Consider the following 137,390-nt stretch of genomic DNA (forward strand, 5'->3'; position numbering starts at 1 on the left):
AAGTCTATGTTATCCCCAGAACAATAATAATATTTTCCCTATTTTACAGTCGGGAAAACTGGGACTCTGGTAACTAACTTGCTCACAGTCAGACATCTAGGGTCGCAGAGCCAGGAACTGAGCCTGGGCATTCTCACCGCTTACACGTCCTTTGGCCTTATTGCTGACTGTTCCTGAACTGGAGCTCACAGTGCAGCCAAGAGGGTTTCATCAAAAGTGCTTTGCACTTGTTCTTTTTTCTTCTGTGCCTTTCCTCATATTCGCTTCTCTGCTAGAATTTTACTCAGACCCAACCCCAGGTTCTCCTAAATCATCTTTCAAGATCCTTTTCAAATACAATTCCTCTATGAAGTACTCTCCAGCAGCAAAGAGAAGCCGTCTCTCTCCCCACTCTCCTTCAAAGGACTCCCTAAGGCTTCTAGTTGGTACTTTACCACCCTATAGACCTCTTACTCTCTTCCACAGATCGTCACTCAGCTCCGCCTCGTAGGAAGAGGGTGCTGCTTCGCCAGCAGCGGTAGCCCCAGAAAAGCAGGCTGCTTTGAGCCGAAACTATCTGGTGAACCCCTTCTCAACCCCCTCCCAGGGTCCGACACTTCGTTCCTTCAGACAAGTTTCAGGTAAGGTGTATCGATTCTATCTATCCACGCAAATTTCTAGCGAACACCGCTAAGATTACGATCTCCGACACAGACTCAGGGATAAGGGCGTTTCCGACTCCAAACCGCTTAGCAACCACCGGCTTCCTCCTCCGCTTGTCCACCTCCGAAATCCTCTTCCGGGGCAGAGGTCGGCCCGCCCCTCCCGCGTCTCCTCCAAGATGGCGAGCGGCGGCGGCGGGGGGGTTTCGGTGCCTGCGCTCTGGAGTGAAGTGAACCGTTATGGCCAGAACGGTGACTTCACGCGCGCTCTTAAGACCGTCAACAAGAGTAAGTGTCGGGGCGGGCGTTGGGGCGGGCCCAGGCCGCAGAGAGGACGCGGCCTCCTTCCGGCGCGCGCGACCACCTCCGAGTAGACGCGGGGATCGGAGATCGCCGCCCGCGGCTCGGGGGCCCGAACGCCCGATGGGCCTGGGTTGCAGCCCCTCTGCTCCACCCGATCAACCCAAGGTCCTGGGTTGCTTAGAGCCACGTGTACTTCTCTCTTTATCCGCCGCGGGGTAGCGAGCGTGGAATTTAAAGAGACCGCAGCTCCATGCGTCTCTTTCAAACTGTTTTCTTATCCGACTCCTCCGTTTTTGCTCCTTAATTCGGAAATATCTCACATCACCACCTTTTCTCCTTCCCTTTAGAGGAGTGATCAAGGCAGTGTTGCTGAGGGAGCTTTTTCTGCCGCATCGGAGGGAGGAATCTGCTAGGGACACGTAGTTTAGAAGCTGGTGCTGACAAGGTGGAAGCTGTACAGACTCCGGAGAGGGAAAAGGGCTGGATATGGATGTTAGGCCTGTCAGTCTCATAGATAAAATCTCTCTCCAGTGTCATTAGATCAGAAAATGTGTGTGTGAAAGCACATTTGAAATAACATTTGAAATTACGTCGGAAGAAAAGTTTGGCCTGGTTTTTTTTGTTTTTCGGTTTGGGGGGGCTTTTTGCCCCGTAACTGATAAATCTTGAGTCAACTGCCTTTGGTGTGAGGTTTACTCATTATACTCATTTATCCTTTACTATGTAATTGTAATAGGGCCATGCTTTTGTTTTGTTTTGTTTTTTAATGCTCTCTGTCATGGTAAATTCTTTATTGAAGATGCAGCCTGTACTTGGTAGATTTGAAAAGTGATTACCAAGACAGGGTTTGGCTGTTTAAAGCAGTAACATACAAAGTATGTCAGTAGCATACAGGATTATGTAATTTTCAATGTCCTATTGTTAATGTAAAAAGAAGTGATTATGCCACAGTGCACTTTTGGTAATTTCAGACATTAAGGAAAATAGCTGATTAGAGTTAATTTTATTCTTAAACTTGTTTTGAATTAACTTTAGCTTTTGGCTAAACCTGCAACCAGTACTATTCAGTAGCAGTATAATAAGTATTTGCAGGAATTCTTTAATCATTTTTTTTTTTCAGTTTGTTGATCAATACATATTTTCTTAATTGGTAAAAATTTATATGATTCTTACACAGAATTGGGTTCCTAATGTTACCCAGGGGCAGGGGGAGTGATTGTGGTCATTTTTACACTGAACAGCTGTTTAGCTTTCAAACTTTGCCACCTGAGTCTTTCCTTGTCCTCTTTTGTTCGGTCGTCTTAGGTGAGAAGGGAAATATTGAATGGTTTTTGGAAATACTGCCAGCAAAATAAGTTGCATTTGTATACTTTACAGCTTATAGATTTTTCTAAAGTATTCTCATTTAATCTTCTTTATAACTTTCATACTAGTTTTGCAGATCAGAAAACTGACATTTTGCTGTGAAATGATTTGCCCATGACCTCAAGACACTAATGACAAGCTTGTACTCAAACCTAAGTCATTTGCTTCCAAATTCTACATGAACTTTTTTCTTTCTTGGTGAACTAATGAAATATGTAGGATGTAGCATGTGTCCTAAGGTGAAAAAGCTGGAGGAGATAGCTCCTTTCTCCTTTATTTCATTATTTAAAAATTTATTTTTGCTACAAGCATCTTGGGAATCTATCTCATTGGAAATCTTACTAAATTATAACTGTCCTTTTGCCACTTCTTAAGTTAAAAATGAAGATCGGTCATTTTTTTTTTTTAAATGTTTCAACTGATTGTTCCTGCAATAAAATTGGAAACATAGCTTCTTGAAGCAGGGGGTGGGAAAATTTAGTAAAAATGTGAGAAGGGAATGGATTTTAACATTTTTTCCTAAAATTGTTCTCTAGTACTGCAGATCAACAAGGATGACGTAACTGCCCTACACTGTAAAGTGGTATGCCTTATCCAAAATGGAAGTTTCAAGGAAGCCTTGAATGTCATCAATACTCACACTAAAGTGTTAGCCAAGTAAGTGATTCAGTTAGTTTGTGCCATTATTAGAAATAATGGTTACCATAGCTATAAACATTTCCATGGGTTTTTTCTTCCTCACTATTCAGTGATTTTTTTACCTTTTTTGCTTAGCAATAGTATTTCTGAAACTGGAAGGAGCAATAGCACCTCTTTTTTTTTTTTTAAGATTTTATTTATTTACTTGACAGAAAGAGAGAGCACAAGCAGGGGGAGCAGCAGGGCAGAGGGAGAAGCAGGCTGCCCGCTGAGCAAGGAGCCTGATGTGGGCCTCGATCCCAGGACCCTGAGATCATGACCTGAGCCGAAGGCAGACGCTTAACCGACTGAGCCACCCAGGCGCCCAGGAGCAATAGTATCTTTGTTTTTTTTCTGCCTTAGGGAACATTTTTCTTTACCTCTGTCTTCCCTTTGAACCACTAAGAAACAGGTACACTGCTGAAGGATATGGGTCATAAATGTAATGAATTCTTGGAGGACATAAGGAGAACAACTCAGAAGTTTAATTAAAGAAAAAAAAAGGCAGAGAGGGAGGAACATGTAGGGTAGGGATGTATAAGTAGAGGCCTTTAGGATGGTGTGGCAGTCTTCGCCTGACTTCCATGCCTACCTCCTTTGAGAATTGTTGAGGTGAGTATGATTTTAGGTCAAGATCATTCAGTGTCAGAGTTCTTTATCAGTCTTTAGAATATCTAGCATTTGTTGTTGTTGTTAATCTTTTTCACTTATTTCATTTCACGAAATGTGAATTTATATTCTAAATTTTTACTGTAATATGATTTTTCTTTACAGTTATGCCTAAGCCGCAAAAGAAATGTGTATTGAAATAAAGTTTTTTGCAGCATATTTACTCTTTAATGAAATACTGGCTTATAAAGTTAAAAAAAGTGTACAGTTGACCCTTGAATATCTCAGGGGTTAGGGGCACCAACCCTCCGCGTAGTCGAAAATCTGTGTATAACTTTAGACTCCTCAAAAACTGTACTCATAGCCTACTATTGACTGGAGGCCTAACAGATGACATAAACAGTTGATTAACACATATTTTTTTGTCATATGTATTATATACTATATTTTTAGAATGAAGTAGGCTAGAGGAAAGAAAATGATACTAAAATCATAAGGAAGAGAAAATACATCTAAGATGCTATACTATATTTATTGAAAAAAATCCACATATAAGTGGGCTCATGCAGTTCAAACCCATGTTCAAAGGTCAACAACTATATAGTATACTTTTTGTATAAAAAAAGGAGGATATAAGAATTTATATGTGTATTTTCCTGTATTTGCAAAAACAAACACTAGGTGAAGAAACAGTGAATAAAAGTCACTTGGAGGTAAAGGAGAGCAGGATAGATGTGAATAGCAGTGGGAGTAAAACCTCTTAGCATATACCTTTTTGGTATGGGGGCAGTTAGAGCCATATCTATTGAAAGATTGAAAGAAAGATTGGAAACTAATTTTAAAACTTCAGTAAAAATAAAGTAAAGGGGACACTACTTTCTAGTAAACATGTTTATACTAAAATTCAGTATCTTGAATTTTGGTTATTTTGTGACATAGGGAGATTTTCAAATAATTTTTTTTAGGCAAGTAGATAAAGGATATTGTCATTTGCTTGATAAATATTCTTCCTCATGGGTTATGGTTAAAACTCCAAAATGAGGGTCGCCTGAGTGGCTTAGTTGGTTAAGCATCCGCCTTCGGCTCCGGTCATGATCCCAGGGTCCTGGGATCGAGCCCCACATCGGGGAGCCTGCTTCACCCTCTCCCCTTGCCTGCCGCTCCCCCTGCTTGTGCTCTCTCCCCTTCTGTCAAATAAATGAATAAAATCTTTAAAAATAAATAAATGAAACTCCAAAATGAGTTTCAAGTGTCACGTTAATGTGATGAGTTGTCAATGTAGATAGGTAATGTTTTTATTGTTGTGTATTTATCAGTTGTTTGGTTACAAGTACTATGTTCTTTTAAGATTTTAGTTACCTTTTCTTTGCTATTCATTTGTTTTTTGAACACATTTAAAGCAGCTTTATATGGCTTATTATTTGATTAGTAGATTTAAGAAACTTCTGTAATAACCCATTTAAAATAGTGTTCAGGGGCACCTGGCTGGCTCAGTCAGTGGAGCACATGACTCTTGATCTCAGGGTTGTGAGTTTGAGTCCCATGTTGGGTGTGAAGATTACTGAAAAACAAAATCTTGAAAAAATAAAATAGTGCTCAGATTGTTTTTTTTATCTAAGACAATTAGTTATTTAGCTGATTCATGATTTCATTCTTAAATGTTTGTTTCAAAGAATATCCATGAAAGCAAGAGAGGCAAGGGAAATGGATGTAATATTATCTGCCACTTGGGAACTGATTTTCAGGCATGTTACTACACTTTGTCAGTTTCCTCATCTGTTGTTAATGGAGATTAAATGACTTAATATGGATCAGGTACTTACAGCAGTGTCTGGCATACAGTGGATGCTTTGCAGTGTTAGCTAATGATTAGATATTGGTTTTTTTCTTTTTCAGTAACTCTCTTTCCTTTGAGAAGGCATATTGTGAGTACAGGCTGAACAGGATTGAAAATGCCTTGAAGACAATAGAAAGTGCCAATCAGCAGACAGACAAATTAAAGGAGCTTTATGGACAAGTGGTAATTACTGCTTTAAAATACATGTTGACAATCATCCTGAGTGGGCATGACTGTACCTGTAGTGAGGAGCAGGGATGAGGAACCTCAGCCCATCCTGATGCTCCACAAAACTTGCCACCAAACCAATTCTTGAGGTTTGAACATATTCCCTCTTCTTGATCTTCACACAAACAGTTGCATATATAATATTCTATGAATAAATTATTTCTTCAGGGCAATTAGAAAATTAGAATTAAAAACTATCCTATGAAATTTTGACTTTTTAGTTGGAAAGATGAAGGCCAGTTTTGATGGCCTTCACAGTTTTGAAATTATATTTCTAGTTTTTAACACATTTTGTTTTAAGGTTAAAATAAAGTAAATCGTGATAAATAAGAATTTGGATGAATTTAACTAGTTTATGAATTCCCTAAAACTCTTATTCTGAAAGGGTTTGAGACATTTAATTAAGCCTACTGTAAAAATAAAGCTATTAATGATGAGAGGACAAATGTTTTAGTAGAACTAACAAAACCCTCTTAAAGATTTTTAAAATGTCAGTAAGGGCAAATAATGTAATAAATGTATTGTCTCCAAGAGATACTAAGAGTTTAATAATACATACAGGTTGGAGAAAGATTTGGACAAGTTCATGGATTGTAGGTTTATAAAGAACTTTTAAGGTAAGCTGGGCAAATTTAGGGTAAATTCCAGCATTTTGAGTTTGATGAAGGGCATCAGTCTCTGTCATATAAAGTTGACTTGACTTAATTTACCCAGAGTGGCAGTTATTGCCCTTTGAGAACAACTTGAATGAAATAAGCAGGAATTATGTTTTGTGTACTTGATTATTAACCCTATATTAGCTGGTTTCTGGGTAAAGGAAATAAAGATTTAATATAGTGAACTCTTAGAAAATATTAAGTCCTGTTGTTAACATCTAATTTTGTTCCTATTCACGGGGGCTTAACAATCATTTTGTGGGTGGGAAAATTTTTTCATTGTAAGTCAGATTTAGGTAGCAGGGTGATTTCTTTGGAAATGTTTTCTTTCAAAACCCACTTAGGCATTTCCCTAACCTCAGGAAGGAAGTAAATACAATGACTTCTATCTGAATCATGACTACAAATCTACAGTATAGTAGAGATTCATTCATTGCAAGTTTTTGAAAGTATTAGTAGCACACAGAACTAATTGAAAAATTGTAAAGGAAGAACTGTTGATTGCCCGTATCATGCTGAATAAGGTTTCCTACTTAGTGATTCAAAAAAGGGTTTGTATGATGTTTGAGACATAATACTATGTTTGTCTTCTCCTCTGATCTCTTACTTGGTGTTTGTCTCCCTAGTTATACCGGTTAGAACGCTATGATGAATGCTTAGCGGTGTATAGAGATCTTGTCCGAAACTCCCAAGATGATTATGATGAAGAGAGAAAAACAAACCTTTCAGCAGTTGTTGCAGCTCAAAGCAATTGGGAAAAAGTAGTTCCAGTGAGTATCCCTGTGTACCCACACAGCTATGAAACAATATTCCTGTCTTGTGTTTGACTGGTATTTTGCTCCATGACAGGAGAACTTGGGCCTCCAAGAAGGGACGCACGAACTATGCTACAATGCTGCATGTGCTCTGATAGGACAAGGCCAGCTGAGCCAAGCAATGAAAATCCTACAAAAAGCTGAAGGTTGGAAGTTTATTAAAATTATGTGTAATTGTAATGTGCATATAACTTAAAACAGTATTTCCAAAAATTGAATTTGATTTTTGTGAGATTTATAATTGGAAATTATTGATGCAGTGGGAATTTCTCAAAATTCATCTAGCTTTTCTCTTGGCATTTTAGCATGTCTCCCCTATTTCTGTCTAATCCCTAAGCCAGAGTACTTGTCCATTTTCATCCATACCAGACCTTATTTTTGAGGAGGTTTTTTAATAAGTTACTGTGAGTATTAAATGTAAATTGAGTTAACATCAAGCATTTACAGCAGTACATGGTATATAACATAAGCATCCAATAAATATTGGTTATCATTATTAAACTAGGGTACTCAAGTTCAGTGATAATCAGTGTGCCTTTGTGTGTACGTGCATGCATGCACATACACTGCATTTATATTGGTAACACTATTCAAGCACAGTTTTAACTCCATTTAGTATGTTTTCATATATAACATTTATATGCTTTGAAGCTTTAATTAAGAAAAAAAGAAAAATAGTCTTATTAGCTTATGTTTGGTTTCAACTCCAGAAAGATGTAGACTTTTCTTCTGCATACATATTTCCCTGGAAGCTATAAAAGTGATGCAGGGACTGCAGTGATGGGGAGGGAAAAAAGGTGAAGCAGGGTCAATTTTTAATGTTGAAGGTTAAAATAAAAGCAGAAGTTGGAGCATCACGAGAAGAAAAGTATGTTTGAGATTTATAATTTCTTGATTATACCCGGTATTGACAGTGGTGTGGGAAAAGGACATTCTTTTTTTTTTTTTTTTAAAGATTTTATTTATTTATTTGAGAGAGAGAGAGAGAATGAGAGAGCATGAGGGTGGCAGGGTCAGAGGGAGAAGCAGACTCCCCGCCGAGCAGGGAGCCCGATGTGGGACTCGATCCCGGGACTCCAGGATCATGACCTGAGCCAAAGGCAGTCGCTTAACCAACTGAGCCACCCAGGCGCCCAAAAAGGACATTCTTATACATGGAAGTTTTGAGTGTAAAAGTAATACTGACTTTGCAGTGGGCAGTTTGGTGATGTGTGGCGGATTTAAAATTTGCATACCCTTTGATCCAAGGATTTCATTTTAAGGAAATAATTAGATTAATTAATAATAATAATTAGATAAATGAGAAATTTATTGTAAGGAAATAATTAGATAAATTCATATATGTATTTTTATGAGTGCTAATTGAAGGGATGGTCATAAGAAAAAAATTAGAAACATCATGAGTTTCTGTCCTATAAGAGGATTGGCTAAGTTTTACCATGACCACAAAATAGGTTACCATGCAGGCTCCATGCCCATCGGGGAGTCTGCTTCTCTCCTCGCTCCCTCACTCCCTCCCTCTCTAAAATAAATAAATCTTAAAAAAAAAAGCCTTGATTTTAAAAAAAAATTGTAGATCTATATTTATTATAATAGAAAGATGTCCACAATATATTAAATGGGGAAGGTAGGTTTCAAAATAGTATGTAGAATATCATATCACACTTTCATTTTAAAAGCGGCTGTGCATTTGCATTTAAAAAATAGTAATGACAATGCTAATAATGGTTATCTCTTGGTGGTGGGGTTATTGTCTTTACTACTTTTTTGTCATTGATTTCTTGCAATCAACATTTGTTACATTTATATTTTTTAAATGCCCTTAAAATTTTTTTTAACCTAGAGATTACAAATGAAAGAAAAATGCCAGAGAGCTAGAATAGTCAGGGACTGATGGTATTTATGTAATGTTTATTATTATTTATGTTGATGATAATAATAAATTTCCAAATTTGCTTGTTACTAAAATTATCTTGAAATCTTCTGCCCAAGAATTTACTTCTTGCTCTTGAGAATGGTGAAAGGAATGGGAGTTACCCTGCAATATTAATTTTAAAACCATTTTTTCCCCATAGATCTTTGCCGCCGTTCATTATCAGAAGATTCTGTAAGTATTCCACTCTTATTAAACCCAAATTTTACACTTCTGACTAATATAAATTTATAGGGCGCTTCATTGTAGTATTTATTGACTTGTTGGAATAGGTGGTGATTTATTAAATAATCACAGTAAAAATCCTCTTGATCAATTATTTGATGGAGTCTTAGGCTGGGAAATTACAATACTAGAATTTTTATATGCCATATATATTTTATTTTAAATTTATATTAATATAAATTCATTCTCTTATTTTAGATGCAAGGCTCAGATCTTTGAATATGGGTCCTTTCATAGGAATCCCATGCATATTTCTTAAATGAACCACAAATAATCCAACAGTCATGATTTCCAATTGTCTTAAAGACAGTTATGAAGTAGTTTCATTACAGAATCCTTACAGTTGTTAGCCTTTTCACCAATCTTTTATTGTTTTCTGGCGCTCATCTACACAGTAATTTGCTTTTGGAATCACCTTTATCAAATTCCTAAATTTTAACAAACTGATTCTAAGGGAAGTTTTCTGAAAATGATATGTTGTCTTTAAGATTGTGTACCTTTTGAATGTTTGGAATACTTGATAAATATGGAGATCGATTTGGAAAATTTACAAGGGAAAAAAAGTTTCTTTTTCTTCTTAGGATGGGACTGAGGAAGACCCACAGGCAGAACTGGCCATCATTCATGGGCAGATGGCCTATATTCTGCAGCTTCAGGGTTGTACAGAGGAGGCGTTGCAGCTTTACAATCAAATAATAAAACTAAAGTAAGTTTATTTTAAATGAAGTGTCTTTTATAGGGGGTGAAGTCTCTTTTTAAAGGTTTGTTTCTTTTTGACTGTTGCTTATTGTTCACAGGCCAACAGATGTGGGATTGCTAGCTGTGATTGCAAACAACATCATTACTATTAACAAGGTATGGGATATACATTGCTTTCTTACACTTATATTTTACATTGAAAACATTACCTTAGCTTTATCCCAGGTTAACTTCTTTTTTCCATGACACAGTCCAGTTGTAGCAAAATCACAATCACAGTTTAACTTTCATAATGATGATTCTGCAAGCTATATTCAGGTAATAGAACTTTTTTGCAGTTACAGTCTCTGGACTGTCTTACCCTTTTCCCAGTTTATAATAATGTGGAGAATCTATATATTGAAAAATAAATTGTTTTGATTTTATACTAAGCATGTGCATGTTTTATGTGTCATTTTCATCTAGTGAGTCTGAGTACAAGTTTTCTGTGTGTAATTCTTTTCTTTCCAGTGGTTTTTATTTTGGGGGAAGGGAGACATGCCCACCCTCAAAGCCACATGTAAAATATTACAAGTATGAATATAAACAATCCTAAAGACTACTGTACTAGTAAAATTAACCACCATTTAGAACATTGTTTTAATAGAAGTACATTTCAGATTTGAAATGGAAATCAGTAGAAAATAAGAAAAGTAACATTTGATTTCTTTTGATAAACTGTGTGATTTTTCAAGTGCCATTGTATTTCATATTCACAATTATAGTTTTATTTTTTTTAATTAATTTATTTTTTAATATTTTATTTGACAGAGACACAGCGAGAGAGGGAACACAAGCAGGGGGAGTGGGAGAGGGAGAAGCAGGCTTCCTGTGGAGCAGGGAGTCCGCTGCGGGGCTCGATCCCAGGACCCCAGGATCATGACCTGAGCCGAAGGCAGACGCTTAACGACTGAGCCACTCAGGCACCCCCACAATTATATTTTTAGGTGGCAGTACTTGCCGCCAATTTGTAGGAATATAATCTGAGGCTGAAAGGAGTTAAGTAATTTGTATAAGGTCACAGCCTGTTAGAGGTAGAACTTGGATTCAGATTCCAATCACTTGACTCCAGAGTCCTTCATGGTACTTCCTTCCTCCAATAGCAGAAATTCAGAGGGTCTCCAGAGCTGAGATAATAGCACTAGAAAGAGTAGTAGTTATAGGATGTTGTAGGCCTTTGGCATGGTTTAGGTTTTCAAAAATTGATTCTGGCATTTGAATCTTAGCAGCATTATATACTTGCCTGTGTTTGTGAATTATTTGAAGTGCCGGTGAGGATAAATTCTTTTTACCTGATATGGGAAGGAGAGTGTGTAAAACACTAGATATCTTTTTTTTTTTAAGATTTTATTTATTTATTTGACAGAGAGAGACAGTGAGAGAGGGAACACAAGCAGGGGGAGTGGGAGAGGGAGAAACAGGCTTCCCGCGGAGCAGGGAGCCCGATGCGGGGCTCGATTCCAGGATCCTGGGATCAGGACCTGAACCGAAGGCAGACGCTTAACGACTGAGCCTTCCAGGCACCCAATGCTAGATATCTTAATCTTGTTGTCATTATATACCAAACTTTTTTTTTAAGATTTTTTTTTTTTAATTTATTTATTTGAGAGAGATCACAGAGGGAGAGGGAGAAGCAGATTCGACACTACTCGACGCTGAGCAGGGAGCCCGATGGGAGGCTGCATCCTAGGACCCTGAGATCATGACCGGAGCTGGAGGCAGATGCTTAACTACTGAGCCACCCAGGCACCTCTATTTTTTAAAGATTTTTTTAAAATTTATTTGAGAGAGTGAGAGCAAGAGAGATCACAGAGGGAGAGGAATAGTCAACAGACTTTTTATTCAAAATAGTGCTGGATTCAATAGATAATGCAAAAGAAATATGAAACTCGGTGGTAATAATGATATCATTTAAAAGTCTCATTCTGGTATTGAAAAAAATTGTGCATGTTTAAATTTTTTACTTTTTAACTGCAGTATTGGTGAAAGAAAAGATCTCTGACCTGGCAAATTTGTAGCTGACCCTTGAAAAAGAGGGTTACGGTTTGAGGGTTAAACAACAGCATAAGCAAGTGAACATATGGAGAAATACTTATGACTTATGGGAAGAAAGAGAAAACAGAAGTTAAGAGGATACATACATGCTAGTTAAAAATTTTTAAAAGTTTAGATTGAATGGTACCAAGGTATGGAAGGCCTTGAAAATCAATTTTTTTTTTAATTTTTATTTATTAGAGAGCACAAGAGGGGGTAGGGTCAGAGGGAGAAGCAGACTCCCCGCTGAGCAGGGAGCCCGATGCGGGACTCGATCCCGGGACTCCGGGATCATGACCTGAGCCGAAGGCAATTGCTTAACCTACTGAGCCACCCAGGCACCTGAAAATCAAATTTTTGAGTAAGTGCCATGATAGCAAAGTTTAAGTGGCATGCAAGATGAATTGAAGTATTAAAATAGTACAGAGGAGAACCAACTAGAAATCTGGTTTCTTAAGAATTGATTTATGTGAGGGGTGCCTAGGTGGCTCAGTTGGTTAAGTGTCTGCCTTTGGCTCAGGTCATGGTCTTGGGGTCCTGGGATCGAGTCCTGCATTGGGCTCCCTGCTCAGCGGGGAGTCTGCTGCTCCCTCTCCCTCTGCCCTTCTCCACAGCTCGTGCTCTCTCTCTCTCAAGTAAATAAAATCTTAAAAAAAAAAAAAGGATTTATATAAAAGTTTTTTGCTGTACATTAATTTTACTTTGGTTTGAAGCTTCACACTCAGAAAAAGTATTTATTTTAGATTTCTTCTTTGTTTTCTTTTACTCTTCAAACTAGTAGAAGACCTGGTTTAAAAAACATAGGGTATTGGGGCGCCTGGGTGGCTCAGTCTTTAGCGTCTGCCTTTAGCTCAGGTCATGATCCCAGGGTTCTGGGATCGAGCCCCGCATTGGGCTCCCTGCTCAGCGGGAAGCCTGCTTCTCTCCCACTCCCCCTGCTTGTGTTCCCTCTTTCGCTGTGTCTCTCTCTGTCAAATAAGTAAATAGAATCTTAAAAAAAAACAAAAACAAAAACATAGGGTATCACTTATTTGCAGATATTTATTTACAGAGCTAGAATACTGTGCACACAGTAGGTATTCAGATGCTCAGTTTGTCCTCAAGATGCATGTAATTTAATTGTCTTCCTAGAAAGGTATGTGACATTCTGTAATTCTTAACAGGACTTTTTTAAGGCAGATAACATTGTGTTTGCTGCACACAGAAGTTTGAGAATTTGAGCTTCTTTGAGCTACTGCCTAGGTGAGAAGGACCTTAGGGAAAAGAAAAACAGTAGCTGTGTTACATTGGCATTTTTTTGCTAGAAATGCTTTCAAAAGAGGTGTGAATCTATTTCTGAATTTTATTGATTTGCTTACATAATGACTGTTTCAAAGAGGAAAGAATTACTTTCCTCATTTGTCATCTAAATTCTAAAGGGCATAGTGTGTAGATTCCAGATTTCTTTGTATCTTTGTAGTCCTGATTTCCACTGTAAGATTTGTTCTGTCAGTAAGTACTTTTCTTCAAAAAGCTCAAAACAAGCAGTTAATAGTGGAAGGATAAATCAAAAGAAAACCAAGAACCCAAGACAAATTTATATGCATCTTAGGGGTTTAAACAACATAACCAGGCAGATGTATTATCTTCCAAGCTCTCTTGTGTATAAAATAACTAAATGGAAGAGGAATAAAGCCTTGAAGTGTTAAAAGATTAAAGTCTGAGATTGCTGTTAATGGCAAATGAACTTTTCTTTTTCAGGACCAAAATGTCTTTGACTCCAAGAAGAAGGTGAAATTAACCAATGCAGAAGGAGTAGAGTTTAAGCTTTCTAAGAAACAGCTGCAAGCTATAGAATTTAACAAAGCTTTACTTGCTATGTACACAAACCAGGTAGGTAACAAATCTCTCATTGCTCTGGCTAAACCTTTTGGAGTATGGCATATGAGGCATAATGGGTGTAACAGTTCAATCTCTGTATATTTTTTGTCTTATACCAATGTATTTTTCAGAATGTCATATATCATAGATTTTGTTAAACAAGTAATTTGCTCAATTCTTTGTAAAGGTCTACAGCTGCCTTTTAAGAGGACGAGAACACTATTCACATTTGTAAATGAGATACTGTTCTCATTATCTTATTTCTAATGTCTCTGAATTAAAGTAGCAATCATCAAAGATGTCAACTGGAATTATAGGTTTAAGATCTGTCTTTCATTTTAGTTTGTGCATAATTATAAATGCTAAGGAGGTCCATTCTAATATGCATTAATTCTAAAGATTTCATACTTTTCCATAGCAGAGGTGTTCAGTGGGAAAGTGAGAATCAGTAACATTTTTATTATTTAGAACTGAGCTAAGTTATTCTTGAATACTTTAGCAAGAAATACCTATACATTTTGTTGCTTTTAAGCAAAGGGTGATACTTGTATTTTCATTTTTTAAACAAAACTCTGAAATTTAAGCGTCCAAATTAATATTTAGAACTAGTCCTTTCATGGGGCACCTGGGTGGCTCAGTGGGTTACACGTCCAACTCTTTTTTCTTTTTTAAAGATTTTTATTTATTTATTTATTTGACAGACAGCGAGAGAAGGAACACAAGCCAGGGGAGTGGGAGAGGGGTGAAGCAGGCTTCCCACCGAGCAGGGAGCCCGATGCGGGGCTCGATCCCAGGACCCTGGGATCATGACCTGAGCTGAAGGCAGATGCTTAACAACTGAGCCACCCAGGCGCCCCTACACGTCCAACTCTTGATTTTGGCTCAAGTCATAATCTCAGGGTTGTGAGATTGAGCCCATGTTGGGTGTCGGGCTCTAAGCTGGTCGTGGAGCCTGCTTAAGATTCTCTCTGTCCTTCTGCCCCCCCCATCCAAAGAAATAGTCCTTTCCTAAATGCTTTTGTAACTCATAGCTTAAATTGAGTAAATGGAAATCTTTTCTTACAGGAGAAAATTGAAAATAGATACTGTAAACCAGTTCTTTTACCCTAGATAGTTCTTCACTATTGTCTTTCAGCTGAGTTCCTTCCCCTTCCACCCCTTCCTTTTCTTTTTGGTTATTCACTTAATGTTTAATTGCATTAACCAGCTTATTTTTGTGGGGGGAAATACTGTTTTTTAGGCAGAACAGTGCCGCAAAATATCTGCCAGTTTACAGTCCCAAAGTCCTGAGCATCTCCTGCCTATATTAATCCAAGCTGCCCAGCTCTGCCGTGAAAAGCAGCACACAAAAGCAATAGAACTGCTTCAGGTAAAGAAATTGAGTTTTTAATGAGGTGTCATGTAGTTGCATCCTTTTTTCATTTTTATTAGAATAGCCTACAAACTTGTAAGTAAAGTGGGAAAACTAATAGGTAACATACCAGTAGACAAAATCCAGAGTGTCACTTTAGTTAATTCTTGAGCTACAGCTTTGTTTTATGTACATTTGCATTATGGGGCATCAGTCTGGCTCAGTTGGTTGAGTGTTGGACTCTTGATCTCAGTTCAGGTCTTGATATCAGGGTGATGAGTTCAGGCCCCGTGTTGGGCTCCACGCTGGGCCGGGAGCCTACTTTATTTATTTATTTTTTTAAATATTTTATTTATTTGACAGAGAGAGACAGCCAGCCAGAGAGGGAACACAAGCAGGGGGAGTGGGAGAGGGAGAAGCAGGCCCCCCACAGAGCAGGGAGCCAGATGCAGGCTTCATCCCAGGACCCTGGGATCGACCTGAGCTGAAGGCAGACGCTTAAGGACAGAGCCACCCAGGCGCCCCCTGGGAGCCTACTTTAAAAAAAAAAAAAATAAAGTTTGCATTAGTAAATGTTTACCATAAACCTGAAGAATGGTTTTCATTTGGAGATCAATTTAGGATGAGTTAAAGGTTTGTTTTAGGCTTATAATGCCAGAATATGCTTAACCTCTTTTTTCAATAATGTATTTTCCAATGAGTCCCAGTCCAAAACCTCAAACAATTACAGAGATACTAACTTGGTTTTTATCATCCTAAATCAGCTGTTAGATTACATGTTTGAAATTCCTGAGGGTACAGTACCCTGGAAAGTTGAACAGGGTGAAGTTAGGACCATCCTGAAGGGCAGAATTGCCTAGCAGGGATCCTCAGTAAGGAGACAGCATCTATTTGAGTATCTTATTTAAACAAACAAAACTATGTAGTAATCTTAATTATTATTTCTCTATTAGTGATTTCCTGGAACTTGATATTATTACACTTTCAGAGCATAATTTTATTATATTTTTATTTTATTTTATTTTTTAAGATTTTATTTATTTGACAGAGAGAGACAGCCAGAGAGGGAACACAAGCAGGGGGGAGTGGGAGAGGGAGAAGCAGACTCCCCGCTGAGCAGCGAGTCCGATGTGGGCTCCATCCCAGGATCCTGGGATCATGATCTGAGCTGAAGGCAGATACTTAACCGACTGAGCCACCCAGGTGCCCCTCAGAGCATAATTTTAAAACAAAATGGGAATCAAATTTTTTCCAGAATTAAAATTTTGACCTGAAACCAGAACTTTAATATTTTAAAACTGGATTTTAAATTCTGTGTAGAAGTGATAATTGAACTGTGTGTGGTTAGTTGTGTAAATTGTGATTTTTTTTTTTTTTCCTCCAACTGAAAACATTTTAGGAGTTTTCAGATCAGCATCCAGAAAATGCAGCTGAAATTAAGCTGACCATGGCACAGCTGAAGATTTCCCAAGGTATTAATAATTATTTCATCATGATTAAAATATTTTAATGGAAACATGGTTGAAATGTTTCTGAAGTAGTTGTGAGCTATGTGGTTTTAAAAATTTTGCAAAAAAATTTTTTTGCATAATGATGAAGCATAATTATTACTGTTTCAAACAGCCTTTTTTTCAGGTTATTCTTAAATTTTTAGAATGATTCTCAATCTATGCCTTGAAAGTGGGTAGAAGCAAAGGATTCCTATGTTTCAAAAGACCATACTTAAATTTCCTGGGTATGTCATATGTAGAAATGCTTATATCTGTCACTTGCTAGTATTTGCATGAAAGAAGGGTTACTTTGCGTTTAGCTTTCTTAACTTAACCCTTTATCCTTTGTTTATAGTTTATGACCCATATCTTTGGGGGAAAAGAGGCAAGGAAATTTAATGAAAACTGACATTTTTGAATCCTACAGAAAACTGCTAGTGGTTTTTGGCCATGATTTGAACTGGCCTTAAGTGATTATCTAGAGCTTTTGGTAACCATTATTTACATGTAGCTATTTTAACTTTAAAATAAAATGAAATTTGTTAAAAGTCAGTTCCTCCCTTGTGCTAGCCACATAGAAACTTCATAACCACATGAGGCTAGTTGAACAGCATAGATAAAGACATTTCCATCATAGGAAGTTGTATTTCTGGTGTAGACCATGCATTCTCAACATGGGGGTGGGGATCATTCGTTTGGTGGGTGGCCAAAAAAATTACAGATATTATGGCCAAAATGAAAATTTCATGGGTAATGATCAGGATACTTGATAATTAGAGAAAAAAAAAAGTCTTACGAGATTTCTTAGTGTTTAGTAACAAAAGCAAGGTTGAGAAACATTATTGGTTTTGGGGTACCTGGTTGGCTTAGTTGGTAGAGCATGCGACTCTTGATCTCAGGGTCATGAGTTTGAGCCTCAGAGCTCCACATTGGGGGTAAAGATTACCTAAAAAAAGAAAAAAAGAAACATTGTTGGTCTCCCATAATATTACCCATTCTCACATTTCCTTATCTTCTTCTCTTATTTCTTACTCCTTTTCCCACTTCTGCTTTTTCTTGCTCTTCCCTTATTTTCTTTTCTTATCCAGTTTTTAGTTTATTTTTGAGAGGAGTATTTATCCTACTAAAATTACTAAGAAAGAGCTGTCATTGGTTTCTATTTTGCTTTTAAAGACTTTGGAAGGTTACATTATTGATGTTTACAATGACTAGAAAATGGGTATTTTGACACTGTAGGAAATTTTCCATTGCACTCATATCTGCAGTAACATGTTTTAAAGTCTTTAAGGGTAGGATGTCCTTTAAGTTACAGTCTGAAAATGGAGAAAGACTGGGTGGGAGTTGGGAGACTTCTTTTCTGGTAGAATCTCTGCCATTAACTTTCTTTGTGGGTGTAAGCAAGGTATATTGTTTCTTGGGACCATTATCCCAAAGATCCCAAAGCTTGAGTATTTGGAGATACTACAAAATAGGACTTAAATTTCTTATTGTTGTTGTTTTTTAATAATATGTTTTCTTCAGTGTGATGATGATGTTTTTAATCTCTCAAGGTAATATATCTAAAGCATGTCTAATATTGAGAAGCATAGAAGAGTTAAAGCATAAGCCAGGCATGGTGAGTTTATAACTAAAATATTATAAAACTGAAAAAGTAGCGGAATTATAGTCTATTGGTATGTTTGATGTTTCTTTGTATTTAATTTCTGTTTATTCATAATGTAGGAGTAGTAGTTAAAATAAGTTACTGGTCTGCATTTAATGTCATTTTGTTTTCTGCTGTGCATTGGTTTATTATTTAGGCAAATATGCCAGGCACTATTTAAGCCTTACATTATCACTAAAAGCCAACCTTAAATAACCTAAAACCTGTATAGGGAATTTCTTAGCCTAATTTATTTTATCATGTCTTCAATGTGATATTTTGAGTTAAAAAAATTTAGTGATAGTGGCCAATAAATTTAGTTTTTAGTTCTGTGATGATTCAGTCATCACAGATTTAGATCACCGATATAGCTGTGAAAGCATCTATTTCAAAGTAGAGGCTAATGCTGTCATTGGTGGTATGTACATTTATTGAACAGGGACTTTTATTCATGTCTGTATCCTCTAACACAGCTTGTTTACAGTTGGCACTCAGTAAATGTATATTGGTAATGTATTATGGTAATGCTTTCTCCTTTGAAGATTCATATTTTCAAGACTGGACTACAATTACTCTGTATTAGAATCGAATATAAATTTCTAAAATTTCATATCTGGCCTTCTATTACCTTTCAAGAAATTTGTCCACTTCATCATTGTTGAACTTACTGGCATAAAAGTTGTTCAGGTATTTCCTATTTATCCCTTTAATATCTGTAGACCATCTCTCATTCCTGATACTGGTTATTCAGGTCTTCTTTTTTGTTTTCTGATCAATTTAGCCAGAGGTTCATCAGTTTTATTGATTTTCTTAAAGATCCAGTTTCTTGGGGCGCCTGGGTGGCTCAGTCGTTAGGCGTCTGCCTTCAGCTCAGGTCATGATCCCAGGGTTCTGGGATCTAGCCCTGCATTGGGCTCCCTGCTTGGCAGGAAGCCTGCTTCTCCTTCTCCCACTCCCCCTGCTTGTGTTCCTGTTCTCACTCTGTTTCTCTCTGTCAAATAAATAAATAAAATCTTAAAAAAAAAAAAAAGACCCAGTTTCTTGTTTCTGTTTCCTTTCTGTCCTCATCTCATGTTGCTTCTCCTATTCTCACTCTACTCTAGCGACATGGGTCTCCTTGCTGTCCCTCCAGCACACTAGGCAAGCTTTTCACTGGCCTTTTGTAGCTCAGGCCAGATAGAACTTATCATGGGAGTTTAGCCACGCTGGTGTGTACCTCACTATCACACGTTAGATGTCCCAGCAGTGTTTTATTATATAAACTAATTTTTAAGCACTATTCTCAACTATTATGCTTGCTACGCACTAGTAACAAACTGTGAACTGGCACTAGTTTAAGAGGAAAGTTATATTTTATAGATAACTACCTTTGTATTTGGGAACCACTGTTGTATATGGTATTTCTAGTTATTATGGTCTAGAAAGATAATTTTTTGTTTTAAAGATTTTATGTGTTTGACAGAGACACAGCGAGAGAGGGAACACAAGCAGGGGGAGTGGGAGAGGGAGAAGCAGGCTTCCCGTGGAGCGGGGAGCCCGACATGGGACTCAATCCCAGAACCCTGGGATGACCTGAGCCGAAGGCAGATGCTTAACGGCTGAGCCACCCAGGCACCCCAGAAAGATAATAATTTTTATGATGAATTTGGTACTGGCAGAGAGCCTAACAACTTTTATTTGCTGTTTTCTAATTTTTTCATTTTCAAAAAGCTTATTCTGGGAGAGAAGGGGGAATTTTACTCATTAATTTATACTTTCGGCTGGGTAGGTATCTGCATTAGTGACTATGTACAGCCATGAGGAGGATATTGATAGTGCCATTGAGGTCTTCACGCAAGCTATCCAGTGGTATCAAAACCATCAGGTAAGTAAATGGAGTAAATTGTATGAGGACATGTTTTTATGTAAAAATAAAAAGCTGCAGTAGTGAACTCAAGTTATGAGAATTGAAATATTCCAAGTCACTATTTAAAGAATGGAATACTGTTAGACTGTCAAATTAATTTTTTTAAGTATACCAGATCCAAATAAAGCTATTGGAAATAAGAATTATTTCAGAATGAAAAAAAAAAAAAAAAGCTCAGTTATGGTTTTGGAGGCCTTTTTGGTTCGTTGTGTGTATTTGTGTATAATCTCAAAAAATAATACGTGAGTGCATATGGGAGTGCTCATCTTTAGTGGCTGGAGAGCTCATGGTAGTAAGTGGTGAAACAATAAATATGTGCAATAATTGTGTCTCATGTTTTCCTGGAATAGGAACATCTTCATTTTTTTCCAGTATAAGTCTCTGCATAGGCAGTATCCAACTTATAAATATACATGCACACAGGTGGCATTTATACCGTTGGTACTAAAGGCAGTAGAGGGATATCCGTGTTCTGGGAAATACTGTGTTTGAGAACTGTGGTGACATATCTTTAAGATCTGATTATGAGGAAATATTTCTAGTTATAGGCAATCTTAAAAAAGATAGGTTGTGATCCAGATTCGATCCAGATTCATATATTGGTCATCACTTGTATAATTTGTCTACCTCCCTCCCTGTATGTTTGTGTGATTTTTGTTGTTGTTGTTTCATGTATTCAATAAAACTTTGAGGAATTTAATAGATAGGTCTATCTTAAAGGTCTAATGAATGTAGTAACTTCACAAACATGGTAGATATCTAGCTTAAAACTTTTTTTCCTTTTTTTTTTGAACCTGTAGCCCAAATCTTCTGCTCATTTGTCGTTGATAAGAGAAGCTGCAAACTTCAAACTCAAATATGGGCGGAAGAAAGAGGCAATTAGTGACCTAGAACAGCTATGGAAGTAAGTTCTGAAAGCTGGAGATGTAAAAATGCAAATTTTATTGCTGTTATTTGATACAAGAAGGTTATTTTGCTTGTTTATTTGTTCCATTTTCAAACTGTACACTAACTGTTCACTAACTTTTTTTTTTTTTTTAGACAAAATCCAAAAGATATCCACACCCTGGCGCAGCTTATTTCTGCTTACTCACTTGTAGATCCCGAGAAGGCAAAAGCGTATCCTTTTGACCTTTTGATTATTGTTCCAGACAGCTCCCAAGTAGCGTGCTAGATACCTTCCAATACCTATTTTGACCATGGCTTTTTCTGTTGTAAATTTCAACAAACAAACAGAATACTCTTCTAACTAGTAAAAGCAAAAATGAGAATTTATTGGTCAACATGAGTGAAAATATAGTAATAGATCCGACTTGGGGTACAATTTGATCCAGAAGCAGAAATGAAGTCAAGATGCAGCTTATATCTCTTCAGGTTCAAGTCCAGCAGCAAAAGAAAAAGTGTATTTTATTTGGGTAGTTGTGAAAGATTCTGAAATGTCATTCTCATTGAAATGTCTTAGATCACATGCCTAACAGTTACTGAAGATAAGAGATTCAGTGCCCTGATTGGCTAAGTTTGGATCATGTGCTACTGTAGTCAGGGTATGCTCCCAAACCCAAGGTGGAGTCGTGGATGCTGAGCAGCCACAAGTCAAAACCTTTGTAGTGAGCAAATCTATGTTTGATAGTTGTTTTGGAATAGAGATTTTATTAAGCCCCATCTTGAAGTACAGCACTGAGTTAAGGAATAGATGATTAGATTATGACCTCTTTTATTTTTTCAGGATATATAATATATAAATGACCTTATAATCTGATTTGTTACTATTATTATTTTTTAAGATTTTATTATTTGAGAGAGAGATAGCACAAGTGGGGGTGAGGGGCAGGGGGAGAAGCAGACTCCCTGCTGAGCAGGGAGCCCAATACAGGGCTCAATCCTGGAACTCTGGGATCACGACCTGAACTGAAGGCAGATGCTTAACTGACTGAGCCACGCAGGCGCCCCTAATTTGTTATTCTATAGAAGATTTAAGAACATTTTTTTACTTTTGAGAAAGGACATAAAAAAAAAGACTTTTTCTTTTGGCAGACATATATATGTGTATATATTGTGTTCCTGAACTCCTGTTCAATCCCAGCCTTAGTAAACATCTGCCCTCATCAGATAGTATGTCTCTAAAAGTAGATGTTGAGGCTCTTGAAAATTCTCCTGGTGCTACTTACATTCGGAAAAAGGGTGGAAAAGTTGCTGGAGATAGTCAACCAAAGGAGCAAGGGTAATGTTTTCATTGTAACATTCTCTAATGTGGACTTTAAATTACATAAGGAATGAAAAATACATTCTCTGAAAATTCCTCATGAATAAAGTTTAAGTCCCCCTTGTTTCTTTTTCCTTTCTTTTTTGCTATGCCCAGTTCTTAGTCCTTGTCCTGTTTACCACCTCCCCCCATCACACCCCCAAATTAACCTTTGGTGTTGAGTGTATATCCTTCAGGATCTTCTTTGTGTTTACACACAGAAGTGATTTAGAAATATTTTCCTTGGATTTATTTATTTATTTATTCATTTATTCATTTTTTACAGAAGGGGATTATATTGTACTTAACTGTTTTCCAGCTTGCTTTCATTTACTAAGTTGTGGAGATTTCTCCATATTCTTTTTTTTTTTTTTGAAGATTTTATTTATTTCTTAGAGCACAAGTGGGGGTGAGGGGTGGAGGGAGAAGCAGACTCCCTGCTGAGCAGGGAGCCCAATGAGGGGCTCAGTCCTAGGACCCTGAGATCATGACCTGAGCCTAAGTCAGACGCTTAATCAGCTGAGCCACCCAGGCTCCCCTTCTCCATATTCTTAGTATAGACATATTTCATTCCTTTTATGCATAGTATTCCATTAGCTGGTTGTCCCCTACTTTATTTACCTGTAAATGTTTTATGTATATTTAGTACTTAATTCTATACTGAGTTCAAATGAGGTTTATTTTGCTGATTTGGAGGAAAGATTAGCTAGCTTCATTAACTTATAAGAAGTCAAATTCTTACTCTTCTCCCACCTGGCCATCTCAGAAACACAGTGGAGGCCTACAGTGAAATGTTTAAGATTCCATGGATAGAGACTTGGGATGAATAGAGAATGGAAGAGATACAGCCCTTCCCCAAATTTGTGGCTTTCATGGTTTTTCACTGTTTTCTCTCTTTTTTTTTTAAGATTTTATTTATTTGAGAGAGAGCTAGAGAGAGCACAAATGGTGGGGAGGGGCAGAGGGAGAGGGAGAAGCAGACTCCCCGCTGAGCAAGGAGCCCCGATGTTGGGGCTCTATCTCAGGACGCTGAGCTCATGACCTCAGCCTGAAGGCAGGTTGCTTAATGACTGAGCCATTCAAGCGCCCGTTTTCTCCCTTTCTGAGTGCTTTTGAAATGTAAATTTTTTCCTAACTTACAAAAAAAATACATCAGCAACAGCATATGAGTAACGTTATTATGAACTCTGGTAAAAAAGCATTATCATCCTCATAATAGTTTGGTTTTTTTTTTTTTTTTTAAAGATTTTATTTATTTATTTGACAGAGAGCGAGAGAGGGAACACAAGCAGGGGGAGTGGGAGAGGGAGAAGCAGGCTTCCCGCGGAGCGGGGAGCCCGATGCGGGGCTCGATCCTAGGATCCTGGGATCATGACCTGAGCCGAAGGCAGACGCTTAACGACTGAGCCACTCAGGCGCCCCTTCATAATAGTTTTTTTTAAGATTTTTTTTTAAAGATTATTTATTTATTTATCTGACAGAGAGGGAACACAAGCAGGGGGAGTGGGAGAAGGAGAAGCAGGCTCCCCACGGAGCAGGGAGCCCGATGCGGGGCTCGATCCCAGGATCCTGGGATCATGACCTGAGCTGAAGGCAGACACTCAACGACTGAGCCACCCAGGCACCTCTTAATTTTTTTTTTAAAGATTTTATTTATCAGAGAGAGGGTGAGCAAGCACAAGCAGGGGTTGCTGCAGGCAGAGGGAGAAGCAGGCTCCCTACTAAGCAGGGAGCCCGATGCAGGACTCAATCTCAGGATCCCGGGATCACAACCCAAGCCAAAGGTAGACACTTAACCACTGAGCCACCCAGGCGTCCCACTCATAATAGATTTTTAAAATTAAATTAGGAATTGGAGTCTCAGAAATACTACCTTGTTCCAAATTCCATTTCATCATAAGAGTCCCACCTCAGACCTTATCAAGAACCCCAAAATTGAAAAATTCAAGCCACATCTTAAGGGGATTTTCAAATAATGCCTATTTAAAGGTCTTCCTTCCTTCCTCTCTCTCTCTCTGAACTGTCTCTCACTCTCTCTCCCCGCTCCCCCACCCATGCTCAGTGTGGAGCCCAGCGCAGGGCTTGAACTCACGATCCTGAGATCATGACCTGAGCCGAGATCAAGAGGTGGATGCCTAACTGACTGAGCCATCCAGGCGTCCCCTATTTAATTATTTTCAGTACTTTTTTCCTCTTTCAAAACAGAGTTTAGTAATTAGTAAGAATATAGTTCTTTTCTAGTCCTTTAATCCTCTCCTTTTCCTTAGACAATTATTAAGATATTGGCTTTTAGGCTTTTAAATTTCAGCACATTATTTTCATTAGGCATTATTAAAGCCTTTTATACTAACTTTTGGATACAGAGGTTTAGTTTCTTGGGTTTTTTTTAAGATTTTATTTTTAAGGAATCTCTACACCCCACGTGGGGCTTGAACTCACAACCCTGAGATCAAGAGTCACATGCTCTACTGACTGAGCCAGCCAGGCACCTCAAAGGTTTAGCTTCTTTTGAAGATAAACTATGTTGTTGACAAAAAATAAGTCATGGTCCTTGCCCTTAAAAGAACCTAAGTCTCGCAGAAGGAAGTATTGCAGTAATTGCAATAAAGGTTGCATGTTCTGTGATTGTGCAGGGCATAGAGGAGTACACCAGGGGGTATAGTCCTTCCTGGGGACAGTCGGGGGTTAGGAAATCACCTCATGGAAGAGGTGATTGTGTTGACTTTTGAGGAGGATAAATTAGGCCAAGTGTGAGCAAAGGCAAATAAGAAAGGGCAGAGGGGCACCTGGGTGGCTCAGTCGTTAAGCGTCTGCCTTTGGCTCAGGTCATGATCCCGGGGTCCTGGGATTGAGCCCCACATCGGGCTCCCTGCTCAGCGGGAAGCCTGCTTCTCCCTCTCCCTCTGCCCCTGCTTGTGTTCCCTCTCTCGCTGTGTCTCTCTCTGTCAAATAAATAAGTAAAATCTTAAAAAAAAAAAAGGGCAGAGAACCTTTGGGAAATAGCAGGTATGGCTGGAGAGTGATTTGTAGAGACAGTTTAGAAGACTGTTGCATAGTCTGGGTGAGAGATGAAGCTCTTTAAAGTACGACACTGTATGTTGCATTTCTTATTCTTCAGGATACCCTGAAAGAATTTTCACAATTGAATGACTTGGTAGAATGAATTTTTGGCAGAGATTGTTGCTGTCTCATCATTTTAATTCACTGTTTCATAGTTCCCATAGAGGCATATCATGTAGGATTATTTACAGAGATATTTTTGATGTCTTCCTCTTATAGCCATCAGAGTACTTAATTATTTTTGAAGTGTTTTATTTCTGATGCTCCTTTCAGCACCCCTTCCCTTTTTTTTTTAGTGTATTTAATAAAGATTTTACTTAAAAAATTCAGTAAACTCACCAGGTTCAAGATTTGGAAAATAAAAACGTAGAAAGTAAAAGCTTCCCATCCCTGTGTGCTCTCCTCTCTCCAAGGTCACTACCAATGTTACTTGTCTTACATACCCTCCCAGGGATAGTCTTGGCATGTATGATACCTATGCATGTTCTTGCCTAAGTGTTTAGTTATCTGTTCTCTAGTTTTGCCAAACATGTAACTTAACATAGTATTGTAGATTTTCATGCTTGTGCAGATTTCTTCTCTTTTTACATAGACTTAATGTATGGGAATGTAATTTGAAAACCTAGCTAATCCTCTTTTTTAAACAACTTTCCAAAAACTACAGTATGTGAAGCTTGATTAAACTTAACCAGTATTAATATCCCAGCTAGTTTATTAACTTTGGTGAGACAGTGCCACATCTTAAATGCTTAATGATAAAGTGCCCAGCTCACTCTTTTGCACATGTTTAAAGCTGTGTAAATATTTTATCATGACTATGGTAATGGTTTTTCTTCTTTTTATAGACAGGGAGATTTGAAAAAGAAGAAAAAGAAAAAGAAGGGTAAGGATTTTTTTTTATCTTTAGATTTTACAAGATAAAAGTTTGAATTTAGCCCAATATAAAAATCTTCAGACAAAAATACTGTTCTCTCTACTGTCTTTGAACACTGACTTTTGTCTTGACTATAAATTATTTTTTTTTACTTTAAAGACTATAGCTCTAGAGAGTTTGATTGCCTGAATTCAGATTGTTGCTCTAGTGAACGTTGCTCTTTTGCTGTGACTGAACAGATTACTTAATGTACCTGCCTGAGTTTTTCATCTATAAAATGGAATGTGATAGTTATATACTTCATAAGATTAAATGAGATACCACATGTAAAGATCTCAGAATGATGCCTGGCACATAGTAAGTCCTTTATTCATTAGGCTGCTTTCAGCTACAAACTGAACTCCATCAAACTGGCTGTTTATGAAAATGGCTGTGTATAGGAAAGGTTGACTGATCTAGAAGTTGTATCTCTTTGTTCATCTGTATACAAAACTGAATCCCATTAGAGTCATATGTTTGTTAGCAACGGTCTGGGCTTGTCTTTTTTTTTTTAAGATTTATTTAGAGAGTGCATGTGGGGGCTGGGGGGAGGGCAGGGGCAGAGGGAGAGAGAGTCCCAAGCAGACTCCATGCTGAGCACGGAGTGCAACACGAGGCTCAGTCTTACGACCCCAAGATCATGACCTGAGCCAAAACCAAAAGTTGGATGCTCAACTGACTGCACCACCCAGGCGCCTCTGGGGCTTGTCATTTATATCCAGCAGTTCAAAGAGGGCCTTTCTGCAGTTGTCATGTCTTTCCCATCAATCTCATGGGCCAACATAGGTCATTGTCCAAACCTGAGCCATTAACCAGGAGAATGACGTGCATTGATTGGCTTAGGCTGTGTTCTTAATTCCTGGCAAGAGTGGGTAGAATTACCATGTTTGGCTTCATCTAGTCAGAGGTTATCCCTGGAGCCACCTACCTGTTCCTGACTCTGGGAAATCTGTGGTATAAATCAGATTCATTCTGTCTTTCCTTCTTTCTTTCGTTTATTTTTAAGTAGGCTCCATGCCCAACATGGGTCTCGAACTCACAAACCTGAGATTGAGTTGCATGCTAAGTATTTGTTTTATGTATTAGTAGTACTGCAAGGGAACAGCTGGTAAGTACAGGTAGCAATAACCTGCAATATCACTTTTCTATTTTTTGTGGTTTCCAGACGAGTATTTTTTAAACTTAAAAGCGATATATGCTCATTCTAAGAACACACAAAACTTCTGTCATTATACAATGGCAATAAAGCATGGAAAATTCCCTACCCGAAATTCATACTCCCAGAGATAATTACAATATAACTTTTTTGTATATAGAAACATACATTATTATACATACATTTACATGCTCAGTCAATAAAAGTTTTTACAAAATTGGTATGAACAATGTCTTCAGGATAATTTGTTTTAATCTTCTACTTTAGACTGTATCGTGCAGACATTTCTCCAAATTATTAAATATGGATGTACTTTTTAACCCATAGCTATAGCTTTTTTCTTTTTTTTTTAAAGATTTTTTATTTATTTATTTGTCGGGCAGGGAGGAGAGAGGGAGAGTGCGCGCACAAGCAGGGGGAGCGGTAGGCAGAGGGAGAAGCAGGCCCCCCAGCTGAGCCAGGAGCCTGATGTGGGACTCAGTCCCAGGACCCTGGGATCATGACCTGAGCCAAAGGCAGATGCTTAACTGACTGAGCCACCCAGGTGTCCCCATAGCTATAGCTGCTTATAGTGTGGGCATACTGTAATTTATTTAATCAATCTCTTACTGATAGACACTTAAGTTAATTATTTTAAAGAAAACCATAGAGAATATCCTTTTTTTTTTTTAAAGATTTATTTATTTTAGAGAGAGAGTGCAAGCGGGGTTGGGGGGTAGAGAGAGAGAAAAGGAGACTTCCCACTCTGCATGTAGCCCAGTGTGGGGTTCAATCCCATGATCCTGAGATCATGACCTGAGCTGACATCAAGAATCAGATGCTCAACTGATTGAGCCACCCAGGCACCCCATGTTCTTATATATAACTTTGTGTCTTATGGGTATCTACAGGATAAATTTCTAGAAGTATTAATTTTGACTAGTACTGCCAAATTAAATTACTCTCTACAAAGGCTATACCATTGTACACTTCTGCCATAGTGTTTGATTGTTTCTCACTATCTCATCAACACTGGGTATTGTTACTGCTTTTAATATTTGTTAGTTTGATAGAATTTTGCTACCTTTTTCATTTATAATTAGTGAGGTGGAACATTTTTTCACATGATTAAGGACTTCTGTTTCTCCTGGCTTTTACCCTAATTACAACAGTGCCCATTTTTCTTTTAATGATTTATCTATTGATTATTAAGACCTCTTTCTATATTAAGAATATCAGTCCACTCTCTTATATAGTATGCAAATATTTTTTTGTTATTCCTCTTAAAAATGTATCTCTTACCAAATGAAATTAAACATTTTTTTTTTTTTAAAGATTTATTTATTTATTTATTTGAGAGAGAGAGAATGAGAGAGAGAGAGCACATGAGAGGGGGGAGGGTCAGAGGGAGGAGCAGACTCCCTGCAGAGCAGGGAGCCTGATGTGGGACTCGATCCAGGGACTCCAGGATCATGACCTGAGCCGAAGACAGCCGCCCAACCAACTGAGCCACCCAGGCGCCCGAAATTAAACATTTTTTATATAGCGGCACCTGGCTGGCTCAGTCAGAACTCCTGATCTTAGGGTTGTGAGTTTGGGCCTCATGTTAGGTACAGAGATTACTTAAAAATAAATAAAACTTAAAAAAAATTTTTTTTTTAATAGATACATATGTGAAGTCTTTTCCTTCATGGCTTCTGAATTTTGTATCATGCTTAATAAGGTCTTTTCCCTGGCTAGATTATACAAATAAAACTTTCTCAGATGAACTTGTTTCAGTTTTAATGTTATTTATTTCCAGGCCTTGGACACATTCTTTAAGCAAACTATCTTTTTTTTTTTTTTTTTTAAAGATTTTATTTATTTATTTGAGAGAGAGAGAATGAGAGAGAGAGAGCACATGAGAGGGGGGAAGATCAGAGGGAGAAGCAGACTCCCCGCTGAGCAGGGAGCCCGATGCGGGACTCGATCCTGGGACTCCAGGATCATAACCTGAGCTGAAGGCAGTCGCTTAACCAACTGAGCCATCCAGGCACCCTTAAGCAAACTATCTTGAAACCATTATAGACATATCTCATTTCTTTAACGCTTATTACACAGGAAAACTGCCTAAGAATTATGACCCAAAGGTGACCCCAGATCCAGAAAGATGGCTACCAATGCGAGAACGTTCTTACTACCGGGGGAGAAAGAAGGGTAAAAAGAAGGATCAGATTGGAAAAGGGACCCAGGGAGCAACTGCAGGAGCTTCATCTGAACTGTAAGTCATTGCTCCTCAGTTGAAGTCACTCAAAGCATAGGTTGATTCTTTCTCAGATGGACTCAGGATCATTAGTAAGAATTTTTAAAATATATTTCAAGTATAAGGAATACAGTCAGATATCTTTAATAAGTGTTTTTTGCCAATAAGCTTATGTAAAGGAAAGAAAATGTGTTTTGGTTTGATTATATTATAAATATTAGGATTATAGAATTGTATCGTAAATATTAGGATTCCAGTATCTTCAAAAGGAAGCTAAATACACTGAGTCATTCAACTAATTGAGTATAAAGAACAACAGATACTATAAATAAAATGATTAGGAAGAAGTATTAAAAATGTTACTAAAGTTATTCTTATAGGATTATGAGTCATTTAAATTTTTTTTCTCTTTTTCCTACGCTTTCTAAAAATTGGCATGAACCATATATTACATATATTACTTTTTCTTTATAAAGCAGTAAATGTATTCAAAAGAAAAATGGATAGGAAGTCGGGGAGCCCACTTTAAAAGAAACAGAATATGTGTGGGAGATTGTTAGGAGTAGAAAGTGAAATCCACGTACATATGTGTTTATAGTCTTTTCCTTTGTTGAATGTATGAATGACCAGCACTCTCCTGATCTGATTTCAGGGATGCCAGTAAAACTGTGAGCAGCCCACCAACCTCCCCAAGACCTGGCAGCGCAGCAACAGCATCTGCATCTACAAGTAATATCATACCCCCAAGACACCAGAAACCTGCAGGGGCTCCAGCCACAAAAAAGAAACAGCAACAGAAAAAGAAGAAAGGTGGAAAAGGTGGCTGGTGATTAGAACATTCTTGTTTGCAGGCTATTTTTAGTCGCACTGACACTAAGAACATAATAAAGGTAACACAGCAAGAAGCACAGAGCTACTCCCTCTCCCATCCCCACATTTCATGAAATGATTTTCTTGTGCGTCGTCACACAGGAAAACATCTTCCTCAACCTCTGCCTAGTCAAACTTGGCCTGCTTGTACCACCTAGCTTTGCACAGATGATAAGGACTCAAAATAATGGGGCATTTTCCCACCTTGATCTCTGTTGCATTCTTTCTCTTTGTGTGCTGTGATCTGGTGTTTCTTCAGTTTCACAAACAAGGCATGTTATCCAGTTTCCTAGGATTTAAACAGAACCTACTTCTGTTTCAACTAGAATCCGAAGATACTTGTTCCTAGCAAATCCCACTTTAAATTATGTCTTAGGAGGCCTTAGGAGACTGAAAGTGGAATCTTCTGAGCATTCCAAATATCTGCTTAGAAATATCATGTGATAAAGGGGACCTTATTAATACACTGGTGTTCTTCACTTCATTACATGAATGACCACAGGAAAACTAAAGTAAATGTCATGATCAATTTTAACCATAAATTCTCTGTCGTGTGATCCTGGAGTATGGGATACTATATATATGTAGTAATGAAATGTGTGTGTATGTACATATATACACACATATATATGTAAATATATACTCCTTTGCACCCTGTATTGTTTTCAGATTATGATGACATTATGCTGATTTAGCACCATTAACTCAAGGAAAATGTATCAATGTTGTAAGAAGTTGACTCTTAGACCCAGTGTTCTGAGGTCAGATGGGTTTGGAGTGTCTCAATCAGAAAGATTTAATGGCCCTGTCAAGAGCATGAACATTGACTTCTGAGGTAGAGAGGAAATCCTTCAGAGTTCAGTAGTGGGCAGTATTAGAACTTAACAGAACTGTTTGGCCCAATTAATAGATACTAAAATGACTCACCTTTGTCATTTGGGGTACAACTATTCATTACCCTTCTCAAAGTAATGAAGTATTGTACAGTCTGGTATCAGTGTTGCTCTGGTCTTCCTTGCTTACAAGCCACTTTCCCATTGAACAGCTGTGAGACAGGCACACTGGGATGCCACCTTTGTTAGTATTCATTTTGTGCTGCCCAAGATAGCATTGAATTTAGACTTTGAGTATTTCCTTGTGATCATATTACTTCATCCTTGTTAATAAAGTGCTGCTGTGTTTGACTCAGAACATATCTATTGAAACTTCTTCAAAGATAATTTTTTAAAAGGCTTTCCTCCTTTACAAGAGTAAGAAATGTGGTGCTGCCTAATCAGAATCTGCAGTAACACCTAATTAGACAAGAGACGACCCTCTTATATATGAATGACTTACTATGACATAATACTTTTTGAGCTTAGAGAATAATCTTTTGGTAAGAGTGTTGTACTTATTCCTTCTGAATATATACCCCATTACAGGAATAATTGTTCATAAATTTGTTATTTAGGATTCCATTAAATTTCCGTGGTGAAGGATAATCATTTTTAGGTTAACTGAGCTACAGAATTTTGGTGAAAGTTATTCATCGTTGAAAATTTTGACCCAAGGCACCAAGAGTGAAAGTTATATTTCTCTATTTAGTCATTGTGATTACTAGCCATTGTTATTATCAGTCATTACTAAGCAACTGAAACCTCAATTGAAATAAGTTATAATTGTCAAATGAAGTATAAGCATCTACATTAATTTTCTAGTAATTATTTCTTCTTTTGGACAGGTCTTTAATCAAGGACATATACTTTGTGTGTATGTGTGTGTGTACATTTATAAAAGCCAATATGGATACATCCATTCACTGTGGTACATTTTAAAATAAAATATTCTAGTAGTGAGTATGGATTAAGGTGTTTTGGGTTTTGGCATTTTATTGAGGACTTCCTGGTTGGTATACCTAAGAATTTTTTAGGCTAAATATCTAAAATTGTTTCTTGCCCCTTCCACAAAGCTTCAAACCTAATCTGATGGAACCGAGAGAACCCAGTTGTAACTTCACTGACAATTCATCATGTTCATATGTGTTTATAAACAAATTGAGGAGTAAACATTTTTTAAGTTACTAACCACAGCATTTTCAAGGCTGCTTGTAAACTGCTAACCTTAAACATTTGCATCACTCAAACCTGGAACAGCCTGTCATTCACTGTTCCTTACAAGCCTATCTGAACAGTAGATCTGATGAAAGAGAGTCAGTTTATTGCATTAAGATAATTTCATTAGATTGTGAAATATATTCTTGAGAGCAGTTTAACAAAATAATAAAAAGAACCATCCCTATACTTTTCAACCAGTTTAAGAAATGTTACCACCACCTTTGAAAAGCCCCATGGGTTACCTAATTTGCTACATACGGGATCATTGTTCGTGACTATTTTGTTTAGTTGTTTAATACCCATCATTACTAGTATCTATGTTCCTGGCGGACTACTAATTTAATCTCCAGGTAATTTTGTTTAAACGATACGTAGAGGGAATTTAAAATAAGCGAGCTGTTCATGTTTCTCTTAAGCGTCCTGGATAGCGGCCTCTAGACACTCCTAGTGGAGTTAACACGGGACGGAGGGCGGGAAGATACCCGCGTTCACTTTTCAGGCTTGTGATTACTGGCTGGGAGAGGCGGGGAAACCTCTGGAACGCTCTGGACGCTGGCTTCCGAAGTGTTCTTCCGATGGGAGACTCGAGGGTCGGGCGGCTCTAGGATGATGTGGGAGTGGTGACACGCTAGGAACTGGGCTGGCTTGGAAGGCCTTTCGGAGACACTGCGCCCAGCACAAGGGAATCGGGGCCATAGTGCGTCCTCCGGAGGAGGTGTCGCCTGGGGTGTTTTTCCTACTCGGAGGAGCAGTCCCGCGGGTCTCTCCCAACTCCCGCGGCTGGGCCTTCCCAACTCCCGCGGCTGGGCCTCCCCACCTCCCTGGGTCAACGCTTCCCCTAGCTCCCTCCGCTATCTCCCCTTCCCCGCCCCGGGATCGGCGAGGCCGCTGCGCCGCAGACCCCCGCTAGCGGGGGTCAGATGCCCCGCGGCACCCAGCGCGCCGGGGGACTGGCCTCGGCCGCGCAGTGACCGCGGGTGTTGTCTACGCCGCGTGGACCTACGTCTCCACCCTGCGTCCGTCACGGGGGCCACACCTGCCGGGACCCAAGGCCCAGGCTCCAGCGCGCGGGCGCGCGGAAGGAGTGAAGGAAATCAGGCCGGTGGGGATGGAGAAGGGAAGGGTGATGGAGAAGGGAAGGGTGATGGAGAAGGGGAAGGTGAGGAAGGGGAAGGAGCCAGAGAAAGAGAAAATTCGGGAAAAAGGAAAGGAGGAGAAAGAGAAAAAGAAGGAGGTGGAGAAGGAGAAAATTAAGGGAAAAGAAAAGGGAAAGGAGGAGAAAAGTAACTGTAAAGAGGAAAAGAGGAAAGAGCGGGAGACCGAGAAAGAGAAGGAACAACTTAAGGGAAAAGAAGAGAAAGAGAAGGACAACAGCGCCTTGACGAAGCCCCCGCTGGAGCCGCCGGTAAGGGACGGGCGCCTCGACCCGCTCTCCAAGGCCGCGGGGGGCGGTCAGGCCCGAGCGCCGCCGGCTCTGTTACGTCCGAGGCCCCGACCTGCGCGGGAGGGAATCAGGCCTCCTTTGAGGGCATTTTAATCTGTGGGTGGAAGTGGGTGTGCCACGCTTCGCAAGACCCGTCGCTAGCCCCTTCTCCCTGTCACCTGCCTTACCCTCACTCCTAACCCGGCCCCTGCGTCCCACCCTCGGCCGGGGTAGCGGTGAGGGAGAAGAGGTCCCGGTTGGTGTGCACGGGGCGGAAGCGGCCCTTCTCGGGCGCCGTCTCCGTGCAGCGCTCGGCGGCGCGGGCGCACACCCCGCCTACAGTGCCGAAACCAGCCCCGAGCCGTCGCCGCGCTCGGGCTCTCTATCCGACTCCTTTCCGTAGTGCAGGGTTCCTGAATTCGTGCAGATGTGTGTGAGGGCTGGACCTTCTCCGTGGTTACTGCTTCCGTTGTTTCCCGGCTACCAGCGCCCAGAGGGACGGTCACAAAGTTGTAACTGAGAGGTCTCTGCACTGCAATCACAAAAAGAAATACCTATGGTACTATTTATATGAGGTACCTAGAGTGGTCAGAATCGTGGAGTAGAATTGGTGGTTGCCTGAGGCTGAGGGGAGAGAGAATGGTAATGACTACAGAGTTTCAGTTTTACAGGATGAAGAGTTAGGGAGATGGAGGGTGGTGATGGCTGCACAGCATCATGAATGTATTTAATACCACTGAATTGTATGCTTAATAATGGGTAAGATGGTAAATTTTATATTATGTGTATTTTACCACAGTGAAAAAATTGAGGGGGTGGAGGATAAAAAGAAAGAAAAAACAGGCATTGTTTGGATCAGCTTAATAAGCTTCTTGCTCCTGGAGTTCCTGAGCTCACAGGTGCTTTGTGGTTCTAAACAATTTGAATTTTTTTTTTTTTTTTAAGATTTTATTTATTTGACAGAGAGACAGCGAGAGAGGGAACACAAGCAGGGGCGGGGCGCGGAGAGGGAGAAACAGGCTCTCCGCCGAGCAGGAGCCCGATGTGGGGCTACATCCCAGGACTCGGATCATGACCCTTGGGATCATGACCTGAGCCAAAGGTAGAGGCTTAACGACTGAGCCTCCTAGGCGCCCCTAAACAATTTGAATTATTAACTGCGATTTGATCTCTGGTAAAACACAGATTATTATAGATCCATATATTGTTAAAAGAATGACTATTGACAGGGAACAGTGGTGTTCAAAATCACAAATTGTGTCAGAACTTTTGGCTTAACAGTAATCCTAGCTTTCCTGAAGAGATGATAAACATGAGAAAGCATGTAGTTTAGCATGTGTTTTGCTAAAAAATAAAGTAAAATGTAAGCATCAGTGACTGCAGAATTCCTAGACAGGGTAGAGTAAGGACAGGCATGTGGTTGGAAAGAGAGTAGGGAACTGTTTTTACTCACAATATTTCATAGGATCTCAGATACCATTATTTTAGCACCACTGAGAAAGAAAAAAAAAGTGCTGCCAATCAAAATAAGACATACCCAGACACTTGGGTGGCTCAGTCGGTTAAGCATCCCACTCTTGATTTCAGCTCAGGTCATGATCTCAGGGTCCTGAGATCAAGTCCCACCTGGAGCTCTGCACTCAGCCAGGAGTCTTCTTGGGATTCTCTCTCCCTCCCTCTGCCCCTTCCCCTAATCCCACAGCCTACGCTCTTTCTCAAAAAAAAAAAGACATGAATTGTAAAACTCTCATTTTGGAGATGTTAAAATGGGGGGAGGAGTGCATCTTGGAATTGATAAAATATGTTGGGGTAGCCTTAAGTGGGGCCATTGGTAGAGACAGTAAGGGGGACACAATCCACACCCTACAGCCATTTCTTGGGCCCAACTTTGTTTTAAAGCATGCAATTTAAATCATCCTACGAAGTATTCTCTATCAATGAAGTCCTTCTTCCTCACCACCACACTCCCAGAATGACACTATAACGTTTAGATGCAGATGGGAGGGAATGGGGATGAAGATAGAAAATAACTATGGAGGGGTGCCTGGGTGGCTCAGTCGTTAAGCATCTGCCTTCTGCTCAGGTCATGATCCCAGGGTCCTGGGATCGAGTCCCACATTGGGCTCCCTGCTCAGCGGGAACCCTGCTTCTCCCTCTCCCACTCCCCCCTGCTTGTGTTCCCTCTCTCGCTGTGTCTCTCTCTGTCAAATAAATAAATAAAATCTTAAAAAAAGAAAAAGAAAATAACTATGGAAATACCATTTGCTTTGAGCCATCAAGAACTCCAAAAACAAACATGTACTTTTTCTAATTCTGTTATTCAAAAGACAGTTTTCATAAATCATGCTCTCTATACAACCATATTAGAGCAGATCTTCAAACATCTTACTTTCACATAGATCTTATTTTCAAAAAAAGTGGGATAGTGAAAAAAATTAACTTTCTATTAGAAACCCAGTCTAAATCTAATGTCAATATTTAGTATTCAAGTGCAAATGTAAAAGATTATTATTTCTAAACCAATGTCATTGAAGATAATTACTGGTGTTTTTGTGCATGAGAAACTTCTTCAGTAGGCAGTTTGGGAAATAGAATTGAATTCCTATGGGTAATCTGGCTGTATTGTTGGTCATTTATTACTGTTCACTTTAAATTGTGCACCCTAAAAGCCACCTTTGAACTTTTCATACCAGCCTGCCCTTCTTGTCTCTCAATCACTTGTCATAAAAATTTCTAAGTCTGGTATGTTGGTGGAATGCTTCTTTCTAAAGTTTATGTCAAGTTCAACAGGTTTTAACATCAGGTTCTAAAATAAATGTTCATTTGTGATAGGAACCTGTTTAACAATTTCTATAACCTTAGCCTTTTCATTTAATCATGATACTTATATTAAAAAGTATTCACTTGCCCTAAAGTCTTTTAATCTAGTTAGTGATCCAATTAGGAAAAGAAAACAGATCAATAATATGAGACCTTAGGTGCTTACATGCTGAATGGCATAGTCAGTACATGAACCATAGAGGTCCCAAGATCCCAAACAACAAACTGAATTCTGAAGCAATCCCCAGTGGACATGAACTCAAGAAGCAAAGTGAAGTCTGAAAATTGATCCTGCAATCTGTGGCACCTCCTATAAATCCTGATATATATATATATGAAGTCTATATTTAATAGATTAATCACCATCATTCCAGTTGGGGGTTGGAGGGATGTGGTATGATTAATACCACATAACTAATGGCTGGTTATAAAATACAAACTGTTTGGTACAGTTTGTTCTAGATCTATTAAATTTTTTTTAAGTAAGCTCTATGCCCAACATGGGGCTTGAACTCATGACCCCAAGACCAAGAGTCCCATGCTCTACCAACTGAGCCAGCCAGGTGCTCCTAGACATATTAAATGTTCTGTGAAGTTTTGTTCTGGTTTACAATTTCGCAATTATTATTGGGTCCTATCACAGGCAGGCACACTGCCAGGACCCAGGAAAACAAGGCCCTGGTTGCATAGGTTTATTGATTTGTCTTTTGTTTTCACAGGAGAAAAATAAGCAGATCCTTGTGTTGGGCCTGGATGGAGCAGGAAAGACCAGTGTTCTGCACTCTCTAGCTTTAAACAGAGTCCAGCACAGCGTGGCACCCACCCAAGGTTTCAATGCAGTGTGCATCAACACTGAAGATAGCCAGATGGAGTTTCTGGAGAGTAAGCCCTCTTTCTCATTAGTAACAGGATAGGCTTATCTTGTTATACCTTAAGCCAAGACATACTGTTAGCAACATTACACCCTTATGAAAAGTGACACTGGGTCAGGTTTTCCTACGCTTTTAGAATGCATATATAGTTTAATAGTGCACTGTGGAGGAAATCACTTCCTATTCTTATTTCCTCCTTTTTTCAGGGCTGGCATACGAAGGAGCTGCAAGGAAGGCTATAGCACCCCCTCCTATAATAGCCTCTCTTGTCCCTTACTACCCCCAATAAACATTCAATCTAAGTAAATACAACATACTTCCTTCTCTGCAAATGCAACTATAAACAAGCCCCAAACCTCTTTTTATAACCAGAGGGCAGCCCAGAAGTCTCTACGCTAAAGTAATTCTGGAGTCACCCCCCTCTAAATATTGCTATTCCCCAAAGTTGCATTAGATTCTGTTCTTTACATTCTCTCCTTGGATGATTTCCTCCATCCTATTGGCCTTAAATACCATCTCTATGCTAATGACTCCCAAATTTATCTATCCAGCCCAAGCATACCCAAATGTCACCTGACATCTTTACCTGGATATCTAATTTGGACTCTCAAACCTAAAATGGTCAAAACAAAGTGCTTGATTTATCTCCATATCTGTTCCTTTCCCTATAATCTACTGCTCAGTAAATGGTTCTTCACCTATCGTGTTACTCAAGCCAGAAAACTAGGAGTCACCCTTAATGTCTCCTTTTGCACCCCCAACTCCAGTCCACAAATAAAACACTATGAATTTTTCTACCCCTAAACAAAGCTTGAATTCATCAGCTATATCCTTTCCTACTGCACCTATTTCAGTTGGAACCTACACCATCTCTCCCTTAGATTACTGTAATCAACTTTTTATTTTTGCTTTCATCCAGTTACAAAAAGAACATATGGGCAGAGAAATTGGTCAACGTGTAGGCAAATCTTTCAGCTAACAACATAATCAGGAATAGAGGTTTTAATTTGTTCAGAAGCTATAGAAGAAATAATAATTTTAACCAAATAGATAGCTAAGAAAATAGTCTCAAAATATGAAAAGTGAAAAGAAAGGAAGGAAGGAACAAAGGAATGAAAAGAAAGGGAGAATCCAACTAGGGAAAAAAATAGACATATTTACCATTGGAGTCAGGGATTTCAACATATTGTCAATTATTAATAGAATCAAAGAGGAAAAAAATCAGCAAAGATACAAAGAATTTGAACACAATCAACAAGTTTCATCCAATGGACAATATAAGATTGTTCAATTAGACAATTTTAGCTACGTCCCAAAGCTAAAATACATGTTCTTCTCAAAGACTCATGGAATATTTACCAAAATTGACCACCTGGTGGACCATACAGCAAGTGTTAACAAATTTTTCAGAGCTTTGCGCAGTGGCAGTATCGTAGCCAATGAGGTTTATCCGAGGCGCGATTATTGCTAATTGAAACAAATTTTTCAGAGAAGGGGCATCATACAAACCATGTTCTTTGAATACATTGCAATTAAGTTAGAAGTTAATAACAAAAAGATAAAAATCCCTATATAGGTGAAATGTCATGATGTCACAAAAAAAGTTGAGGAACAACCCAAATGTTCATTCATGCTTAAACTAAATATATTAAAACCATATGAATTACTTAGAAGATTACACAACATTCTTTTAAAAAGTGAATTACACAAAATACTTTAGGGAATTAGTCTAGCTCTGTAAAAGGAAAACAAAGGACAGACAAATCTTGAGACACTTTCCCAGTAGTATTTTAAATGTTTTTGTTAAATTCCTAAAACAAAGGTCTTCAAACTTTTTCTGTAAAGGGCTAGGTAGTAAATAATTTAGGCTTTGGGGGCCGCATGGTCTCTATGCAGCTACTAAACTCTGTTGTAGTTTGGAAGCAGCCATAGACAATATGTGAATAAGTCCACGTCTATGTTCTTATAAACCGTTATTTGTAGACACTGAAATACAGATGTGATATAATGTTCCAGTGTCATGAAATGTTATTCTTTCTCTTTTTTTTCCCCCAACACTTAAAAATGTAAAATCCATTCTTTGTTCCTGGGCTGTACAAAAATAGGCAGTGGGCCAGATTTAGACTTGGGCCATAGTTTGCCAGCCTCGTTCTAGGAGAAAAATAAAAATTAAATTCATTGTGTATATATTATTATCATTACCAGTAAGTTTCTTCTGGGGAGAATCAGCAGAATGAAATAATCCAAAGGCGTTTTTTTCTGAGCCAAGTATTCTTAAATGCCCACAGGATCCTATTAAATCTTAGTGCAATGTTAAGAGGAGAAATTAGTTCTGGGATTTTGACAAAGGAAAAAGATGGTGCAAGTGAGGCTGGCCAGTGAATTCAGTCTATTTAAAGCTTATTTTGGAGAAAGGTGTGTTTTAACCTATCACCCTGAATTATTTTAGTAACATATTCCCATTTTCTGAGCTTAAGTGATAGGCAGCGGCCCCCATGGCCGCTATGAATTACAGATCGGGGGTATCCACTGTATCCACTGTAGTGGATCTAGTGTCTTTATGCTGAGTCTTTGTGTCCCAGAATGACTGAACCACTTATGGAGGGTAAATATTCCCACCAGCCATTTCCCTAGGAACATGTCTCTGGCCATTCTCAGAATTGGATACAGTCTTACACAGTGGCATTTTATCAGAACACCCGTCCAGTGTTTGGAAATTATCTAAAAGTGCCTTTCCTGCCTCCTCAGTGGATGCTTCTGCAATGTTTTTTGGTGTCTTCTTTCTCTACTCTTCTCTGTAGTTGGTGGCAGTGAACCTTTCCGTTCCTATTGGGAAATGTACCTATCCAGAGGATTGCTGCTGATCTTTGTGGTGGATTCAGCTGATCACAACAGATTACCTGAAGCCAAGAAACACCTTCATCAATTAATCGGAACAAACCCAATCCTTCCTCTGGTTGTGTTTGCAAACAAACAGGTAAAAATTTGGGCATATGTAAATTTTACTCAATAGTTTTATTATTACTAAAAGAAATAGAAATGTCTACTTTTAATAGCTAGATATTTAAAAATATGCTGTATATTCAGTTTATTTTATACTTATAAGATCTCCTAGATTATAAACCCCTTGAGAATAAAGACCATCATTCATCTTTGTGTCCCTTATACTGAACAAGCATAGTAGAAATTCAACAAATATGCATTGAATTTAATTCAATAAACATTTACTGATGGTTGAATTGATTTCAACAAAATATTTGAGTGTCTACCATACATAAAGAAATAGTTTGCTTTAGATCAATTAGCCTGACCTGAATTTATTTCACATACATAAAAAATATTAAACAACCATGGAGAAATTGGAACCCTGTACAGTGTCGTTGGGAATGTAAAATGGTGCAGCCACTTTAGAAAACAGCATGGCAGTTCCTTAAAAAATTAAAAATGGAACTCACATATAATCCAGGAATTCCACATCTGGGTATATACTCAAAAGAATTGAAAGCAGGAACTCAAACAGATACTCATACATCCATGTTCACAGAAGAATTATTCACAATAGTCAAAAGGTAGAAGTAACCCAAGTGTCCCTCCATGGATGAATGGATAAACAAAATGTGATATATACATACAATGGAGTATCATTCAGCCTTAAAAAAGGAAATTCTGACACATGCTGTGATATGGATAAACCTTAAGGACATTATGCTAAGAGAAATAAGCCAGCAACGAAACAACTAATATTGTATAATTCCACGTTCATGAGGTACCTAGAATAGTCAAATTCATAGAGACAGAAAGTAGATTAGAGGTTACCAGGGAATGGGAGGAGAGGAGAAGGAGGAGTCATTGTTTAATGGGTACAGAGTTTATATTGGTGATGGTTGCCTTGGGTTGGGGGAAGGAGAAATGGGAGTTATTGCTTTGTGGGTACAGAGTTTCAGTTTTGCAAGATGAAAAGACTTCTGGAGGTGAATGGTTGCACAACAGTGTGAATGTACTGAACTGTACACTCATACATGGTTAAGATGGTAAATTTTGTTATGTGTATTTTACCACAATAAAAAAAAAGTTAAAAAAAATTAAACATCTATAGTATTGTAATACTAAAGCCCCTCCTTCAATTGCTAAGATTGCCAATCATTAAGGAACTTGATTCTTCCACTACTTCTAAGGGTGAATGCTTATGGCAGTAAACTAAGTAGTTAACAAATGATGACCTAAAGAAGGAGCCTATGTTACAGTTCAGCATGGACGCTAGTCCTGCAGATTATATTGAAAAGAAAGGCTGGAGCTTTTGTTTTGTTTTGTTTTGAACTGCAGCATCTTAAATACCACAAATTACAAAGACCATGGTACATGTAAGTGAGCTGTATGGTATTCCATTGGATGAATATACCACAATTATACCATTTTCATGCTGGGTGTTTGGGTTATTTCCAATTGTTTATTGTTCTAAACTGCCGCAGTGAATCTTCATGTATGTGTCTCCTTGTAGATGTGTATCAACATTTCTCTAGTGCATACACCTAAGAGAGGAATTGCTGGGTTTCTGGATTTGTACATATTCAGTTTTACTAGATCTTACCAAGTTGCTTTCCAAAGATATTGCACCAATTTATTCTTCCACCAGCAGAATATGATAGATTTTTGCAACTTCACATCCATCTCAATACTTGGTATTGTCAAACTTTTTCATTTTTGCCAATCTGATGGGGCTGAAATTTTATCCTGTATTTTAATTTGCATTTCCTTAATTACTAGTGAGCTTGAACATCTTTTCAGATGTGCATTGGTTATTAGTTTCAAATTCGTTTCATTCTTTGAAACTAATTTCCACATCTGTGAGTTGTCTTTTATTTATTTATTTTTATAAAGAGGGAGAGCAAGTGAGAGAGAGGGGAGGGGCAGAGGGAGAGGGAGAGAAAGAATCTCAAGCAGGCTCCCTGCCCAGTGCAGAGTCCGACATGGGGCTCGATCCCACAACCCCAAATCGTGACCCGAGTGGCAGTCAAGAGCCGGTTGCTCAACTGACTGAGCCACCCAGGCACCCCTGTGAATTGTCTTTTAATATCTCTTCCCAAATTTCTATTAGGGTATTTATCTTTTCTTATTTGAGTTGTAGAAATCTTTCATATCTTTGGGAAAAATAATCCTGTGTTACTTATATGCATTACATATATCTTCTTCAGCAGCCTGTTGACAATTATTTTACTTTGCTTATGGTTCTCTTCTTTATATATAGCTTTCCATTTATTTTTTTAAACCACCACATTTTGAAAAAATTATTTTCATTCCAATGTGGTTAACATACAGCAATATATTACTTTCAGGTGTATAATAATAGTGATTCAGTAGTTCCACATATTACTCAGTGCTCATCAAGAAAGTATACTCTTAACCCTCTTCACCTATTTCACCCACCCCCCACTCACCTCCCCTCTGGTAACTGTTTGTTCTCTATAGTTAAGAGTATGTTTTTTGGTATACCTCTTTTTATTTCCTTTGTTTCTTTTGTATCTTAAATTTCACATGGAGTGAAATCATATGGTATTTGTCTTTCTCTTACTGGCTTATTTCACTTAGCATTATACTCTCTAGATCCATCCATGTTGTTGCAAATGGCAAGATTTCATACTTTTTTATGGCTGAGTAATATTCCTCTGTGTGTGTGTGTGTGTGTGTGTGTGTGTGTGTGTGTGTGTATACCACATCTTCTTTAGCCATCTATTGATGGATACTTGGGTTGCTTCCATAGTTTGACAGTTGTAAATAATGCTTCAATAAACCCAGGGGTGCATATATCCCTTTGAATTAGTGTTTCCTTATTCTTTGGGAAAATACCCAATAGTGTGATTACTAGATTATAGGGTAGTTCTATTTTTTTTTTTTTTTTTTAAGTAAACTCTACACCCAGTGTGGGGCACGAACTCATGACTTTGATCAAGGGTCACATGCTCTACTGACTGAGTCAGCCAGACGTCCCAGGGTAGTTCTATTTTTAATCTTTGGAGGAACTATTTTCCACAATGGCTGCACCAGTTTACATTCCTACCAACAGTGCACGAGGGTTCCTTTTTCTCCACATTCTCACCAACACTTGTTATTTCTTGTGGTTTTGATTTTAGCCATTCTGAAAGGTGTGAGGTGATAACTCATTGTGGTTTTGATTTGCATTTCCCTGATGATGAGTGATTTGAGCATCTTTTCATGTGTCTGTTGGCCATTTGTATGTTGTCTTTAGAAAATGTCTGTTCATGTCTTCTGTCTGTTTTTTAATTGGATTATTTGGTTTTTTTGTGTGTTTTGAGTTGTGTAAGTTCTTTATATATTTTGGATACTAATTCTTTATTGGATATGTCATTTGTGAATATCTTCTCCCATTCAGGAGCTTGTCTTTTAATTTTGTTGGTTGTTTTTTGTTTTGTTTTGTTTTTGTTGTGGAGAAGCTTTTTATTTTCATATACTTCCAATAGTTTATTTTTGCTTTTGTTTCCCTTGCCTCAGCAGACATATCTAGAAAGATGTTGCTATGACCAATTTCAGAGAAATTACTGCCTGTGTCTCTTCTAGGATTTTTATGGTTTCAGGTCTCACATTTAAGTCCTTAATCCATTTTTAGTTTGTTTTCGTTATTGTGTAAGAAAATGATCCAGTTTCATTCTTTTGCATGTTGCTGTCCTGTTTTCCCAACACCACTTGTTTTTCCCATTACATATCCTTGCCTCCTTTGTCCTAGCTTAATTGACCATATAATTGTGAGTTTATTTCTGAGCTTTGTACTCTGTTCTGTTGATCTGTGTGTCTGTTTTTGTGCCAGTACCATACTGTTTTGATTACTACAGCTTTGTAATATAACTTGAAGTCTAGAATTGTGCTACCTCCAGTTTTGTTTTTCTTTTTCAAGATTGCTTTGGCTTTGGGGGGTCTTTTTTGGTTTTATACAAATTTTAGGATTGTTTGTTCTAGTTCTGTGAAAAATGCTGTTGGTATTTTGATAGCTATTGCATTAAATCTGTATATTGCTATGGGTTATATAGACATTTTAACAATCTTTGTTCTTTCAATCCATGAGCATGGGATGTCTTTCCATTTCCTTGTGTTGTCTTCAATTTCTTTCAACAGAGTTTCATAGTTTTCAGAATACATGTCTTTGGCTCCTTGGTTAGGTTTATTCCTAGGTATTTTATTATTTTTGGTGCCATTATAAATGAGATTTTTTTCTTAATTTCTCTTTCTGCTGCTTCATTATTAGCATATAAAAATGCAACAGATTTCTGTACATTGATTTTGTATCTTGCAACTTTACTGAATTCATTTATCAGTTCTAGTAGTTTTTTGGTGGAGTCTTTAGCGTTTTCTATATATTGTGCCATGTCATCTGCAAATAGTGAAAATTTGACTTCTTCCTTACTAACCCAAATTACTTGCTAAATTTCTTGGCTGATTGCTGTGGCTAGGACTTCCAGTACTATGTTGAATAATAGTGGTGAGAGTGGACATCCTTGTCTTGTTCCTTACCTTAGGGGAAAACTTTCGGTTTTTCCTCATTAAGTATGATGTTAGCTGGGGGTTTTTCATATAAGGTCTTTATTGTGTTGAGGTATGTTCTCTCTAAACCTACTTTGTGGAGGGTTTTTTATCATGAGTGGATTAATTACATTGTCAAATGCTTTTTCTGCAACTATTGAAATGATCATATGGTTTTTATCCTTTCTTTTATTGATGTGATGTATCATGTTGCTTGATTTGCAAATATTGAACCACTCTAGCATCCCAGGAATAAATCCCACTTGATCGTGGTGAATATATTTTTTAATGTATTGTTGGATTTTGTTTGCTAATATTTTGTTAAGGATTTTTGCATCTATGTTCATCAGAGATATTGGCTTGTAGTTCTCTTTTTTGTGGTGTCTTTCTCTGGTTTTGGTATCAGTATAATGCTGGCCTCATAGAATGAATTTGGAAGTTTTCCTGTTTTCTGAAATATTTTGAGAAGAATAGGTATTAACTCTTCTTTAAATGTTTGGTAGAATTCACCTATGAAGCCATATGGTCCTGGACTTTTGTTTGTTGGAAGTTTTTGATTACTGATTCGATTTCATTGCTGGTAATTGGCCTGTTCAGATTTTTATTTCTTCCTGATTCAGTTTTGGGAGGTTATATGTTTCTAGGAATTTATCCATTTCTTGTAGGTTGTCCAATTTGTTGGCATATAATTTTTCATGACATTCTTTTACAATCATTAGTATTTGTGTGGTGTCAGCTGTTATTTCTCCTCTTGTTTTTTATTTTGTTTGAGTCCTCTCTCTCCCTCTCTCTTTATGAGTCTGGCTAAAGGTTTATCAATTTTGTTGATCTTTTCACAGAACCAGCTTCTGGTTTCATTGATCTGTTCTATTGTTTTTTTGTTTTGTTTTGTTTTTGTTTGTTTTTTTAGTGTCCATGTCATTTATTTCTGCTCCAGTCTTTATTATTTCCTTCCTTCTGCTAGTTTGCGGTTTTGTTCTTTTTATAGCTCCTTTATGTGTACAGGTAGTTTGTTTACCTGAGATTTTTCTTGCTTCTTGAGGTGGGCCTGTATTGCTATAAACTTCCCTTCCCAAAGATTTTGGACCGTTGTGTTTTCATTTTCATTTTTCTCCATGTAATTTTTTATTTCTTGGTTGACCCACTCATTTTTAGTAGCATGTTATTTAGCCTCCATCTATTTGTGCTCTTTCCAGATTTTTTTTTCTTGTGGTTGATATCTAGTTTCATAGCATTGTGATCAGAAAAGATGCATGGTGGGCAAGTGAGAGTGAGAAACAGAGAGAGAGAGAGAGAGAGAGCGTGCATGAGTGGAGGGAGGGGCGGAGGGAGAAACAAACTCCCCGCTAGCGGGAACCCAAGGTGGGACTCCATTCTGGGACTCTGGGATCATGACCTGAGCCGAAGGCCGATGCCCCTTCATCTTCTTCTTCTTCTTCTTTTTTAAAGTAGACTCTACATCCAACGTGGGGCTCCAACTCATGAACCTGTGATCAAGAGTTCCATGCTCTAATGACTGAGCCAGCCAGGCACCCCATCCCTAATGGGCTTTTATCATTACAAGGAACCCCTCTTTTTATCCAACATTCTCCTTGTATTTTCTTCCTCTCCAGTTCTATCAGTGAATTTATTACCTTGAGACATTGTACACAGGTTACTGGATCCATTAACACAGTTCAAAAGTTAGTACAGGCTCTATGGGGCGCCTGGGTGGCTCAGTTGTTAAGAGTCTGCCTTCAGCTCAGGTCATAATCCCAGGGTCCTGGGATCGAGCCCCACATCGGCCTCTCTGCTCAAGCGGGAAGCCTGCTTCTCCCTCTCCCACTCTCCTTGCTTGTGTTCCCTCTCTCTCTGTGTCTCTCTCTGTCAAATAAATAAATAAAATCTTTTTTAAAAAAAGTTACTACAGGCTCTAAAAATAAATGAATTCTGATCTCAGACAGGCAATATATTGGGATGACCAACATCTAGAAATGTAATCAACTGCAGCCATATACCACCAGAAACATTTTTCTGGATATGTCTCCTGAGGCAAGGGAAATAAAAGCAAAAATAAACTTTTGGGACTACATAAAAATACAAAGCTTCTGCACATCAAAGGAATCCATCAACAAAACAAAAAGGCAAGGGGCGCCTCTGTGGTTCAGTTGGCTTAAGATCCTCAGGATCCTGTGGAATGGAGCCCCTAATTGGCTTCCTGCTCAGTGGGGAGCCTACTTCTCCCTCTTCCCTGCTGCTCCCCCGATCATGCTCTCTCTTGCTATCTCTCTCTCTCTCCCCCAAATAAATAAATAAAATCTTTTTTAAAAAAAGGCAAATACTGATTGGGAAAAGATATTTGCAAACGATATATCTGATAAGGATTTAATATCCAAAATATGTAGAGAACTTACACAACTCAACATTCAAAAAACAAATAATCCAATTTAAAAATAGGTAGAAGATATGATGAACAGACATTTCTCCAAAGAAGACATACAGATGTCCAACAGACACATGAGAAAGATGCTCAACACCATTAATCATCAGCAAAATGCAAGTTGAAACCACAATGAGCTATCACTTCACACCTGTCAGAATGGCTAGAATCAAAAAGACAAGAAATAACAAGTGTTGGTAAGGATGTGAAAAAAGGACCCTTGTGCATTGCTGACAGGAAAGTAAATTGGTACAGGCACTGTGGAAAACATTATGGTGGGTCCTCACAAAATTAAAAACAGAAATACCATATGATCCAATAATTCTATTACTGAGTATTTACCCAAAAAACAAAAAAAGCAAAAAACACACCAATTCGAAAAGGTATATGCATCCATGTGTTTATTGCAGCATTATTTACAGTAGCCACGATAAGGAAGCAACCCAAGTGTCCATAAACAGGTAAATGGATAAAGAAGATGTAGTATATATACATATATTGGAATATTACTCACCATAAAAAAGAATGAGATCTTGCCATTTGTGAGAACAGGGGTGGACCTAGAGGGTATTATGCTAAGTGAAATGAGACAAATACCATACGATTTCACTTACATCTGGAATCTAGACAACAAAAGAACAAACAAATAAAAAGGAGAAATAGACCCATAAATACAGAGAACAAACTGATGGTTGCCAGAGGGGAGAGTGGTAGAGGGATGGGCAAAAAGGAGTGAAAGGGAATGGGAGATACAGGCTTCCAGTTATGGAATGAATAGGTCACAGGGATGAAAGGTACAGTGTATAGTGGTATATGCTGAATATAATCAATGGTATCATAATAGCATTGTATGGTGAGAGATGGTAGCTACACTTATGGTGAGCATAGAGTAACATACAGAGTTGTCAAATTACTATGTTGTACACCGAAAACTAATGTAATATTGTATGTCAACTGTACTTCAATAAAAAAAAAATTGATCCTATTGAGTATGATTTTGGATAAATAAAAAAGAAATGGAAAAACAAAAATAGAAGCAGATTGACCAAAGTGTTTGTAAAACTGATTAAGGTATAGAATGGCTTAATTTCATTCCGAAAATTCTTTCTTGATGATAGCTCGTAACTGCTGGTATAATTCTGCTGCCCTTTATTTTTCTCTCATTTTTTTGGTAAGTAATCTCTATACCCAATATGGGGCTCAAACTCACAACCCCAAGATCAGGAGTTCTACCAACTAAGCCAGCCAGATGCCCCATTGCTGATGTAATTCTGATTAAAAAAGACAACCACTGGGGTCATAATAATGGGGTCACAATATCCTTCACATTAAAACAGAGGTTTTAATCATTGAGAGCAATAAATGAGAATAATAAATGTATCTATCCAAAAGGATTGCAAAATAACCAGCTTTTTCCTATCCTTTTTCTATTCTGGATGAAGGATCTTGAAGCAGCCTATCGTATTACAGATATCCATGAAGCTTTGGCATTGTCTGAGGTGGGAAATGACAGGAAGATGTTCTTGTTTGGAACCCAAGTGACTGAGAACGGCTCAGAAATACCCTCCGTCATGCAAGATGCCAAAGACTTGATTGCACACCTGGCTGCAGATGTGCAGGGACCATGCCCAGGCCCACTGTGCAGCTCTCAATCTAAATCTCCCTAGGGAGTGTTGAGTGACAGGTTTGAAGCCAAAGGTTTCCACTGTCCAATAAAAAATAAGCCATTTCCTATTTTCTTAGTGCATGACATATATAGAAAGATAATGTTAATTGATTAAGAGCCTCTCTATGTTTAGATTTTAAACTTTAAAAATATTGGTAAAATAATATATTCGGGGGGTATTTGGATTATCATCAACAAAATTAAAGTGAACATTAGTAAGCATTCAAACCATTTGCAGTTTTTTGATGACATGAGATTTATATTAAAATATTTTAATAAACTACCTCTTTTCAAGTAAAAATCGAGGTGTCTTTCCTTAAGTAGATTCACTTAACACTGTAAGGAAAGAAATATCAGGATAAGGCAATGAGAAAAGTGAGCACTATCAGACATACATAGAAATATAAATTAACAGCATTTAGAAAGATTTAGAAAAGCCTTCTCTTTCAGGAGCCTTATATACTAGAATAGGAACACTGAGGATTTGATTTTTAAATACTTGACATTTCACTTTTATACATAGATAAGCTTTCTTCACCAGAAATATTTTATGATAACTCTGTTTACCTACAAACATGATAAAAATCCAACTTTTAACCTTAGTGTCTTGTCTTGTTAAAAAACAAAAGGACTTCAATTTCTAGTCAGTATGTAAGAGGCTCAGAAGCTGTCACTCCATTCTAACAAGTGAAAAGCTAAACAGACTGAAAAATCAACCACTCTTCTAGGACCCATAAGAGCGGTGAGGACACAAGGCAAACTGCTGCCCCCCAAGATTGAAGAAACCAATAAAAGAATACAAAGAATGATAATTTACTGGCAAAGAGCTTCATGGGTGGAAACCAACTGTGGGAACCAGTGCCAGGGTAGGAAAACCAGAACTGTAATTGACGAATTGCTGGAGGTCCAGATGGATGACTATGAGTTAAAACTCCAGGGGATCCAGGCATAGTGGGGTCTTTAAAATTTTGTGAGACTTATCTCCAGGAGCTTGATGAGATTCCCACAGTAAATACCGGAGAAAAACCCCCTGGTGCTTCCAGAAGAGGGAGAAGGGAACCATTTTGAAATATACCAAAGCATTCTGTCTTTATTAACAAAGCCTGCCTTTAGGGGAAACTAGTTAACCAGAACCTACCCAACTTGCTGGGGTATTATCAAACCCTAACCTGGGGAAGAGAAATACCCAACTCCAGCCCATTCTAGCCATTTTGTCCCACATCAGCAAAGAAGAAAACAAAGGCACACATGTGAAATTCACAATCCAGAGGCAAAGGCTCAGTAAAAGACTAAGACCAATCATAGGACTATAGAACACTTCTCCCTCCCACATCTCATCACCACATTACTAAAGGTCTGTTTATAGCAGTTTCTTAATTAGTACATCATGCTTGGCTATCAAGGAAAAATTATAAGACATGCCATAAGCCACTGGGAGGCTCAGTTGGTTGATTGATTGACTCTTGATCTCAACTCAGGTCTTGATCTCAGGGTTGTGAGTTCAAGCCCTGTGTTGGGCTCTGTGCTGGGGGTGGAGCCTACTTAATAAAAAACAAAACAAAACAAAAAAACAACCATACAGAAGAGACATCAGAACCATATGCAGCATTGGAACCAGTATGGCAGAGATGTTAGGATTGTCAGAACAGGAATTTAAAACAACTTGATGATTAATATGATTAACGTGCTAAGAGTTCTAATGGATAAAGTAGACAGCATACAAAATCAGATGGGTAATGTAAGCAGAGATGAAATTTTAAGAAAGAACCAACAAGAAATCCGAAAGATTAAAAAAAATTTTGTAACAGAAATGAAGAATGCCTTTGATGAGCTTATTAGTAGACCAGACACAGCTGAGGAAAAAAAATCTCTTGAGTTTGAGAATATCTCAATAGAAACCTCCAAAACTGAAAAGCAAGAACAGACTGGGAAACAAACAAACAAACAACGACAACAACAACAAAAAAACCAGAACAGAATATCCAGGGACTGTAGGACCACTACAAAAGATATAAAATGCATGTAATGGGAATACCAGAAGGAGAAAAAAGAAAAAAAGAAATAGAAGAAATATTTGAAACAATAATGACTGTGCAGAATGCCCCAAATTAATGTTAGACTTCAAACCACAGATCCAAGAGGGTTAGAGAACACCAGTCAGGATAAATGCCCCAAAAAACTACATGTAGACATATCATTTTTAAGCTGCAGAAAATTAAAGATAAGAAAAAAAAATCATGAAAGAAGTCAGAGGAAAAAACACCTTACCTATAGAGGAACAAAGATAAGAATTACATTCGGCTTCTCCTCAGAAACCATGCAAGTAAGAAGAGAGTAAGTGAAACATTGAAAGGTTTGGAAGGGAAAACCCACTAACCTAGAATTCTGTACTCTGAGAAGTTATCCTTCAAAAATAAAGGAGAAAGACTTTTTTCTTTTTTTCTTTTTTTTAAAAGATTTTATTTATTTATTTGACCGAGAGAGACACAGCGAGAGAGGGAACACAAGCAGGGGGAGTGGGAGAGGGAGAAGCAGGCTTCCCGCTGAGCAGGGAGCCCGATGTGGGGCTCGATCCTAGGACCCTGGGATCATGACCTGAGCCGAAGGCAGACGCTCAATGACTGAGCCACCCAGGCGCCCCAAGGAAAAAGACTTTCTCAAATGAACAAAAATTGAGGGAATTTGTTGCCAATAGACCTGCCTTGCGAGAAATGTTAAAAGAAGTTCTTCAGAGAGAAGGAAAATTATACAGGTCAGAAATTCAGATCTTAAAGGAAGAATACTGGAAAAGAAATAAGTGAAGGTAAAATTAAAACTTGTATTTTTTTATTCCTTTTTTTTTAAAGATTTTATTTATTTATTTATTTGAGAGAGAGAGTGAGCATGGGGAGGAGCAGAGGGAGAAGCAGACTCCCCGCTGAGCAGGGAGCCTGGATCCGGGATCCCAGGACCTCTGGATCACGACCGGAGTGGAAGGCAGATGCTAAACTGACTGAGCCACCCAGGCACCCCATGAAAAGAGGATTTGTTCTGCAAATCCTTCCTTTTAAAATTTGGGATTTGTGGCACCAAAAAAAAAAAAAGTTTGGTGAAGATAATTAGCCCCTTTGAATGTTAGCACATAACCTCCACTGTCAAGTATTGGGTTGAAATGGAACATACTTGAACTTAGGCATACATGTGCAAAATGTTAGTTGCCCTCTGAGAGATGAGATGTTAGAGTGATACTTTAAGTTCACTGGCTTTCTCACCTTCAGACCTGCAGAATAATGTTGAACAGTATCATATCACAACAGCCACTTGGGTTTCTAATGTTAGTCAGACCTTCCTTTATCTGTCCTATGGAAGTTGGATCACACAATGATTCAGGATTGTCAGAAACCCTGGATTTCAGCCTCTGCCCTAAGGATTGCCAAGTACTGGTCTTTGGACAAATCCTTTAATCATACTGTGTCTTACTTGGTCTTCACTCTGGAAAAGGATTAAATCAAATACAGACTACTTCCAGCCCTAAACTCTGATTCTATCTCTTCCTTATGTTTTCTAAGGTAGTTGAGGGTATATATAAGTTCCTGGACACCTATTTCAAAGATGATGCCAAAAGCTTTTGGGATAGGGAATGATAACGCGGTTCAGTCTTGTTTTTCTCACATTCTGATTTTAGCTTCTGCATTTTGGTAGTAAGTGTTGTGGCTGGAGTTTTTCCCTCAGTGAAGAACTATTGAGTGCCAACATGGTGGTGGCTGCTTGATGCTGAGGATGATTAAAGCAGGGACTTGCGATGCTCTCAGGCTAGCAAGGGAGGTACATGACACAGGGGTTTCTGATGAAACGGCACTCAGCCAAGACATGTTGTCAGAGAGTCTGCCTGGCTGCCACTCTTCCCAACAGGCCTCATAGGTGGCACTCATTACCTTAGAATAAGGACCATTGCCAACCTTCCAGGCTCAGAAACTTTAAGTGTAGTTAGCACACTAAGAATGGATCTGTCTTCTCATTTATTGATTTAGTCAACATTTATTGAGCACCAGAATTCTTGCATTTAAAATGATGGAAATTCAACTTAAATTGGTGTGTGCCAAAAAGAGCGTGGTGGGGGGGGTGCTCCTTATACTGGGAAATCTAAGGCATGGGCAGATTCAAGAGTTTGAAGATAACAAGGCTGTCTCTCCATCTCTTGGTCCTGCTAACCTCTGTTTGGCTTCATTCTCAAACTCCCTCTGCAAGGAATTGCTCTCAACACCAAGCCTACAACATTCATATAGCTCATGATCCCTGAGTAAAATGGATCCTCTCTTTTAAAGCAGCCATCCAGCAAATCTCATGGAGGGGCAAGATTGGTTCTGCTGAGCTCACATATTGATCTCTGAACCAATCCCCGTGGCCAAATTGCCCAGACCTGGTGGTGGGGGCGGGGGGAGCAGGATTAACCCCCTCCAACCATATGGAATGAATTCCCCACAGAAAGAATGGGTTCTACTTTTAGAAGAAGGAAGGGATTCTAGGCAGGAAAACAACAGAAAGAATGATAGCTATTCATAGCCATCCACTGTGCTTAGCACTGGGCATATACCAGCCACCAGGATAGAGAATGTCCCTGTCATTAAGGAGCTTATATTCTGGGTGTGGAGGCACACACAAAAATAAAAAAGCAGATGAAATAATTATAAATTGTGTTGAAGCAAGGATCTGAGATAGAAAGTAATGGCAGGAACATTTTTAAAATTACTGTGGGTTGGAAAGACTTGAGTGGGTGATATTTAAGCCAAGCCCTGAAGGATAGAAAAGAGCCAGTATGTGAAGAGAGGGAGGAGTGGGCTCCAGGCAGTGGGGACAGGTATAGAAAGATGCTGAAATGGGAAAGAGTTTGACATGTTAGAGAAGATTGAGGAGGCTGGAATGTAGACAACAAGGGTGGAGCAGCCCACAGTAGACTGGAGAGAGAGAGAGGCAAGGACCAAGATCCTGGGGCATCTTATGGTGCAAAGCTTGAGATTTATTCTAAATAGTTTGGAGTGTCATGATTGTCATTACACTAGTTTGAGGGCATTTCAGAATCCAGAGAGATGGATGTGCCCTGGACTGGCATTGGTGAAAGGAGATGGAAAGAAAAGCGTGAGGGGCGCCTGGGTGGCTCAGTCGGTTTAGCTGCTGCCTTGGGCTCAGGTCATGATCCCAGGGTCCTGGGATCGAGCCCCACGTTGGGCTCCCTGCTCAGTGGAGAGCCTGCTTCTCCCTCTCCCTCTGCCTGCCTCTCTGCCTACTTGTGCTCTCTCTCTATCTCTCTGTCAAATAAATAAGTAAAATCTTAAAAAAAAAAAAAAAAGGAAAGAAAAGCATGGATTAAAAACACATTTGAAGGATGAACTGAAGTTGCTGATGTACTGGAGGGGAAGTGAGAGAAAGAGAGAATCCAGATCGATTCCTAAACTTCTCCTGGGAAAGACGTACGTCAGTTTCATGAGATTGGTGTATAAAATCAGAATGCCAATATGTAACTGTGATGTGGACCAGAATTAATTCTGTGTGATCCTAATCTCTCCCAGTAAGCAAAATCCCTGGGAAGCTGGGTTGTGTCAGAAAAGTTGCCTGGTGAGCATGGATCTGTGATGTATGGTGGCATCAGGTCACAGATCCATCTCAAGAGGGCCTGAAGAACCAGCTGTATGTAACATTTGCAGTCTGTTGGCTTTGGACTCTCTCCTCTTTGCAATTTTTGAATAAACATAACCAGTAGGATATGAAATTTGAAGGCATTCCATTTAGTGGTGGACTAGTACTCATTTAGGGGTGCCTTTTTAAGGTGAATCTACAGAACTCTTGCCTCATTGTTCACATGTTGAGTTAAAACTCTCTGATAGCTTTATTTCTCATTTCCCCAAGTATTTGGGATATAATTCTTGAATTTCCATACAGTACTGCACATGTCTATATCATGTCTGAGGGAGCAGATTTCCTGATTCATATGTGCCACTCTCTTCTCATTCTTCTAGATGACATCCACAATCCAAAATCTTTCTCTTTCAACTTTTTGCATCTGTGAGACAAAGTATATCCAAGGAATACCCATAGTGTGCAAAAAGTGTACTTGGGTTTACCATAACTTGGACAGATGACTTGTTCTTGAACACCTCTAGTGTCTTCTCCCAAACAAAAACAAAAACCCCACATCAGGGAAACCCTACCACTTCTTTTCTCCTCTACCACACCATCATGGCCATGAAAATTAGCTGAAAGCACTCCTCCAGATTGGGAGAGGTCCAGATCACTTACCTTTTAAAATCTCTTAGTATAATAATGATAAAAAAGAGAGTGGGTTGCCAAAAACAGGGTTATAAAAATTCTGGTATATTGTATTTAAATACAAATGTATTTAAATATAAGATGTCACATTTAACAAAGTAATGTTATCAACACACACATATCGCGAGATAATTACAGGGTTTATAAAAAAACAATGATTTATAGTGCACTTCAGTAGACAGGTGCCCTGTAACGAAACACAAGTTGTAGATGAGTGTATTGTTCTTAGTAATCCCGTCAATGTTTTTTTGTGACTGTGTGTAGAACTTCATGTGAAGAAAACTTTAAAAATCTAAATTTGAGATTTTTCCTGAATATTAACTTTGGACCAAATGACATATTGGTGTCGCCCATCTCCCACACCCACATTATGACTGTTGTGCATTTACTAGAAACTGATGGAAGTCAATCTTAGTGATCGAGGGCCTTAGAATATTACCCTTCCCAGCATGATTAGGGAACAAAGGCCCATGGAGAGCCTGCGCCACAGAACCTCTGAACCTAACAGGGACCTGGCTCTGCTGTCCGAGTGGTGCCATAATTAGACTGGAAGCTGCTATGTTGTCCCCAAGGCCTGGGCCACGGAAAGCGCTCCAGAGTCCTCGCCATTAACACAAGGAACAGGGGTCAGGAACCCGCCCGTTTCTCTCCGCCGCCGGGCGCCCGGAGCGAGGCGCGTCCCCTTGGCAACCGGAGAAAGCGCGAGGAGGGCCCCAGAGCCGGGCTGCTTGGGCCGGGGCGGGCCGGGGCGGGGCGTGGCCGCCCCCCAGCCCAAGCCGCTCGGGTCCGGCAGAAGACACACAGCGCGCCTGCGTCCCGCCTCGAGGATCGGCGCCGCGCGCAGCTGGAGCTTCTGGGCACCAATGGAGAACGAAGAATTTTCAGGCTCATCTGCGTTTACGGATGGGCATGGCGCGACAGAAGTATCCGCTCCCTCCGAAGCCTTTCAGAAGCCCTTAGTACTCAGGCTCCTCGACGTGCACAAGCTTGAGGGGCTTGAGGAGCCCGAGGAACCCGAGGAACCTCAGGAGCCGGAAGAAGCCAACAAGCAGAGCCAGAGAGACCAATGGAACGAGTTTGATGAGCCCCAGGAGACATCTGAACCCCATACGCCCTATGAGCCCCACGAACCCTATGAGCCCTACGAGCCTTATGAGCCCCACAAGCCCTATGAGCTCCACGAACCCCATGAGCCCCACAAAGCCTACGAGCCCCACGCACCCCGCAAGCCCCATAAGCTCCGCAAGCCCCGTAAACCCCAGGAGTCCCATGCTCCGCGAGAGCCCCACAAGCCCAGCGAAGCCGAGTTGCTTCCCAGAGCTGCCGCCGTGGTGATCTCCCCTTCTCTGATGACCAGGTTCCCGCTAAGGATTTCGCCATCTTCCCTGAGCGGTAGGTGTTGGGGCTCTTCCCAAGGCACTGAGCCACCCCGCCCTATCTGGAAACGGGGGGTCCGAATGTGAATATTTGCATGCAAGAGCTCACTTTCTTTTAATTTTTGTGTCATTTACCTGCTGCTTTGCAGTCATCTATCTTTGGACCGTATGTGACTCTGATGAGTAAATGAGACAAAGTGAATCTCTTCACTCTCTCCTCTCTTCACCTGATGACCTCCTAGCTATCCTTGATTATTCATTGTAACATCTTTTTGAAGCTCTTCTTCTTCTTTTTTTTTTCTCTATAGTCATTGCATTTACTCTGGGTTACCACTTTGAACGTTACCTCTATTATAGCACCTAAGATGCTATCTCTTTCTCTGCATTAAAGGGAGGGATCCTTTGTCAGTGTTTGGCACATGGTGGCACTCAATAAATGCTAGCTATTACATTATTAAAGTTGTAGGAATAAAATACTCATTGAGCAGGAATTCAAAGTATACTTACTAAATGTTTACAGTCCTCACCAAGCCCATTACAGTGCTAATGGGTCTTGGGTATAAACATCCTTTGCTCTAACCACACTGGTTCACTTAATGACTTTTCACTGATGATCCCCCCCAAAACAATTCTTTGTCCACATTGGGCTTCCAGTCCCTCAGCTGACCACTTTTAATCTCGTGTTCTCCTTGGCTCCTCTTTATCAGCTTCCATTCTATGGTTTGTTAGTGGCTCACTTACATATTCCACCACCCTGTTGACTCTGGCTATCCACCATACTTCTCCAAGCAAAACCTCAACCCTGGTTAAACCTAACCATCCATCTTCTGCCTACACCTGAGCAGCTGACTCTTGCTGAACAAAATCACACAATCATATGGTTTCTTTTATTTCAATTTTATGAGCACACATCTTACTGGTTACTTGATACTTCCTAGTAAGCCCACTTTATTCATCTAGTAAGTTAGTTCTCCTAATCTCTGAGAAGATAACTGTCTTCTTTACTCTCCTCCAAATGTTACACTTTTGACCCCCAAACAGCTGAAGACTTTGTCTCACATTTTATTGAGCAAATAGAAACAGTCATGAGCTCTCTTCTTTTCTTTTTTAAAAATGTATTTATTTATTTATTTGACAGAGAGAGAGAGCACAAGCAGGGGGAGCAGCAGAGGGAGAGGGAGAAGCAGGCTCCCCACTGAGCAGGGAGCCCGATGCGGGGCTGGATCCCAGGACCCTGGGATCATGACCTGAGCTGAAGACAGACCCTTAACCAACTGAGCCACCCAGGCACCCCAAGCTCTCTTATTTTCTTACCACTAATCTATTGCCTTACCCAAATCTACACTTATGTATTCTTTTTACATATTTCAAAGAAGAATTGTGCCTTTTTCTGTGAAAAGCAAAATCCTCCACTTGTGCTTTGGGTTCTGCTCTTGGCTCCTGAAGAATTTTGTTCTTGCCATATTCCCCCCTCCTACAGAATTAATTTCTCCATCTCTAATGAATCAGTCCCAAGAATGCACACATATACTCTATAAGCATATACTCAAGAACCTTTCATCTTGAAAAAACCCTTGACCCCATGTCTTCAACATGGAATCTACCAAATTACCAGCATCTGTACATATATTCTTTGCCTTTTCTCCTGTTAATAATGGACGAACTGTCTTTTTTCCTATTAAAGGCCATTCTCTCAACCTGTATGTTAGATACCATCCTATCTAACTTTAAACTCTTTCCTCCTAAAATTAGCCCCTCTCTCTCCTGCATCATTTTATTTTCTCTACTGGGTCATTCAGCACCTGAACATGAAGCAATAATTCCCATCTTAAAAACAAAACAAACAAAAAACCCTCCCTTAATCCCATGTACCACTCCTATTTCTCTGCTCCTCCTTAGAGAAAAATTCCTCAAAACAGTTGTTATTATCTCCATATCCTCACTTCTCATTCTCTTAAGAACCCACTTTAACATTCATCTCCTCTACTTGGTTGAAGTGCTCTTGTTGAGGTCATAATGATCTCTGCCTTGCCAAAATCAATGGTTAATTCTTCATTCTCATCTTACTCATTTAACACATTCACTTCCTCTTTCTTGGAAGCCCTTCTTTACTTGCCTTCATTGTCCTCCTGTCTTTAATTGTTCCTGACTCAGTTTTCTTTTGAGTCAGGAACTTCTCTTCCCAGCCTCTAGGTTGAAGTGAGTGATGGCTTTTCTCAGATTCTTTAGAACTTTCCTTGTTCCCTAGGCGATGTCATCACTTCCATGGCTTTAATTGTATGCTGGTAAATTCTCAAATTGTTCCCTTGAGTTCCAGAGTTTTATAACCGGTTGTCTATTTAATATCCCTACTTGAGTATCTAGTAGGCATGTAAAATTAAATGTGTCCATAACTGAACTCTTACTTCCACACCCAAACTTACTCTTCCTTCACTGTTCCTCATTTCAGCAAATGGTACCACCACTCATTCATCTAGGTGCTAGGATCAAAAAACCTTGTAGTCATTCTTGACACCTGTTTTCCTCTTACACTCAGCCTCCAAACCATCAGCAAACCTCAATTTTGAGATATATCATGACTGAGCACTTATTAACATCTAAAGCTTCATCATCTTTTTAAGCCACTATCATCTCTTGCTTGATCCACTATAATGGCTTTCTGCTTGCTCTTGCTTCCACTCTTGCCCCATTCCTCCTCCCACTCCAGTTTATTGTTCATCCAGTGGTCATGGGTCTTAGAACAGAAACTATATGCAACTCTCCAGAGGGGGTTCTCATCTCATATAGTTTGTAATCTAAAGTCCTTAGCAGGCCTGCAAGGCCCCACATGATCCCCATCCAGATATCTCACCATCTCCCCACCATCTCTGTTCTCCGACCACGTGGGCCTCCTTGCTCCCACCTCACAGTCATTTCATTTGACTTTTCCTCTGCCAGGACACCCTTCCCTCAAGTATATGTCACCTTATAAAGATATACCAGATCACTCTGTCAAAAAGAACACTTTCTAGCCTGCTCATTTTCTTTAAAGTACTTGTCTTATTGACTGTACAATATTATGTGTCTATTTGTTTACTGTTTATATTAAGCTCACAGAGGGCAAAACCTTTCTTTTCCACTGTTTCATCCTCAGTGCCTCAAGCAGTGCCTGGAACAAGTTAGGACTTAGCAATTATTGTTGAATGAAAGATTTCTTCATTCAGCCTCTGTTACCCAGTCCAGTGGTTCCTTCTCTATCCTTAGGGTTGTTAAGAAAATTAATTGAGTTAATACCTGTAAAGCATTTAGAGCAGATTGTGGTACTGGTAAGTGCTTAGTAGATGTTAGCCATTATTAGTAGTGGTGTTAGTATTTTTATCTTATTTGACCTCTGGGCAGCATTTAATACAACTGACCACTCCCTTCTTGAAATATATACCTCTTAGTCTTGGCCTCTGTGACACCACAGTCCCCCAGTTTATCACCTATGTGACTGCTTGCTTCTTGGGCTCATTTGCTGAGCCCTCCCTATTTTCCTGAACTCTGAAGAGCTCCATCTTGACCCCTTTTCTTTTTTTTTTTTTCACTTTTCCCTCCCAGGCTGTCTTATGTACACTTACGGCTTTAAATAGCATGTCTATACTGCTGCCTCCTACATTTATATATTCCAGCTCTACTCTCTTTCCTGAGTCCCACACTCATGTATTCAAACTGCCTACTGGACATCTCCATTTGGATATATCATAGGCATCGCAAAAATAATATACTTTGAAATAGAAGTCTTGATTTCTCTCCCAATCTTGTTCCTCCCTCACTCCTCCAACTGAGCGCTTTCAGAAAATGGCAAATAGATTGCAGAGGAAACAAGGGTAGAATCAGGGAGACTACTCGAGAGGCTCATCTAGAAATCCAGGTGAGAAATGGCCATAATTGGGATGAGGGTGTACCAATGGAAGTGAATGAATTCAAGAAATAGAAAAACTAGCAACTTGCATTGGATGCATTTGATTTGAAGGTGAAGGAAGAGGAGTCAGGGAAAAATAGTAGATTTTTTTTTTGGCTTGATCAAACTCAATGCTATCTTATAAAGTAAGGATGCCACCCTTACTATATAATCCTGCTTGTGGCTTCCCATTGCTCTTAGGATAAGCCAAACCTTTGCAGGGGTCTCTAGAGTTCTGTGGCCCTCTGACCTCAATGCCTTCCACTCCTTCCTGCTTACTCTGCCCCAGTCACATTGACTTCTTTTTTGTTCTCTAAAAGGCCAATCCCATACTTGCCCCTGCTTCAGAATCTGTATTTGTGGTTTCCTCTCCCTAGATGCTTATTATTTTTACAGGAGTGTCTCATGATTAATTCCTATTCAGGTCCCAGTCCACATTTTTCTTTTCTTTTTTCTTTTTAATTAATTAATTTATTTATCTTCCAAGTTTTTATTTAAACTCCAGTTATGGGGAGCCTGGCTGGCTCAGTTGGTGGAGCGTGTGACTCTTGATCTCTGGGTTGTGAGTTTGAGCCCCATATTGGGTATAGCAATTACTTAAAAAAATTTTTTTAGTCTTTAACAAAAATAAATTCCGGTTAGTTAACATACAGTGTAATATTAGTTTCAGGTGTAGAATTTAGTGATTTGACACTTACATACAACACCAGGAGCTCATCACAACAAGTGCACTCCTTAATTCCCATCACCTATTTAACCCATCCCCGCCCCCCCCCACCTCCCCTCTGGTAACCAGCAGTTTGTTCTCTATAGTTAAGAGTCTGTTTTATGGTTTTTCTCTCTCTCCCCACCCCATGTTCATCTGTTTTGTTTCTCAAATTCTGCATATGAGTGAAATCATATGTTACTGGTCTTTCTCTGCCAGTCCAAATTTTAAAAGGTGGGAAAGCCTAACTCTTAGGGGGCCTTCCCTGTCCATGATGCCTAAAGTAACCCCCTCATAAGTAGCTTGATGATGAGACTCTCTCTCAAAAGTTCTCAGACTCTGCTTTAGAAAATACTACTTTAAAATTTCCTATCTTATCAATTTGTTTTCTAGATTTTAGATTTTCCTTGTTAAAAATCCTATCTTTACATTAATTCCCTTAGTAAAGCTTAATAAGCATCCAGCATATTTATACAATATTTACATAAAATAGTGTAAATATTAGGAAATATTTAGTCAGCATGTCACCATGCTTCTGTTCACTCAATAAGATCCCTTCATCCAACAAACATTTGCTGAGCATCTGCCAAGGCACTCTTTGTGTCCTGTGGGGCTGTAAAGATGACTGACACATGGTGGTTTGGTTGGGTGCATATTTTTTTTTTTAAGATTTTATTTATTTGCGAGAGAGAGAATGAGAGACAGAGAGCATGAGAGGGAGGAGGGTCAGAGGGAGAAGCAGACTCCCTGCTGAGCAGGGAGCCCAATGTGGGACTCAATCCCGGGACTCCAGGATCATGACCTGAGCTGAAGGCAGTCGCCCAACCAACTGAGCCACCCAGGCACCCTGGGTGCATATTTTTAAAAGTTATATTATAGAATAGGGCCCATAATCTATCACCTTACCAATGTATTATCATCTAATCATCAGTGTCCTTGTTAAAATTTAATGAGCACTTACTATGTTCAGGGTGTAGACACTGAGCCATAGATGAGTAAGACAAGGTTTCCATCCTTGAAGGACTGTCAGTGTGGTTGGGGAGGCTGAACACATCCATAACAATAACACATCCACATAACATACAAAGTAAAGTGGATTGGAGTATCCCACAGCACAACCACTTCATTTTCCTGAGTTGAATGGCAATACTAACTAACCTCTATTTTTAATGGAGAAGAAAGACTCAGAAAAAAATAGGACCAAAGTATTCATTTAAGGTACTTACCTAAAATAGGCTGAAATAGAGATTAAATATTTAATCTCAAGTATACAGAACTAAGAGTACTTCATTTGGATTTTATGTATGTATGTATGTATTTATGTAGGCTCTGTGCCCAGCATAGAGCCCAATGTGGGGATTGAACTCCCGACTCTTACTTAGATCAAGATCTGAGCTGAGATCAAGAGTTGGATGCGCTTAACTGACCAAGCCACCCAGGCGCCCCTTAATTTGGGTTTATAAGGGATTAGGGAAGTGGTTTATTTTTTTAATTTTTTTTTTAAAGATTTTATTTATTTGACAGAGAGAGAGTACTAGCAGGGGGAGAGGCAGGCAGAGGGAGAGGGAGAAGCAGGCTTCCCGCTGAGCAGGGAGCCCGATGCGGGGCTCGATCCCAGGACCCCGGGATCATGACCTGAGCCGAAGGCAGCCGCTAAACCGACTGAGCCACCCAGGTGCCCCAGTTTCCTCATTTTTTTAAAAAAAGCAGATGCCTCATGTTTTATGACATAGTTGTGCCACTGTGAGTTTAACAGCTCATTTGTTCCAGGATGTTGCTATTATTACAAGCAATGCTGTAATAGATAAACCTGTACATGATGTCGTTTAGTACACATCATACAGGTGTACCTGTAGAATAAATTTCCAGAAGTGGGATACTGGAGGGTTAACACATCTGGAACTTTGATTTAACAAAATGGCCTTCCATGGGAGGTGATGCATTTTGTACGCCCAATGAAAGTGGCAATGGAAGTGTCTGTTCTCTATAGTCTCACCATTGTAATGTGTGGTTGAACTTCTGGCTTTTTGAAAATCTCATTGATGCGGGCGCCTGGGTAGCTCAGTCGGTTAAGCGGCTGCCTTCAGCTCAAGTCACGATCCCGGGGTCCTGGGATCCAGTCCCACATTGGGCTCCCTGCTCAGCAGTGAACCTGCTTCTCTCTCTCCCTCTGCCCCACTTGTGCTCTCTCTCTCTCAAATAAATAAATAAAATCTTAAAAAAAAAAAGAAAATCGAAATGATGAAAAACTAGTGTGTCAATTAAGTTTTAATTTGCATTTATCTTACTATCTGAACGACATTAAGCATTTTTTTGATATATATTTTTTCATGTCCTTTGCCTATTTTCTTTTGACTTGCTAGGTATTTTTCTTACTTATAAGGGGATTAGCCCTTTGGGGTATATATGACCTGTTTATTTCTGTTTGTTGGTGGTCTCCTTGTCTTTGCTTGTTTTTATTTCATTTTGTTTTGCCACAAAAATATTTTTATAGTAAAATTTATCAATCATTTCTTTTATGGCTTCTGTTTGGAATCATAATTAGGCCTTCTTCCACTTCTAGGTTATGAAGGAATTACCCATGTGTTTTCTTTTATAATCTTTTTTTTTTTAAACATTTAAATCTTTGACCCATTCAGAATTTATCCTGGGGTTTGGTGTGAGTTATGGATCCAGCTTTCTTAGCAGCTGCCCAAGTTACCAGTGCTGTCTTCACATAGATGAAATCGGGTAAAAATGAACATGAAAAATAGATTTGAAATTTGAGAAAAAGGGTCACAAAAGTATAGTTATGAGAGGAGGCACAGCTTAATAGCTTGAGGATGTAATAGTTTTGAGCTCTAGTTTGCGCAGAAGTCTCTGGTTTCTGTTGTTGTTGTCATTTAACTAGATGGAAGGACTTGCCCTTTTTCTGCCTCTGCTTTCTCAATCTCAAGCAAAAACCCTTCCCCACGCTCTCCTATCTCTTGCTTGATGACCCTGAGCTAAGGCACTGGGAAGCACAGTGTTCAGGAGCCGTGCCTAGGAGAAGAGCAAGAAGAATGAACAGTAGTGACGGATCACATAGCTTATTACATCATATCAAAGAACATCCCACTGTTTGTTTACATTGTCATACCCCATATAGAAGTGGACTGCTTTACGACCAATCTCTAAAACAATAGTGCACGTAAAACAAGCACAAATTTTACTTCAAAAAGCCTTGAAAACTAAAGTAGACCTTACTGAAGTATCTTACAGGCAACTCTACAATCGAACATAGAGTGCAACCTGCTAAAAATGTTCTTGAGGCATCACTCTTCCCAAGTCCCAATCCTCATGACAGCGAATCTCCAAAAATACCTCTCCTATTTCTCTCTAGTTCTAGCTTGCCTCTCTCTTACCTTCTCTTCCTGTGCCCCCTAGATCTATTCTGAGAGGTGCTCCCTGCCTTTTCTTTGTAGGTCAGTCGTATCCCATTCAGTACAACCCAGGACTAGAGGCTGAACATCTCAAACGTGGGCTCCTTAGGAGGCAGGGTAGAGGGCAAAGTGGAGAACAGTTATACTTAGACATTTCATCCTTATATGTTACAAAATGCTTTACTTGAGTTTACAGTGGGACTCACAGTGAACAAATGCCTCACTGCTGCCATCCAGGAAGAACAGGTTTAATCAGGCTCTCTCCCAGCAGATGGCAGCCTTCTCCATCAAATGGCCTGGATCATTGCATTTTTTAGCTGTAGGGGGCAACGTGAGTGATGTGGTTTGTGTGCTACAGAATAAAATACAGACATTTAAAGGGCCTACTGCAGCCATAATGTTCTGATTATCTCTTAGAGGGAGCTGGTGTTCATCATTTTGCTCAAAATCCTTTAGGGACTTACTTCTGGTAGCCTTTAAATAAAAGCCAGACTCCTGCAGGGCTCACTGGGATCTGGCCCAACCACAAATCCTACTGTCCTCTCTTGCTCCCTTCCCTCCAGCCACCCTGACCAACCGTCTTCCTGTGCCTTTTGCTTGATTTCACCTCAGGACCTTTACACTTGCTGTCTCCTCTGTCTGAAATGCTTTTCCTCTCTCTCTTGGTTAGAGCCAGGATTTGGTTTTAGCCTGTCTGATTCCAGAGCCAGGAGTCTTACCCATTAAATAATATTGTGGCAGAGCCCAAACTTATCTGCTTCAAAAAATACCAGTACCTGTGTTCCACCTCCAAAGACTGTGGATTTAATTGGTCTAGGGTGTGACCTGGGCTCCACAATTTTTAAAAGAGCCCCAAGTGATCTTTAATGTGCAGACAAGTTTGGAAACCATTGTGATAGTTCTTTGCTTGGGACATTAGCTAATAATAGCTGCCTGAGAGCTATTCTATCCCACCAATTGCTAAGATAACATCAAAAGTATTTCTAAAATAAAGAGTGCAAGGGGTGCCTGGGTGGCTCAGTCCGTTAAGCATCCAACTCTTGATTTCGGCTCAGGTCATGATCTCAGAGTCAAGAGATTGAGCCCTTCATCAGACTCCCGCTCTGGGCGTGGGCCTCCGAAGATTCTCTCTCCCCCTCTCCCTCTGCTCCTCTCTCTCTCTCCCTCTCTTAAAAAAAAAAAAAAAGGATAGAGTGCAACCTCTACCTGTGGGAGAAACTACCATGAAAGGGCAATAGGAAAAGTGTTATTCATTCATATTATCAGTATTTGTAGAAGGGTTTTTAGGATTGATTCAGTGTTATACTGACTTTCTGACCTGTGTATATAAAGCTGGGAACCAAGCTTGGTGACACACAAAAAAGCCACAAAACAAGTGTTGCATCTGTGATGGGTGACAGCATGACTGGGCACAAGGGGCGTATTTGTAGACTACTCTCCCCTTTTCCTTAGGTCTGAGTCAGTTTAGCCTTAAAAAGTAGAGTAATAGATGGGGCACCTGGGTGGCTCAGTTGGTTGGGCATCTGACTTTTGATTTCAGTCCAGGTCATGATCGTAGGGTCTTGAGATTGGGCTCCGCATCAGGTTCCACCCTCAGCGGGGAGTCTGCTCCTCTCTCTCTCTCCCCCTCTCCCTTGACCCTCCCCTGCCCATGATCTCTCTCTCTCTCTCTAAAACAAATAAATATTTTTTTAAAAAAGTAGAGTAATAGAAAATATCCGATTCAAAAATTCCATTTACTATTTTTTTTTAAGTTTGTAACCTATCTCCTACTATGCTGTAAACTCCTTGAGAGGTGAACTTACCTTACTTATTTTTGTTCTCTCCACACTGGCACCATGCTGCTCATAGTAGAAACCCAATCAGTACTGGGTTGCTGTGTTTCCTGCAGTGCTCACACATTGATACACTAAAATTGTAACTAATAATTCTGATCACCACTCACCTACTCTATGCAGGGTACTTTACATATATGTCACTAATCTTTATACAGGCATACCTATTACCCTCCTATCTGGGAAGGGAAACTGAGTCTCAGAGAAGTTAAGCAGTTTGCCCAAGGTTGTACGGCTGAGTAACAGAACGGGGGTTTGAGCTATATCTGTCTGATGCCAGAACACACCCACTTTCCTTTACCCAAAATACTTCAGAGGGTAGGCAGTGGTACTTCAGAACTCTCAGATGTGATTAAAAACTCCCAAGAAAAAACCGTCTGGAACAAACTGTCCTAATGAGGCCTATTATAGTAGGCCTTTGCATAACTTAGCCTGTATGATCTCCTACATTTTCCCACATTTAGCAAAGAACTAAACATGATTTTTTTTTTTTTTTCCCAAAGTGGGCTCCATGCCGGGCCCCGGTGAAGGGCCTTAACTCACGATCTTGAGATCAAGACCAGCCAAGAACAAGAGTCAGACACCTAACTGACTGAGCCACCCAGGCACCCCAAAACATGATTTCTTTTAAAGATTTTATTTATTTATTTGACAGAGAGAGAGAGTATGAGCAGGGGAAGGGGCAGAGAGAGAGGGAGAAGCAGACTTCCTGCTGAGTGGGGAGCCCAACGCAGGGCTGGATCCCAGGACCCCAAGATCACGACCTGAGCCGAAGTCAGACACTCAACTAGCTGAGCCACCCAGGTGCCCCTGAACCATGATTTTTAATTTGCTTAACCATTTCTTCTGTTTTGGATGTTTCAGGTGTATCCAATTTTCCACTGATACCACAATGAACATTTTTGTGCATACATTTTTGCTATGCTTGGAATAATTTCTTTAGGGTACATTTCTTTTTTTTTAAGATTTTATTTTATTTATTTGAGAGAGTGAGCGAGAGAGAGAGAGAGAGAGAACACAAGCTGAGGGAGAGACAGAGGGAGAGAGAGAAGCAGGTTCCCCACTGATCAGGGAGCCCGATTTAGGGCTCGATCCCAGGACCTTGGGATCATGACCTGAGCCAAAGGCAGATGCTTAACCGACTGATCCACCCAGGCACCCCTTTAGGGTACATTTCTACAGGTAGAATTAGATTAAGGAATTTGACTTATACTGCCAAATTATTTTTCATAAAGTATACTAGTTTAGGTTTCCACAGCAGTACAAAAGAGTATTCATCTCATCTTACCCATCTAGTCTCATTATCCTCTGCAAAATTTCTTTTTTGCTAATTTTATAGTTTACAAAAAATCTCATTCTTTACATGTTTTGATTACAAGCAAGCATGAATTTTTTCTTTTGTTTATATGTCTTTATATGTGTGTCTTCATATATGAATTCAGTTTCTGTCCTTTGTCCATTCAACTTTTGACACATACCTTGGTGTTTTTCTTATTCATCTATACTTTTATAATCTTCAGGTATTAAGACTATTAACCCTTTGTCATATTTGTTGCCAAATATTTTCATTTACTCTTCAAGTTTTAATTTTTGGCACATAGAAGTTTTAAGTTTTAAGAAGTTTTAATCTATATTATTCCTGTATATCTCTTGTCACCTTTAACTTAGATTAAAATCTAGTGAGTAAGTAGGTATTCTCTTATTTTTGCTCTAATTCAATTAAATATTTAACTCCTTGCTTTACCTGTGATTTATTTTGGTACATGGTGTGACATACTTAATTTCGCAATTCCCCTAGGTGGTTATTTTTCATAGTCTCTTTTTCTATTGATTTGTGACGCTATCTTTATAGTATCTTTGATTCTTATTGAATCTAATGTTTGCTTTTACTTTTCTTTTCGTAGATCCTGGTCCCTGTGGCATTGCAAGAAAATGGTAAGACTGTAGGTATAATACTATTCTCCCAGACTAACTAGCTGATGGGAAAGACTCAATCTGGGGCATCTGAAGGAAAAACCTATCATGGGGGTTCCTTTGCTTTTTCTTGGCCATAAGTCCATTTTCTAATGACAGTTCCTGTGTAAAAAGGAAATGAGAGATAAAGTGATTAAGAAGTGAGATGGGGAAAGAAGATTAAGATGTAGGAGAACTCTCCTTAGATTCACTTAGTGTTTTACTTGTTTGCTAAATACTAGGTGTATGTTACATGCCAGGTCTGAACCTTTAAGGGACTTGGGATGCTGCATTGACAATCTCATGTCACAGATTTTGTGAAGCTCCAGGTCAATATATCCCGATCTCTCCTCGTCTCTATTTCAAGTACAGTAGCTAATGAAATTTCAAGAAAGTGCTCTCTATGGAAAAAAGAAAGTGTGTACATACAGTACACAAAACAGATGCCCCCTGAAAATTGATGCTTACTCTTTCTTTGGCTAAGATGGAGTTAGAAGAGGTAACAGAGGAGAATCATTAAAGAGAAATACCAAAGATGAATATCAATGGCTCATATAGATGAGAAGTAAATAATAATATTTGTATCCATTCTTTGAAAATGGATTAAATCATTCATATTTATTGTTAAGTAAATAATAATTTTATTTGTATCCATTCTTTGAATAAATAGATTAAATCATTCATATTTATTGTTATTATTTAACATTTACATTTATTGTTATTATTTAGAATTTTTGGATTTTTTTTTAATTTTCCCTATCCTTGAGATAGGGAGAGATCTCTCTCTCTTTTTTAAGATTTATTTATTTGAGAGAGAGAGAGAGAGTGGGGGCACAGGGAGGGGGGAAGGGGTAGTGGGAGAGGGAGAAGCAGACTCCCTGCTGAGCTCGGAGCCCCATGAGGGGCTTGATCCCATGAACTGAGCCAAAACCAAGAATCCGATGCTCAACTGACTGAGCCACCCAGGCATCCCTAGAGTTTTTTGGATTTCTTATTTGCTATGCTTTCTAGTTTGTTTGTTTTTTCCTCTCAATTCTTTTAGGCAATAAATAGTACCACCTTATCTTTATGTAATGCTTTGCAGTTAAAAAAATTTCTTTTTTCTCACAAGAATCCTGAGAAGTTGATAGGGCAGATATAATCAACTAGATTTTACTGAGGGAAAATGAAATTCAGAGAAATTATATCACTTTCCCAAGGTTGTATGATGGCTGAGTTAGAAGAGCTGGTGGAACTAACATTTACTGAGTATTACCAAGTACCCACTTAAAATACCACATTACTTCAAATAAATGTATGCTGGGTGAGCAGACTCTCCTGTGGCTAAATAGACAGTGAAATAGTTTATACCTGATAAGTTTTATACTTAAAAAAGAGACTGTGAAGAGAGTGTTTTTTTTGTTTTGTTTTGTTTTTTTTAAGATTTTATTGAGAGAGAGAACAAGCATATGGGAGAGGCAGAGTGAGACAGAGAAGCAGGATCCCCGCTGAGCAGGGAGCCCGATGCGGGGCTCGATCCCAGGACCCTGGGATCATGACCTGAGCCGAAGGCAGATGCTTAACGACTGAGCCACCCAGGCGCCCCGAAGAGAGTGTTTTTTAAAAAAATATTTTTTCGGGGCGCCTGGGTGGCTCAGTCGTTACGCATCTGCCTTCGGCTCAGGTCATGATCCCAGGGTCCTGGGATCGAGCCCTGCATCAGGCTCCCTCTCCCACTCCCCCTGCTTGTGTTCCCTCTCTTGCTGTGTCTCTCTCTGTCAAATAAATAAAATCTGTTAAAAAATTAAAAAATATTTTTTCTCTTATTGTTATACCACTTCTTGCTCTTGTTTGAGTGGTTAATTTGGCTTGATTCTATGAGGAAGCTATGCTATCTTTATTATTTATCCCTGTCCCTGTTGTCTAAAAAAATTTAAAGGAATATGCTGTGCCTGATTGTTATGAAAGAAAATATTTTCTGAATATAAACAACATAGTTAAATGTAAAAGAGCATTTTGACTGAAGGAGAGACTTGTTTGTATTACCACAAAAGTTCAGACCTGCAATCATTTCCATAATTATTGATATATAAAGGTATATTTATTGTTCTAAAGGATTTCAAAAACTTTCTGAGCTATTGACAAACTATAGGAGACTAATAATCAATGAAGACATGGGACAGCAGTGTAATCCTCATTAAAAAAAAAAAATCTACTTTCAAGAGTGAAAATCCTTCAACCACATTCTTTTGTTTCTGCCCAGGACCCTGACTACACATTGTGAGGTAATGCCAGGTGTGGAAGAAGGGGGAAGCCTGTGTTAAGATGAAGAGACAGGTGGAGATGTAGTTGTGGTGACATAATAACACAAGAAGTGAATGAAGAGGATAGGTGTTAGACCTCCACACAGAATTAGCAAATGTTAATGAGATTATTTCCAGGTGAAGTAACAACTCAATGTGTCTACAGGAATAAACTAGGAAACTGTCATTGGTCTATAAAATGATACATTAAAAAAACATTATTTAGCTAGTGGAGAAAAGGTAGTGAGGGAAATCTTGGCTTGGAAGTGATGACAGAAGCCAGAAGCTCACTTGTTTTAAAAGATTAATGTATATAAGATGTTTTGTCAGCAACTCTGGCTTTCTTTTCTCTCCACTTAGCCATCCTCCCTGGAAAGTTGGCTCATGTGGTGCTTACATGATGAAGCCCTTCCTCTGTTGAATAAGGATGTAGATTTTTTCTTTTTTCTTTTTTTTGCCAAGGACAGTATCTTCATCGTTTCTAGATATTAACAGGCATGACTTGGGGGTTTCATCATATCAATTACGTAGCTGATCCCAAACATTTTACCACCAAAAAATATTTTGGTTATCTCTACCCACAACCACAATTTCATGTTTTGAAAGATTTTTGTTGTTGTTTACAAAACAAACTACATTTATTAATTTTTTTAAAATTAAGGGCATATAGTCAGAGCCTCCTATCAGCAGGAAGTAACATGGAGATGATATAATTCAGAAACAAATTTGGGGAAGCCTCTCCAGCCTGACTGTGGATGGTGTAGGATGCCATTTGATATTTTGAAATATTCTAAAGGTTGTGGACTTCCATTATTATCTTCATAGGTCCTTAAGGATTTGAGAACTTCGGACTGGGAACTCGTGAATTAAGCAGCAGAGTTCTGAGGGACAAAGTGCAGATAGGTTAACTGCAGTAGCAAAGGGGGAAATTAGAAGAGTCCAGAGTATTAGACATTAGGGAAAAAAGAGGGTGGAGGTGAGGTACCATTCTTACTAACTTTAAACCTGTATTTTGTCTAGAAACCTATTCAAGTGATAAAGGTTTGCTGATAGTTCCATGATTTTCCCTTATAAGGCACTTAAACTAAGCTTATATTTTCTTTATTTTTTAAAGGTTTATTTATTTTAGAGAGAGCACGTGCCTGTGCAAACCCGCGCACGCGTGTTGGTGGGGAGGCAAAGGGAGAGAATCTTGAAGCAGATTCCCCAGAACATGGAGCCTGATGCAGAGCTCGGTCTCTTGACCCATGAGATCATGACCTGAGCCAAAACCAAGAGTCAGGCGCTCAACCAACTGAGCCACCCAGGTGCCCTTAAGTTTGTATTTTAAACCATTAAATACCAATTCAATTCAAGTCAATTAGCATTTGCTGAGCATTGACTATATACAAAGTGTCATACCAGGTGTTGTGGGTGGGAAAGGAAAAAGGAGCTAACATTTATTGACTACTCACTCCATGGTTAGAAGTTGCTAGGCATGCAGCCCTTTGAGATGGACATATTTATAGATGAGGCTAACCACACTGGCCTCCTGTTATTTTTCTGGGGCATGCTTCTACCCTAGGGCCTTTGCTCTTGCTAATTAACCGTTGGAATGGAAAGATCTTTCCTTGAAAAATCTGTATAGGTAGCCATTGTGCAAATATAACCTGATCAGTAATGCCTTCTTGGACCACCCTATTAAAAATTGTAACCCTTTCCCCACCTCAGAGAGTTAAGTAACGTGCCCAAATATACGGAAATGACACTTCATTTAAAAATAATAAAAACCCAGGATCTCCAGTGTGGGTGCTGGAATAATAATTTCTTAGATGAGTAGAATTGTTGGACCGGGTGTTCCATGTCCCCAGGATTGGTTGCTGCCAGCACCACACTGGCCTCAGGGGAACTGTCCCACTGTTAACACTGTGGCCTGGTTTGTGTGCATAGAATCCCTACTTACGTTACCCCCCTTAGCCCACAGCTAAGGCAAGGTGTTAAAGGGCAAATAAATTGTAACTTAAAGGCTGAAGCAGCGCAAATGAATTAGACAGAGGAACATGGAAATAGGTAATCTGACTGAAGGATTTAATCCCCCTTGCCTCCTCCCACTTTTCTGAAAGGAGCTTCCTGAGGCATCAGTCACCATTTAATTAGGGAGGCCATGTCTTTCACAGAAGGATCTGCTTGCACTGTGTCAGGCCTGAATCCTACCTGACACCATGGCCAGGGCTTATGTTAAGACAAAAACCCCACTAAAAAAGAGAACTACAGGCCAATATCCCTGATGAACGTGGATGCAAAAATTCTCAACAAAATACTAGCAAATGGAATGCAACAGTACATTAAAAGAATCATTCACCACAATCAAGGGGGATTTATTCCTGGGCTGCAGGAATATATAAAACTATATTATAAGGCTCAATATCCACAAATTAATCAATGTGATACACCATATTAATAAAAGAAGGGATAAGAACCATATGATCCTCTCAATAGATGCAGAAAAAGCATTTGACAAAATACAGCATTCCATTCTTGATAAAAACCCTCAACAAAGTAGGGATAGAGGGAACATACCTCAACATCATAAAGGCCATAAACAAAAAACCCACAGCTAATATCATCCTCAGTGGGGAAAAACAGAGCTTTTCCTCTACAGTCAGGAACAATACAGGGATGTCCTTTCTCACCACTGTTATTTAACATGGTACTGGAAGTCCTAGCCTCAGCAATCAGACAACAAAAAGAAAAGACGTCCAAATAAGCAAGGAAGAAGTCAAACTTTCACTATTTGCAGATGACATGATACTCTGTGTAGAAAACCCAAAAGACCACCAAAAATTGCTAGAATTAACATAAATTCAGCAAAGTCATAGGATATAAAATCAATGTACAGAAATCTGTTGCATTTCTTTACACCAATGATGAAGCAGCAGAAAGAGAAATCAAGGAATTAATCCCATTTATAATTGCACTAAAAACTAAGATACCTAGGAATAAACCTAACCAAACAGGTTAAAGATCTGTACTCTGAAAACTATAAAACACTCATGAAAGAAATTGAAGATGACTCAAAGAAATGGAAAAACATTTCATGCTCATGGATTGGAAGAACAAATATTGTTAAAATGTCTGTATTACCCAAAGCAATCTACACATTTAATGCAATCCCTATCAAAATACCACCAGCATTTTTCCTAGAGCTAGAACAAACAATACTAAAATATGTATGGAACCACCAAAGCCTCCAAATAGCCAAAGAAATCTTGAAAAACAAAAGCAAAGCTGGAGGCATCACAATTCCAGACTTCAAGTTATATTTATTACAAAGCTGTAGTGATCAAGACAGTATGGTACTGGCACAAAAACAGACACATAAATCAGTGGAACAGAATAGAGAGCCCAGAAATGGACCCACAACTATATGCTCAACTAATTTTCAACAAAGCAGGTAAGAATATCCAGTGGAAAAAAGACAGTCTCTTCAATAAATGGTGTTGGGAAAACAGGACAGCAACATGCAGAAGAATGAAACTGGACCACTTTCTTTACACCATACTCAAAAATAAATTCAAAATGGATGAAAGACCTAAATGTAAGACAGGAAACCATCAAAATCCTAGAGGAGAGCACAGGCAGTAACCTCTTTGACATTGGATGTAGCAACTTCTTACTAAATATATCTCCTGAGGGAAGGGAAACAAAAGGAAAAATAAGCTATTGGGACTTCATGAAGAGAAAAAGCTTCTGCACAGCAAAGGAAACAACAAAACTAAAAGGCAGCCACTTTTAGAATGGGAGAAAATATTTACAAATGACATATCTGATAAAGGGTTAGTATCTAAAATCTATAAGGAACTTATCAAACTCAACACCCAAAAACAAATAACCCAGTTTAAAAATGGACAGAAAACGTAGACATTTTTCCAAAGAAGACATCCAGATGGCCAACAGACACATGAAAAGATGCTCAGCATCACTCATCATCAGGGAAATACAAATCAAAACTACAATGTAGATATCACCTCATACCTGTCAGAATGGCTAAAATCAACAACAGAGAAACAACAGATGTTGGCAAGGATGCAGATAAAGGGGATCCCTCCTACACTCTTGGTGGGAATGCAAACTGGTCTTGCCACTCTGGAGAACAGTTTAGAGGTTCCTCAAAAAGTTAAAAATAGAACTACCCTATGATCCAGCAACTGCACTACTGGGCACAAAAATGCTGATTCAAAGGGATACATGCCCCTTGATGTTTACTGCAGCATTATCAACAATAGCCAAACTATGGAGAGAACCCAAATGTCCATTGACTGATGAATGGATAAAGAAGATGTGGAATAATGGAATATTACTCAGCCATCAAAAAGAATGAAATCTTGGGAGGAGAGTTAATATGAAGGAGTAATGGGGGGACCCTGAGCTTGCCTCATCCCTTGAACACAGCTAGATCAACATATTTTTTGAAAAAAGATTTTATTTATTTATTTGACAGACAGAGAGAGAGACAGCGAGAGAGGGAACACAAGCAGGGGGAGTGGGAGAGGGAGAAGCAGGCTTCCCGCCGAGCAGGGAGCCCGATGCGGGGCTCGATCCCAGGACCCTGAGATCATGACCTGAGCCGAAGGCAGTCGCTTAACCGACTGAGCCACCCAGGCGCCCCTAGATCAACATATTTTTGAACAACTAGGAAATTGATCTAAGGATTAAGAAAACAATCTGCACAATTAGAGGGAGAGAAGGTGGCAGATGCGAGATTCGGAGACGTGAATTGGGGGAGAGAAAAGCCACAGTGCCACAGAGGGAAGGGAACCCTTTTCTCAGAGAGAAGACAGGGAGAGAGGGGAAGAGAGAGCAGCAGGTGGGGTTTGCACAAGACATCATGGGGTGGGGATCCCCTGAGTCACACTGAGAGAGAATGTTCCCCTTCCTGGAGTACATTTGGAAGAGAGTGTATTCTCTCTGCAAGAACAAAACACCGGCTGGGTGCCACTGAGTGGCTGTTCAACAGCAGGGGACAGAGGTGTGTGCAGAGGGCAGATAACCTGGCCGCAGCTTTTCCCTGTGCTTCACCATACACTCCAGACACCTGTGCGGCTGTGCACCCGCTTCTCTGGGACAGAGTGGTGCCAGGTGCGGGTGCAGCGCTGCGAGCCTCTTCTCTCGGGGAGGGGAGCAGGTCCGTGCCTTGCTGGGTCCTTTAAGATTTGGAGTTTTGAATCCCAGCCACAGGCCAGAGATAAAACACAGAACTGTGGTGCTGGGCATGCCAGCAGCCCAGGCACAGACAGGTTGAGGGTAGGGATCTGACGGAAACTTGAGACACAGGAGGGGAGATGATTTACTTTTCTGTGAGGGCCTCCTGAACAGCCATGGCTCGAGTTCCCCTTACCTGGGGATGAGAGGATGGGAAGATGCCATCTTCCATAACACGCAAAAGACAGAAACTTAGACAAAATGACAAGACAGAGGAATTCTCCCCCCAAAAAGACAAGAAGAAATCACAGCCAGGGATTTGCTCAAAACAGATATAAGAAATATACCTGAACAAGAATTTAGGAAAACAGTGTAAGAATCCTAGCTGGGCTTGCAAGAAGCATAAAAGACACCAGAGAAACCCTGGCTGCAGAGATAAAAGACCTAAAAACTAGTAAGGTGAAATAAAAAATGCTATAACTAAGATGCAAAACCGACGGGATGTAATCACAACACGGATGGAAAAAGCAGAGGATCCAATAGGTGATATAGAAGATAAAATTATGGAAAATGAAGCTGAAAAGAAGGAAAGAAAACTCTTAGATCATGAATATAGACTTAGGGAATTCCGCAATTCTACAAAGTGCAATAATACCCATATCCTAGGAGTCCCAGAAGAAGGGTGGGAAAAAGGGGCAGAAGGTTTATTTGAACATATGTATTTGAACATAACTTCCCTAATCTGGGGAAGGAAACAGGCACTCAAGTCCAAGAGACACAGAGAACTCCCCTCAAAATCAACAAAAACAGGTCACCACCAAGACATATAGTGAAACTTGCAAAATATAAAAAGAATGAAATATTGCCATTTGCAATGATGTGGATGGAGCTAGAGATTATTGTGCTAAGCAAAATAAGTCAGAGAAAGACAAATACCATATGATTTCACTCATACGGGGAATTAAAACAAATGCACATGGAAAAAAGAGGCAAACCTTAAAGCAGACTCTTAACTATAGAGAACAAACTAAGGGTTGCTGGAGGGGAGGTGGGTAGAGGATGGGTTAAATGGATGACGGGTATTAAGGAGGGCACTGGTTGTGATGAGCACTGGGTGTTGTATGTAGGTGATAAGTCACTGAATTCTACACCTGAAACTGATATTACACTGTATGTTAACTAACTAGAATTTAAATAAAAACTTGAAACTGGAAAAAAAATTCTATTGTTCAGGCGAGTTTTAGGGAGAATGCTTTTCCTTTTTTATATAAAAGCACTTACCTCGAGTAATTTTCCTGACCTCTTGCCTTATTATTCCTTTGTTAGACTCTCCAGGGGGGTGGGAATGACTTCTGTTTGATGGAGTTGGGAGAGAGAACTGGCCCCTCCTGGGTCCTATTTCTTTGGGACCTTCCTGTCTATGGTGAATCATCTTTGTCATAGGCTTTCTGTCACATAGGAAACAGCCCCTGCAGGGGGAGGCTTGCAGTTTGGGGGGACAAGTTCAATTCAGGGATATCAGGAATCCACACTACTCTCTTCGACACCATTTCATCAATAATAGAGAAAGTATTTTATTCTATTTATCTGACTCCTGTACCTATTTTTCAGTTAGTTCCTAATTGTGGGCAAAAAAGGGTTGTTATTTATTGGGCCCTTCAAACTCCAAGCAAGTACATAAATAACTACCATATGAGCTGCAGTAACATACGTGGTGTATTAATCTGCAGAGGATAAGCAATGCTGCAGTAACAAATAAGATCCAAAACTCTCAATGACTTAATGCAATAGAAGTTTATTTCTCCCTCATGTCACAGTCCAGTGTGAGATGGCTGGCCTCTTCTGTCTTTTAGCCGTGCCATCTGGAATATGTGGCTTCCAGAGTCGCTACAACAGGGGAGGAGGGAAATGGAGCAGGCACACTAGCTCTTAAGCTCTTAGCTTGCCCTGGAATTAATACTCAACACTTCTACTGAAGTTAGACATAACTGTTCACATGGCTCTAAACAAGGGAGGGGCGCCTGGGTGGCTCAGTCGGTTAAGCTTCTGACTCTTGATTTCAGCTCAGGTCATGATCCCAAGGTCATGAGACCGAGCCCCATGTAGGGCTCCACACTGGGCGTGGAGCCTGCTTAGATTCTCTCTCTCCCTCTCCCTCTGCTTCTCCCCCCTCCCAATCTAAATAAATAAATAAATAAAAATAAAAAATTAAACAACTGAAGGGAGGCTTGGCAATGTGGAGGAACACATGGATACCTGGTGAGCACAAACTGTGTCTGCTTTAGGTAGGTTCAGAACAATCAGGGAAGGTTCAAAGGAGCAGAGTAGGGAAGAAAGGGGGTTGAGTAGTACTCAAGGCATATTTTGCCTATTTCATAGCTTTCTCAAAGCCAAATACTCTGTCTGAAATTTATCTATGCATCTCTTCAGAGTCCAGTGCCATCAGGCCATTTACAAATTAACTTAATATGAGAATGGAGAATTTTTCCCATGAAGTGTGCATTTTATCTGGGGTCTTCTGGAGATAATAAGCTCTTGGTTTTATTGCATATTTATTGTCTTTGTTTCACTATGTTCTATATTATTCATGACTTTAGGAGTGAGAATTTTGGGTCCACAATATTTTTGAATACTGTGAGCTTTCAGTACTCTTCAAATCACATCAAGTAGGACTTTGGGTTTTTCCCCTCAAGATGGGATTTGTTTGAGTAGGAGTTATCTAATATAACCATATTTAAATATGGCTAAGCATTCTCTCTGAATTAATCAGTTGGTATTTGTTAGTTTTTTTTCTAGGAAGAGAATCCAAGATCTTTCTAGGCCTAAAAGACAATGGGGAACCCCAGATAGGTAAGGCAACATTACAGTCTTGTTTGTGAGGATTGTGTTAACTTAAATAGGTAAGTAAGATTCTTACTTGCCCACTGACCTTGCATCCCAGGTTTATCCACTCTGTGGTCAACTGAATCCACTGAACCAATATTGTCCCCTCAGTTAAGTCAACACATGAAAGGCTAATCTTAAGTCAGTAGTTTTCAAATTAATCTGTAAATGGAATCACCTGGGCACCTATTAAAACACTGATACCTGGGCCCCATCCCCAGAAATCCTGATTTACTTGGTCTAGAGTCCAGCCTAGGCTTTGGGAGTGTTAGAAGCCCCCAGATGATTCTAATAAGCAGACAGGTTTGAAAACCACTTCGAAGCTCTTGTGTCCATCCTTCGGGTTCACCTTTGCTGCTGCTAACGTACTGTCTGTAAGCCTCTGCTTAGAGCAAACCTGTTCTCTGGGTCTCCAGCCAGTAGGACCCACTGACCTCCCATCCTTCACCACACCTTTTCTTCTTTGGCTCCTGAGTAAAGCCTTAATTTTGTCCCTTTTTTCTGATATCCTATTGCTTAAAAAAAATAATAATACACTTTATTTGTAAAGCAGTTTTAGGTTTACAGAAAAATTGGCCAGAAGTACAGAGTTTCTGTATTACTACCACTCCTCTTGTTTCTCCCATTATTAACATCTTGTGTTTGTGTGGTACATTTATTATAATTGATGAAGAAATATTGACCCATTATTCACTAAAGTCTGTAGTTTACATTAGGGTTCACTTTTTGTGTTGTACACTTCTATAGATTTTGATAAATGCATGTCATGTATTCACCATTACAATATTTTTTTTAAAGATTTTATTTATTTATTACAGAGAGAGAGCATGGGGGCGGGGGGCTCAGAGGGAGAAGCAGACTCCCCGATGAGCAGAGAGCCCAATGCGGGACTTGATCCCAGGACCCTGGGATCATGACCTGAGCCGAAGGTGGACGCTTAATCGACTGAGCCACCCAGGTGCCCTCACCATTACAGTATTATGTAAAATAGTTTCCTTGCCCTAAAAATTACCTGTGCTCTACCTATTCATCCTTTTCCCTCTGTGCTCCCTTCTCCAAAACCCTGGCAACCACCAATCTTTTTACTATATCTATAGTTTTGCCTTTTCAAGAATGTCATATAGTTAAAATGATACAGTATATAACCTTTTTATATTGGTTTCTTTCACTTAGTAATATACATTTAAGGTTCTTCCATGTCTTTTCATTGCTTGGTAGCTCATTTCTTTTTAGCACTGACAAATATTCCATTGTCTGGTTGTACCATAGTTTGCTTATCCAGTCATCTATTGAAGGATATATTGTTTGCTTCCGATTTTTGGCGATTATGAATAAAGATGCTATAAACATTGATGTGCAGGTTTTCATGTAGATAAAAGTTTTCAGTTCATTTGGGTAAACACCTAGGAATGCAATTTCTGGATTATATGGTAAGAATATGTTTAGCTTTGTAAGAAATTGCTAAACATCTTCTAAAGTGTCTAGCAATCCCACCATCAATGGATAAAATAGTTCCTGTTGTTCTACATCCCCACCAGCATTTGGTGTTTTGTATTTTAGCCATTCTAAAGGTGTATAGTGGTATCTCTCTCATTGTTTTAATTTGTAATTCTCTAATGACCTGATGCTGAGCATATTTCATATGCTGATTTACCATCTGCATATTTTCTTTGGTGAAGTGTGTGTTCAACACTTTTGTTCACTTTTTAATTGGGTGTTTGTTTTCTTATTGTTGAAATGTAAGTGTTCTTTGTATATTTTGAATACCAATCTTTTATCAGATGCTATAGACTGAATGTTTATGTTCCCCTAAAATTTATAAATTGAAAACCTAATCCCCAATGTGATGGTATTAGGAGGTAAGGCCTTTGGGAGGTATTAAATCATGAGGATGGAGCACCCGTGAATGGGATTAATGTCCTTATGAAAGAGACCTCAGAGAACTCCCTTGCTCCTTCAGCAATTTGGGAACACAGAAAAAGATGCCTGACTATGAACCAGAGAGCAGGTCCTCACCAGGCACTGAATCTGCTGATGCTTTGATCTTGGACTTCCAAACTCCTAGAATTGTGAGAAATTTCTGTTGTTTATAGGCCCCCCATCTATGTTATTGGTATTGTAACCTGAATTGCAGGTTACAATATTGTAAGATTGTCAAACATCAAATATGTGTCTTGCAAGTATTTTTTCCTAGTCGGTGGCTCATCTTTTCATTCTCTTAGCAGTGTCTTTTGCAGAGCAAAAGTTTTTAATCTGAATGAGGTTCAACTTACCAATTTTTCTCTTTCATGGATCATGCTTTGGTCATATTTAAAAATGAATTGCTAAATCTAAGGTCACCTAGATTTTCTCTTACGTTACTTTCTAGAAGTTTTATAGTTTTGTATTTTACATTTAGGTCTATGATACATTTCAAGTTAATTTTTGTGAAAGGTGTCTCTAGATGTACTTTTTTGCACGTGGGTGTCCAGTTTTCTGACACCATTTGTTGAAAAGACTATCCTTTCTCTGTTGGATAACCTTCAATCCTTTGTCAAAGATCAGCTGACTGTATTTGTGTGGATCCATTTCTAGGATCTATATTTTCCCATTGATCTATTTGTCTATTCTTTCACTAATACTACTGTCTGATTACTATAGTGTTACAGTAAGTCTTGAAGTCAGCTAGTGGCAGTCCTCTGATTTTGTTCTTCTTTTTCAATATTGTGTTGTCTATTCTGGATCTTTTGCCTCTCCACACAAATTTTAGAATCAGTTTGTGAATGAATATCCACAAAGTAACTTGTTGGGATTTTGATTGAGATTGCACTGGATCTGTAGATCAAGTTGGAAAGAACTGACATCGTAACAATTATTGGCTCTTTGTATCTATGAACATGGACTGTCTCTCCATTTATTTAGTTCTACCTTGATTTCTTTCACCAGAGTTTTGTAGTTTTTTTAATAGAGATCTTATACTTATGTTGTTAGATTTACACCTATGTATTTACATTTTTTTGGTACTAATGTAAACAGTGTTCTGTTTTTAATTTCAAATTCCCATTGTTCATTGCTGGTGTATAAGAAATCAGTAGAATTTGAATATTAATGTTATATCCTGCAACTTTGCTATAACCTAAAAATTTAATTTTTAAAAGGCTTGTTTTTAAACATAAATAATATAATATGCTTTAAATTCTCTCTTTTTCATGGATGGGTACATACACATATACATTGATGAGAGGTATGCATTGATAAGAGATGTGTTAGTGAAAATTGCTAGAACTGTAAGTAATCTTAGAACACTCCTCTCCAACCTACTCCTATTTGAAACCATTAGAAAGTTTGAAGGAGTGATTTGATTAGGCAATTGAGCTCAAAAAAGTTAATTGCAGGTACCAAAACTGGGATTTGAATCTATGTTCATTGCACACAAAGCCCATTTACCTACATTATATCACAATGGCTGTTTTAGAAAGGCATGGTCCCTTTGATAGCATAGAGCATTAGAGTCAGGAAGATTGATTTGGGGCTATTACGATAATGCAGGAGAGAAATAATGAGGGTTTGTCTTAAGAGAGTGGCTTTAAGGGTTACAAGAAAGGTTAGAGTCAAGATAGAGATGGATAGGACTTAGTGACAAATGAAGAACCTGAAGGAGAGGAGGAATCAAATATGATTTCTAGGTTTCTGTTTTTAGAAATAAAGTGGAAAACATTATTGTAACTGCAAAAGGAAATATAAGAGGGGGACAGGTTTGGGAGGAAGGTACAGGTTTGTCATGTGGGATGCTTTTGAGACATCCAGTAAGCATTTGGAAATAAATATTTAACACTCAGGAGAATGCTTGAGAATTCTTGGAGATACTATTTTGGAAACATCAGTATTTAGTGATACTTTTTTTTTTATGATTTGTTGTTAATTTATTTTAAAGAGAAAGAGAGCATGGGAGGGAGGGGCCAAGGGAGAGGGAGAGAGAGAATCCCAAGCAGACTCCCCACCGAGTGTGGAGCCTAGCGCAGGGCTCTATCCCATGACCATGAGATCATGACCTAAGCCAAAGTCAAGAATCAGACACTTAACCCACTGAGCCACCCAGGCACACTTTTAATTTTTAAAAAATTTTTTAAAAATAGTGAGGAAGAGGGAACCTTGGGGCACATGCCGTTGTTTACGTTGCAAAAGAGACACTTCCTAAGGTAATTGAGAAGGAGTAGGCAAGAGAGAATTAGAAGAAGACAGATGTTAGCTGAACCTATTGTGGTAATCATTTCACAATATATGTAAATCAAACCATCATGCTGTATGCCTTAATCTTATACAGTGATGTATACCAATTATTTCTCAATAAAACTGGAAAAGAGGTGGGGGAAGGAAGGGGGGGAGAGAAAGAGAGTGTGAGCGGGAGAGAGAACCAGGAAAGAGAGGGCCTCAAAAACCAAGGAAGAAAATTATTAAAAGAAAAATGGTGGGGTGCCTGGGTGGCGCAGTTGGTTGAGTGTCTGACTCTTGGTTTTGGCTCAGGTCATGATCTGGTGGTTGTGGGATTGAGCCCTGGGTAGGGCTCCGTACTTAGTGCGGAGTCTGCTTCAGATTCTTTCTCCCTCTCCCACGCCTCTGCCCCTCCCTGCTCGCACACGTGTGCGTGCTGTCCCTAAAATGAATAAATAAAATCTTAAAAAAAAAGAAAAATGGAACTATGAGGATACATTCAAATAATTTGTGGTTGGCCAGACTGACAAAGAAAGATTAAAGACTGTCTCATAAATCTTCAAGTACATAGAGCAGTTTATAGAGATGAAAGCTAAATAAATACTTGTTACAATAAGAGAGGGTGTAAGAATTTCAGAACAATAACACTCTGGAGATAGACAAATGAAAGCTGTTTTGTGTTTTCTGACTCTGGAAATATGTAAGACTAGAGATTTAGCTGTTCAGAAAAGGATGACTGAACACAGAACTCTCAAAAACCCTTCTAGGTCCCTTATTCTAGAATTCTAGGGGTGTGATTGTGTCAGATATTGTTATATCTCATGGATCCATCAAACAGGTACAATATGGGTAAGAACCGTATGCTCTGAGGTCAAGTCCTCATATGGACTGTAAAAGATTAAACATTTGTTTCCCTGATATTGTTAGCTATGTAACAGCTAAACATAGGTGATTTTTAAATGCTGTCAGAGTAGAGTGAAGAGTCATCTGCATAATATGTTACTTTGACATGTCAGTTAGTCTCCCCACTTTCTGATGAACATTACATCCACATTTTTCTCAACTGTATAGTCTCTGCTCTTTCTCATCCCACTGATCCTTTCCTTCTAGCTTACTTTGGACTGGCTCTCCTGCCTTTTACATAATTCTCAATACTTTTCCTTCATACTATGTGTTTTCTAGTTTTTATGGCCAAAATTTTCTTTTTAAAAAAAATATTTATCTGAGAGAGAGAGAGAGCATGAAAGGGAAAGAGATCATGAGCAGGGGGAGGGGTAGAGGGAGAAGCAGACTGCCCACTGAGAAGAGAGCCTGATGTGGAACTCCATCCCAGGACCCTGGGATCATACCTGAGCTGAAGGCAGACACTTAACCAACTGAGCCACCCAGGTGCCCTGTGGACAAAATTTTCAAGCAGATAATGATCTCATAAAGGTTCAGTCCCTAGAAATCATCATCAGGACCATGTATTATGTACTAACATAATTGCCGTGTCTAAAGTACCTTTTGCTTTGAATTTGAAGCAATGAATACAAAACCAATATACACAGTTGAACATTGAACAACACAGGGTTGAACTGCATGAGTCCACTTATACCCAGATATTTTTTTTTCAATAAATACAGTACAGGTGATGGGTATTGAGGAGGGCACGTTCTGCATGGAGCACTGGGTGTTATGCACAAACAATGAATCATGGAACACTATATCTAAAACTAATGATGTAATGTATGGGGATTAACATAACAATAAAAAATTAAAATAAATAAATAAATAAATAAATACAGTACAGTAATTAAAAGTATTTTCTCTTCCTTATGATTTTCTTTATAACATTTTTTTGCTCTAGGTTATTTTATTATAAGAATACTGCATAGAATATATAAACAAAATATGTGTTCATTGGCTGTTTATGTTATCAGTAAGGCTTCTGGTCAACAGTAGGTTATTAGTAGTTAAGTTTTGGGGGGGTCAGAAGTTATATGCAGATTTTCAACTGTATGGGGTCAGTGCCCCTAACCCTTCATTGTTCAAGGGTCAACTGTATATATGTCACCTCTGCTTCCTAATCCCTGATTCCCTTAGCCTTTCTCCATCAGAGCTTTGATATTTATCCCTTAGATGCTCTTCACTTTTTCTATTACCACTGATATTTTCCTGGCCAAGTACCATTGTCTTTTGTTTTGTTTTAGTTTCCATTCTTGATGTCTAAGTTATATTTGATGCTTTCTGATATATTCGATGCATCTTGTCTTGAAATCTTCCTCTCCCATTCCATGATGCTTTTACCTCTATCCACCAGTCTTCTCTTTTGGAAACAGAGTTACTCTCTTCCCCAGTGTCACTCCCACTCTGGCCCTCATCACCTGAGGACCTGATTTCTGCTGTAGCCTCTTCTCCCTGTGGTCATTCTCTCCTCTCTGTTTTACATCACCCTCAGGTGAGTCCCCAGTTTTCACCATTCTTTCATTCATCAGACTGTGATGGAACACCTGTCATGTACAGCACTAAATTATCCTAGGGGGAAATCTCCAAAAGATTAAGTCATGCTCCTTCCCTTTGGATGAACTTATAGGCTGGAGTGGCAGGTGCTCTTTGTCAAAATTGTGGAGGACCTTGTAAGCCACAGTAAGGAGTTGGGAGTCCAGTGTAAAGCCAAGGGGGTGACTTGATCAGATTGGGGTTTAGAAAGATCACTCTGGCAGTGATGGGGGTGATGGGATCTGGACAAGGAAAGTAGCAACAGGAATAAGGAGAAATGGACAGATTTAAGCCATATTTAGGAAATGGAATCAGCAGAATGTAGGGGATGGGAATATTAATTCATTCATTAATATTTCTAATGGTGACTCTGGCTGATGTTTGCAAAGTAGAGAAATAAACATTGTATAAAAAAATATAGATAAGGTTAAAAAAAACCAGGGCCTTTTAAATAGTAAGCTCAATTAAGTGGCAATTTCAGTTATATGCAAAGTTAGGTTACTGAGGTACTTTCTTTTGACTCCTTCTGCCTTCCCTACCCATTGTAGCAATGTTAGTTAATTATTTACCAACATGTCCCTGACCAAACATGCCTTGACCCATACTTGATTATTCCCATTTCTCACAGTTACCCCAACATGGAATGTGCCTCATTTCTGGCAGCCTGTGCCTTTCACTTTCTTCCTGTGCCTTTCAGTTTCTTCCATGAAGCCTTTTCAGGTGAATCCCTTACTGATTCTCCTTTTCTCTTCACCCTCTGCTCAGGAATCATGCCTATTGTACAGACTAAAAGATCTGATGTCAGTAAACACTTAGCCCACTGCCTGGCCCACAGTATTTCACAAATAGGAGCTACTAATATTACCCTGATACTGTTTTATTTTCTGACCCCCTGGTATAGGGCTTCACGCATAGCGGGAACTCAGTGTTGGGTAGATGGCATGCCCATTTTACGTTGATCTGATTATAAATTACATTATACAATGGCAGAAACAGAACTCTTTCAGAAAACAGGTTCATTTTTGGTCACCGTGTTTTAGGACAGTAGGTGAAACAATCTTCTTTTATTTTAACTGCATAAGTAGTTGATCTGTTTCTGACGACTGGAAATTGTTAAATTCTGTAATAGAGATAGTTCTGGAAGTGAAGGAAAATCAGTGTGGAACCCATCAAGAGCCATTTCTAAGATGTCCATTAGTAGTGAATTCCTTACCATTTGATTTTTCTGCTTTTTAACAGAAAACTGTTTTGGGGGAATCAAGATCCTATTTGCCCTATTGCCCAGATTGCTTTGAAAGCTCAGCTGACCAAAAGACTGGAGGACCTTGCCCATCCCAAAGAAGTCTCCCACCGATATGTACCTAACAGGTTAGTGTTTGTGTGTTACCAGGTTACTTTATCAGGAGTCCCTAGGGAAAATGAACACAGAACCCAGCCCTTTTATCTGAAAGCCATAAATTGTCCAATCTGTAGTAAAAAAATTGTTGAGGATTAAAGATTCTATATATTTCCTAATCTGATGCTACAGTAAAACTTTTCTAGCACAAGACTAATATTTAGCTATTGCTAACTTGTATTATATCTTATAATGTTTTGGCTTACTAGGATTTTGAGGGTTTTTTTTTTTAAGAGTTTATTTATTAGAGAGAGAGAGAGAGAGAGCAAGTGGGGGGAGGGGGAGAGAGAATCTCAGGTAGACTCATGCTGAGCACAGAGCCCCCCGTGGGGCTCGATCCCATGGCCCGAGATCATGACTGGAGCCAAAATCAAGAGTTGGCCACTCAAGCCCCAGTCACCCAGGTGCCCCTTGAGTTTTTAATAAAGTGGCAGTATCATGCTGGGATACGTACCATCTATAACATTGTTGTGCATGAACTATTTATGCATGCAACTTCTCGTGGATTTTGTATACCACCACGGGCTTAATTACCATGAGTTAATTATTACATGTAGAGGTAAGAATATCGTTCAGACTTTTGATACCCATTGCCAATTTGCTTTTAGTGCATGTTTGTTGAATGACTAGACTTTCTGCTGGTTGGTTCTTTGAGGAAAGACTGTGGAGGGGGGAGGGGATGAGCACAAGTAGTGAGGGAGGTTAAAGTAACAGGAAAAAGGTGAAGATACCATTATTTATCTGAAGTTTGGTTTCCAAGATAATTGAGGTAGCCATTTCTCTATCTCTTTTCGATATACGACTTTAGTCAAAAGTCAGCAAACTTTTTCAGGAAGTGGGTAGATAGTAAAGTTGACTACAAAGTCTCCATTGCAACTACCAACTCCACTATTGTAGCAGGAAGCAGCCACAGCCGTTATGAAAACTGAGCATGCCTGTGTTCCAATAAAACTAAACTTTTTGCATCTGTGCTTATGAGGTGTATTAGTCTGGATTTTTCTTATAGTGTCTTTGTGGTAATGTCTTTGTTTCTTGTAATGTCTTTACTTGTTTTTGGTAATTCTGTCCTCACAGAATCAATTGGAAAATATATAGAATTGGCATTTCTTGTTTATGTATTTCATAGAATCCACAATGAAGTCATTTTGGGTCTGGAGTTTTATGGTGGGAAGGTTTTTTAAAAATTTTTTATTTAAATTCAATTTTTTTTTTTTAAAGATTTTATTTATTTATTTGACAGGGAGAGACACAGCGAGAGAGGGAACACAAGCAGGGGGAGTGGGAGAGGGAGAAGCAGGCTTCCCGTAGAGCAGAGAGCCTGATGCGGGGCTCGATCCCAGGACCCTGGGATCATGACCTGAGCCAAAGGCAGACGCTTAACGACTAAGCCACCCAGGCGCCTCTAAATTCAATTTTATGTATATGTTTATACTGTATTGTTAGTTTCAGAGGTAGAACTTAGTGATTCATCAGTTACATATAACACCCAGTGCTCATTACATCACGTGCCCTCCTTAATGCCCATCACCCAGTTACCCCATCTCCCCTCCAGCAACCCTCAGTTTGTTTCCTAGAGTTAAGAGTTTCTTACGGTTTGCCTCCCTCTCTGTTTTCCTTTTATTGTATTTTTCCTTCCCTTCCCCTATGTTCATTTGTTTTGTTTCTTAAATTCCACACATGGGTGAAATGATATGGTATTTGCCTTTCTGTGACTGACTTATTTCACTTAGCATAATACCCTCTAGTTCAGGTTTTTAACTATAAATTCAATTTATTTAATAGATATAGGGCTGTTATGAATTTGTCAGAATAACGCTTGTTAAGGGGAGCATGGGGTCACAGTTCAACAATAGACCATAACAGAAATTGAAATAGAGAAGTTTATTACTCACAGATCCTAGAAGTTCCTGGTATGCCTTGAGGAGTCACACGTGGAGGTTAAAGCATGGTGCAGAGAGAGGCAGGACCTGGGGCACATGCCTTATTAGGGTCTGCAGGTGAAGTGCTTTGGGGTTCCTAGGCCAAGACCAGATTGGTCAATTCAAATGAAAGAGCAGGGTTTTGGTAAGCTTCTTGGGACTTATATCTAAAGGATGCATAAAGAAAGGAAGGCATTGGGAGTCAGGAGACTGTTGGTCACAGGGCTATTGGCAAAGTCATATCAGGAATGTACATTTACTTATGACTTGGTGGACTGGTATCTAGGGCATGTGCTTATGAGATGGGGGCCAAGGTCAGTTTAAGGTCCCCGGAGGCTGCTTGGTCAAACAAAATGGGTGCTGTGGCAGCAAGACCATGGAATTGCTTTGTAAACTCTTGACAAGGGCTCTTCATATTATATCTTTCTGAATGAGCATCGGTAGTATGTGTCTTTCAAAGAATTTATGTATTTCACCTAAGTTTTAAAATTTGTTGGCATAAACTTGTTAATATAGCCTTTTATTTTCCTTTTATTATCTGTGCAATCTCTAGTAATTGTCTCTGAGAGACTAAGAAGGTATTTGGTTTTAAAAGAAGCAAATTTTCTCTTTTAATTAGTTATTTTTTGGTCTATTTAAAAGAACGCAATTTATTACAGAAAATTAATCTGTTTTGGAATGGGATATTAAAAGCCAGCTGGAACTTGATGGCTGCAACCATTTCTGATGTCTCTCCATGTGGAGAATAGCTCACAGTAAAGGGGTAAACTATCATACCTGCTCCTAGGCCTAGAGTTGGGGGTCAGCGTTGGAAATTACTGTTGCTGGAATTCATGCTCGTTTCACTCAGTTTTTTTCTCTTCTGTAACTTCCAGGGCTCAGTATTACAACAGCTGCGGTAGAGAGTCTGTTATCTGGGAGATCCCTTCTCCTGCACTGTTTAGCCAGCCCTCCAAAAGGATCCAGAAGCTGGCACTGCCCAACAGATTCAAGAAAGAATATCTAATAAAGAGGTAGAGTACCACGATAATCTCCATAAATCCTAATTTCATTAAACCTCACAATATTTTTCTTATTATAGTGTATGTAGTTTCATAAACTAAAAGTTCACTTGTGTTTCAAAGGATCAGGGTAAAAACTCAAATGTATGCAGCAATTGTAGGTAATCAGAGGGTCATCACCAGTAATTACATTAGTGGGGTTTTTTGTTTGTTTTTTGAGAGAGAGAGACACAGCATTCATGAGCAGGTTGGGGCAGGGCAGAGGGAGAGAGAATGTCAAGCAGGCTCCATGCCCAGCACAGAGCCTGACTTGGGGCTCAGTCTCACGACCCTGAGATCACGACCTGAGCTGAAATCAAGAGTCAGACACTTAACCAAATGAGCCACCCAGGTGCCCCACCAGTAATTACATTTGACTCAAATTGTGGTGAAACTAAAATTCACTCTGAACTTAACCATTGTCAGCCAATTCAAAGGAAATATGCAAATGAAACATTACATATGCAACATTACATATGAAACATATGCAAATGAAACAAATTTTTGCAGTTTGTAGAACTTGATGTTTCTCTTTTGTTTCTATGACTTTTCAAATGTTTTTCCTTTTGCTTTGAATGCTGAATTTCTCCTTGTCTTTAAAAGACAGCTGAGGTGATACTTCCACATGGGAGCTAAGATTGTGAGGGGGTTGTTGGAAAAATGTTAAGTCGATTAATGAAGTATGTATCGTGTACAATCACAGGGAGATGATAGTACCACTGTATAGTACTTTAGTCAAGACACCTTAAGTGTATGTGTCTACTTATGGATGTTATACCCTAAGAAACTGATAATAAACTTGAGACTATTCAGAAGGAGCTGAATGAAATGTTGAGGCCTCTGGAAACTATGTTACGTGAAAAATAGTTAAGAGAAATGACGTGCTTAGCCTAGAGAAAGACCAAGAAAGCAGCGATAGCTGTGCTCAGATATTGAAAGGGTCAGCGTCTGAACGAGGAAAAGGAGGAAAAGTAAAATTACTTTGTGTTGATCCTAGAACTAGGTCTAGAACAAGGAATTTACAGAGCAGCAGGCATCAGCTAGGTGTAGGAAAATCTTGCTGACTAGCTCTCCAGTACTGGAAATGTTTATCTGGAAAAGTCAACTGCCACCTCCACCCCAACCCCTGAAAATGCTTATTCAAGCACAGGCTGGAATGGTGAGTTTACATAGATTTTAGAAAAGATTCCTGCATTCAGAGAGAAATTGAACTGGACCCCTTGGGTCTTTTTCCATCACAGACTCCACATAAAATTTGTTTGCTTATTTATCAGTTCATTCAACAAAATCTGCTAATTTAGTTAAAATGTACATATAACCTGATAGTTATATAACTATATTCATTTATTTTATATTTTTTATATATCTGTATTTATAGTCCAGAGGAATGCTTTGTTAGTATATCACCACTTTTTAAAATTAATTTATTTTTTAAATTTAAATTCAGTTAATTCACATATAATGTGTTATTGGTTTCAGAGGTAGAGGTCAGTGATTCATCAGTCTTATATAACACCCAGTGCTCATTCTATCACGTGCCCTCCTTAATGCCTATCACCCAGTTACCCTGTCCCCCCACCCACCTCCCCTCCAGCAACCCTCAGTTTGTTTCCTATAGTTAAGAGTGTCTTATGGTTTGTCTCCCTCTCTGATTTCGTCTTGTTTTATTTTTCCCTCCCTTCCCCTATGATCCTCTGTTTTGTTTCTTAAATTCCACATATGAGTGAGATCATATGATAATTGTCTTTCTCTGATTAACTTATTTCGCTCAGCATAACACCCTCTAGTTCCATCCATGCTGTTGCAAATGGCAAGATTTTAGTTTTTTGATGGCTGAGTAATATTCCACTGCGTATATAAACCACATCATCTTTATCTGTTCATCTGCTGATGGACGACATCTGGGCTTTTTCCGTAGTTTGGCTGTTGTGGACATTGCTGCTGTAAACATTGGGGTGCAGGTGCCCCTTCGGATCACAACTTGTAACTTTGGGATAAATACCCAGTAGTAATATGTCACCACTTTTTGAGAGACCTGAGTTTGATGTTTCATATAGGTGAAACCCCCTTGAATGTTAAAACTTTCTGTGTTTTTAAGTTGTTTCCCTGCTTTCCTAAGCAGACTTCTCAGCTATTAAACATACATGTAACCTTTGTTCATTGGCTTGAATCTTTATTATGAACATCAACTCTTATACTTCAATACTGAAAACCTCCCAGGAGCTGTCTAAGTATGAAGCACAGTTTTTCTTTAGGCTAAGTATTCTGACTTCTATGCTTTTAGATTATTAAATATTTGCTTATAGTTTTCCTGTCTTTTTTTTTTTTTGGTCAGGGGAATGGTCTCTAGGCTCTTTTTTAAAAATTTAATTTAATTTCAATTCCAGTGTAGTTAGCATACAGTGTTATATAAGTTTCAGGTATACAATATAGTGATTCAGCAGTTCAATACATTACTCATTATTCATCAAGGTAAGTGTACTCTTAATCCCCTTTGCCTGTTTCACCCATCCCCCACCCACCTCCCCTCTGGTAACCATCAGTTTGTTCTCTATAGAGTTAAACATTTCTTGGTTTGCCTCTCTCTCGTTTTTGTTTTTGTTTTTTTACTTTATCCTTTGTTTTGTTTCTAAAATTCTGCATACGGGATAAGTCATATGGTATTTGTCTTTCTCTGACTGGTTTATTTCACTTAGCATTAAACTCTCTAGATCTATCCATGTTGTTGCAAGTGGCAAGATTTCATTCTTTTTTATGACTGAATAATATTCATTGTGTACATATACCACATCTTCTTTATCCATTCATATACTGATGGACACTTGGCTGCTTCCATAATTTTAACTAGCCTCTTTTTTCCCAATTCTGTGCATTAGGAACAGATAACTAAGCTTGTTAGAATTGTGTGAGGGGGGAAAAAAGCAAGTGTTTAATGAAGACACACAGGGCTCTCCAATAAATGTATTATATGAACTCGGACTTTGTGTCATATATTTTAGCTGATTCACTAGAGGAGCTCAACAGCAGACTTGAATAGTCAGAAGAAAGAATCAGCAAACTTAAGGATAGGTTAATTGAGGCTATCTGAGCAACAGAAGGAAAAAAGAATGAAATAAAATTAACAAAGCCTCATGAACAAGTTGAATTTATCCTAGAAATACAAGAGTATGTTGGAATCAATAGATTACAATCAATATAATACATCAAATTAATAGAATAAGAAAACCAAAACCATGTGATCACTTCAGTAGACTCAGAAAAATCATTTGACAAAATTCAACACACTTTCACAATAAAAATTCTTAACAAACTAGATACAGAAGGGAATTTCCTCAGCCTGATAAAGGGCATCTACAAAAAACCCACTGCTAACATAATAATTAATGGTGAAAGACTGAATGGTTTCTCCCTAGGATCAGGAATAAGACAAGGATGTCAGCTCTCCCAACTTTTGTTCAGCATCATACTGGAGATTCTAGTTAGGGCAATTAAGCAAGGAAAAGAAGTAAAAGGCATTCAGGTTGGAAAGGAAAAAGTAAAACTATGTCTATTAGGAAGGCACAGAATCCAAGAGCAATATACAAAAAACAATTGTATATCCATTAGCAATGAGCAATCTGAAAATGAAGGTAGGAAAACAATTCTATTTGCAGTAGCACCAAAAAGAACATTATAATACATGGAATGCCATATTACTCAGCCCTTAAAAGGAAGAAAATTCTGACACATGCTCCAACATGGATGGACCATGATGACATTAAGCTAAATGAAATAAGCCAGTCACAAAAAGACAAATACTGTATAATTGCATTTATATGTGGTACCAACTGTAGTCAAATTTGTAAAGAAAAAAGTAGTATGATGGCTGGCTGGGACCAGAGGGTGGGGGAAATTAATTGTTTAATTGCTGTAGAATTTCACAAGATCAAGAGTTCTGCAGATGGGTTATACGACAATGTGAATGCACTTAACACTACTATACTATACACTTAAGAATGGGTAAGATGAGGGTGTCTTGGTGGCTGAGTCGGTTAAGCACCCAACTGTTGATTTTGGCTCAGATCATGATCTCATGGGTCGTAAGATCGAGTCCCGTATTGGGCTCCATGCTCAGTGGGGAGTCTGAAGATTCTCTCCCTCTGCCCCCTGCTACTTGTGCTCTCTCTCTCTTTCTCTCAAATAAATAAATAAATCTTAAAAAAAGAATGGCTAAGATGGTAAATTTTATGTTATATGTATTTTACTAAAATTAAAAATAATAAAAGAACAAAATACTTAACAAAAGAAGTTCAAGGCATGAACACTGAAGACTACAAACATTGTTAAAAGAAATCGAAGACTTAAATAAATGGAAAGACATTTCCTGTTCATGGATTGGAAGTCTTAATTTTGTTATGATGGTAACTCTCCAGATTGATCTACATATTCAGTGCAATTCCTATTGATAACCGGCTGCAATTTTTGGTATAAATTGACAAGGCAATTCTAAAATTCATATAGAAAAGCAAGGGACCTAGCATAGCGAGAAACAATCTTGAGAAAAACATATTGAAAACTTACTTATTTATTTTTAAAGATTTTTTATTTATTTATTAGAGAGAGAGAGAGAGAGCATGAGTGGGGGGGGCAGAGGGAGAGAGAGAAGCAGATTCCCCACTGAGCAGGGAGCCCAATGTGGGGTGCTGTCCCAGGACCCTGGGATCATGACCTAAGCCGAAGGCAGACGCTCGACCAACTGAGCCACCCAGGTGCCCCTGAAAACTTATTTAAAAGCTACAGTAATCAAGACAGCATGATACTGGCATAACAATAGACATATAAATCTATGGAATAGAACTGAGAGTCCAGAAGTTAATCCTTATATTTATGGTCAATTTATTTTTGACAAGAATGCCAAGACTATTTATTTATTTATTTATTTATTTATTTATTTATTTTTAAGATTTTATTTATTTATTTGACAGAGAGAGACAGTGAGAGAGGGAACACAAGCGGGGGGGTGGGAGAGGGGAGAAGCAGGCTTCCCGCTGAGCAGGGAGCCTGATGCGGGTCTCAATCCCAGGACCCTGGGATCATGACCTGAGCTGAAGGCAGATGCTTAATGACTGAGCCACCCAGGAGCCCCGCCAAGACAATTTAATTGGGGGAAAATAGTCTTTTAAACAAATAGTGCTGGGATAATTGGACATCCAAATGAAATTGAACCCCTACTTCACATCATACAGAAAAATTCATTTAAAATGGATCACAGGCTGGCTCCGTCAGAAGAGCATGTGACTCTTTATCTCGGGGTTGTGAGTTTGAGTCCTACATTGAATGTGGAGATTACTGAAAAATAAAAAAATCTTAGGGGTGCCTGGGTAGCTCAGTCAGTTCAGTGTCAGACTCTTGATCTCAGCTCAGGTCTTGATCTCAGGTGGGCATGGAGCCTACTTAAAAAATAATAATAATAATAAAATAAAAAATTTAAAAATCTTAAAAAAAATAAAATGGATCACAGACCTATAAATATAAGAGATAAAATTATAAAAACCCTTAGAAAAACACAGACATCAATCTCTGTGACTTAGGCAATGGTTTCTTAGATATGACAACAAAAACACATGACAAAAAATAAATTGGATTTCATCAAAAGTAAAAACTTTTGTGCATCAAAGGACACTATCAAGAAAGTAAAAAGATAACCCACAAATTGGGAGAAAATATTTGAAAATCATATATCTGATAAGGGACTAGTATTCAGAATATATATATATATAATTTTTAGAACTATACAAAAAAAGTCAACACAATTTAGAAAATGGGCAAATTATTTGAATAGACATTTCTCCAAAGAAGACATACAGATGAACAGGAAACACATACGAAGATGCCAAATATCACTAGTCGTCTTCGAAATACACATTAAAATGACAAGATACTACTTTAAACCTTCTAGAATGGCAATAATAATAATAATTAATAGAAAATAATATGTATTGGTGAGGATGTGGAGAAACTGAAACCCTCCTACATTGCTGGTTAGAATGCAAAATGGTGCAGCTTAAGTGGAAAACCACTTTCTAGCTCCTCAAAATGTTAAGAATACAGTTATATGATCAGCATTCTATTTCTAGGCATGTACCCAAGAGAACTAAAAGTTTATGCTCACACAAAAACTTGTACATGAATATTCATAGCAGCATTTCATAATTGCCAGAAAGTGGAAACAACTCGAATATTTATCATGGATGAATGGTTAAACAAAATGTGGTAAATCATTTAATGGAATATTATTCAGCCATAAAAAAGAATGATGTGCTGCTACATGAATCTTGAAAATATGCTAAGTGAAGGAAGCCAGATACAAAAGGCTACATATTTGTATGATTCCATTTATTTGAAATTTCCAAAATAGGCAAATCCATAGAAACAGAAAATAGATAGTGGTTCTGGGGGCACAGGGTTGGGGAATGAAGTAATGGAGAGGGACTGTTAATCAGTATGGGGTTTCTCTTTGGGATGATGAAAACATTCTGAATTTAGATAGTGACAGTAGTTACATAACTTTGTGAATATGCTAGAAACCCCTGAATTGTACACTTTAAAAAGGTAAACTCTATGGTATGTTAATTGTGTATCATTTTTAAAAACTAACAGACTACCCCTAGAGGGTAATCATATATTTATTTGTGAAAAACTTTTTTCATATTAGGTTTGTAGGTTTGTGGTTGATAGGTTTTTGTACCAGGAAAGGAATATGTGGGGAACAGCCTATGAAAATTGGCCAAGCTGCTGGGAGTTATGAGCAGCACCATCTCAAACTGCACTGCAGAGGAGACTGGCTATCACAGAGGGGTCCTTGGTAGTGACTGGAATTTTTTATCTCAGGAATTTAATATGAGGTTTTGGTAGGAAGTAAAGTTTAAACTGCAAGTCTCAACCCATCAGTGGATCATGAAATTGATTCCAGTTTTTTTTTAATAAAATCAAATGAAATTTTAAAAATCAGAATACCTTGCTCAGGGCAAGCATTGTTTCATAATAATTTTGTTTCAGATACATGCGCGCGCACACACACACACAGATTTACATATACTGTATCACAATATAACTTCTTACTGTGGATCATAGTAAAAAAAACTTTAGGAAATACCAATCTGGTAGAAAAAAACACTAATGATTATGGGAAAAGAAGTTTCTGAGGTAGGAAAAATTATACATAATTGATCAGAGGTTGAGTACAGCAATGAAAAAATGCAATTATTTTTCCTCCAATGATTATAATATTTCATGTTCCATTTGCATATAGGCCTTACAATGATTACTTAACAAGAGATTCTCTTCAAATCTCTTATCCTTCTGCCCGGATATTACAACTCTCAATAGCCAAAGCCATAAATCCAAACTACGTTCCTCCAAAAAGGGTAAGTCCATCTGAAAGAAACAGTTCCTGATTGATTTTGTTAACAACACGTTTATAACTGTAACATGCTCTCCTCTTATTTCTAGGTATATTTCACTTTTCTCCCTGTTTATTTTCCCCTCTCATCATATGAACTTTTCTGCCTACCTCCTCTATGCCTATTGTGTCACCTAGGATTTGATCAGAGAAGCAGAACAACAATGCAGAATTAGACCGTAAGCAATTATGGAAGCTGATAGAGAAGTCCATGGAAAGCTGTTTTGGCAGTTGGAACTTGGGTCTGGTTATAAATCTAGAAGCAATGACAGATAGTAGGGATAGGTCAGCAGCTACCTGGAAGGTATCTACCTCAGGGGAAACTATTACAGGTTCTTCAGGCAAGGGAACTCTAACCCCTTCAGGCAGGGGAAGTATGGCTGATTGTATTGGTAAGGAAGGTTCAGCAGTACTTAGGGGCTTAAAGTCCCCAGCTTTGTTGGAATCTGCCCATATATCCCTATCCCAATTTCCAAGGTCCTATTCCTTCCCAATCATTGCTCTAACTTTAACATAGGAGACCATACAAATTTGATAATTCAGTTTGCACTGTAATTAACCCACTCACAGAATTCGATTGTGAGCTTGGTTTTCAGAATTTTCATCCCTATGACCATAGAATATAAAGGTTTCTTTTAGGGAAGTTACAGAAACTTTCTGGTCCCTTACCCAGACATTAAGGTGGGAACTTAGAGGCCCGAGCCAGTCATTTCTTAACTCACTTTCTCTAGTGCACTTAGAGACAACCAACTAGGGAAGCCTGGGTTTGCTCGGTTGGCTAAGCATCTGCCTTCAGTTCAGGTCATGATCCCAGGGTCCTGGGATCAAGTCCCACCTCGGGCTCCCTGCTCAGTGGAGAGCCTGCTTCTCTCTCTGCCTGCCGCTCCCCCTGCTTGTGCTCTCTCTCTCTTTCTCTGACGAATAAATAAATAAATAAAATCTTAAATAAAAAGAAACAACCAACTAATCCCATTATACTTGTTTATTTCACTAAAATAATTTCTGGCAGCAGCTGCTTGGTCACCCAAAGTCTTGCTTTTTATTTTGCCAATGCATGCTATGCACTACCAGTACTTTTTTTTTTTTTTTAACTACTGGCAAAAGTATCATTAATACCTTTAAATCTAATCAGCTCAGAAAACAAATTACAGATAATCTAGAATCAATACAGAGAACCAGTTCTTAAAGTTGTGAGTTGTGATTTGGTTATCTGTTGCTTCCTACCAAACTTAGTGGTGTAAAACAACAAGCATTTTATTACGCTCAAGGATTTTGTGAGTTAGAAATCTCTCAGTTGGGATATCTCTAATGGCTTGGTTGTCTGAAATGGTAGGGGGCTGAAAGTTCCTACCGTAGTCAGCTAGGGCTGCTATAACAAAATACCAAAGACTGGGTGGCTTGAAAGACATTTATTTCTCACAGTTCTGGAGACCAAGAAATCCAACATCAAGGTGCCACCAGATTCTCTTCTTGATGAAGATCCTATTCCTGGTTTGCAGCCAACCACCATCTTGCTGTGTGCTCCACATGACTTCTTCTTTGTGTGTGCACAGAGAAAGAGTTCTTATCTCTCATAAGGACACCAGTCCCACTATGAGGGTTCTACCCTCATGACCTCATCTAAACCTAATTACCTCCCAAAGGCCTCACCTCCTACTATTATCACATTGAGGATTAGGACTTCAACGTATGAATTTGAGGGGGACATAAACAGTCTGTCCATAGCAACAGATGTATGTGGTGCCCAGGCTGATGTGACTTAAAGGCTAGACTCAGTTGGGAATATTCACAGGAGCACTTTCATGGGGCCTCTCCATGTGGCTGAGACTTTTCTCCGCATAGCGGCTATATTCTGAGAAGGAATATTCTAAAATGGAGTGTTTCAAGGGTGAGCATTCCAAAACAACCACGTGGCAGCTGCATGTTTTTTTATGATTTGGTCTTGGAAGTCACATAATGTCACAGTCATACTCTGCAGTCATACTCTGTTGATTGATACAGTTCCAAGTCACCGGATTCAAGGGGGCAGGGACACAAACCCCACCTGTCAATGAGAGAAGTGGCAAAGAATTTATAGCCACTCAAGAAAAAAACCTTGGTATCCTTGAGCATGGTTTTGTATACAGAAAAGACTGTTCAGAGGTATGCTCTTGATTTAAATAATTAATAGTCCATTTTTAAAACTTTAAATTAAAAATCTCTTTCTTAGGCTTTTACGTTTAGCTTGCAAGTTTTATTACACTGTTTATAATTCTAGCAGTCTTTAACAATGACTTTGAAGAGTTCTGAATAATGTTTGATTTGGTTTCTAAATGTAATCAAATACCTTCAAATAATTTAAATTATATTTGTTAATATTTTAATTTGATTTCTTTTTTAAGCATTTTACTTCAACCATCTACATTAACAAACAAAATTTCAAATATTAAATACTATTTAAAAATCAAATATATCAAATTTATAAATATGGTGAACTTAAAGTTTCAATGTTATCAGAATGACATAAACTTAAGATTTCAACTTAATGTTATAATTCTAAGTCAAATACTCAATTATACGTTTCAAGTTGCAGTTGTAGGGTTAACACTCTAATAGACCAAATTCTCTTAAACATGGACATGCTTTTATTTTGTTTTGTTTTGTTTTGTTTTTTTTTAAAGGTTTTTTTATTTATTCATTCGAGACACAGAGATAGAGAATATGAGCAGGGGGAGAAGCAGAGGGAGGGGGAGAAGCAGGCCCCCCGCTGAGCAGGGAGCCCGATGCGGGGCTCGATGCGGGGCTGGATCCCAGGACCCTGGGATCATGACCTGAGCCGAAGGCAGATGCTTAACCATCTGAGCCACCCAGGCGCCCCTGTTTTGATTTGTTTTTAGTAAACTCTACACCCAATGTGGGGCTCAGACTCATGACCCCAGGATCAAGAGTCACATGCTCCACTGACTGAGCTAGCCAGGCGCCCTCATGCACATGCTTTTAACTTTAGTAATATACACGTACTTTTTATTTTAATAATTTCTAAGTTACTGAAAAAAATGCAAGAAGTAACATTTTGTTCCATTTGTTTTTTCATTCTCTCTCCTCCATGTAGGGTGTGTGTATGTGTGTGTGTCTGTGTGTGTATTTAATTTTTTTCCTGAATCATTTTTGAGAGGTACAGACATCATACACCCATTTTCCTAAATACTTCAGTGTGTATTTCTTAAGAACAAGATCATTATCTTATGTAACCACAGAATTATTATCAAAATCAGGAAGTTTAATTGATAAATACTCCATGGTCCATGTCCAAATTTCATCAATTGTTGCACTACTTATTCTTTTTTTTTTTTAAAGATTTATTTATTTATTTATTTGAGGGGGAGAGAGAGAGAGCAGGGGGAAGGGGCAGAGGGAGAGGGAGAGAGTTAAAATCTCAAGCAGACTTCCCACAGAATGCAGAGCTCGACACAGAGCTCCATCTCACAACCCCAAGATCATGACCTGAGCCAAAATCAAGAGTCAGACGCTTGACCAGCTGAGCCACCCAGGTGCTCCATTGCACATACTTATTCTTAACACAAAGTATTAATTCTATGATTTTGATTCTCTTAACTTTTTTACAGTTAATGCTGAATCTTCCCAGTTTTAAAATACACATTCCCACAAAGGAAGCCAAGTTACTGTTACAGGTACCTTAGGTTACTTGTCACCAGAGACTTTGGATGGATGAACTGTAGAGGTCTTTTTTTTTTTTAATTTTATTTATTTACTTGAGAGACAGAGAGTTCGAGAGAGAGAGAGAGCATGAGGAAGAGGGAGGGAGAAGCAGGCTCCCGGCTGAGCAGGGAGCCTGACGTGGGGCTTGATCCTAGGACCCCAGGATCATGACCTGAGCCGAAGGCAGACGCTTAACTGACTGAGCTACCCAGGCTCCCCTGTAGAAGGTCTTTTACCTCTGTGAATGTCATACTGAGTCTCTTTTTATGGTAACTTTGTCAGAGACTACAAAACTTAAAAAGTGTTGGTTTCATAACTCACTTAGTTCATATCTATCATTCTCTCTACTTATAGATGTCCGAAGCTCCTATTCAGACTAATCAACCTGTGTAGATTTTTTAAATCGTTGACTCAAGAGATTTTGACTTTGAAGACTCTTATTTTATATTTAGCAGATACCTTTGAGTATTGACCACCTGTACTCTGCATATCTCACATGGCTTTATCTAACTTACTGTCCTAATTTATAAGGTCATTTTACCAACATGTTCCTCCCCAATCATTCTCAATCTGATTATTTTCTGAGAACAAAAATTTGAGAAGTAAAGTTACCAGATTAAGTGTATGAACATTTTTGAGGTGATTCATATATTATCCCAAAATGTGTTCCAACAAAAGTGATTTTGATTTACATATTCACTTGCATTATTTGGGCTGACTTTTACACTGCACTCTTGCCAACATTAGATATTATTTATTTTACAAAATGTTAATTTTAAAAATGCTATCTCATTAATAAAAATGCTTTCATTTTTCTGATTACTAATAAATTTAATAGTTCCCAACATTTATTTACCTGTGTAGTTTTCTTTTGTAAACTTGTCTATTCGTGGCTTTATTTATTTTTCTACTGGTCTGTATATTTTTTATTGATTCATAACAGTTCTTTACATATTAGAGGTATTCTTCGTCATATGTCTATGTATTTTTCCCAGCTTATATTTTGAAATTCTGGAGTTATAATTGATATAAAATGCATAGATCTTAAGTGTATAGTTTAATGAGCTTTTAACAAATGTATATATCCATTCAATAACCACCTCAATCAATATACAAAACATTATCCCCAAAATTTTCCTCCTGTTTCTAGTCAATTCCACTCTACCCCTGCCCTAGAGTCAACCACTTCCAGATTCCTATCACCATAGATTAGTTGTATTTATTATTCTTTGTAGGTTTATATAAGATTTATATTATTTCTTCCTCTTAAATATTTGATAGAATTTACTATTGAAGCAATCTGCGCTTAGTGTCTGTACAATTCCATGAAGTACTAATTAATCATTTCCAATAAATAAAGCTTTGTCTCCTATCAGACTCTGGGAAAATCAAAGAAATATATGACAACCGCTGTTTTCAATTAAGGCTTATAATCAAAAAAGGAAATAAATCATTCATTTACTCAATTCATTAAACAAGTATTTCTTAATCAATTATATAATACAGGATACAACAAGAATAATAAAACCGTTCCTTAAAGTAAATTTCAATTTAGAAGAAACCATAGACCTATAGGTAAATAATTAAGATTATTTGATACTCATAAAAGAGAATAAATAAAGTATTGAGAGATATCAGAAGAAGAGTGGGAAAATCCAAGAAAGATTCTCTTATCATGGAATTGTGCAGACAGATAGGATCTTAGGTTTGAATCCCAGCTGTGCAACCTATTCACTATAAAAACTTAAGTAAATTTCTGAACTTCATATAGTACCTTAGTTTCTCCATGAGTGAAATGCAAATAAAAATGATACCCTAGGTGAGGAATAAATGAATTAGTACATGTAAAACACTGTCAGTATCATCACTGTCTTAACACAAAAAGGGATTTGCAACATACCTTCTATATTATTTTTCTGCCCACAGTTAAAACCTTATTTTATTTCCAATTATCGATTATATTCCCTCTCAAAGTCTTGTGGTAAGTTTTGAGTTTGAATACTAGTAATTGAAATAGAAGACCATGTAAATTGAACACATTTCCACAATTCAGACAGTGAGAAATGACTTGGGGGACTAACAGCATTGTCTATGGAGAATGTGATTCTGCCTTTCTTCCTCTTGGCTTTGGTTTCTTTTTCTTACCTGTTCCAATTAGAAGAGAACCACTTGAATTCACTTTAAGTATGGGGATTTGTGATAACGTGAGTCCCAGTTTCCAAAGGGCAAAAGCAGTTAAGAACAAAGCAGAGCTCCCCCACTTAGACTGTGTTCTCATGTAGTAGGCCTGAGCCTTCCCTCTTGGCTGAGTTTTTCATTCCACAAATCAGCATTACCATTTATCTCTTAGTCAATATGTAATGTTGCCATTTCCTCCCCATCTTTAGTTTAACAGTAAGTTCCTGAAAAGCTGGGTTGGATTCCATACAACCTAATTTGAGAAAGACTGAAATTGATCCTTTCAGCTATGATCATGGGTTACTGCAAGACTCTCATCCTTTCTGCTGGATTTGCTGAGAATTCTGGTCGAGGTCAGACAGTTCTTTGTAACCTTGATGGAGATGGTATTTATTATTTGATACTTACAGACCCTATTTTGTTTTTCTCCCCTAGATTGAAACCGAGATTTCAGTTCCTGCCCTGACTGCTGTTGCAACTCCAAGAACTGTAGACCTTGCCCATCCAAGGATCAAGATTGAGGGTCTGTGCTTTGAAAGAGAACGAACTGAACTGCCCATCCGTCCTGTAAGCCACCACTGCCTTGGCATCCTTCACCTCACTTTTTGGTTGTTCCTGGGGTGCTGTTTTGCTACTATAGTGCATAGGCCAAGGTCATTGGGAAAGATAATCTTGAAAGAGTGGTCTGTGGCATGAAGGAAGACCTAGCTGCAAGATATGTAGAGAGACTGGGGATAGAGGGCAAAGAGCATGGGCTTTGGAATCAGTAAGAGCTGGGTTCAAATTCCAGCCTCACCACTAGCTCTGTGATGTGACAGTGTTCCTGAGCCTTATTTATTCATTCAAGTATTTGAATGCCTACTGTGTGCCAGCCATCATTCCCAGTGAACAAGATGGAGAGAGACAAAAAATAAGGGTCGAAGGCGATGAAGAAAATAAAATAGGAAATGACTGACTATGGGTGAGGGTGGGGAATAAGCTACTTTGTATACGGTAGTCAGGGAAAGGCTCTCTAAGGATGGGATATCTGGTGTGAAACCTGAGTGACAAGAAGGAGTCAGCTAGGTGAAGGTCTGAGAAAAGAATATTCTAGTAAAGGGAAGAACATGTGCCAGAGTATTAAAGTGGGGATGACCTTGAAGTTGGGTGGAACAAGGTGAGCAAAGAGATTATAAAGTTAACAGTTCCCACTGGGAGGTCTGTTGTGATTTGAAATAATAGAGAAGGCATTGGTACTCAGCATAGAGCCTCACACATTCAGTGGCTTCCCTCCCTCTTCCTCCTTGACACTCCCCTCTATTCATTGTAGTGACAACTTGGTGCCCAATACAATTGAGTTTTCAGTAAATATCTAATGATCATGTTGCCAAGGAGGTTGGATAAATTTTACCCTCTAAGAACTGAGGATATGATATGGAATTCAGTTAGGAAATAAAACTAGCCTGGGATTCAAAACCCCTCAAGAAAGCATCTTGAGTTTGCTAAAGTGACTTGCCTTGTGACCCTTGGACAAATCACTTTATTTTCAGTTTTTTGGTATATAAAATGGGGGTTACAGTTATTTTTCTTTAGTTGCTAGGTTTGTTTGGGAGTTTATAAAAGATCTTTTTAAAAAGTGATACCACTGCAGATAATCATACTCTTAGAACCCCAAACAAGTCCATACCAGTGCAAAATAGTACTTTCAGGGCTACAGAGGGGTGTTTGTTATCCATCATGATTCTTGCGAGTGAGCATTTAAGAGAGAGAGAATAGGAGCTGTATGTCATCCTTCCAATTTTACCAATAAAGCAACATAATAGAAAAGCAACCTGGCAGGTGTGATTTTCAAAGACCAGAAGGAGTTGATCAATCAATCAACATATATTCCACACCAGTTATGCACTTACTCTAGCTTTTGGCAAACATGTATTTCTTTTTTTTTTTTAAGATTTTATTTATTTATTTGAGACAGAGAATGAGAGAGAGAGAGAGAGAGCACATGAGAGGGGGGAGGGTCAGAGGGAGAAGCAGGCTCCCTGCCGAGCAGGGAGCCTGATGCGGGACTCGATCCAGGGACTCCAGGATCATGACCTGAGCCGAAGGCAGTCGCTTAACCAACTGAGCCACCCAGGCACCCGCAAACATGTATTTCTTTCAAGAAGTTTATATTCTAGTGGGGAGAAGCAGACAATAAACATACCGACAAAGAGATAAGTGAGCAAAGTGAGGTGTTGGTAAATGCTATAAAGAAGACTGAATAAGTGTACTGTAGAGGAGGGTTATCAGAAAGGTTGATGTATCTTGGATGGTGAAGGAAGATGTCCTTGAGAACGTGATGTTTGAGTCTAGAGACTTGAATAATGAAGAGCAGCCATGACAAAGTTGAGGAAAGAAGCTTTCAAGCAGAGGAACTAGCAGGTGCAAAAGTCCCAAGGTGGAAAGAGCTGGATCAGAGGGGCTTTGTGTGGCAAGGATCATCGTGATCAAGGTGGGGAGGGGAGGCAGATGAGGTCAGAGCACTGGGATAGCAATCAGATCATGTAGGGCCTTCTAGGCCACAGTAGGGGGTCTAAATATTATTCATAGCAAAATGGGAAACCACTAGAAGGTTTTAAAGCCTGAGAGTGACATAATCTGACTTGGGCTTCAGAAAGTACATACCTCATAGGGTTATTATGATGATTAAGTGGGAATAATGTAGGTGCCCCACTTAGAACACTGTCTGGCTCATGGAATACACTCATTAAATGCTCATTCTCTTCCTCAGTAACTGGTATGTGAAGGCTAGATCGTACAGAGCAAAAATGGAAGCAGGGAGACTAGTGAGGAATCTGCTGCAGTAATCCAGGAGAGAATCCTGGATGGTGATTCAATTAGGGCCATCACTGTAAAGAGAGGGAGATGTGAAAATTGGGATATATTTTTGTATCTTTTTGCTTCCACTATAGATATCCCGTGCTGCCTTGCTATACAAACCTAGCCCTCGAATAATGGCTCTAGCTAAGGCCAGGCCTCTTCATCAAGATTATCTACCTGACCGTGATGCCCACTGGCCAGTATCTTATGCTGCTATCCATTGCAAAATATCTCCCAGAATTCAAGAACTAGCTAATCCAAATACAAGGTATGTCAATTTATTGCTAAGATGGGACAGGAAAGCTGGGGGTGCTAGGGAGAGGGAAAAATTAACCTAATAAGACCAATGAAAGTAATTGTAGAAATACAAGAAATTTTCAAAAACATCTCACTTGTTACATTAATTGTGACAAATCTATGGTCTTACCATAAATAGAAGGCAGCAGTTAAAGGGTTAGTGGACTAGTGAAACTTAGATATAGGAAACAATTCTGTAAGGGTGGATATGGGATTATTTATCTAACGTATTGTTAAGTGAAACAAGTACATAACAGAGCACACAATGCTAAGAATACTCTAAGAAAATAGATACGTGCCATATATTTGCTTGCAGGTGCCTATAATCTCAGAAGAGTATGCAAGAAGCTAGTAACAATGCTTACTTTTGGGGGGCCCGAGGGAACTTGGGTGGGAGGAAGATTTATTTTTTATTAAATAGGGCTTTTGTGTTTTTTCATGTTTTTGCATCATGTACATGTATGACCTACTTGAAGTAAATAATACATTCAACAAAGAAGAAATGGACTCTAATTCCTGTTTACTTTTTAGAAGATTTCTTAACTTGCCTGAACCTCAGTTCATATTGTTTCCTTCATGAGATAATGCCTGATTCCCCTTTTAAGCATCATCAGGAAAACCTAGGAGAAGCTGAAAAAGTCACAGAAGTCTTCAGCTCAGGGAACAGGGAATGTGTTCATTCTTAAATAATATTTTTAAATTTTTATAATGTGTTTTGCCTTTAAAAGAAATAAAGTTCAACAGCAATGAAACGAAGCTCATTCTCTGTTCATTGACAAAGGAAAGGGAAAAATAAGATCAAGTACTCAGGGTCTACCCCAGTGGCAAAGTTATTATTTGGCGGTAAGGTGCTAAGTGTGGGAACTTCAAAAATTTGATTTAAGTCCACCAGAGGACTACTGGGCTTGTTTTAACATTACCCAATTATTGAAAACTTTCCAGAATTAACTTTCTGTGGAAAGAGCCAAGGCTTTGGAATCTGATAGATACATGAATCTGGATTTGACCACAGGTCATTTTTATAACTTCCCGGAGCCTTCATGTCCTTCTCTATACAATGGGGGTCATGACACCTGTTTCATGGGGCACTTATGAAAAATCAAAACAGAATAATATCATAGAGCCTAACACACATAGTGGATGGTCGAGAAATGTTAGTTCCATTTTCTGTTCATTTTTTTTCAGGTCGCATTCTTTTTCCCCCATTTCAGGTCTCCCGTGCACATTATATATTATGATCCAGATGTCTTTAAAGTCAAGCCAGCTGCTTTGAAAACACAGTGTTCTCCAAGGATCCATGAGTTGGCAGAACCTCTTGTGCGTTAAATACAGAAAGCCACGTCAGTCAGACTCTAGTTATGTGTCTAGAAAACATATTAGGTGACTTAGTTCCCTACTCTGGTCCCATCACCTTATATTCCCACATCCCCCCGAAAACCATAGAGACCTCCAGGGAACACCACTGTGACCATCGAATAGCAATTCCTGCTGTTACCTGTAGTCATGTCTTTAGCAGATTTGGAGACTCGAGCACGCAATAAAAGAGAAACAGAGAGCCTGCCTTATCCTTACTATATCTCCTCACAAGCATCTTGGCCATCTCATTGCTCTGACTGACCTGAAGAAACACTTCCTTATGTTTGCTGGGTTTGTTTTTCTTTTCCTGGAGAAATCCATATTCCCCAGACTCTGCTCAGTCCCTGCTCTAATAAGTCCTGGGAATTGAAATAATTCTTTGTGTTGCTTTTCCAACCTCCCCTCCTTAACGGAGAAGTAACACTGAAATGGCGAAACCTTTTGGGATAACTTGAAATGCATTTCATAATCTGTAGATGAAGTTTAGGGAACAGGTTACCTTAAATAATCACCCCTGCCCCAATCTCTGTTCCTTCACTCAGGCTGCGTCGTTTATCAGGAATGACAGAGAAAGCAAGGTATTTGGTAAGCATTATAATTCTCTGTCAAATTACATCTGCCCAGAGGTTTTTTTTAATTTAATTGTTTTGTATTTACCCCAAAGATACAAATGTAGGGATCTGAAGGGGTACGTGCACCCCAATGTTTATAGCAGCAATGTCCACAATAGCCAAACTGTGGAAAGAGCCAAGATGTCCATCGACAGATGAATGGATAAAGAAGATGTGGTGTATATATATATATATATATATATATATATGATGGAATATTATGCAGCCATCAAAAGGAATGAGATCTTGCCATTTGCAACAACGTGGATGGAACCGGAGGGTGTTATGCTGAGCGAAGTACGTCAATCAGAGAAAGACATGTATCATATGACCTCACTGATATGAGGAATTCTTAATCTCAAGAAACAAACTGAGGGTTGCTGGAGTGGTGGTGGGTGGGAGGGATGGGGTGGCTGGGTGATAGACATTGGGGAGGGTATGTGCTATGGTGAGCACTGTGAATTGTGCAAGACTGTTGAATCACAGATCTGTACCTCTGAAACAAATAATGCAATATATGTTAAGAAAAAAAAAAAGAAGATAGCAGGAAGGGGAGAATGAAGGGGGAGAAATCGGAGGGGGAGACGAACCATGAGAGATGATGGACTCTGAAAAACAAACTGAGGGTTCTAGAGGGGAGGGGGGTGGGAGGATGGGTTAGCCGGGTGATGGGTATTAAAGAGGGCACGTTCTGCATGGAGCACTGGGTGTTATGCACAAACAATGAATCGTGGAACACTACATCAAAAACTAATGATATAATGTATGGTGATTAACATAACAATAAAAAAGTAAAAAATTTGTTTTATTCTCTCCATGGATCAGTATTTTACAAATGAAACTAAGTTTTATGACATATCTAGATTTACATGAAAATGAACTTATCTGAAAACCAATTTTACAGATGGATGAGTTCATCTCCATTGCTTTGTGTTAAGGAAATAACTAGTGTTATGGAGAGGCAATATTATATAGTAGTTTTGAACTTGCATTTTGGAATCAGGCAGACCTGGCTTAGTCTCCCCCATGGATCATTTATGCCAGGTATGTGATTTTTTTTTTTTCAAAGATTTTATTTATTTATTTGACAGAGAGAGACACAGTGAGAACACAAGCAGGGGGAGTGGGAGAGGGAGAAGAGGCTTCCCGCCGAGCAGGGAGCCCGATGCAGGGCTCGATCCCAGGACCCTGGGATCATGACCTGAGCCGAAGGCAGACGCTTAACGACTGAGCCACCCAGGCGCCCCTAGGTATGTGATTTTGAACAAATTTCCTACCCCCCTCCCCGTGCCTGTTTCTTTATGTGTAAAATGGGTTCTGCTGCATTATTATAAAGATTAAATAAGAAAATTATGGGGGCGCCTGAGTGGCTCAGTCAGTTAAGTGTCCGACTTGTGATTTCAGCTCAGGTCATGATCTCAGGGTTGTGAGATCAAGCCCCTCATCCAGCTCTGTGCTCAGTGGGGAGTCTGCTGCTTTCCCTCCCTTTGCCCTTCCCCTTACTTGCATTCCCTCTCTCTCTCTAAAATAAATAAATCTTTTTTTAAAAAATTATGTAAAATATGAATTGGAAAAAAAATTGTTTACAAATTTAGTTCCTTTGGTCTTCTGAGGGGGGGTGGCATAGTTCATATCAATGGGAAAATAAATATCTTTATGGCTTGATTGATACATTGAATGAATGTTTGTTGAGTGTCTTTGCTTTGCCAGGCACTGTGCCAGGCATTGGAGATAATCACACTAACCCCAACAGATGTGGGCTCTGCTTTCATGGACTATTAGCCAATTGGGAGAGATGGATGTAATTCAAATATTCATAAATGTAAAATTACAGCGGTGGCAAAGTGCCATGGCAGAGAGGTTATAATGCTATGAAATAGCAGAATAGAGAACTCTGACTCCCTTGGGAGGGCAAAGGAAGACCTCTTTAATGAAGGGACAATTGGGCTGGAATCTAAACATTGAGTAAGGTTAACTAACCAAATAGGGGATGGGAAGTCAGTCCAGGTAGTGAGAACATATGTTTAGTGGACATTTGTTGATTTGGGGGCCATCCTGCATCCATTTCTCCTCCTTCTGGTAAGAACTCCCAATTTTCTTTTGGAGAATTACTTTGTCTTCATTGTTTAAAGCTTTACTGGTACTTTTTTAAAAATATATTTATTTGAGAGAGAGAGAGCACACAAGCAGGGGGTAAGGGGCAGAGGGAGAAGGAGGAGCAGACACCCCACTGAGCAGGGAGCCCAAAGTAGGGCTCAATTCCAGGACCCTGAGATCATGACCTGAGCCAAAGGCAGACACTTAACTGACTGAGCCAGCCTGGGCTTTGGATCTTACGGAGAGTGGTGCAAGGGGTGGGGGGTATAGTCGGAGCTGATATTTCCCAGTAGTGGTGCCCTGATGAGACTTCCTTTTGCTCCTACCCTCTGTGTCCCTGGAGCTACTCTGACCCTTCACCTATTCCTTTGACTCAGAAGCTGCCCACAGCCATCTAGTAAATCCCCTGTGGCAGGTGGGCAGATGTATTGGGGACTGAAAGAAAGCCAGTTTCACTCAAACAGAGGTAAAACGGGGTTACACTAAGCAAGAGGAGCAGAAGGATGGGAGCCAGAACATGCAGGGCCCTGGAGGCCATGTTGAAGACTTTAGTTTTTATCCTAAAACCTGTGAGAGTTGTTGAAGTAATGTAAGCACAGGGATAATGTAATCAGGGTTGCTTTTTGAAAAAATCTCCTTGGACAAAAAAACTGGGGAGGAGACAGTAGAAGTAGGTAGACCAGGTAAGGAGGCTATTTAGTAGATCGGATGAAAGATGAAAATAGTTTGGTGGTACCGTAGTAGAGATGGAAAGAAGTGACAAACTTGAGATTTGAGGAAGTGATTTTTTTTTTTTAAAGATTTTATTTATTTGACAGAGAGAGACACAGCGAGAGAGGGAACACAAGCAGGGGGAGTGGGAGAGGGAGAAGCAGGCCTCTCGCAAAGCAGGAGCCCGGTACAGGGCTCGATCCCAGGACCCTGGGATCATGACCCGAGCTGAAGGCAGACGCTTAATGACTGAGCCACCCAGGTGCCCCGAGGAAGTGAATTTTTATAGGATTTGGTGATGGGTTGGATATGGTATGGGAGAGAGGGAAGCATTTAAGATAATCCCTGGATTTCTAAACTATGAAATAAGATAGAAGTGTCTTAATATACAAATGGACAATGGCCTGGTCATAAATGACAATAGAACTCTGACTTACAACCTTTGCAGCGACCACCAGGTCAGGAATCTAAACTACAACCTCTTTAGCAATTAGCCCAGAAGGGTCAGGATCTGGTCAATGGTCCTTACTGGTGCCTATTTTTGCCCCCACTTCCAAGTCAGGGCCAACCAGAGAGAGCCAAATATACTCCCTAAGCCAGTCACACAGGATGCCCTATTTCTAGTTAGCTTCTCTCCAACTTCCCCACGCCAGCAGCCTTTAATCAGAGCATACCCAAAGCCTCCTCCGTGTTCCCTCTAAAGCTTTAACACTCCTCTGCCTTTGAATCTCTGCCAGATGCAAGCGATGATGGCTGACTCACAATAGCAAGCCCTAAATAAATAGCCTGGTGTGTCTTCATTTGGGTAATCTTTATTTCCACAATTTATCCCTTCACTGGGAGAGGACCAGAAGAGGAAAGTAGAAAAGCATGTGTTTAGTTCTGGATACTTAGATTAGAGGATGCCTTTGAGATGCTTTGAGCTCAAAGGAGGTGCCAGGTGCAGGGCTATCTTATGACTTGCATGTCCCCTAGGCATTTTGCCTTTCTGGGTTCTTCCTTAAAATAATATGAAAAATTACATTTTATGACTGTGTTGGTATAAAGATGGACATATTAATATTATATATTAAAAATATTTTTTACTAGAAGTTTCTCTTTCCCTTCTCATTTAAAACTACATTTTTGTGAGCTCCTAAAAATACTATGAGCTATAGGCATTGGGCCTACTGTGCCTATCTGAGGAGGTCCTGGCCCGTGGCCTCCCTTGGCAGCAGAGACATACCACAGGCAGTAAGGAGAGGGAGCCTGAAGATACATGTTCTTTCGTAATTTGTGTTGGTTTTTCTTTTCCATCTGGGAGGGGCTGCCAGATGGGAAACTTCCCCACCCATAGCAGCATGCATCTGCCTGCCGGCTCTCTGTTGCCAAGGTGTGGTCGGTCAGCTAGAACTTCCAGGATGTTGAGCATCCTGAGCCGGATTGCAAGACAGGGCAGGCATAAGACTGGGGACAGAAAAAGGTGGCTGTGTGCAGTAAGGGAGCAGAAAGAAGCAGTTTGTTTTCAGTGTGAAGCGGTGGGCAAAGTCACCCCAGGCTAGGGACACAATGGTGGCTGTCAGGCAGCCACTCTGTGGAAAACGGCTGTGGCTCAGGCAGGTGGACATCAAAGGAAAGCAGTAACAGACCCCAGGTAACACACCTCTTTTTGTTTAACAATTTAAGCAGGTGGGAGTGCCTCGGGGTTTAGAGAGTTTGAAACCACCACATTCCTGGCTTCAGCAAGCTTAAAGCATAGCCTAGCTCAGGAAGCCATTTGAGTTCCAAGATCATCACCACGTGGTTGATGATTGGTGGAGAAAGAGTAAGTGACTTTATTGTATGATTTCAAATATACAGGGAGGAAGTGTAGACTTGTGACTGGATGTGTACTTTCTGGAAGAAGAATGCAGGATTTCAACCCTGGACCCACCACTCACTAGCTCTGTGTCTTCAGATAAATTAACTAACCTTTCTGGGCCTCAATTTCCTCACTTGTAAAATGGCGGTAAGAATAGTACGGTCAAATGTTTTCCCGCAAAGCACCACCAAAGAGCTTGTGAATGAGGCGAAGTTGAGTTTATAGCTTACTAAGATAAGGGAGATCGCTACCTTCATCGAATGTTGGCCACATCTGGTAAGGAAAGGGCAGTGGCGAGGTATTTATGAGTTTGGGAGCAGTTAGGACTGGGCAACGGATTGATAGAGATGGCAAGGCAAGAGTTTCTGAAGGAGCCTTCGAGAATTGAGACCAGTGAAATACTTTCAGGTCAATAACAAAAGTTATTTGCAACTTTATCTTTTTAGGCAAGAGTTTTCTAAAGCTATATCACTGAAGGCAGTAGCGTAGTGCAAGTCATGTTAAGGTAGAAGGTAAACCATGCTGGGGTACAGGCGCATCTCAGAGATGTTGCAGCTTTGGTTCCAGGCTGCCGCAATAAAGCGACTATTGCAGTAAAGTGAGACAGATTTTTTAGTTTCCCAGTGCACATAAAAGTTATGTTTATACTATACTGTATCTATTAACTATGCAGTAGCATTAATGTCTAAAAAACACTGTACATATCTTTTTAAAAATATTTTATTTATTTATTTGAGATAGTGACACAAGCAGGATTGAAGGGGAGAGGCAGAGGTAGAACCAGGCGTTCCTACATTGTACATATCTTAATTTAAAAATACTTGCGGGGGGCGCCTGGGTGGCTCAGTTGGTTAAGCGACTGCCTTCAGCTCAGGTCATGATCCTGGAGTCCCGGGATCGAGTCCCACATCGGGCTCCCTGCTCAGCAGGAAGTCTGCTTCTCCCTCTGATGCTCCCCCCTCTCATGCTCTCTCTGTCTCTATCTCATTCTCTCTCTCAAATAAATAAATAAAATCTTTAAAAAAAAAAAAAACACAGGTCCATCCTTAAAAAAAAAATAAATAAATAAATAAAAATACTTGCGGGGGGCGCCTGGGTGGCTCAGTCATTAAGCCTCTGCCTTCGGCTCAGGTCATGATCCCGGGGTCCTGGGATGGAAGCCTGCGTCGGGCTCCCTGCTCAGGGGGGAGCCTGCTTCTCCCTCTGCCTCTCCCCCTGCTTGTGTTCCCTCTCTCGCTGTGTCTCTCTCTGTCAAATAAATAAATAAAATCTTAAAAAAAAGTACTTGGGGGTGCCTAGGTGGCTCAGTTGGTTAAGCATCCAACTCTTGATCTCAGCTCAAGTCTTGATCTCAGGGTTGTGAGTTCAAGTCCCACATTGGGTTCCATGCTGGGTGTGGAGCCTGCCTTAAAAAAAAAAAAGTATTGCTAAAAAAAGTATTAGCATCATCTCAGCTTTCGGTGAGTTATAATCTTTTTGCTGGTGAAGGGTTTTGCCTTGATGGTGGAACACTGCCGTGGTTGTTGAAGGTTGGGGTGGCTGTGGCAATTGCTTAAAATAAGAAAACAACGAAGTTGCCACATCAATTGTCTTCCTTTTACAAACAATTTTTCTGTAGCAGTGATGCTCTTTGATAGCATTTTGCTCACAGTAGAACTTCTCTCAACATTGGAGTTAATCCTCTCAAACCCTGTTGCTTATTTATAAGTTCATGTAATATCCTAAATCCTTTGCTATCATTTCAACAGTCTTCACAGCATCTTCACCAGGAGTAGATTCCATCTCAAGAAACCACTTTCTTTGCTCATCCATAAGAAGTAACTCCTCATCCCTTCAGCTTTGTCATGAGATTGCAGCAATTCAGTCCCATCTTCAGGCTCCACTTCTCATTCTCGTTCTCCTGTTATTTCCACCACACCTGCACTTACTTCCTCCACTGAAGTCTGGAACCCCTCAAAGTCCTCCATGAGGGTCGAAATCCACTTCTTCCAGACTCCTATTCATGTTGATATTTGGATCTCTTCCCATGAATCACAAATGTTCTTAATGGCATCTAGAATGGTGAATCCTTTCCAGAAGGTTTTCAAATTACTTTGCTCAGATCCATCAGAGGAATCACTATCTGAGGCAGCTATAGTCTTATGAAATGTATTTCTTCAGTAATAAGACTTGAAAAAAGACCCACAATGATCCCTTGATCCATGGACTGCAGAATGGATGTTGTGTCAGCAGGCATGAAAGCAACATTAATCTCATTGTCCTCTCCATCAGAGCTCTTGGGTGACCAGGTGCATTGTCAATGAGCAGTGATATTTTCAAAGGAATCTGTTTTTCTGATCATTAGGTTTCAACAGGGGGCTTAAAATATTCAGTAAACTATGTTGGAAAAAGATGTGCTGTCATCCAGGCTTTGCTGTTCCATTATAGAACACAGACAGAGTTGATTTAGCATAATTCTTAAAGGCCCTAGAACTTTTGAAATGGTAAATGAGCACTGGCTTCAATTTAAAGTCGCCAGCTGCATTAGCCCCCAACAAAGGCCTGTTCTTTGAAGCTTTGAAGCCAGGCATTGACTTCTCCTCTTTGACTCTGAAAGTCCTAGAGGCGTCTTCTTCTAATATAAGGTTGTTTCATCTACATTAACAATCTGTTGTTCATTCTAGCCACCCTCATTCACTCTCTTAGCTGGATCTTCTGGGGAACTTGCTGCAGCTTCTAATCAGTACTTGCTGCTTCACCTTGTACTTTTACGTTGTAAAAACAGCTTCCTTCTTTAAACCTCATGGATCAACCTCTGCTAGCTTCAAACTTTTCTTCTGCAGCTTCTTCACCTCTCTCAGCCTTCATGAAATTGAAGAGTCTCAGGGCCTTGCTCTGGATTAGGTTTTGATTTAAGGGAATGTTGTGGCTGGTTTGATCATCTGTCCAGACCACTCACACTTTCTCCATGTCAGCAGTAAGGCTGTTTTGCTTTCTTAGCCGTTGTATGTTCACTAGAGTAACACTTTAAATTTCCTTCAAGAACTCTTCCTTTGCATTCACAACTTGACTGGTACAAGAGGCCCAGCTTTCAGCCCATTGGCTTTCAACAGGCCTTCCTCACTAAGCTTAATCATTCCTAACTTTTGATTTAAAGTGAGAGATGAGTGACTTGAATGCTTCGAGGACATTGTAGGGTTATTAATAGACCTAATTTCAAGGAATAAGGAGAGCTGAGGAGAGGGAGAGAAACTGGGGAATGGCTGATAGGTGGAACAGTCAGAACACACCAACATTTATTGGTTACGTTCACCATCCTACATGGGCACGGTTCACGGTGCCCCAAAAATTCCAATAGTGACATCAAAGATCACTCATCACAGATCATCCATAGCAATATAATAATAATGAAAAAGTTTGAAATATTGTGAATCTTACCAAAATGTGACACAAAGACACAAAGTGAGCAAGTATTGTTGGAAAAATGGCACCAATAGACTTGCTCAGGGCTGCCACAAACCTCCAACTGGTGAAAAACACAATATCTGCAAAGCTCAGTAAAGGGAAGCTCAATAAAAGGAAGTATGCCTGTACATGGGAACTCTCTACTTCCCCTCAATTTTTCTGAAAACCTAAAACTGCCCCCAAAATTAAAATATTAATTAAAAAGAAAAAAGTAAACTGGTGGAAGAGGAGATTGCTGCACGATAGGTGCATTCTTGGGGAAATCTTGAATCATCCAACACAAATCAGGCTAAAACATGCTTTTGGTTCTTCATTTACTCTGTATAAAGGAGCATTGTTTATTTTGCAAGGGCATAAAAGAACAAAATGAGAGCAATAGCATGTCTCACACCCATTGCCAAAATAAGCTCTCTCATTAGGTTAACAATCATGAACATTAAATCAATCTCCTCAGAGAAGTAAATCTCAGCCTTATAGGAAAGGTTCCAAATCTCCCTCAGTTTATTCAGTAAATAAAGGCTGTATCTTAGTGATTCTTATTAAAGGATTCACCACATCAACAAATATACATGAAGGTGTTTAACAAAGTGCTTTATTGTTAGTATCTCGTTGATCAGCAATCCCTCATTTAACTTTATCATCAGAACACACAGCTTTTGCTCAGGCAGAGAACCAGCTCCTTAACGCCCTCCCTGCGATGGAAGTTTGGTCATCCAGGAGAATTCAAACGCATCCCCCACAACCAGACCCCAATCTCCTCCAGCCCTGGGACCACTCACCTTCTCTGCCTTCAATCATGGACATAAACTCAGGTCTGTGTAAAACATGCTTTTCTTCTCTGTAACTCACTTGCTTTCTAACCTTGAGCCTTGTACCACTGAGCTGGTGGAAAAAATAGCCTCACACCTTTCTGGGGTTCCAGGAGCCTCCCCAGTGCCAAGATGTTGAGTAGTGGGGCTTGAGGATGGGGTGGGGTGGGGAAGGTCCTCTGCGCTTGGTCCACATAGTTTCTGCCAAGACATGTCATCCCTTTTCCATATGTGCCCTGCAGGTCCTCCAGCTTTCTGCTGCTTTTCTGCTGTGATGGGGATGTGGGAGTCTCTGGCGGGGCTGCCTTTGATCCTGCCTGCCTGGACACAGCCATTTTCTCTGGGATTTTCTTTCCTCAGTAGTGCCTATTTTGCAAAGCCAGACACAGATGCTTTCTGCTCCTGGAATCCATGACCTCTCATTTTTGCCGCTTTACTCCCACCTATGAACAAACATTTCCAGTCTGGGGATGACACAGATTCTCTTTCTTTCATCTCCCCTACAGTGCCCCACCCCAAGGATTCCCTAAGGGCTTAAGCTTTTTGAACAAGGAGCAAAATTACTTTCAAACGGTATCTCTTCTCTCCCTTGCTACATCCCTACCCCAAGGCAATGAGACTGGAGCCTACCGGGATGGAAAGGAGCCCTACAGAGAGGAAAAGGAAGAAATCCACATTTCAAAATATTATTTGGCTATATATTTTAGTTGTATGTAGGTCTTACTTCCCCTAGTATATTTTAAGCGACCTGATGGTAGGAATTGTTTTCTTGTGTCCTCCACAATACCTATGGAGAGAGAAGGTGTATCCTCTGACAAACTCTGGTTTTTCTTCCCTAAGCCTTGGCCAGTTTTGAGGAAAGCTCTGGAGCTCTCCTGTGGGCTGTGATGGTCACATTGCTGATGCTGAATCACAAGACTTCCCTTCTCAGTCATTGACAACTGTTACATTTTTGGTCACATTTGGAGATATTGGATATATCTGAACATAGTTCATCAGAATGGATGGAACTTTAAAACTGTTTTTCATCAGGTGGAAAGGTTTTGGTCCAAATCATTAAATAGGGTGGGAATATAAATCATCACATTACTATTAGGGTGTGGGGGGTGGGGAGGGAAGAGGCAGAAACCTTAATACAGTGACTCTCCTACCCCCAAATGCTGCAGTGTTGATTCAAAATTTTCACATCTGATACTCCTTTAAGCTGAGGCGCCAAAGGCCTGTCTTAAAATGTAAACGTGTTATTTGATGATGGTCTTAGATTACCTTGGTAGTTACTCAGCAGAGCACAAACCCTGAAGGAATGAGACACAGGTTAGGTAAGCTGTGATGGAAAAGGGTGAAAATTTGAAAAGGAAAAGGCCGCCGTCTCCCATGGGTGACTGGAATTAGAAATGAAGTATGAAAGGGGCTCAGAAACCAGGACAAAAGTTCATAATCTTGTCCAGGATACAGAGGCCCTATTTCTGGGGCAAGGGGATTGTATGAGCCTATCGACTTTCTTTTATGTGAGTTATCCAATGAGAGCTTTTTCGTTCTCCACTCAGTAGGGGTGTTTAGCTCCCCAGGCTGGGTGGGCTGGGGTCCCAGGGCCCCAGGGGGGTGGCTCACCACTGGCAGCCCCATGCAGAGAAGGGAGAACGAGCTCCTTGCACCAGCTGTCCAGTCTGTCACCAGTTCTCGCTTGCTTCCACCAGCAGGGCTGAAGTTGTTCTCCATGGCACCCTGCCGCCCGAAACCTCGTCAAGGCCATTAACGCTTTCATTCCAAACTTTTCTGTTCCTCTAGTGTTTTCCTCTCTAGAGACGGGTCCATACTGTCACAGCTGGATCGCAACAAGTGATTTCGGGGCCCAGCCTTCTGCTGCGTGCTGAAAATGGAGAACCCGGTACTTGGAGCGATCACCTGCCCCTCTCCAGTTCCCATTTAAGTAGCTCTGGGGTGATCCCTGATCCCAAAATGAGCTGAAAAGCGGCTAAGAAGGCCCTGCTGGGACATCTCACAACGGGCTGAGCTTATACACTTCTGGCCATTTGCACCTCCTAAAAGCAAGGAAGGCAAAGACCCTTATTGGAACCCTGTCTGAGCTTCTGCCTGATCCTGAAGCTGAGTTCAGTTCTGAAGCTGCATGCGGACTCGGGGCGGGGGAGGGCAATTGTACTATGTGAGGCCAGAGTACAAGGCCCTTGGGACTCAGCTGCAGTGCCCATGCTGGATGCTGAGCGATCTGTGAGAGCAGGTCCAGGGGCATTCATTCCTGCACCCCAGTTTCCAAACCCGGGTCTGCCACCCCGGAGCCACTCAGTAGATGTATACCGTCCTGCAATGAAACTGCCTTTAGTCTACATTTATGGAATCTGGTTCTATTTGACCAAACTTTTTAACATCCCCCAAATTCTCTGGCTCTAAAAAAGATAAAATAATTTTATTAATTGACTCAGAAGATTCAAATCCTTTGTCTCTGCTTTTCTTATTGCTCTGCCCTCCCCCCCACCCCCAGCAGTAAGGAGTGCATCGTGTGAAGGAGTAGAAAGTGAAGGGAAAGGCCTCTTCTTATTGCCAGACCAGACACTCATGTGCTTTTAAGGAATAAGTATTTTGCATCAGGACTGGACAACATAGCGGATTCCTGATGAGAGAAGATGAAAGGAATGACAGTTGGCCAGGACAGGAATGCCAAAGTTTCTCTCTTCCCTCCAGCCAGCAGCTCAGCTCCTCAGAGAAAACAACCTTCTGTCTGGGATTTGTGTTAGACATGACCCTGCCGTGGCTTTTCCCCCAGACAGTGTAAGGCAAGTTCCTTTATTATTATCCTTGTTTAGACTCAGCTAAATCCACACACAGGACCCCTTAGGTTGCTGCTACGGTTTTGGAACTTTCTGGGGCTTTGAAGATGGTCTATGACCTATTTATGAATTACAGAATCTCAAATTCTTGGTAAAGTTTTCACTCATGAACCCCCACAGCTCCCAATTTTTGGTGCAAATGGAACGAGTTAGTTGAAATAGAAGTGAATTATATAAACCTGTAGGACATTCCAAATGGTTACCGTTTGACGGTATATGTGTATTTGTCCTATTTTCTTTTTTAAAGATTTTATTTATTCATGTAAGAGAGAAAAAGATTGCTTTCCAGGGCAGGAGCAGAGGGAGAAGGACAAGCAGACTCCATGCTGAGTGCAGAGCCCAATGGGGGGGGGGGGCAGGGAGGGGCTCTATCCCACAACCCTGAGATCATGACCTGAGCCGAAATCAAGAGTTGGATGCTCAACCAACTGAGCCACCCACTTGCCACTGTAGCCCTATTTTCTGAACCCCAAACATGACACATTCAGACCATGAGAAAGATTTGAAATCAAGACTGCCCTGGGAGCAAGAGATATAGTCACTTTATGAATGTTGCATATTATTTAAATAACTAAGTCATTTCTCTAACCTTGTCTTGCTTAGACAGGTAGTATAATTACTTGTATTCTGTGACCTCACACCAGTTTGAAGGTAGTGAAAACAGCTGTGCGTGAGGGGAAACAGGGACGAGAGAAAATGGTTCAGATGTTCTGAATGAGTGTTTCAGAAATACAGGTGCTACTGAGCTGAAACTAGTTACGTATAGTTTATTATATTATTTCTATTATGCATATCATATATTATATTAAATACACAATATAGATTTATTTGGCTGGAAATCCCTTTAGTAAATAAAACCACGTGTGCAGTAATGGCTCAGTGACTAGTTGGCAAACCAGCTGAATTCCATTCACTTTACCTTTACAGGCAAGAGTGCTTAGCTGCTAGGCCTTTAGTTTAGCTTAGTAATTTCCCTCACTTTGCCTTTGCAAAAAGTCATTGTATGAGTATCTATTGCTGTGTAGCAAACTATCCCAAACCTCAGTGGCTTAACGTATTTATCAGCTCAGTTTCTGTGAGTCTGAAATCTGGGTGCAGCTGAGGTGAGTGATTTAGCTCCTCGCTGGCTGTTGGCCAGAGGCTTCCCTCACAGTTTTGACATGTGGGCCTCTCCAGAAGGCAGCTCACAACACAGCAGCAGCCTCCCTCAGAGTGAATAAGAGGGTAAACAAGAGAGAGCAAGACAGAAGTCATAGTCTTTTTGTCACCTAATCTTGGAAGTGACATCCCATCACTTTTGCCATAGGGTCCTGCCCACAGTCAAGGGAAGGGGATTCCACAACAGAATGAATATCGGGTGATAGGGATCATTGGCCCCATCTTAGATGCTGCCTACCACAGCTAAAGAGAAAAAAAGCAACCATTTTATTTGTAATCAAAGTAGTATGACCTAAATATGACACAAAACACACAAGCAATCAAAGAAAAGGTAGGTGAATTGGACTTCATCAAAATTGAAGACTTTTATGCATCAAGCAAGTGAAAAGCCAACCCACAGAATGGGAGAAAAGAATTGCAAACCATATATGTGACAGGGTATCATATCCAGAATATATAGAGTTCTTACAACTCAACAATAGAAAGACAAATAATCTCACATAAAAGTATGCAAAAGAGGGGGGCCTGGGTGGCTCAGTTGGTTAAGTAGCCACCTTTGGCTCAGGTCATGATCTCAGGGTCCTGGGATCGAGTCCCAGATTGGGCTCCCTGGTCAGTGGGGAGTCTGCTTTTCCCTCTCTCCCTCTCCCTCTGCTCTTGTGCACGCTCTCTCTCTCTCAAATAAATAAAATCTTTATGTTAAAAAAATATGCAAAAGATTTAAAAAGACATTTCTCAAAAGAAGGTATACACATGGCCAATAAGTACATGAAAAGATGCTCGACATCATTAATCATTAGGAAAACGCAAACAAAACCACAATGAATACCACTGCATTCACATTATGTTTATAAAAAAATGCGAAATAACAAGTTTTAGCAAGGATATGGAAAAGCTGGAATTCTTATACGCTGCTGGTGTAAAACAGTGTAGCCACTATGGTGGTTCCTCAAAAAAGTTAAATATAGCATTCCTACATGACCCAGCAATGCCACTCCCAGGTATATCCCCAAGAAAAATGAAACTACACATTTGCAAAAAAAAAACTTGTATGCGAATGTTCATAGCCACATTATTCGTAAGAGCCAAAAAGTAGAAAACATAAAAATGCCCATCAACTGGTGAATGGAAAAACAAAATGTGTTCTCTCCATACAATGGAATATTATTCAGCCATAAAAAGGCATGAAGTAGTGGTATGGGCTACAACATGGATGAACTCTGGAAACATTTTGATGCGTGAAAAAAGCCTGGTACAAAAGGCCACATGGCATATAATTCCATTTAAATAGGTGAAATGTCTAGGATAGGTAAATCCAGAAAGACAGAAAATAGATTGTTTGCCAGGGGGAAACACTGAAGGAAGGGAGAAGAGGCACTGACCGCTCATCAGTACCAAGGCTCCTTTGGGGGTGATGGAAATGTTCTGGAATTATACAGTGGTGCTGGCTGAATATATTAAAAACCACTGAACTGTATGCTTTAAATCAGTGAATTTCATATGCGAGTTCTATCTCAATAAAAACTTTTTCTAGATTACTATGACCCACAGCAACAAATATTATTGAATGTTTGGTAGCCCGCTATGTACCCTGCTGGGTCTAGGGTCTCAAACCTAGATCAGTGGTTTTTAACCTCAGCTGCACATTAAAATCATGTGGGAGATCTAAAACATCCCGATGCTCGGGGGACACCCAGACCCACTCAGTGAGAATCTCGGCAGTGGGATCCAGACCGCAGGGGTTTTCAAAACTCCACACAGGGTTCCAGTGTGTAGCCAAGGTTGAGAAGCAGCAGCCTGGAGAATCATGACTGCTTAGCAAGTCGGGTTCACTCAAGAAGTGACCGCTCTCCCGCTCTATCTCCTTTCCAATAACAGTAATCAGCAAAGAAAGCTGCGTGGCCCTCAAGGACAGGTTCCTCTTCCAAGTCAAGATGGCTCCTAATCTCTCCTCTAGTTCACCGCCATTTTCCTTTCTGTGGGTGACTTGGAATGTTCAGTACTTCAAAGAGGACATATTTTGTGCTTTACAGTTTTTTTCTCACTTTGGGTTAGGTTGCTGGGATTCAACTGTGGGCAGAGCATCACTTGTTCCAGTTTGGAACAAAAGTTGGATTCTGTCCAAATGGGTTGGCACTTCTGCCCTGAAAAATCTGGATGTTATAGTGTGTGAAGTTCTGAACAAAAAATGAAGATGCAAGGAGCTGGAAAATGTGAAGACTTTTACACTGGGCCTCTGCTCGCTCTTTTGTATTTTTTTACCTAACTGTAACACTCGGGTTTATTTAACCATCTTTAATCTTGGCCTTTCAGAGTCCCAGCCTTTGGTGTTCTAAATCCTCCACTGCCTAGCAAATCACCAAGTTGCTTTGGCACCACATCCACTGTGTTTGGCAAAACTATCTGGGCTTGTGTCCCAGATCACAGTGGTCCTAATTAAATCCACCGACCAAAGTGTTAACATTTTTTTTCATTCATCCCCAGAAACTGGAGGCAATTTGTGAAAAAGAAATTGGTGAAGAAATAAAAATTAGAAAATTTAAAAGAACTATTAAAAAAGGATCATCAGCAGCTGCTTTTTAGGCTCTAAAGTCCAAGCCTGTGCAATTCTAGTTGGTAACCCACTCTTGTGGTGGGTGATGGCGGTAAACACACAGGATCAGCCTTGGCGCCACTTACAGCAATAGCAATGAGAGGAAACTCTAGAAGGGAGACTAAGCAGAGATGGACAACTTCAGGAAACTTCTGGTAAGAACACAAAAAATTGCAGAGGCCTGTGGAATGCAGGAATAGTAGACAAGAAAGGGTAGGGAAATGGGAAATGCAGACATGTGGATCTGCTTATTGAGAGCCATGGAAACCAGCTATCTTTCTAGAATTAAGGTAGAAAGCACACGTCTTAATCTAGCTGAGTCATTTTTTTATATATATATAAATCTGTGAAACCACTGGCCAAATCAATATGTAGAATGTTTCCCTCTTCCCAGAAAATCCTCTTATAACCCTTCCTGGTCAATTGCCCCCTCCTCTCACTCAGAAGTAACCCTGTTCTGGGGCGCCTGGGTGGCTCAGTGGTTAAGCGTCTGCCTTCGGCTCAGGTTGTGATCCCGGGATCCTGGGATCGAGCCCTGCGGGCTCCCTGCTCAGTGGGGAGCCTGCTTCTCCCTCTGCCGCTCCCCCTGCTGTGTGCTCTCTCTGTGTCAAAGAAGTAGCCCTGTTCTTATTTATATCACTATAGATTAGTTTTGCCTGTTCTTGAACTTCGTATGAATGGAATTAGACAGCATGTATTGGTTTGTGTATGGCTTCTTTTGCATAGGATAATGTTTGGGGGGTCTATGCATATTGTTATATGTATCTATAGTTTGTTCTTTTGATATTGCTGTATAGTATTTCATAATATAAATATGCCATAATGCTTATCCATTGTCCTGCCAGAAGGTTTTTTTCCGAAATGGTCGTATCGTTTTTCACTCATCAACAGTGAGAATTCCAATGGTCAGGTTTTTTTGTTTTTTTTTTTTTAAGATTTTATTTGCTTATTTATTTGAGAGACAGAGAGGGAATGAGAGAGAGAGAAAGGACAAGCTGGGTAGGGGGGAGAGGCAGAGGGAGAAGCAGACACCCCACTGAGCAGGGAAACCAATGCGGGGCCCGATCCCAGGACCCCAGGATCATGACCTGAGCCGAAGGCAGACGCCCAGCCCAACCGACCTAGCCACCCAGGCGCCCCTCCAATGGTCAGTTTTGAGATGAAAGAACAGTCAGCAAACTATCTTAACCTGAGCCAACCTCCTGGCAGCATGAAATTTGCAAGGATTTGTAAGATAGGGAACAAGTAATGCTTTGCAGCTGAGGGATGAAAGAAAAATAATAAAAACAGAGGCCAGAGGGGGCACCTGTACCCGTCCCACCCCATCCAGTGCCAGCAGGAAGGAAACCCTGAAGTTATTTTGGGGTCTGTTTCCTAGCATGGACATTAGCTAAAGGGATTTGATGGAATGGGAGAAGCTAAAATTTTTTCCAATTAACATAGTGAAAAACAATAATACAAGAAAGAAAAAGCAGGGTAGGTAGTAGCAATGTTTCTCATATTCCACTGAGCAGGAGAGCTGGTTAAAAACACAGAATTTACACTTTTAAAGAGACACTCCAGGTGATACCATTGGTGTTTCAAAAACCATTGAGAGGGATGCCTGGGTGGCTCAGTTGGTTAAGTGGTTAAGCATGAGTCCCACAGGGAGCCTGCTTCTCCCTCTGCCTGACGCTTCCCTTGCTTGGGCTCTCTCTCTGACAAATAAATAAATAAAATCTTAAAAAAAACCTACTAAGAAACACTGTTTAGAGGTTCAGCAATGCTTGCACATGATGTGTGCTGGGGATAACAGCAAGAATAGTCCCACCTAACTTGACTTTATATTAGAACACCTTGTTGACACTGTCCTTTTGATCTTTAAATGTTTTGAGTGTCCCTTTCAACACATAAAAATGAAGGAAAAGCTTCCACCATTCCCTTTTTCCCTGGGGCTGAGGATGGGCGGGTTCTTCTTCCCTGTAATGCAACAGGCAGCCTTTTCTCTCTCTTTCTTGTTGCCAAGGAGGACAATCACCTCAGGTAACCCCACCCCCCTTTTAAAAGGATTTACTGTTAGTTTCAATGTTGAGCTATGAGGAGCTACAAAAAATTACCAAGATAGCATTACAAAGTTAAAACAATTTTGGCACATAGTAGCTACTTGATTACATTTATTTCATTTAAAAATATACTGAGTGCCAATTAGGTGACAGGTCCTACTCTAGGACAAGGAATACCCATACAAAGTGCCTGTAAAATCCATGCAAAACGTGGGAGACAAACACCCCTCCTCCGAGCTAGCTGAAACCCTGGTAAAGCTTTCTTCCTCCACCCACCTCAGGTTGACCTTCTGCTCCTAAGGCCACTGGAGGCCTTTAGGGCCAAGGCCCCTCTTCAGCCACCTGACTCTCTGCCCCTGACCCCTCCCTTTGGACCCCAGCCCGCTTCACCCATCTCTGAAGCCAAACAAACAAACAAACAAACAAAAAAACAAGATGGAAGAGACTTCTATTTTCGAGAGATTTTCATTCTAATGGGGAATTGTATTAGGGGGTGTGGGGGGGCGGGGGGGTTAACGTATAACAAAAGTGCACGTGTGCGCACACACACACACACACACTCAAACACCTGATTCTCAGTAGCTTAGCACAGTAAAAAACTATACTGTTCGGCATCTCATCTCAGTCCAATTCAGGTTGGTAAGAGGAGAGGTACTCTGTTCCAGGCAGCCATTCCAGGTCCCAGTCTCCTTCCACATTCCCCTGTGCCCACAGAGCCCTCTCTGTTCAGCCAGCAAGTGGGAAGGAGAGAGCCAGGAGATCACATGGCTAGTTTTTATGGCCAAGCCTGCAAGTGGCGCACACCACTTTACCCACATCACATCAACCTGACTGAGGCAATGGCCACACCCAGCTGCAAGGGAGGTTGGGAAATGTAGCTGGGTGGAAAAGGAAAGAAAAGGAAACCGAGTTTGGTGAACCCTTAACAGCTGCTACTGAAGGGGTGAAGAAGAAACAGGAAGTATAATGCGTGTGTAAGTGCTGTACTATGGGGAGGTAGACAGTGCTTTGATAATAATAATAACCCAGCCTGGGTTTGGGCAAAGAGAACATCCTGAAGGAAATGATGCCTAAGCTGGGGCAAAAAAATAGAAGATTAATTTCTTTTTAGAATATGGTAACTTGTCTGCTAATGAGATACCTCTTTGCATGAATGATTTGTTTAAATCCCAAAACATTTTTTCCCCAAATATAACTATTAGAAAATAATAAGCCCTTTCCTGGGTTTCTCTCATTCTTGCTTTAAGAAGAAATAGCCTAATGTGGCATTTGCTATTGGCTGACTGCCCAAGAGCCACTCATTCCATCTTCCTTGATAAGAAAATGCCTATTTTCCTGATCCATCAAGCGACAATGTGTGCTAGGAACATGGATTCCAGGAGATGGACTGTAATTAGTCTAAGGCAACCATGGTAATCCAATTCACCTTTCATTCATTCAACAAATATTTAATGAGCTCCTGCTATGTGTTATTCTGTTCTAAGTGCTGACTATTTTCACCAATTACAAGCATGGGGTGGATGGAGCTTGGGACCCAATTCTAGATAATGAGGGGAAGGGGGAAGACTGCTGGGTGCTTCTGGGAAAAGGCTTTCCTCCCTGATAAACTAAAATGAGAGTTGCCTAAAGAGAAAACCAGGATTTTTCCTTCTTACATTTGGAGGATATTATGTGGGATGTGATGCTTGCAACTGGAGCAGTATCTTGCGACCAGGAAGAGATGGACAAGAGATCCCAGAGAGGATAACCTAGAGATCTGGCCTAGTTAGGCGGCTGAATTAGGCAAACCTGGAATCACCTACCTTTTTTATATGAGACAATAGAAAGCCTGATAAACTACTTTCCGCTGGATATTCAGTCACTTAGAGCCAGAAGCATTTAAACAGATACACGTGATTTTGTCTGCATTGTTTGTTTTGGGTTAGAATGGGGAAATATTTTAATAAATGAATGAAGAATCTGATATTTTTCATTTTCTTCTCAGCTGTGTTATTTGATCATAGAGACGTTTCTATCCCAGATGTCTTTCTGGATAAAAATCATCTTCCATGGGGTGCCTGGGTGGTTCAGTCGCTTAAGCGTCTGACCCTTGATCTCGGCTCAGGTCTTGATCTCAGGGTTGAGAATCGATCCCCAATTTGGGCTCCGTGCTGGTATGGAGCCTGCTTAGGATTCTCTTTCTCCCTTTCCCTCTGCCCCCGCCTCCACCTTGTACTCTCTCTCCCCACCCCCCCCAAAAAAGGAAAGAAAAATCATCTTCCATGATTTAATTGGCCACTTCTTTGGCCACTGCAGATACCCCATTGGAAGCAGATGTGTTTGGAAGCAAAACCACATTTTATTCTAGGCCCCCTACTTTGTGCCCTTTGGGGAGCACTCCCAAGTGAGAGGGTTTTTTGTTTCTGTTTCTGTTGTGTGTGTGTGTGTGTGTGTGTGTGTGTGTTTGGTTGGTTTTTTTAATGTAGAAGAGGCAGCTCCTTGTTTGATGATGATGAATTTGATAGGCAGATTTCTTCCTCCCTTCCTCTTTCTTTGCCTCTTCTCTTTCTAAAGATTTTATTTATTTGTCAGAGAGTGCATGCACGCACAAACGGGGAGCAGCAGGCAGAGGGAGAGAGAGAAGCAGGCTTCCTGCCAAGCAGGGAGCCCAATGCGGGGCTCTTTCCCAGGACCCCGGGATCATGACCTGAGCCAAAGGCATACGCTTAACCAACTGAGCCACCCAGGTGTCCCTCTTTCTTTTTTTCCTTTCTTTCTTTCTTTCCTTCCCTCCTTCCTTTTTCCTCTCCCTCTTTCTCTTCATCTCTCCCTCCCTCCCCTTCTCTCTCTCATTCTCTCTCTCTCTCTTTCTTCTCTCACCATGGAATGAGTTGGGCTGCAAACAGTATTCTTTGTGGCCTGTGGGATTTTTGCAGGCTCCCTGAATCTTGTTCAAAGAGAAACCTGGCAAATTCCATCCTAATTCAGAGCTTCCTGGCTGAACTCAATGGAACTCCAGCTAAAGAATTAAGTTGGTAAGCCAGTGATATTTGAAATGAATAATGGAGATATTTGGGGATCAGCTTTAATTTTGGAATAAGTATGTCAGATAGCTTTTTGCTAGAATGACTTGGGATAGAGTCACAAATATTTAAGATGTCACTTGGCTTCTCACCATGTTGATGATGCCAATAATGGGATAGCTTTCCCATGCACCATGAGATTTGGGTGCTAATGCCTGTTTGCTTTGATTATTACGTTGTTGATCCAAAAGGTCATCATCATCGTTTTGAGACTTTCATGTCTGCCCATTTTTTTATGTCATTGGTTGTTTTGACTAATAGCTATAATTTGAGGGAGAAGTATTGTATTGGTAGGCTACTGACAGGAAATAGATGGCAGAGGTCATTGCAGATGATTAATGAAAGGGCTCTACAGGGCACCTGGGTGGCTCAGTCGGTTAAGCGACTGCCTTCAGCTCAGGTCATGATCCCGGGGTCCTGGGATTGAGTCCCGCATCGGGCTCCCTGCTCTGTGGGGAGCCTGCTTCTCCCTCTCCCACTCCCCCTGCTTGTGTTCCCTCTCTGGCTGTGTCTCTCTCTGTCAAATGAATGGATAAAAATCTTAAAAAAAAAAAAAAAGAAAGGGCTCTACAAAGATGTGAGAGTATTACGGGAAACCAACGAGGGATAGTGAAACATTAAGGCTAATATCAATTACTACTTCTAGGCTTGGAATGGGCCAAGGGAAGGGAGATGTTATTGGAAACTGGAGAGATTGATAGCTTTGGGGAGGGCCTCCTGGCAGAAGCTATGGCCTTGGCTAGAAGAACATTGTCACTGTCAAATCATGACTCTGGATAGACATAGATGGCAAAAATACACTGACATTACTCTACTCTTATCCTCTGATCTTCCCTCTAGTGAGTATCATTGGGTAAACTCAACCAGCAGTCAGAGGGAAGGGAGCTTGGTTGAGACTGTAAATGTCACCCTCGTTGGCCACAGAATAGGGTAGAAAAGGATGGAGAGTGGATCTGGAAAAGCAAATAGGATTATCCATTTGTGTGCCTTCACTTTCCTTGTCAATAACTTTAAAACCAGTTAATAGATAGGCAGGTCCTAGATCCATTCTTTAATAGCTATATGCTTTTATTGTTTAGGAAACAGGCTAGGCTCTATAATGAGATCCCCAAATGCTGTGACTTCACCAAAATAAAAGTTTATTTCTCTATTAGGCTCCCTCCTGGATAGGAGTCCAGGGCTGACGTGATGACTTGATGGTGTTCAGTGCTTTGGTAGATATTAGTTCTGTTGAAAAAAATATCTCCAGTCTTCTTTCTCTGGAAATAAGGGAGGATTGTACGTCTCTGCCCTATTGGGGTTAGACAGGGTCATGCAATTTGCTTTGGTCGGTGAAATGTGAGAAGCATTTAGTGGCCCACATTTTCCCTTTCACTGATGTTTGCGTGGAAGCACTATGAATATGAAGGATAGCCATCCTGAAAAACTTCTCAGAGCTGCAGCAGATTTGTGGGAGAAATAAAGCATTGCTTTTAAGCCACTGATTGGAGGTTGGTTGTTAATGCAGCTAAACCTGGTATTTCTGAATAATACAGAGACCTAGGCCCTTTCCGTTTTGTGGCCCTCCAAACCCTAAGGTATTACTGTCATCTACATGATCTACATGATCTGAGACAGCTCGTTCACGTAGTCCTATTCTAGTTCAGAGGAAGTGGGAAGAGGAACAAGAGGGCGCATTATTCTTTTTAGAGGCATGACCCACAAGTAGCACACATCACTTCCTTAGCCACACCTAGTGCTTTAGTTATCTGTTGCTCCAAGACCAATTGTCCCAAAGCTCAGCCCATTAGAACAACAAACAGCTTAGCTGGGTAGGTTGTATCTCAAGGGCTGCTGTTAGCTGAAGGCTTGACGGGGGCTGGTGGATGCACTTCCGAGCTCACGTGGTTGCTGGCAGACCTCTGTCCCGACTAGCTGCCGTCAGGAGGCCTTGGTTGCTTGCCGTGTGGGCGTCTCCATAGGGCTGCTCCACATGGCAGCTGGCTTCCCCCAGAGGGAAGACAACCCCAAAGAGAGACAGACACCAAGAAGCTGCAGTGTCTTAACCTAATCTCAGAAGTGACACATCATCATTTCTGTTTCTTTACTAGTCACACAGACCAACCCTGGTACAATGTGGGAAGGGACTATGCAAAGGTGTGAATACCAGGAGGCAGAGATCATTAGAGGCATCCTGGAGGCTGGCTAAAAAACCTAACTAGAAGAGAGGTGAGAAAAGCTAGTCTTTAGCTGGGCAGCCATCTCCTCGGATAAAACTATAGGAAGAAGGGGAGAAGGGCTAAGGAGACATACAGAATTCTCTGCTCTGGCGTCTAGCCACACACATATACCTGGGCACTCTCCTTCTCATACATGAATATACATTCTATATCCTAAAAAGATTCTAGGCTTCTGAATTGTAGTTCACAGCTGTGCCCGAGGATTCTCATCCTTAGGGTCACTATCCCCAGAAACTTGCCTTCTTCCCTCCCAGACAATGCCAAATTCCCACATAAAAAGCTTTTTAAGAAAGGAGTGGGGAAAGGGAGCTTCCAACTGGAAGAAAGAATAAGAAAATCCTTCTCGGGGCACCTGGGTGGTTCAGTCGGTTAAGTAACTGACTCTTGATTTCAGCTCAGGTCATGATCTCAGGGTCCTGAGATAGAGCCCCATGTTGGGCTCCCTGCTCAGCAGGGAGTCTGCTTGGGATTCTCTCTCTCCCTCTCCCTGCTCATGTTCTTTCTCTCTCTCTGTGTATTTAAAAAAAAGAAGAAAAATAAATCCTTCTACATTGCTGATCTGGAACTCCAAGGATGAGTCATATGAACTATGAGTCATTTTACCATTGTATGTAAGTAGTTGGATGAGTTACATAAGTTGAGATTCAAATCTACTGTTTCTTATGTTTTTCTAAGTTAAGGTGGTAAACTCTTATAAGAAACCACATCGAAATCTATATTTACAGGAGCATTTCCCCAGTGTGACAGCACTTAAATACTTTAAAGTGTACAAATGACGGTGAAGGAGAAGGGAGAAAATCTCTAGAAGCCTCTACTTCTTCCTGCCTATAATTGTTTATGTAGGGCACAGCAACATAGCACTGGGCTTCATCAAACCCCCAAATCTTCTGCTTTCCTGCCAACAGAAGCAGTGGCTCATGTCCCAGATCTTTGCCTGACTTATGTCCACTTCACTACCTCTCAGTACTTCCATCATGGGAAAAGAATGTGAAGGTTCAAATTATTTTTTGTATTTCCATTGTTATGGCTAGATACTTTGGCATTGAATTTGGGCAGGGATACATTTGAAAGAGTTGGTATCAGGTTTTAAAATGACCTTTTAGTGGACAGTGGATTCTGTGGAGCAAAATTCTACGTGGAGGTGGCAAGGGTTAAGAGAGAGTAGCAAAATGTCACCCATGACATTCTGTCAGTTCAAAGAAGTATGTCCTTGATGTCCATAAATTATCTACTTGTCATCTTGTCCTTTAATGTGCAAAACTAAGTTTTTTCTCTAGTCTCCATCAATTGAGAAAAATCTGGTACTCTGCCCAACTATTTCCAAGGTTTGTTAGCCTGTAAATTCCTCGTTTTTTTTTTTTTTTTTTTTGCTTGGATTCCCTGCTTCTCCTGGATTCTTAATTACTCTAGTAGCTAAAAGTCCTCCTTCCATGCATTCCTCTCTTCCTTTCTTTACTCTGACATTAGTCAGGGCTCCTTTTGCTGCAAATGACAGATGCACAGCAAGAAGAGAATTCCTTAGTTTACAGAGCCAGGAAGGCTGGGCTAGCCCAAGGGAAGAGTGGGAACCGGAGCCTCAGGACCTGACCTCTCTTTCTCTTCTCTTTGAAACTCCCATCTCTGCCTGGCTTCATTCTCTTCCACGACAGAGAGCCCTTCTCTATGTGGTTGGGTAGATAGCTGCCTGCACCCCCAGGCCTCTATCCTCCTAACTCTCCATGCAAGCGCACAATAGAGAATTACCCCTCTAGTTCCAACTGGGAAAACATTGGTGAAGGACTTTGGCCCACATGAGGTCGAGAGCCCATACCTTGTTTCAGTCCCAGTGTGTGCAGTGTGGCATTGTGATCAGCCAGCCTGGGTCCTGGTCTCATTCTGAGCGGGGTGGAGAATGTGTGGTGTTGTAACTGTTCTACCAGGATCACACAAAGTGGGAGGAGCTCCCCAAACGTAAAGGGGTGCTGTCACCCCTTTACAAGAAGAGAGCAGACAGAAACAAACATTTCTTCAGTCCGCTATGTGCCACAAACATGGCTCCAGCAGTTCCTTCCCCACCCCCTGAAGGATCACCAAGGCAAGGCCATTGTGGACTACAGCTTTCCTGAAGGTTGAAGATTTCATCAATCGTGTCTACATAAGGAAGCCTCCATAAAAGCCCCAAAGTACAGGATTCACAGAGCTCCCGGGAGGTGCTGGGAAGTGTGGTGTGCCCAGAATGGGCATGGAAGCTCAGCACCCCTACCCTCATATCTTCCATGAGCTATATCCTTTATAATAGACTGGTCATCCTGTGAGTAAACTGTTTTCCTGAATTCTGTGAACTGTTCTAGCCAATTAAGCACACCCAAGGAGGGGGTCCTGGGAACTTTTGATATAAAACATCAAAAACGTGCATCCCCTCAATATATTATACTGGTTACCTCTGGGTAGTGGGATCATGGGTAATTGTTATGGATTTTGTTGGTTTTATTGTTTCCCTTTTTTGCTTATCTCTAGTTCTACAATTAACAAATGAAACTGGTTCAAGGTAAGCAAGGAAAAACAGACAGAGCCTGCTGCCCTCATCCTCTTTACCAAGAAATGCGAACCCCCTTCCCAAAGCCTCCCACCTCCCCACACCCACCCAGGTCTTCATCCTAAGCCTCTGTGGCAGAACCATGTCACCAGACCACCACAGCTTCCAGTGAGGATGGAAAAGGTAGTATTTCCGTTTTTTAGCCTCTACAGCCTTGCTAGAGAAAGGTGGCAAGAGAGAAAGGGGCTGGGCATAGTGATCAATCCAAGCAGTCAGTACCATCTGCAACAGCAGAACTGGGACACAAGGGAAGAAAGAGGGTTTGGGCAGTTGTTCTCGGTCTGGGGTGGGTGTTACTACTCCGGTGTGTGGCCCTGGGTGTCCAGAAGAGACTCCTGATCATAAAATGTAGGGCTCTGGGTTCTCCTTAAGACTTCTCTCAGGCATCACAATGATCCTTGTCCCATTCTCATTAGTACTTTGAGCAGTAGTAATTATTATTCCTATTTACAAAGAGCTTTTTTCGAGGTGGAGTATTGTCATCCTCGTTAATATTACAGTTGAAAAAGTCAACTCAGGAAGGTTAGTATTGTGAACAAATCCACACTGAAAAGGCCACCGGCTCCTTCCTTGCCATTGCTGAGCCTTCGAGATTCGCCTTCACCCCATCCCCCGCCAGCAGGGGCAAGGAGGGCCCTGCAGCTGGCCATGTAATAGCGCTTAAGTCAGCTGTACCAGGAGTGCTGAAGACCCGCCTCATCTGCGAAGGCCTACCACGGGGATGCCCGAGCTGCCAAAGTCCGAGGCAAACGCCAAGCCCATCCATCTTTGTGTGCTGGCATCCGACTGTGATGAGCCTGTGTGTGTCAGGTTGGTGGTGGCCCTTTGCACCTAATTAAGGCTGATGACAGCACCACACTAGGGGAATGGCTAGGCTTCTGTAAAACTGTTAGGGAAAACTGGAAAATGGGGGGTTGTGGTTGGGTGGTAGTTAAGGATGACAGCAAAGACTCTCAAGCCAAGGACGTCATTAAGGAGTACTTCAAATGCAAGAAATGAATAAATACAAAACTTGGCACTTGTTTAAACAAACCAGTTAATTAATTAAAAGGACACAGAATCTCATTTTCTCCCAGCGTGTGCCAATCAAGGACTCTTGACTCTTGGGCCTGACAAGCTCAGGAAGTGATCCTTCTGTCACAAACGGTGTTTCTTGGTCCCAAGGGAGACTCTCTGCCCAGCTGGTTAACTCTTCGTGTCCTGGATGGATTGTTCCTGAAACATGTCTCTGGTGTGCTCGCAAGACATCTGACGTGGGTCTTAGACCTGGTTTACCATCTCTCTCAGGGCCTGATATGGGTCAATCACTGTGCTCTGCCATCTGCCTTGCCCAGTTATTTTCTCCCTGTTAGCCAGTGTCTATGAAAGTGCTTTGAAAGGTAAAGAACGTTCTCTCTATGCACGTATTTATTATGGGCACACATTCCTTCCTCGTCTCACCTTTTCCCTTCTTTCTTTCCAGAAAGTGATGTCAGCATCCAGCCCTGGGTGCTGAGAGATGCTCAGGGCACCTCTAATTAGGTTGCAGGGGAGCATGCCCGACGAGGTTCTTCTTTCAGACCCTGGGTCACTGTGTGTTGTTTACAGAAGAAATGTTTTAAGGTATAGGGAGAGGAAGCTTGCCAATGATGTTTAATGGGTTCTTGTAAACATTTGTATTCTGAATAACCTGTTAGTGTTTCTTATTCTGGACTCTTTATTTTAAAGATCTAAAAAAAATTGTGCCCGCATTGTAGGTCAGAGTTCAGAACTGTAGACCAGTGATGGGGTGCCTGGGTGGCTCAGTCAGTTAAGCGTCGGACTCTTCATCTCAACTCAGGTCTTGATCTCAGGGTCCTGAGTTCAAGCCCCACATTGGGCTCCATGTTGGGCTCCATGTTGGGCTCCATGCTGGGTGTGGAGACCACTTAAAAAAAAAAAAGTGTAGACCGTGTCATTCCAGGCTGGGTTGACGGACACTGCTAGTGGCCTTTCTAATACCCATCCTCCCCCGCTTTTTTTAAAATTTTACTTATTTATTTGAGAGAGAGTGCCAGAGAGAGAGCATGAGTGGGGCATGCGGGGGGGGGGGGGTGAGGAGGGACAGAGGGAGAGGGAGAAGCAGACTCCCCACTGAGCAGGGAGCCCGATGCGGGGCTCGATCCCAGGACCCCGGGATCATGACCTGAGCCGAAGGCAGACACTTAACAACTGAGCCACCCAGGTGCTCCTCTCCCCTTCTTTCTTACCAACAGAACCCTGATTTTGCTCAAGGCAGCAATATGCCCAATTAAAAATATTCATTTTCCTAGGCTCCCTTGCAGTTAGAAATAGTCATGGGACTCGGTTCTGGCCAATGAGATGTAGGTTGACAGTTGCCAGGTGAGGGACTCCAGGAAACTTTTTTTGAAGGTCAGAGACTTTGCTCGCATTTTCCCCTACCCCCTTTTTTTTTGCTTGAAATGTAGACTCAATGGCCAATGAGTATCCATGAACACAAAAGCTACAAGTTAAAGATCGCAAAGTAAGAGACAGAATGACCATAGGTCCTTGACAACATTCGAGAGACACTTACCGGCTGATGCCTCAAGTAAAAACAGTCAATTAGCCAATTAAAGAAACAAAAAGCCTGTTTGGTTAATCCATTATGATCAAGTTATTGTCCCATGCAGTGAAACACAATTTTTAAGGAAAGATTTATTTGTTTATTTGGGGGGGAGCGGGAGGGGTAGAGGGAGAATCATCCAGCAGACTCCCCGCCTGAGTGCAGAGCCTGACTCGGGTTCTATCTCTGACCTGTGAGACCATGACCGGAGCCAAAACCCAGAGTCGGACGCTCAACTGACCGAGCCACCCAGGTGCCCCAAACACAGTTTTAACTAGTAAGACCATTAAGACATTTAATGTGCTTATAATAGGGGATGCCTGGGTGGCTCAGTCGGTTAAGCATCTGCCTTCGGCTCAGGTCATGATCCCAGAGTCCTGGGATTGAGCCCCGCATCGGGCTCCCTGCTCATCAGGGAAGCCTTCTTCTCCCTCTCCCACTCCCCCTGCTTGTGTTCCCTCTCGCGCTGTGTCTCTCTCTGTCAAATAAATAAATAAAATCTTTTTAAAAAAAATAATGTGCTAT

At 40.0% G+C, this 137,390-nt stretch overlaps 3 protein-coding genes, 1 non-coding gene and 1 pseudogene across 10 annotated transcripts; all 5 read left to right on the forward strand.

Annotated features, from left to right (window-relative positions):
* Positions 1 to 769: 769 nt before the first annotated feature.
* On the forward strand, positions 770 to 31,964 carry SRP72 (signal recognition particle 72). Its single transcript, XM_036120754.2, has 19 exons — positions 770 to 929; positions 2,846 to 2,966; positions 5,493 to 5,616; positions 6,944 to 7,087; positions 7,167 to 7,278; positions 9,208 to 9,239; positions 9,872 to 9,996; positions 10,088 to 10,145; positions 13,803 to 13,934; positions 15,163 to 15,291; positions 16,673 to 16,745; positions 18,314 to 18,378; positions 20,174 to 20,269; positions 21,112 to 21,215; positions 21,353 to 21,430; positions 22,395 to 22,532; positions 26,459 to 26,496; positions 29,762 to 29,921; positions 30,556 to 31,964. Exons 1-19 carry the CDS (start codon positions 821 to 823, stop codon positions 30,731 to 30,733), a joined length of 2,016 nt encoding a protein of 671 aa, XP_035976647.1. The 5' UTR covers positions 770 to 820; the 3' UTR covers positions 30,734 to 31,964.
* Positions 31,965 to 33,442: 1,478 nt separating this feature from the next.
* Positions 33,443 to 49,818, forward strand: ARL9 (ARF like GTPase 9). 5 transcript variants are annotated; one of them, XR_013446357.1, is made up of 5 exons: positions 33,443 to 34,271; positions 37,829 to 37,991; positions 40,783 to 40,958; positions 47,948 to 48,127; positions 49,373 to 49,485. XR_013446357.1 is itself a non-coding variant. In XM_036120758.2 (5 exons), exons 2-5 carry the CDS (start codon positions 34,846 to 34,848, stop codon positions 49,595 to 49,597), a joined length of 567 nt encoding a protein of 188 aa, XP_035976651.1. In that variant the 5' UTR covers positions 34,255 to 34,271; positions 34,693 to 34,845; the 3' UTR covers positions 49,598 to 49,818. The 5 variants fall into 5 exon arrangements, 4 of the variants coding, with proteins under 4 accessions (XP_035976649.1, XP_035976651.1, XP_035976652.1 ...); XM_036120758.2 differs by lacking the exon at positions 47,948 to 48,127 and adding an exon at positions 34,693 to 34,848 and having other exon boundaries at positions 34,255 to 34,271; positions 49,373 to 49,818; XM_036120759.2 differs by lacking the exon at positions 47,948 to 48,127 and adding an exon at positions 34,693 to 34,812 and having other exon boundaries at positions 34,256 to 34,271; positions 49,373 to 49,818.
* On the forward strand, positions 39,392 to 39,529 carry LOC118553680 (U4 spliceosomal RNA). Its single transcript, XR_004926151.1, has one exon. It is a non-coding gene; the product is annotated as a U4 spliceosomal RNA (small nuclear RNA).
* Positions 49,819 to 56,716: 6,898 nt separating the features above from the next.
* On the forward strand, positions 56,717 to 109,184 carry SPMAP2L (sperm microtubule associated protein 2 like). Of its 3 annotated transcripts, none has more exons than XM_036084282.2 (9): positions 56,717 to 57,291; positions 69,044 to 69,074; positions 79,340 to 79,405; positions 87,350 to 87,478; positions 90,301 to 90,438; positions 97,757 to 97,871; positions 104,219 to 104,350; positions 106,714 to 106,889; positions 108,104 to 109,184. In XM_036084282.2, exons 1-9 carry the CDS (start codon positions 56,763 to 56,765, stop codon positions 108,189 to 108,191), a joined length of 1,404 nt encoding a protein of 467 aa, XP_035940175.2. In that variant the 5' UTR covers positions 56,717 to 56,762; the 3' UTR covers positions 108,192 to 109,184. The 3 variants fall into 3 exon arrangements, with proteins under 3 accessions (XP_035940175.2, XP_035940174.2, XP_035940176.2); XM_036084281.2 differs by having other exon boundaries at positions 108,130 to 109,184; XM_036084283.2 differs by lacking the exon at positions 108,104 to 109,184 and adding an exon at positions 107,395 to 107,632.
* Positions 109,185 to 125,244: 16,060 nt separating this feature from the next.
* LOC118530679 (small ribosomal subunit protein eS12 pseudogene) lies at positions 125,245 to 135,280 on the forward strand (annotated as a pseudogene).
* The last annotated feature ends 2,110 nt before the right edge of the window (positions 135,281 to 137,390 follow it).

The sequence above is a fragment of the Halichoerus grypus genome, chromosome 3, assembly GCF_964656455.1.
Source record: "Halichoerus grypus chromosome 3, mHalGry1.hap1.1, whole genome shotgun sequence".
NCBI classification, from domain to species: domain Eukaryota; kingdom Metazoa; phylum Chordata; class Mammalia; order Carnivora; family Phocidae; genus Halichoerus; species Halichoerus grypus.

What these genes read in the sequence shown, in the direction of transcription:
- SPMAP2L (XM_036084281.2), top strand. Translation starts at nt 56,763, where the DNA reads ATGGAGAACGAAGAATTTTCAGGCTCATCTGCGTTTACGGATGGGCAT. An exon ending in TTCGCCATCTTCCCTGAGCG is followed by an intron (nt 57,292 to 69,043) that starts GTAGGTGTTGGG and finishes TTCTTTTCGTAG; the next exon opens with ATCCTGGTCCCTGTGGCATT. An exon ending in TGTGGCATTGCAAGAAAATG is followed by an intron (nt 69,075 to 79,339) that starts GTAAGACTGTAG and finishes GGTATTTGTTAG; the next exon opens with TTTTTTTTCTAGGAAGAGAA.
- ARL9 (XM_036120756.2), top strand. Translation starts at nt 33,975, where the DNA reads ATGGAGAAGGGAAGGGTGATGGAGAAGGGAAGGGTGATGGAGAAGGGG. An exon ending in AGCCCCCGCTGGAGCCGCCG is followed by an intron (nt 34,272 to 37,828) that starts GTAAGGGACGGG and finishes TTGTTTTCACAG; the next exon opens with GAGAAAAATAAGCAGATCCT. An exon ending in TTGTGTTTGCAAACAAACAG is followed by an intron (nt 40,959 to 49,372) that starts GTAAAAATTTGG and finishes TTCTGGATGAAG; the next exon opens with GATCTTGAAGCAGCCTATCG.
- SRP72 (XM_036120754.2), top strand. Translation starts at nt 821, where the DNA reads ATGGCGAGCGGCGGCGGCGGGGGGGTTTCGGTGCCTGCGCTCTGGAGT. An exon ending in AATCCTACAAAAAGCTGAAG is followed by an intron (nt 7,279 to 9,207) that starts GTTGGAAGTTTA and finishes TTTTCCCCATAG; the next exon opens with ATCTTTGCCGCCGTTCATTA. An exon ending in AGTGGTATCAAAACCATCAG is followed by an intron (nt 20,270 to 21,111) that starts GTAAGTAAATGG and finishes TTGAACCTGTAG; the next exon opens with CCCAAATCTTCTGCTCATTT.